Source organism: Abramis brama (assembly GCF_963993115.1).
Source record: "Abramis brama genome assembly, chromosome: 12".
NCBI classification, from domain to species: Eukaryota; Metazoa; Chordata; class Actinopteri; order Cypriniformes; family Leuciscidae; genus Abramis; species Abramis brama.
Genome location: NC_139974.1, coordinates 41,039,952 through 41,184,130, shown reverse-complemented (window position 1 = coordinate 41,184,130; position 144,179 = coordinate 41,039,952). Strand labels below are relative to the sequence as shown.

At 40.8% G+C, this 144,179-nt stretch overlaps 3 protein-coding genes and 1 long non-coding RNA gene across 12 annotated transcripts; all 4 read left to right on the top strand.

The window, feature by feature from the left end:
* Positions 1–17,358: 17,358 nt before the first annotated feature.
* LOC311093320 (fucolectin-like) lies at positions 17,359–22,234 on the top strand. Of its 2 annotated transcripts, none has more exons than XM_084130633.1 (6): positions 17,359–17,576; positions 18,018–18,077; positions 20,663–20,727; positions 21,050–21,344; positions 21,505–21,641; positions 21,935–22,234. In XM_084130633.1, exons 2-6 carry the CDS (start codon positions 18,067–18,069, stop codon positions 21,937–21,939), a joined length of 513 nt encoding a protein of 170 aa, XP_083986759.1. In that variant the 5' UTR covers positions 17,359–17,576; positions 18,018–18,066; the 3' UTR covers positions 21,940–22,234. The 2 variants fall into 2 exon arrangements, with proteins under 2 accessions (XP_083986759.1, XP_083986758.1); XM_084130632.1 differs by having other exon boundaries at positions 17,477–17,576; positions 18,015–18,077.
* Positions 22,235–52,046: 29,812 nt separating this feature from the next.
* LOC311093327 lies at positions 52,047–137,177 on the top strand. The gene is made up of 2 exons (XR_014608395.1): positions 52,047–52,218; positions 137,060–137,177. It is a non-coding gene; the product is annotated as an uncharacterized lncRNA (long non-coding RNA).
* Positions 93,715–137,177, top strand: LOC311093303 (uncharacterized protein). 8 transcript variants are annotated; one of them, XM_084130600.1, is made up of 10 exons: positions 93,715–93,901; positions 128,251–128,312; positions 129,768–129,832; positions 130,035–130,067; positions 130,825–130,970; positions 131,095–131,374; positions 134,262–134,398; positions 134,477–134,509; positions 135,375–135,654; positions 135,787–137,177. In XM_084130600.1, the coding sequence occupies exons 5-10, from the start codon at positions 130,910–130,912 to the stop codon at positions 136,022–136,024; spliced, it is 1,029 nt and encodes a 342-aa protein (XP_083986726.1). In that variant the 5' UTR covers positions 93,715–93,901; positions 128,251–128,312; positions 129,768–129,832; positions 130,035–130,067; positions 130,825–130,909; the 3' UTR covers positions 136,025–137,177. The 8 variants fall into 8 exon arrangements, with proteins under 8 accessions (XP_083986726.1, XP_083986721.1, XP_083986720.1 ...); XM_084130601.1 differs by lacking the exons at positions 93,715–93,901; positions 130,825–130,970 and adding an exon at positions 123,833–126,339 and having other exon boundaries at positions 135,787–135,923; positions 136,886–137,177; XM_084130595.1 differs by lacking the exon at positions 130,825–130,970 and having other exon boundaries at positions 93,718–93,901; positions 128,254–128,312.
* On the top strand, positions 95,497–100,156 carry LOC311093304 (uncharacterized protein). The gene is made up of 7 exons (XM_084130602.1): positions 95,497–95,644; positions 95,851–96,133; positions 96,435–96,568; positions 96,656–96,688; positions 99,201–99,480; positions 99,652–99,788; positions 99,887–100,156. The coding sequence occupies exons 1-7, from the start codon at positions 95,530–95,532 to the stop codon at positions 99,889–99,891; spliced, it is 987 nt and encodes a 328-aa protein (XP_083986728.1). The 5' UTR covers positions 95,497–95,529; the 3' UTR covers positions 99,892–100,156.
* Positions 137,178–144,179: the final 7,002 nt, after the last annotated feature.

The following is a 144,179-nucleotide window of genomic DNA, read 5'->3' as shown; positions in this document are numbered from 1 at the left end:
ATTAACAGAATGCATAGGTGATATAGAAAACTGGATGACTAGCAATTTCCTACTACTTAATTCTGAAAAAACAGAGATTCTAATTATTGGACAAAAAACGTCCTCACGTAATAACCTAGAATAGCGTCTAACACTTGATGGCTGCTCTGTTAGGAACCTGGGTGTGCTCTTTGATAACAATCTTTCATTTGAAAGTCACGTGTCTAGTATCTGTAAAACCACATTTTTCCATCTTAAAAATATATCGGAATTTGACAGAAGCACAAACATTTTTCAGTGAGCAACTCAGCACCATCTGTGTGAAGGTGAACATACATTTGGACACCTAAAAACCAGATTGCGTGTCCTGGCCAAACTGTGTGACATGCCTACAGTATAGCTGCATGCTGCATTCTCCACAATATATGTCAAGGGGAAAACCAGCAGCTACCACCTGCAGCATTACAGGTACATCCAGGTCCTCAACAGCCTCAGCAACACACCCGGGGTGAACCTGATGCTCCAGCTCTTGAAATCAGGCAGGCTCTGGTGAATCACCTGCTCAGGCAACATTAGGTTACCCACCTGTGTAAAAACATGCTTAAAACACCTGTTTACAGTAAGAGTACAGTAAGAGATTTATGTTCTTTAAAATAACTCCTTTATTTAAAAGTTCTAGAATACAAAGTTTACAAATTGTCAGTTATTTTGAATTACACTCACCTAAAGGATTATTAGGAACACCTGTTCAATTTCTCATTAATGCAATTATCTAATCAACCAATCACATGGCAGTTGCTTCAATACATTTAGGGGTGTGGTCCTGGTCAGGTCTCCTGAACTCCAAACTGAATGTCAGAATGGGAAAGAAAGGTGATTTAAGCAATTTTGAGCGTGGCATGGTTGTTGGTGCCAGACGGGCCGGTCTGAGTATTTCACAATCTGCTCAGTTACTGGGATTTTCACGCACAACCATTTGTAGGGTTTACAAAGAATGGTGTGAAAAGGGAAAAACATCCAGTATGCGGCAGTCCTGTGGGCGAAAATGCCTTGTTGATGCTAGAGGTCAGAGGAGAATGGGCCGACTGATTCAAGCTGATAGAAGAGCAACTTTAACTGAAATAACCACTCGTTACAACCGAGGTATGCAGCAAAGCATTTGTGAAGCCACAACACGCACAACCTTGAGGCGGATGGGCTACAACAGCAGAAGACCCCACCGGGTACCACTCATCTCCACTACAAATAGGAAAAAGAGGCTACAATTTGCACAAGCTCACCAAAATTGGACAGTTGAAGACTGGAAAAATGTTGCCTGGTCTGATGAGTCATTCAGATGGTAGAGTCAGAATTTGGCGTAAACAGAATGAGAACATGGATCCATCATGCCTTGTTACCACTGTGCAGGCTGGTGGTGGTGGTGTAATGGTGTGGGGGATGTTTTCTTGGCACACTTTAGGCCCCTTAGTGCCAATTGGGCATCGTTTAAATGCCACGGCCTACCTGAGCATTGTTTCTGACCATGTCCATCCCTTTATGACCACCATGTACCCATCCTCTGATGGCTACTTCCAGCAGGATAATGCACCATGTCACAAAGCTTGAATCATTTCAAATTGGTTTCTTGAACATGACAATGAGTTCACTGTACTAAAATGGCCCCCACAGTCACCAGATCTCAACCCAATAGAGCATCTTTGGGATGTGGTGGAACGGGAGCTTCGTGCCCTGGATGTGCATTCCACAAATCTCCATCAACTGCAAGATGATATCCTATCAATATGGGACAACATTTCTAAAGAATGCTTTCAGCACCTTGTTGAATCAATGCCACGTAGAATTAAGGCAGTTCTGAAGGCGAAAGGGGGTCAAACACAGTATTAGTATGGTGTTCCTAATAATCCTTTAGGTGAGTGTATAACAATAAATGGCCTTAAGTCATTTGCCACTGTGCCAAATGAAAAACAAAAAACAGTACAGATGTTACATTTCTTACCAGAACATGGCATGGCTTTAAATGACTTGTACATTTGCCATTAAAATGAACATAAGAACAATGACCAAATAGTATGTTTTTGTACATAGCATCTATAAACTTGCGGTTTGCTGTAAGCCTGTTTACAACACTCAGAATACAAAAACAGTAAATAAATAAATAAAAATGAATAAATGGAAATCAACCATAACTTGCCATTAAACATAACTATAGGGAACAATGGAAAAGGAAACACATTTTTCTATTGTGTGTGTGTGTGTGAGAGAGTGAGTGATTTGAACAGAAAGGCATATTTCTTATGAGTTGTGTATGTAATGGATGTATGTATTAACCTAATGTATCATTTTATACTCAAATTTATACCGCTTATAAATGATCTATTATCTTCAGACTATGAAATATGAACATGATCATCTTCTTTGTCTGTTCCCTTCTGATTGATAGTTCTTTTTTAATATAGAAAATGAGTCATTCTTAATTTTTCTCATGTTAAAAAGGAAATGTTAAATATGAAAGAAGGTTTATTTGTCTTTCAATCAGTTGTATTGCATATATGAGCCATGAAAACCTGATGTATGAAATATGAAGCAATGAAAACATATACAATTTTTATACAAAAGATTGGATATGTGTTTTGTTGAGTATTTTAGATACATAGGCCTAAACATATGCGTGTGTGTGTGTGTGTGTACATGACTGAAAAATGTGGTGACTTACCTGATGAATCCGATGATGGATCCATGGAACAGGCAGCCATCTCTGAATCTTCATTTTCGTCATCTAATGTTAATTTGTTTACATGTAAGAACTAAGAACCTATATTATTTACAAGAGTATATCATCAAACGTATGTATAGCTTTAAGGTCGCATAAATTGACATGATAAGCAATATAAATAAAATTGGCATGATAAGCAATAACGTCTCGGGTTACGACTGTAACCCTTGTTCCCAGAGAAGGGAACGAGACACTGCATCGTCGTCGGGGAATGCCCCCAGCGTAGCGCATCTGAAGCATGAATGAAATCCATTCAATCCTGATTGGTGCTGCGTCATGACGTAGTAGATGACGGCATAGCCGGAAGATACAAAGGGACGCCGGCACACACACATGTTAGCTCTTTTGCGATGAAGCAAGCGCTCTGCCCGTGATAGATGTGGCGACGAGACGCAGTGTCTCGTTCTCTTCTCGGGGAACAAGGGTTACAGTCGTAACCCGAGACGTTCCCCTTCGAGGGAACTCGCACTGCGTCGTCATCGTGACGACATTTTGGGGAACGTAATGCCCACTATGCCACACCGTAATAACGCCCGCCCTAGTGTGAAGCTGGAAGACCAGGCACACTTAGGACGCGAGCACTCTGGCGCCAGGCGTCACAGGGAGTTGCAGACTGTAGAAACGTATGAAGGTGTGTGGGGTGGCCCACCCGGCCGCCTCGCAGATCTCCTGAAGCGAGACGCCAGAAAGGAGGGCCACCAAGGAGGCCATGCCCCTGGTGGAATGAGCCCTCACGGTCATAGGTGAAGGCAAATTGCGCACCTGATAAGCCGTGGCTATAGCCTGGACAATCCAATTGCTGATTGTCTGTTTAGATGCAGGCAGCCCTTTCTTGGGTGGACCAAAGCACACCAACAACTGGTCTGACTTCCTCCACTGAGAAGACTTCTCCAAGTACACTCTTAGGGCTCTGACTGGGCAGAGCAGGTGAAGTCTCCCCTCTTCCGCCATCACGTGAGGTGGAGGATGGAAGGCCTGAAGAACCACTGAACGTGCCACATTAGACGGCACCTTGGGCACATAGGCCGGTCTAGGATGTAAGATGGCCTTATCTCCGCTGGGGGCAAACTCCAGGCAAGTTGGCATTATAGCCAAGGCCTGGAGATCCCCCACTCTCATCAGACAGGTGATAGCAAGGAGAAAAGCCACCTTAACCCTCTGGGGTCTAAGGTGTTTTTGGGGTCCTTGAGATGTTCTGACATGCCCTGACATTTTTGCTTTTTTCAGTTGCTTATAAACATATTAATGGCAAAGGTGTAAATTCACTCTATATAGCACAAACAGGGCTACCATCATATGTGAGCACCATGCATGTACATGTTTGTATTTTTGAGAGAATAATGTTTATGCATGGTTATTGAAAAAACTAAAAACTAAAGTTTCTGAAATAAGGCCATAAAACACATTCTAAATATGTGTCAATAAGACTTTTGACTAATGGATGTCATCGCCTAGTGTTTTTTCTTCAAAATTATGTGAAAATCATCCTGCCTAATCATTCACAGAACACAATGCATTGATTTAAATTTTGCAAAACACTTTCTGTCTGGAAAGGCAATATGCGGAGTGGGCGTCAACGATCATGCATATTTAGTGGTTCGCACCTGGAGACAATGGGGCCCACATACTTAATGAGCCATTCATTCAGGTGTGTCACAAGAAAGAATGCAAGAGCAACAGTTGGAAGCATCTCGTGTTTTTTTTATTTTTCCACAAATTGTGCTTGCAAATTGGCCTATAATATCAAAAGGAAAACATGTCTAGTAATTGTGCAGTTAATTCTCATACTGTATTTTAAGTTTTGGAATATTTATCCTCTCCCCAAATTTGTCACTAATAAAACACAATAAAAAATGATTTAAAGAAAAGGCTTATATTTACCTTTTATTAGTTTGTTTACATCTACCTTGTAATTTTTTTTTTATTAAAAAGGTTACAATTACAACAACAATTCAAGTGTAATCTTTCTTTGTAAAAACTAAAGTATACATTTTATCATACATATTTCAAAGTTAAGGATTCATTACTTGAATATAGCCTAAGCTACATTGGAATAAACACTATAACATATTATTTGATTATTTTTGACAAAACATACTATATTTAACATATGAGCAAAAATTGGCAAACAAAAGCTTATTTGAGGTGGCAGATATTTTACAGTAAAAATGTATAATCTATCCAAAACTAATCAATGAAATGTTGTCTTTCATATGTCTGTAACATAGTAACTTTCGTTTTTATTATAAGAAATATAAATGTTAATTTGCAGTTTAATATGTTGCTTATACAAATACATTTTATTTCAACATATTTCACTCGATTTTTACTCAGTAGCCTATAGCAATACAGTTTGCTAAAAGCGAAACATTCACAGACAGAAACGATTCAAATTTAAACCGTCTTTTGCCAGTTGTGGTAAACAGCGGCATCTCTGCCGTTCATTCATTCATTCATGCACAGATACGCGCCGCACTTGAGAATGAAAAAAAAACTTACTACATTATTCCATAGCCTCGGATCTGTTGCTCCTCGTACTTCTGAGGTAAATTTTCCATTATAGTATTATTCCTCACAGCGCTGCGAGACTGTGTAAACAAGTACAATGATCTGATGTGTTTTCTCGAGCTGATGTGGGCGTTCACAGTTTGCGTGGATTGCCTCAGACATTTGCGTTTGAATAGCGCGCGCTCTCCGTGGGCGGAGTCACATTACATCTGAATGAGCTGTAATTAGCTCGACTGGAATCGCTCTCTTTTAATGCAGATTTCACAAGATGAGAATATTTGTTTTTTATATAAATTACTTCATTTAAAAGCAGAGAATTCAAGCTTCATGCCTGTGTGTCTGTATGTCTGTTTGAGTATTCGCTGAGTTACAGTTCATTTTCGGACGTGTTTCAGAATGGACTACACGGACAGAGAGAAAGCAGAACTCACTTCGTGTTTATTTTTCTTTATTTGGCAAAAAGCACAACACTTTGTTTTTATTGTGAGTATACACAAAAATAATACACATTTAACAGGATCGATTGATGTATAACACAAGCATATTAGATAAAAAGTAATATTTTATTTTATTTATTTGTTTTCACTGATAAGGAAAAAAACGAGCCTATCGCGCCGGCGCGATAGCCGACCTCAGGGGGTTAAGGGTCAGGTTCTTTGCCTCAGCCGACTCCAGTGGCTCAAATGGGGCCTCAGCCAACCCTTCAAGTACCACCGCCAGGTCCCAAGTTGGGACTCTGGAGGGAGCCGCAGGCCTCATCCTCCGAGCCCCACGGAGGAAACGTACAACCAGATGGTGCTTTCCCAAGGGCCCATCACCTACAGGCGAGTGGAAAGCCCCAATGGCAGCCACATACACCTTAAGTGTGGACGGGGTAAGACCGGCGGAGAAACGATCTTGGAGGAACTCCAGCACTGAAGCCACTGGGCAGTTAACTGGGTCCACCTCACGCTCTCTACACCAAGTGAAAAACACATTCCACTTCAGGCTGTACCGTCTTCCTGGTGGGTCTCGACAATACCTGCTGACAGGCCAGCCTCTAGGTAGAGCCCCCTCAGGGGCCAGACCCAGAGGTTCCACAGCTCTAGCCGGGGGTGAAATATTGTGCCCCCTGCCTGCGACAGCAGATCCCTCCTCAGGTCCGGGAAAAAGCTCCTCAGAGCTTTGTAGACCGCCAGAATTTCCAGGCAGTTGATGTGCCAGGAAGAATGCCGGGTCTCCCACAGGCCTCTCGCAAAGCGGCCGTCCATGACCGCGCCCCAACCAGTGAGGGAGGGATCTGTTGAAACGGTTTTCCGGCAACATGATGCTCCCAGCACCGGTCCCTGGGACAGGAACCAAGGTTTCCTCCATATGACAAGAGAACGAAGCAATCTGCGCGTTACCCTGATCATACGGAACGGATTTCCCCTCGGGGAAAACCCCTTGGCTCTCAACCACCACTGTAGGGGTCTCATGTGTAGCAGGCCAAAAGGTATGACGTTGGATGCCATGAGCCCCAGCAGTCTCTGAAACTGCTTCACAGTGAGGTTGTGGCCTAGCTTCGCTCTGGAGACCATCGCCCGTATGGACTCCACGCGTGCGGGAAACATTTGTGCCCGCATTGTCGTGGAGTCCCATACAACTCCCAGGAACGTAGTCCTCTGGGAGGGCGTCAACACACTCTTTTTTGTGTTGAGTCTCAGCCCCAAGCACCTGATATGGGCCAGAACGACATCTCGATGCCGAACTGGCATCTCGCGCGACTTGGCCAATATTAGCCAGTCGTCAATATAATTGAGTACACGGATGCCCTGGAGTCTCAGCGGAGCCAGTGCTGCATCCATGAACTTGGTGAAGGTGTGAGGGGAGAGAGCTAGGCCAAAGGGAAGAACCCGATATTGGTACGCTTCGCCCCGGAAGGGAACCTCAGGAACTTCCTGTGACATGGGAGGATGGATATATGGAAGTATGCGTCCTTCAGATCTATCATGACGAACCAGTCCTCAAACTGGATCGAACTCACGATGGCTGGAATTGTGAGCATCTTGAACCTGAATCTCCTCAGAGAACGATTCAAGTGCCTGAGATCTATTATTGGACGCAACCCCCCATCCTTCTTGGGAACTATGAAGTACCGGCTGTAGAACCCGGACTCCCTGTCTGGCAGAGGAACACGTTCTATGGCCTCCTTGACCAACAGAGATTGAACTTCCTGTTCCATAACCCGAACCTGCTCTGGGCCGACCACAGTCCAGACCACCCCGTTGAACTTCGGGGGAAGGGAGCTGAACTGCAGTCTGTAACCCAGCTTTACAGTACGCAGGGCCCACGCAGATACTCTCGAGGCTGGCCTCGGGTGTCAACCGAGACTCGCTCCCGACCCCCTGAAGCGGCTGACCGGCAGGGAGCAGTCGAGAATGATTTCGGTGTGCGGACGCGTTCGCTGCCCAGCTGCAGGTCTTTCTAGAGGCAGCTGCAGAGGCGTTTGGCGCGAGAAATGAGCACTGATTTCCCGAGAGCTCCGGGGGGGAGGCGACCTCGATCGCTCTGCCCCGGGGGGGACAGCTCTCAGCGGTCCGGCCGCAACTAGGACCGCTTGGCGGAAGCCTTCTTTGTCTGAAGGACGGTCCTCAGATAGACCTTAGGCTCAGAAGGCTTGCCGCGAGAGCGCCGCCTCCTTTGCCAGGCTCCCTGTCGGTGCGAGGAGCTGGTAGACGGCCGAGGCTGCCCCTTTGAGGTAGCCTTCCCCGAGGAGCCAGAGCGGCGAGGGAGGTATTGTTGGAAAGCCGCCGACTGCTTTTTCACCTCCTGAAACCTCTCGTCAACGGTACTAACTAATCCTGAAATCGGGGAGTCTAGGAGAAAATGTTTCTCTCTCTCCTTCATCCCTGACAAATTCAACCATAAATGTCTCTCCACACACACCAGACCAGCCATGGAGCGGCCGATGGCACGGGCCGTCTCCTTGGTGATGCGGAGAGACAAGTCGGTGGCCTTCCTTAGTTCTACCAGAAAGACTCGGGAGATAAAATGTAACGAAGCATACATTTATTGACAGCTCAGCAAGCATTATTATAAATTTCTTTGGCGTAGGCCCCGTCCATAGTTCGTAATCCGAAGGGTAGCGGATCTGCATCTCCTGCCTGAAGACGAAGGCAGGGGCGCAGCCGACCCCCCTGGAAGGTAAGGACAGGATCATCCTGGTGGTGGTGGGGAGGGTGGAGGTTGTTGTCGCGTCGGCATCTGCGAACTCAAACATGTGTAAGTACCGATCTTTTATACGAAAAGTATAAAGACGTGATTGGATAATATTAAGGTAATAAGTGACGAAGTAATTGAGTCTTCCTGGCAGAACTTAGGCTTTCATCTCCGTGATATCATTCGGAGAGGGACCCTCGCCCTCATCAAGCTCCTTGAGGAGGTCGGCCTGGTAGGCCTGCAACATCCCCATAGTGTGCAGGCAGCTACCAGCCCGCCCAGCCGCCATATAGGCCCTGCCCACTAGCGAAGATGTATCGCGGCAAGGCTTAGTGGGCAGTACCGGGGCCTTAAGGGACAATGCGGCCTCGGGAGAAAGATAGCTTGCGAGAGCTTCCTCCAACCAAGGCATTGTCCCATAACCACGCTCAGCCGCCCCCAGCACATTAGAAAAATCAAGCACTGGGGGGTTGGAGAGCCTGGCTGAATATGGTCTTTCCCATGACTTGCACAACTCATTGTGCAAGTCAGGAAAAAACGGAAGGCCCCGGCGTGGAGGTTGAGACCTGCGCTTATAAAATCTTTCATCCAGCTTACTTGACGGCTGGATTTCTAATTCTTCTTGTGGCCAATCAATTCTTAACACAGCGCGGGTCAAAACCTCCACCAGCTCCTCTTGAGCGGGTGCGTGAAGTGGGGGATCGAGCTCCACATCACCCGCCTCGATGCTTAAAGCATCTGACTCCTCAGAGCCAGATAACCGTAGCATCGGGTCCTCCGCCTCGCGGGAAGAAGTCGCTTTGCGGGCTTCCGCAGGGGGCGGGAGAACATCTGAATCCTCAGACGAAGACCGGGAAGATGCCGCAGCAGTCCCGTGTCCCGTTGAGAGATCCATCTGTGAGCCCCACGATCTGCTGCGTCGCGCTGCTTCGGCAGCAGCGGGCCCAGAACCGCGGGGCTCGCGAGCCTGGCTGTCCTCATCAAATACGGCCAGCCGTGAGCGCAACACCCTAAGCGGCAGCCGTTCACACTCGCTACAGGCGGCTCCCTCAAGAGCCACCCTAGCGTGCTGCACACCAAGGCAATGCACACACAGCTGGTGTGTGTCCGTGCCCGATAGATAACACGGGTGCACACACCTTCTAAACTGCTCGCTCATTTTTCTGCTTGTGCAACTGTTTTATAGAGACAGACAACACTAAATAGACAGACAATCCACACAGAGCGCTTTAGCTGAAGAGCAAAAAAGCTAACGTGTGTGTGTGCCGGTGTCCCTTTGTATCTTCCGGCTATGCCGTCATCTACTACATCATGACGCAGCACCAATCAGGATTGGATGGATTTCATTCATGCTTCAGATGCGCTCGCTGGGGGCATTCCCCAAAGTGTTGTCACGACGACGACGCAGTGCGAGTTCCCTCGAAGGGGAACCTTTTTAGCTAAAGAATTATGATTGGAACAATCAAAGTTTTACGTTAACAAAGCCGAGGATAACAACCATTCTTGTAAAACTAAAATACACCAGGCTAATTCATATTATATCAGTTCATGCCAAAAAAAGAAAGAAAAGAATGTCTGCCTTACCTATGCTTACCTAGAACTGTGTTCATGGACGTCACAATAGGTCTCTGGCCAAGTATTTAATCCATTAAGTCGAAATACTTGAATTTTACTTTCCCTTTCCCACCAGCACCTCTTTTGCAAAGATTTCTCTTCTCTGAAAGATATTTTTGTTTTAGAGTTTTCCATTTGGACCGTAAGATTTGGCATGGCTTGTCAAAGCCCTTGTCCTTTATGTCTGCTTCCAAGTCTTGATAAATGATGGCATTTCTCTGTTGCTTGGAATCTAATATTCCCGTAATAACGTAATTACCTGTGAACCCACCTATACGAAAAAAACATATCCATTGCGGTTTTGCGAAATATTCCTTTTTACGAATTGCCTGAAAAACCACCTCATGCGAGCGTAAAAACTTTTTTGCGATATATGGGAGTTTTTTGCGAAATTGACGTGTTTCCATTGAGCGTATTTTCAATTCGCAATTTCGATTTGCGCATTTGAAGGGTAATGGAATAACCATAGTATATGATGGCTAGTGATGACCGTTTCATTTGCTTATGATGTTATGTAGAGAGTGAGTGTGATTCATTGTTACTGTCACATGCAGAACACAGTGTATTATTGCTTAGTTTCTCTTGATTTGCACTTCTGATAGATTGTTTACAGTAAATTACTGTCTTTATTTGGTCATTTTATATATTTTATGTTATTCTCTCTAAACTGAAATCATCAGCTGTACCAAAAGTAATTCATATTATTCAGGTTTACTACAGTACAGTAAGGCAAGGTTATTACATTAACCTGCATACTAATCACTTGATTCATTGTCACATGGTTTAGCCAATTAGATTGCAAGTGTGTAGGCCTATTCATTAGTTTATACATTTGTTATGGGCATTTATATTCAATTTGCAGTCAGATGTCTAATGTTTATTTGTTTGTTTGCTTTTATTCAGCTCTTATGATGTTTTTGGAAATTAAATCCTTTATAAACATCAGTTCCTGAGAGTGAATTGCATCTGTTCAGCCGGGAATGCTACAGCAACAGTTTTTACCTTCACACTTCAATACATAATAGCAAAGCAGAAGTTATACGTGTCTTGTTTGCTCAATATGCACCTTGACTGACATGCAAAAACGGCAGTTTTGCAAGCTTTATCTCTCTTAAGCAACAGGATATATGTAAAAGATGTTGCCCTATTCCTATTCATACCTATCTGAGTTAAACATCACACTTACTTCATAACTTAGCAGAAACATACTCAAAAAGCGTTGTCAAACTTCAACTGAAGTGTTACACCCTCTGCCAATTTTTTCATCAAGCCATATAGGTGTAAGTGACATTCTTCTTTCAGACAAACACAGTAGGAGTTATATTAAAATATGTCGTAGATGGAAGTGCATCTATCCATGATAAAAGTGCATCTATCCATGATAAAACTGCATCTATCCATCATAAAAGTGTATCTATCCATCATAGATGGATAGATGCAATCGAAGAATTTTCTAAACTCATTAAATTATCTAAATCGACAACATGTATGTTAGACCCTATACTGACTAAGCTATTGAAAGAGATGCTTCCAGAGGTCATAGATCCTCTTCTACCACCTGCAGCATTACAGGTACATCCAGCTCCTCAACAGCCTCAGCAACACACCCGCGGTGAACCTGATGCTCCGGCTCTTGAAATCAGGCAGGCTCTGGTGAATCACCTGCTCAGGCAACATTAGGTTACCCACCTGTGTAAAAACATGCTTAAAACACCGGTCTTTACATTTATTTCTGTTGTTGCAATTTGGGGAGTACAGTAAGAGATTTATGTTCTTTCAAATAACTCCTTTTTTTTTTAAGTTCTAGAATACAAAGTTTACAAATTGTCAGTTATTTTGAATTATAACAATAAATGGCCTTAAGTCATTTGCCACTGTGCCAAATGAAAAACAAAAAACAGTACAGATGTTACATTTCTGTATCTTACCAGAACATGGCATGGCTTTAAATGACTTGTAAATTTGCCATTAAAATGAACATAAGAACAATGACCAAATAGTATGTTTTTGTACATGGCATCTATAAACTTGCGGTTTGCTGTAAGCCTGTTTACAACACTCAGAATACAAAAACAGTAAATAAATAAATAAATAAATAAAAATGAATAAATAAAAATCAACCGTAACTTGCCATTAAACATAACTATAGGGAACAATGGAAAAGGAAACACATTTTTCTATTGTCAAGTCAAGTCAAGTATATTTGTATAGCGCTTTTCACAATACAGATTGTATCAAAGCAGCTTCACAGTATTAAATTAAAACTAGATGTACCGCATGGCGGTACAAAATATGACCGCCGCTCAGGCCTGCACTGGCTTTCCACAAAAAGAAATGACGTGGAGCAATTTGGCTGTATTGCGTGTTTATGTATATACCTAAAAAAAGTAGTAGTATGTGCATGTCTGTCTGTGTGTGTGTGTATGTGTGTGTGTTTGTGTGTGTGTGTGTCTGTGTGTGTGTGTCTGTGCGTGTATGTATGCGTGCGTACATGTGTGTGCGCGTGTGTGTTTGTGTGTGTGTCTGTGCATGTGGATTTGTATGTGTGTGTGTATGGGTGTGTGTCTGTGCGTGTGGATGTCAGTGTGTGTGCATGCTTGCGTTTGTTTGTATTCCTGCATGTGTGTGTGTGACAGTTAGGGTTGCCAACTTCAGAAAAGGAAAATGCGGGACAATCGTGGTTATTTATAGGAAAATGAGGGACACTCAAAATATTTGTACTGTATCACACAGTGTACGTCATTTCAGTGTCTGCAGTTAAGTTTGTGTTTAAAAGGTTATCAGACATAAACACATTTGTATTGCTTAACCTATTTATGTATTTAATTCTAAAAATAATTTTAATGTCATACATGAAAAAAGTAACATTACAAACAAACCATAGTTCAAAATAACAGCATTTATCTAAAATAGAAAGCTTTTTTAACATTATACACTAGGCTTACAGTTCAAAAGTTTGGGGTTAGTAAGATTATTTTTTGGGAAAAAAAATAAAGAAAGTAACTGCCTACTTTTATTCAGCAAGGATGCATTACATTAATCAAAAGTGACAGTTAAGATAATGTTACAAAAGCTTTCTATGTACTGTAGGGACGCAGATTGCTTAGTCGGTTTCTGACGCGTTTTATCTTGAGGTATAAAATATTCATTGTCCATACCTTCTCAATATTCAGATATGCCAAATCCATTTATTGTCCATTTTGGCATTGCAAATTACAAATAAAACACAAAAATTATACTCAACTTATTGCTAACAAACTGTATTGGTATAAGCAGTCTTGTACAAAAAACATGACTCTCAAACACGGCACGGTCAAAAAGTTTGTTTGACCTTCAATCCCCCGCACCTGTCACTCATCATCACCTTAAATATACACAAATACTAATACGCCCTCTAGTGTCACAAAGAAAAAAATACAAATTAACATAATGGCTCCAACATGTACTTTCTAAAAGCTTTAAAACATTAATAATAATCAGAAATGTTTTTTGAGCATATTATTCCCTCAGGTAGATTACATGTTTTCTTGCGTGGCTGGATGTTAGACTCATGAACAATAATCACGTTGTTTGCATTTGCCAAAATTGATTAGCCGAAATCAAAACGTGGACAGTGAAAGGAAATTACCGTTAGCGCGAGACGAGTCCGGCTAAGACGGCAGAGGATGTTCGCAAATCAAACAATGATTTGTCTCAAAACAGTGATTAAAAAAAGCTGTGATTGGATGATGATAGGTGTCGGTGATCATTCTCAAGTGTCATGGTCAGCACTGCTGCTGTTGCAAATCACAAATGAGTGATTATGGGCTAGGTTGATGTGGGCCCTTAAGACCAACATACCATAAAAATTTCTTCATCCTCGGTGCCACGGTTCAGGTAGTTATTTAGGAAAAACTGCATTTTTTGGGTTTGGGGGGGCCCAGCGCGGGGGGGGAGTGGCCCCCGGGGACCAAACGAAATTTTTCCGTAAAAGTCTAGTGGGGCTACATGCCCACCAAATTTCATGTTTCCCGGTGCTTCGGTGTCCCTGGTATCGTTGACGGAAAATTCAGTAGATGACAAAAAAAAAAAAAAAAAAACTTTGACAATCCCTATATGACCGCTTTCGCTAGCTACGCTAGCGGCGGTCATAATAATACAACAAGGTTTGTTTCTAGTGGAATTTATTGATTGATAAAATTAAATTAAATATCCCTAAAATATCCCCAACTGAGCAAGCCAAAGGCAACAGTTTTAATCTAGTTTTTAACTGGGAGAGCCTGAGTCTGAGCAACGAACATGTAAAAAAATAATCTTGCATCACAACACAAGATAGGCATTCATTTTTCTCAAGAAAAAAAATCTCACCTAATGTTGTAAACATACAGAGAGCCCTATCAGCTGGTAGCATTATTTAAGGTTAAAAAATAATTCAAATTAAATATAATGTGTTTTTATAATAACAACTTTATTTAATTATATAAGTAAAAATATAATAAATATGTAAAATAGTACACATATTTTGCTAAATACTCTCTATACCTCTTTTTTTTCTAGCCAACTAACCTTCTATAGCCTATATTATGGTCATCAAATGGCTTTCCTGAGGTAAATGTTATGTGACATAGCTAATTGTTCTCCAGGTGTTTTACTGACCCTTTCCGCGGTTGAAAAACACTGATTGATCGATATTATGTATGATGAATATACATTTCGGTAAGTTGTACTGTATCTTTCAACAGTGTTCATTCGTGTTTATTTACTATTAGCTAGTAGAGATGATCGGTTCACGTGCGCTAGGGATCTGTCACGTCACATTTACAAGCGCCAAAACGGTATTTATTGTTTGAATTTCGTATTAAAATTGACAGAATCCGGGAGCCAGTGGCGGTTCTAGAGGGGGGCCAGGGAGGGCCAGTGCCCCTGTGACAACAAGCTTGGACCCCCTTGTGGCCCCCCTAAATGTGGAGTGTGAAATAATTTTAACCAAAACTATTTTTTGCTATCGTTGTTTTTCACATCCGTTATTAGACAGTGGCAACACGGAACACAAATGTAACCCTAGAGGGACTGCTTAAATCGGATCTGCAGGTTTTTTTCTATTCAGAAGTTGGTGGACGTTTTGCGCGAATATTATAGTTAAAGCAAAGAAGGAAATATAGAGGTGAGTAAAGTTGTTAATATGTTGTATTTGTATTAAATGCATTACAGAAGTGTAATGTTAGATCAGCTAATCTTAACCTGGCCGTTTGTTAGTTTGTGGCAGTTTGAAAAAGGATAAAAATGATCAACAAACTCATGGTGCTGATATTTTTACTTAAACAGGGATGCAAACAGCGCGCTTTTCTGCGCCTCTTTTTCACGTCAGTTTGGGTGACTTGGGTCTGATTATAATTTCACAAAGTCATCTGAAGCCATTCCATTGCTTAATGTGACGGACAGAAGTCTATTTACATCATTAAATTAAAGTTTATGGAAACTCGTTTTCCCTCATCTGTCAATCATTCTCCATTCAGTATTCAAACAGCGTGTGCGCCTCGTCCGGTTACAGCAGGATGCACGGTAAAACTCTCTCCAATATGATATATTCACATTATAATGCTTGATCTGTAGATAAAAGGCTGTGGATTTGCATAAAATGACTTTATTTTGTGTATTTGTATTTTATGTTTGTTGCTGTTTTAAAACGACTCGCTACCGTGTGCCTGTTCACACCACAAGGACTAATCGGCATCAAACGCACAATAACTGGAATTTAAAACTTCACTATGTGAAGAAACAAATTATCAATAAACTGTTGGACAGATATAGGCTACACTAGGATTTGTGCGCTCGACATTTCTTCGCTTTGTGCCGTGAACTTTTAAATGCGCACTTGTGCAGCGCAGCGCTGAACACTGTGACTCCATGTTGCTTTGAGCACATCATGCTGCACCCGCGATGCGCATACGCGCTTTGTGCGCTCTGTTTTAAAGCGTTTCACATTATCATGGTTTTTCCTATATTTTTTATACCTAGCCTGCACAATACATTTAAAATAAGCATAATTTAATTGTATATTATATTGTATGCACTAAAGCTGGTGAAAACCTATCTCAGGTCCACAATGTCAGATGACAGATTAAGCAATTTAGGCGTTCTAAGTATTGAGTCAAGGAGGGCAAAGGCCTTAAATCTAGATGAATTTGCTGAAATTTTTTGCAAAAAAACACAAAAATCGTAGAATACAGTTAATGTGACTGATTCTGAATATGTAATGCAAATCTAAAAAATATAATGGAAATGCAAATACATTGCTGAATGATTGTAAACATGGTATTTTGCCTGTTAATGCCTACAGTGCAGTGCAGAAAATGATATGACAACAGTAAGGTCTAAATGTAACTGGCCCCTCTAACAGTACAACTGGCCCCAGCTTGGCCCCCCCAGTTGAAATGGTCTAGAACCGCCACTGCAAGTAAGATGATTTGATCAATTTTTATTTATTTTTTATTTAACCTTTATTTAACCTGATGATCTCATTGAGATTTAAGAACTGAATAACATGTTTGTTTAATTATCGTTTTGCTCTGTTTACATTCTGTAAACATTGTTCAAACCCTGAACAAATGTACCAATGCTGTCTCTCTGTTTGCTGTACGGATGACTGTTTTTGTTTTTGTTGCACAAATGATTCACTTCACCCTTTGATTGCCCCTTTCTGATTCCTTGGATAAGGTTTTTGTTTTGAGGATTAATGAAATCTACAAGCAGAAATAAGATCATTTAATAGTGTTGGAAACTGAAAATTATTAAATGTTATTTAGAATAATTAGCAATAAATATTGTTTAGCTGTATTTTGCCCTTTAAAAAAAAAAAAAAAAAAAAAAAAAAAAATCCTAATTATTAGCCACAAAGTCAATAACTGACTCTTCTTGAATGTTCTTTTGTCATTACTAAACAAAAGTTTAGTTTAGTAAAACCTCCATTGCATATCATGCTCTCAAAGAAGCTCAACTAACAGCTTCTTCACTAAAGGCCTTTTTTGTCAGAACAGTTTTTATTAATAAAAACGGATTGATAGTCATTTGTACTATTTTATAGCACATGTTGTATTAAATTACAAATTTATTCAATTGTCAATTTAATATGTATAACTGATCCATTCGATAGACTGAACAATTGCCACCTAATGAAACTCATTGTGCAATGAGTAACTGTGATGTTTTTTAATGTAATTTACTCTAGCTGTAATTAGGCAGAGTGGTGTTTTGTGACATATTTCGTATAGAGATAACCGAAATTCAGTCCTCGGCAGTTCGTTCTCCTGAGTCCAACTTGACAAGTCCGAACTACCAAGGTCGCAATACTCAACTTTACATTGGCCTATTTGATATTAAGAAATGGACATTTCGAAACAGTTATGATGCAATGAAGCCTAGTTTACTGAAATCACGTGACTTTGGCGGTTTTATAAAAGCTCTGAACCACTGATTTGAAACAAAAGGTCTGTAGGTTTCAAAGCATCAAGAAGCAGTGTTTCGAAATCACTCATCAATACGGGTAGGTAATACACGTTTTTGGCTGCTTCGCATCGCATGTTTTGATCTGCGCATCTGAGACATATTGCAGTGTCGTTTGGCCATGCATGCTCACAGACAAGTGAAAATCGTCTCATTTTGATGAAGAAAACCTGAAGAAAGAGCTGGAGTAGCGTTTGAGGCTAGAAGTGATCAGAGCAGGAGTGTGACGCACAATAATTGCTATTGTAAAGTGTTAGATCGGTGAAATAAACAGTGATATTCTTTGATGTATGTCTCTTTTTGGTGAGTTTGTATGATATAAATATGAAATTGAGTATTATTCATATGATTGGTGATAATAGGCTATTCCTCATATGAATAATATATTGGATAAATAATAAGTATAGTAATTGTTTATAAAAATATTATTAATTCCATTTATGTAGCCTATTATATAAAAATGTATTTTGTTTAAAAGCAGATCAATTGCTGAATTGTGAAGGTCTTCTGTGACTGAGGTTGATACATTGATGAAATTCAGGTGAGTTGAATGTTTATGCACTTTCTATAGAGCATGATATGCAATGGATGTTTTTACTAATAAAACTAAACTTTTGTTTTGACAATTCAAGTCAGTGTGTAAAGATATAATATATAGTAGTCTAGAAGTGTCTTGTTGCACTCAGAAATACAATAATGACTAAAGAACATTCAACAAGAATCAGTTATATTGACAATTTATCGCTAATTAAGATTTTTAAAAAATAAGAACAAATATTGCTAGAAAATACTGTTTATTGTCAATTATTCTAAATAGCATTAAATAACACTGAACATTTAATACTTTGCAACACTCTTAAATTGATCTTATGATTGTCTGATTTCCTAAAATACCTCGGTTTCTCAAAACAAAACTAATCTAAGGAATCTGAAAGTAGGAAGTTAATTATTTGCAATTACTTAAGCACAACAACATATCAATACAAATCTAAAAGAAAGAAACATACAGCAAACAGACAGACAGCACTGGTACATTTGTTCAGGGTTTGTGAATGTAAAACGAAGCTAAACAGCAAAATAATAATTATAAAACGGATAATTAACTGTAATAATTCACTGTAAAACACGGCTTCGCAGGGCTTATTGTTTTATTAGGGGAGAGCGGGGCACAACCAAACGCCTTTTGACTTTCTCAGTTTGTGTAAACCTACTTAGGGTTTCAGAGTATTTATTTTTCCCTGCATTAATTTTACACGTCTAGTACAATAATGTGGTTTTGTTTCACAGTGTACTTTTTTCCTGATTTACCCCGAAAGAATGGAAGTGAAATGTGACAACATGCCCCATAGGTGGAGCACATTGTAACATGACCATATGACAATGCTATCTGATCTAATCAAACTCAAACATTTTCTCAATAAAATACAGTTATCAATTTTTGTTATATAAAATAGTGGCATTTTTTAAATAATTAAAAATACTATTATTTTTGAGTTTGACATCAAGCACAGCTATACAGCATAGTTCAATACAAAATAATAATTAATCATTTTTGAACATTGACTCTCAGTCTTTATTCCCCTTTTTCTCATGGTTTCTCAATAGAATTCATAAAAGAATAGAATATCATAGTTCTAATAGGGGCTCATTGTAACTGGTGTGACAACATGCCCCACTTGAGAAAATGGGGTCTAAACCGGACGATCTCAACTGTTGACTAACAGATATAAGATTAAAACAATATCAGATTTGTCTAATTTTAATTAAAAAAAAAAAAAAAAAAAAAACAGATGAAAAATTAACATAGGCCAAGTAAGAAATTGACTTTTGCAATGGTTAAATAAATGTTCAGTGATATCTTCCTGTTACGAACTGCTCCGAGACACGAAGGTTGAGATCCAAATGCAGCTTTAATTAAGGGGCAATCCAGACACGTAATCCAATATACTGTACAGGCAAACACACAAACACACAAACACACAAACACACAAACACACAAACACACAAACACACAAACACACAAACACACAGTGCAACAACATACAAAACTTTGCAGTGAGTGAATGAGTGAACAAGGAATAAATAGGCTGAGACTAACAGGGTGATGAGACACAGGTGAATGCAATCAGTGATGATGAGTCCGGGCAGTGAGTTCTGGGAAATGTAGTTTGTGAGGGAGTGATAATAGTCTGGTGTGGAGTGCCCTCTGGCGGCTCTCAAGGGCACTCCAGCTGGTGACCATTACACTTCCAAAGATTTCTGAATTTTGACGCAATTATTTCTCTATATAGTGTTGATATAGCAACTAATAAATACACTAAGTTTCGTCATGCTGGCATTTGTGGAAGGATTTAAAACAAGTGTGTTACAACGAGCCCCGCGTTAGTTTGTGCCCCGATCGCCCCTATATATGATGTTCATTGAGCTTTATCTACTCACCCGACCTTCATCATATTCCGAATTAGGAAATCAACACGTTCTCACTCCGAATTGGTCACTTTTGACGCTTGTTCCGGCGATGTTTGGAGATGCTTTAGCAATAGGCTTGATTGAGATGCGTCTCCCTCATCTAAGCCGAGAGTTATGATCAACCGATTGAACAAAAGTGAAGCGAACGCAGAGAGAGAGAGAGAGAGAGAGAGAGAGAGAGAGAGAGAGAGAGAGAGAGAGAGAGAGAGAGAGAGGCGTCAGATATTCCGTTCAGCTTGTCCACTGATAAGTTTGTTGCTTTATTGGTCTGATATGTGGAATATAGTAGCCTATTGCCAAAGCATTTAATTATATTTAAATACAGAATAGAATTAAACCACCTCAAAACAAACAAACAGAAGAGGAACAGTTGATAATACAAAAAACAGCCGATAATATCACTTTCCTTATATTAATTATAATTAATTACAATTATTTACAATAAAGAACATGTGAAGTATTGCAAACAAATATTAGTATGGTGTGTATAGGCTATTCATATTTTGCAGTTTGACTGCCACATGTCATCCTCTCTGAGCATATACCATTTTATCATTAAATACTAATATATATGTTTCTTTGTTTAAATGAGGATGAGAAATAGAAAATGATTCCTTCATATGCTGATATGAGATGTGTTGTTATGTCTTATATCAGGATGGACATGCGTGTGGTTTTGTTTCTAACACTTTTTACTGGGATGCGCGCCGCTGATTGCAAAGGTACGTTTAGAATAATACAAGTAAAAATACCTGGATTTGAAAATCTGTAATTATTGTGTGTCATTGTATTAATCAGATTAATTTATTACAATTATAGGCTGAAATATGGTTATTGAAAATCTGTGATTTATTTATTTATGAAGACTCTGTGATAGAATTTGTTTTTGTACTTGGTAATGAGTTTATAACTGTTATTATTTTATAATAATGTATTTGTAATAACGTAATTGTAATAATCATTTGGATGACATATTTTGGGATTATACTTTAACACATTAAAGTAAAAAAAAAAAAAAATTGTTTATTATTTTATGTTATACAGTGAATCTTGCTCTTGGAGCCACAGCTGTCCAGTCTTCCACAATAAATTACAGCAGTAAATTAGTACCAGACGCTCAAAAGGCTGTCGATGGCGACTTCAATTCAGTTATGGATGTTGGGTCATGCAGTCACACTAATGGGGAGACGAACCCCTGGTGGAGAGTTAACCTGGAGAAATCCTACAAGGTAACCAGTGTTAAAATCACTAATCGTGGAGACTGTTGCGGAGAGAGGATAATTGGAGCTCAGATCCGTATCGGCAACAGCCTGGATAATAATGGCAACAATAATGAGCTGTAAGTATTGTCTCTCTCTTAATACTTACTCTAATGGTTAGAAAATGAGTAAATAAGATTACCTTGAATAAATCCTTTTAATACAAACTTGCTTTTGCCAGAAGTATATTTTCATGCTGTTTTGATACACCCCTCTCTATTTCTCTGTGTGTCTTTACAGGGCTGCAACTGTTGAGTCCATCCGATATGGAGAGACAAAAACATTTGAGTTTAAGCCTATTAATGGGAAATATGTCAACATTATTATACCTGGGGACGGTAAAATTCTCACACTGTGTGAAGTCCAGGTGTTTGCAGGTGAGTGATAAAAGAAGAGAGATGGTGTGTAGACATTTGCACTATTTACACCAGTGGTTCTCAACTCCAGTCCTCGGGACCCGCTGCTCTGCACATTTTGTATGCCTTATTTAACACACCTGAATCAGATCATCAGCTCGTTAGGAGAGACTCCATGAACTGAACTGAGTGTGTCAGATAAGAGAGACATACAAAATGTGCAGAGCAGCGGGTCCCGAGGACTGGAGTTGAGAACCACTGATTTACACTATGTGTATTTTGCCTTAATAATTGTTTTCTGATTTCATTGCCAGATTAAGTGGAATGAGAGGATGTTACGCCACAGTCCACTGATCCTACAAGCAAAATACCAAACTTCTGTTTTCTGAGCAATACTAATATTGCACTTTTTTCATTTTTTTTTTTTTCATTTTACCTATATGCGCCTTTTATCCTTAAGATAAATGATAAGTTTCAGTGCACATTCAGTAAAGGTTTGAAATGGTTTTTAAAATGCACCGGATTCTTAACTCCAGTTTGATCCAGGGGTTTGTGTATTTACCCATCTTTGCTTATCTCTGCTTTCTACATCAGTAAATTACTACAGCATTGCATGTTGTATTGTATGTTTCTGGGTCAAAAAAGAGAGGATTATTTGGAGGAGGTATAGTGTCACATAGCTACCCATCTAGGGTTGAGGAGCTGATAACAAAGTAAAGAAGAATTACATTTTACAAAAAAGAGAAAGAAAAAGAAAACCATGGAGAGAACGAGGATTTCCAACCTTCTGTCCCAGAATCAACAACAACCACCAATTCAACCAATATTAACTTTTCATTTTCTGTTATAAAGAGAGAAAAAAGGCATAACATCAACAATAACCAAACCAGAAATATTAATATCAAAAATAATAATAATGAAAATAGTGGTAAAAGCTTTAGGGGAGAGCCTGGCCAAAATAACAAACAATACAAAAAACTAACTACCCCAGAAATCTCTCTAAATTACCTGGAGAAAGATAATCCAGAATAATAATGTACATAACTCTTCCCTCTCTCCCTGTTCAACCATAAACCGGAGAAAATCAGGATTACAAACAAAAATCGCCCGGTATGGGCATGGAGACCGACATCTGGCACCATGTAACTAGGAATTTCTTACAAAAAAAACACAAAAAAAACAGAACAATAAATAAATGCAAATAAAGGTTATTAATGGACATCAGCAAAAACAATATAAATATTGCTATGGCTTATTTTATATAAATTTATATGCATTTTATAAACACAAGGCTACATCGAAACAATGGCATGAAGCGATTAATAACTTCTTATGAAGCATTGTTTAAAGTCATCATTCAGTGTTTTGAGACAAACTAATAAAATAACAACAAAAGACAAGATATTAATAAAATAATAAAATATATTTGTTTAAGTAGGCCTACCAGCAATATAATATAAAATGTTATTCTAGTCAGTCTGGCGTCTAACAGCTGAGGTAAACACTCCGGAAAAATGTCAAATTAAACCACATTAATTTTTTATTGTCTTCATTTTTAATGAAGATGATATCCTTGTGACACTTTTTTCCTCTATAATAATAGATAGCGCAAAATAGCGCAAAAAAGACTGGGACTTTGAGTGTGTAATCCTTCGAGCAGTGCGTGCCGGTATACAGTAATGAGATGTACAGTACCGGCAAGAGGACAGCAGCTTTTTGTCCTATACCCGCAAATTTTTTAGGGAACCGCATCCCAATGCATTGACATCCCTACAGTGCACTCATGTCTGGCCTTCTTCTGCATGACATTACTGGTACCCAGATTTTTCCTCCGGACAATTTCAGTCAGTCGCACTTCAATATAACTTTTTCTAACCGTTTTCTTTTCGGAGCAGCCTCAACTCTGATTGGTTCTATACTAGCTGGGGTGGGACTTGTGATTTGGGTCCCTCTGCTGTTTCCATCGGACTAAACCATTTTTAGGGAGGGGAGAGAGAGGAGATATTTGAAAAATTATTGAATACGTTTTTGTGGTTTTCATCGGACATATAAATGTTTGTACTATAATGATTCATAAGAGTAGGGGAATATATAGCATAACTACTGGGTTTAGGGGGCCCCTATAATTGCCACCACCTTTCACCCCACCAGCGACGGCCCTGCTCCCCCTACATTCCACAAAACAAGCCATTTAACCCGCGGCAATTTTCAGTCAGTGAAACATGCCTGGAATTTGGACCGGCTGACTCTCACGCAATCCCGAGACCCGACCCGGATATGTGCCTAAAGCTCCCACAAACCCCTTCCGGGACCAGGTGGTGCGTGAACTTGCAAGCGCCACCCATGGAGGAGGCAGACCCAGACCTTGCTGTGTCCTTTTTGTGCACTGCGTATTTACGTGGGCCGTACACAGAGCTTCAGGGCCTGTATTTATCAAGCTTCTCAAAAGTGTCATTTTAGTCTTAAGTGCTGAGAATTCATGAAATTTACTCCTTTTTTCTATCTTTTCTAAAAGCAAGTTATCAAATTTCTTAAATCTAAGAATCACTCTTACTCTCCCAGTTGTTTAAGGCAGCTCGAGAGGTCTCTCAAGTGGTTAGGAGTTGCCAGTAGGGGCTTGTGATGCACTGAGGAGACATAGAAGTGCGCAAATCTTTTAGGAGAGGAAGAATATTTTTTAAATGTTTAATGACGAGCAGTTAATCAAACGGTATCGTTTGGACAGAGCATCATCATCTTTGTAAGCGCTGATTAATGTTGGGCTGAACTTGCCTTTTATAACATGTTTCCGCTGTTCGACTAGTTCAGCAAGCAGTAGCGCTTCTTCCTCTCTCCAGTTCGGTTTTCTTTTGGAATCCAAAGTGGCTGATTATATCATAAAATCTATAGGCATGTCAGTTAACAGCACACCGGTTAAAAATGTGTAATTAAGACATGGCGAAAACGTGCTTATCTTTCATTTCCAATGCGAATATCATAATGTATTCTGTTGAAAATTATGTATTGTAAAATGTGTGTTGGATGTAAACTCCCCTTAGGAATTTCACCATTCAATGTGAATTTATCTGATAATATTCTTAAATAAGGAAATGTATTCAGTGATTGGTCCATGCCTATGTCATCATAGAAAATCCTGTTTGTGGCACAGCAAAGTGTTGTGAATCATCTCTAAGACTGACACTTAAGATTTAGTCCTACACTTCACTTGAATTATGACTGAGATGCTTGATAACATACTTTTAAACGCAGCTTTGAGCCAATAATTGTTTTACTCAAAAGTCAATTCTAAGCAGTGTTCTTGCGAGTAATTCTCAGAGGCTTGATAAACACGGGCCCAGTTCTGAACAGCTCTTTGCTTGCTTTGGAGGATAGCAGAAGGAAAAGGGTGTCTCCAAACAGAGGTTGGCCACTAGATAGTTGATGCCATCGTCTTGGCATATCAGTCCCAAGGTGTGCCGTGTCCCCTTGGGGTGAGGGCTCAGTCTATAAGGAGCCCTCCTCTTGATCGTTGGTGTGTGGTGTTTCTCTGGTGTTTTAGAGATTGTCTGCAGTTTCTCTGTCACACATTCACAAAATTATACAATCTCATGTTGGAGCCGGATTTCTTCCCATGTGTTGAGGTACAAACAGGTTATATGTGGAAAGGCTGGCTTGGTGTCCTGCCTGCAACGCCATTCCCCTCTCATGGGGGATACAAGAGTCTAATTTGCTCTACAGGTGAGTTCCCCGCCTGGCGAACCCTGGATGGAGTTCCTCCAAGCATCCTTCGGGAGTGAGACGAGGTGGGGCATCCGATGCCAGGTCTAGTACTCATGTGCATGCCCAGTCGGTCAGCCATCTATGGTCTATATTACCCATATGCTGTGATTCCCTCTTGGTAATCCCATATGTGTATTCTTCTACTGCACGGTTTCCCTGTTGGTAAACCTATGTCTTTCCTTGGGCAGATTCAAATCTGTCCCATCTCTGCATTGTAATGGTTCCATCCCTGTCTAGGCAGGACCTACCGCAGGGATCTTCCATATTAAGCATTGCCCCGAGGGTCAGTCGTGTCCCTTTCCATCTGGATTCGGCATGCTTCCCCAGTGTTATCCAACCATCCATGACTGTATAGGGTAAACAGAAAGGAACAGCAGCCATCGACCTTCCCCTTGGAAAGTTATGTTCTTCCGTCCCAACGGGTATGGAGGTCTATGCGACTTAAAAAGGAAGGATCAACGGTTGTGCCGCTATCCATAGAGATCCCGATGCTTCAGTCTGTTCTGATGTAACGTAGAACGTGACTGACTGATAGGGAATGTCTCCGTTACTCATGTTAAGTTACGTTCCGCCTGCCACAACCCCTGTACTACTGCTGAATGGCCAGAACCCCTGTCTCGGCTCCTCTGCGCAAACTTGAATGAGCTAGTTGGTGCCTTATTTACCTGTATATACAGGGAGTGGCTTACCACCAAATCTTGCTCACCAGTTTACATTGGCTTGTTTTTGTTACTAATTGAAGGTGATTTTGCTCTCAGGCGAGATCTCAATGTGTCAGTCAGTTCTGACGTGATGTCTCCGTTCCCTCCTTCAGGGAGCAGGATTCCATTGAAGGATTAGTTCACTTCCAAATGAAATTTATTTCATCATTAAATCACCCTCAAGTTGTTTCAGACCTGTATGAATTTCTTTTTATTCTGCTTAACACAAAAGAAGATATTTTGAAGAATGTCGGTCACCAAACAGTTGAAGTACCCCATTGACTTTCATAGTATTTTTTTTCCTACTTGTATCTTCTCACACGGATAGCAGTGGACGGCAGACTGTCTTTCGTTCACTGCTCGTTCATCTGGACAGATGAGATCAGACTCAGCTCCTGCCTCATTTACAGGGTTAAATCCCAATGCTCTGGTTAATAACAGCTTTATCAAAGCACTGAATTAGCATCAGTTTGAGTAAGTAATGTCAAAGCCATGCTGATGATGTTTGCACAACTGAGCTTGGTAAATAATAATGCTTTTACTATGGTGTTTTCAGTGATGTGTTTCACACTCTTGCCCCTCAACTAGAGTGTGTGTGTGTGTTTCCCTGAACTCTGACTATACTCCTGATATCTGCCTTCTGGGTAAAGGATCTAAAAATAATCTGACTTGTATAAAAAAAAAAATTATAAAAAAATTAAAACTTTTTTGTCTTTTGTCTTTTCTTTCAGGAATTAGATTGTACTTGCAATTGTACTTTTTTTTTTAAAAGTATTTATGTATTTGAATGTATGTGATCAGTGTTTTATGTGAGGCACCATGTAAGCTCAAACTAATTGCCCCACGGGGATAAATAAAGCTCTAAACTAAAAAAACTAAAACTTGAGGCATTGCTTTATGTGAGGGACAGATGAATATTCGTCTGTTGCTACCCCACTAAAATGACGGTCAGAAATCTTTAAGGCTACGTCTACATTAATCCGGATACATTTGAAAACGGCGTTTTCGTTTATAAACGCTCTCCGTCCACACTAGCGTTTTCAAGCGTTTTCGGACGTTTCAGTGTGGATGAGAAACTTTTGAAAAACGCCTGAAAACGCTAAATTCACATTTACTGCGCATGTGTAAAACCCCACAAAAGCTCACTGATATGATTCAGATGGAAAAATAAATAATGAAGTTATCGCGCAATTCTTCTGACAGGATAATTTTATTTAGTAAAATATCTCACCATTCACTGATGCGTCCAGGTCGCACGCAGTCACCACATGTTTGGTCTAAAACGCGACTGTTCTCATGTCTCGCCGCAGGACAGCAAATGTGAGTAAATTCTGTCATCTTTGCAGGACTGTGATATGAAGAGTGTGCAATGTAGAATATTTTTAGCAACAGTGTGAAAGTGAATAGCACATAACAGGCACAATACTGGTATAAACATGAATATCTATTGGTACAATATGCGTCACATGACTAAATTTACGTCATCGTTTTTAAATCCCTCCGGTTTCACAGTCCACACTACAACGCGAAAACGGCGTTTTCAAATGTATACGCTTTGGAGTGCGTTTTCAAAAAGCTTCGTTTTCATTAATAAAAACGCCGTCTCAGTGTGGACGGAAGGCCAAAACGGAGAGAAAAAGATGCGTTTTCAAACGAAAACGTATTAGTGTGGACATGGCCTAAGTGATGTTTCCAAAAATGTTTAATACGATTACACACATGTAAAACACTGTAAATAAAACCAACACAATAACCAAACAAAGTTAACTTTGTTTGCATATATTAAGACTTTCTATTTAATGGAGAAAATCACTAAAGTGTGTAATTAAGGTTATTAATTTATGAATTATACATTTATTTAGACAATTATGACGTGATCATTTCCGTGTTTAACCAAGACTAATATTGTAGGAGGACATGTAAAGGTTAGGGTTACAGCTTATTAAAATGGGGACTCTTTTGTAATGGATCCATTTGAAGTTTATTTGACAGATATCAGATTAATTTATTTGGTTGGAAGGGCCTTAATTCAACAATAAATATATGGAGCTCATAATATGACAAAACGATTTGAATTTGAATTGTGTAAATTTGAATTATTTGCAAGTGTAATCTAACAAAATAGAATTTTAGGTGGTAGTTAAAATAGTTCTGAATTTGATTTTTTTTTAAACGAATATTGAACATTTGAAATTTAACAAATTGAAATAGCAGTTTGGAATGCTGCTGTAAATGTTTGGAATAACAAGTAGGACTGTGTGCGGCACAGCTTGCCCTTTATATTGTACAACAGACCAATTAAATTAGGCAGAATAACTTTTTATATGTTTGGTTGACTGTGTTTCATTTTGATAATGAACAGTCTGCGATATGAAGCAACGCCAGAACTGATACGTCATACAGATAATATGACATCATTCGAAACAGTAAAATGTATATTTTTATTTGTGTACATTCAAAATGACTACAAAATATCATGTCATTGAAAAATAAATAAAACAACATGCACTCAAAAAAATACCTCATCAGTTGAATGTATATTAATCATGTGGCAAATTTCCACATAAAATTACTACATTAATAAAACTGTTTGTAATCATGTCTGTCGGATGTAATCAAACTATTTCTATCTGAATTATCACAATTACATTGACCTAATGTAATTTTTTTGAAAATTAAACTTAACTGTATTACATTGACCTAATGTAATTTTTTTTTAATTAAACGTAACTTTATTACATTGACCTAATGTAATTTTTTTGAAAATTAAACTTAACTGTATTACATTGACCTAATGTAATTTTCCTTTAAAGTCAAAATAACTGTATTACATTGAACTAATGTAATTTTTCCAAAGTAAAATATAACTTATGTATTATACTGACCAATGTGTTTTTCTATAGGTCTAACAGAATGGCAAATATACAAAATTGACTATATTGTGCTGATCATAGAATTGCTTCCATGCATGTCTTTTACATTGTTGCATACATTAAAAATATGCCATTACAGTATGCACACCAAAAAAGCAAACAAATCAAATAGCAAGTCAAACAGTTTATTCATTTCATAATGCTATAAACAGTTATAACAGAAATGCAGACAAAACATGTAAAAAAAACAAACTGAAAACTGATCTACTCAAACATCTTCAGCTAGCCTTTGTCCATCCAGATTCAGTTTTTTGAAAGACCTCGAAAGTATGCTGCAGGTTGGATGGGTACCTCAGATCCAGAGAATAAATTATGTCCATAAGCAAAGTGATGGCACACAGCACAGTCTGAATTTCCTCGAGTACCTCTACTCCCTGAATTACAATTGACACTTCTTTTGGTGGTTGTTGTGCACCCTCCGCATGGACCACACAGATCCCTAGGACCATCTCAGCTTGCTTTCTCAGCCTGCTCACAGTACTTGAAATTGGAGAACACAAGAAACACAAACAGTGTGTGTGTAATGGTCAAAACAACAAAACATCCCACTAAACTTGCATTACAAACAGAAATATGTATATTATATATAATTTAAAATAACTTTTCTTTTTGAATATATTTTAAAATGCAATTTATTTCTGTGTTTGTAAAGCTGAATTTTCAGCATCATTACTGCAGTCTTCAGTGTCACATAAAAGCTTTTATAACATTATCTTCTACTGTTTGGAAAGAAATTAATAATTTTATTCCGAAAGGATGCATTAAATTGATCAAAAGTGACAGTATAGACATTTATTATGTTATGTTATTAATATTATGTTTATTCTATTTCAGATAAATGCTATTATTTTGAACTTTCTATTCATCAAAGAATCGTCAAAAGAAATTGTACACAACTGCTTTCAACATTGAAAATAATAAATGTTTATTGAGCAGCAAATCGGCATATTAGAGTGATTTCTGAAGGATCATGTGACACTGAAGACTGGAGTAATGATGCTGAAAATTCAGCTTTGATCACAGGAATAAATTACAATTTAAAGTATGTGGATCCTGGATATGTGGATTACTGTTTTTGTGGTATTTTGGATCAAAAGATAGCCTTGGTGAGCAGAAGAGACTTCTTTTAAAACTTTAAAAAATCTTACCATTCTCATAATTTTGGCCACCACTGTGTATATATATATATAAAATCTTAATTAGTGGTTGTGTATATGGGTCACGTCAATAAAAAAGAGGGTCACTCTTAATTTTTTTTTGAAAACCACTGATGTACATCCTACCACTGTCCAAAAATAAACATAAAAATTCACATATCTTACCAAGCACTCCTTGATAAAGGCCCTACAGTCCTCCTTGAGGTATTCACACAGGCCTTTAATCACCACTTCTCTCTTCAAGTTACATGTGTTTAAGCATATCTTAAATATAACATACCTCATCCAACACAGCCAAAATGTTGTGTATCTTTATTTGAACAACTCCTTGGGCACTGCAGAATACTTTGAGCCTGCAAGCAATATGAAAATGAATGTTGATTTAGTTAATCATGTGAATATGTTCTTAATCCATGGTCATAATAATTGCATTGTAGCTGCCTCATAATACATTCCTGAGGTAAAGAAAGAAAAACAAAAAATGACAGTCTCAGCTGCTTCTCGACACTTTTACTTTGTTATACCCATTCGTAATCATATGAAAGAGGTCCACCAGTCGACCATCGTAAGTGCTGACTGGTGGTGACACGGTGCGCATTTACCTCTCTATGGATGTTCCATTATTCCCTATGCCGTCCGCAGCATGGTTCGCAGTGCCCTTCGAACTAAACATGTTCGCTCCCTTTGGATTCGAATCTCACTCAGATGGCGGAATGCCCTCTGTTACATCCACTACGGTCGATTGGAACGCACTTTGAATCACTCTGGCGACTCATTACTGAGTAAAAGATTCGTTCAAAATGAACGACCCATCACTGGAGTAGATTGTATGTTTTTACATTTAGATATATAATTATTTGTTATACATTACTGAATTTATGCTTTTAAAAAAGATGCCGCAGAATGTGACGTCATATCACGACCGTTGCAAAGTGCGAAGAACTGTCAGTAATACGATCGCTTCCTTACTGTATCACCAGAAAATTAGATTATTATAGTTTAAACAATACACAAAACACCTCAGAATACAGACAATTGTAACATCTCACAGACTTAAAGCTAATGGTAAAACTACTGATTTCAATGTCAACGGAAACGTTTTTTTTTTTCACCATAGAATACAGCTTCGCCTAACAAAGTGTACATAGGGGGTAAAATTCTTATTTTAACTGTAACTGGGTAAGAAATTGCATTGTTATTGTTAGAAATGTCTTGAATAACGTTACTCACCCAACTTTAGCAGGATCCGTCGAAAGTTCTTGACTGTCGACTCCAATGGCGGCAAAAAAAGTTTCTCGAACACAGTCCACAGCTCTCAGTGACACGCGCAGTAGGCGGGGTCAGGCCACAAACTTAAATTTCAGTCATTGATCCAAGTAAATTCACTCTCATTACATGTACAACCTAGGTAATTTACATTTCTTCAAAAAAACAAAAATACATCTCCTTATATATAATATTTATAATATTTGAATTGATCTAAAATGAGTGATTTGTGTTCATCCAATGAATGCCCATGAGCACTTTTTTGAGTGCACGCGCCGAATGCCATCCTCGCACGGGCGCGTTTCTGCACCGCGAGCGCTCAGAAAGGATCCGCGCGCACAAACCTGTGTCCCGCGAGCACGGGGCTGTGACGCACTCTCGCTCCACCCTTTCTACGCCCTAGCAACTGGGTCGCTTGTCAAGTTGACTTTTGAGACTTTGGAGGCGGGGACAGTGGCTGATGTCTCCGCTCATTTGATTGGTCACTTTCAACACAGATCATGACAAGACATGCGATTGCAGGTGCAATCAATTGATGTTTGAGAGAAGAATAATTTTCATGGGCCATCATGTCGGAACAAGTAAGTCACAAATGCACTGTAATATTGCAAGTTAGCTACATTTTTGTCGTTCGAAAAACTAATAGCAGAAGTTTTCTGCCCTCCTTACTGAAATTTGCTAAAGCTAGCTACCCCTTAGTTAAAACTGCTATATTTAAATAACTTGAAGATCAACCAATTAACGTTACTGCATTTAGTTAATCTTCCAATTATTTACATTTAGCGGTTTTAGCTAAGGGGTAGCTAGCTTTAGAAATGCAGTAATTTGTCAATTGGTAAAATTATTAGCGTACAAACCTGTGTATGCTAATTGGAAAATATGCATATATTATTTTCGTGACTGACAACTTTGAAATGGTGGTTTGTGTGTGTGAGACCGTGAGACATTATTAACTATACTTTGTTCTGTCTCGCAACAGCTAAGACATTCTTCAAAGGCTTTTGCATAAAATAGAACTGGGATTCAACACAACAGCACTGAATTTGGATTACTTCGAATTCATTTGTCGTCAGGAGCTGTATCTTCTGCAGGCCCTATCTAATCATGTAGAAGTACCTCCTGCTATCACCCAGGCTTTGCAAGAGCACTTTAAGCTTGTGAGGAACGTCCAGCCCCATGTTTCACGGTGGAAGTTTCTGGTGGTACCACAGGGCGACCCAGAATTTTTATTGGAGAACAAGGCTTGAAAGAAATGCTCCATACTCAACTTTCTTTGACTTGCATAGCTAAACTGATGTGTGTTTCAAGAAGCACAATCTTCATACGAATGGATGAGTACGAGCTCTCTGTCAGGAACATGTATAGTTCCATCAGTGATGATGAACTTGACAGTTTGGTTGCTTCAATCAAGAATCATTTACCAAACGCTGGCTACAGGATGGTCAGAGGGAGACTGGAGTCAATAGGCAATAGGGTTCAGTGGAGAAGAATTGCAGCCTCCATGCATAGCATCATCTCAAGGCTGTCAAGTCTTGTCTGTGTTGTACGCAGAGTTTACACTGTACCAGGAGGACCCTTGTCTCTGGTACATGTGGACACAAACCACAAGTGAATCAGGTTTGTATTAAAGTCAAGTTTATTTGAAGGTAATTAATCTAAGGTGAAGGTAGCATTAAGGCCCTTGCACACTGAGTCTGAAATTTTCGCACGTTAAAAAATAAATACGACCTCATGTTTTGTCAATCACGCTTACACACTGCCTCCGAAACTTTCGTCCGTCATAAAAAAATTCGGATTGGGTTTCTGCGTTTTTCGCATCCGTAGCAAACATTTTGAATGGTGTTTTGACAATTCAGAGCCACCGAATCACGAATACGAAAAAACGCATACGAGAATTTTGGACTCAGTGTGCAAGGACCTTTACTCTTGAGTGATCTATGGTCGTGTGATCATATGCATAATGTACTGAGTGTTGTTTTTTTCCTTTTCTTTATATATTTCTTTATACATGTATTTTTGTATTTCTGTTTTTGTTTTACTCTTCCTATAAATTTGTTAACCTGTTTAAAATGTTAAGGAAGCGCCGTTACGTCATGTGTTAGTTTGAGCGCTCTATTTTCGCGGGATGTCATGACGTTGAGAGGTACTGTATGTTTTTATCAGCTCCTCAAAGAAGTGCTTAAATATTGTTAATTACTTAACGTTTATGGATTTTATGTGTTTGTTTGTTAACTTTTTTCTTTAATGAGAGATTAGTAATCCAAGCTGTGAACATAAGAGTATGTTTAATTGAAGTATGAGTTCGAGTAACTTAATGGCCGCTTGATGCTTGTGATGTTGTTGCATATTCTGATGCGTTTCGTTATAGAACTATGTATTCTTCGTTAAAACTGTAAATAATTCAAATGTCCACACGAGTCTCAGGGTTCAATGAATACTTTGTATTGTTACAATCGTGCAGCAGGTAGCATACAGGCAAGTGTTCAAAACTAAAACTCCCCGCAACCGTGTGCGTACATAACAGAATGCCCTTAAAGCTATAAAGTCACATTTACATGTGCACATTAAATGACATCTCCCCTTTCAAGTTTTGTTTCTTTCTCTGAGGATACACAAGATAACGAAGATATCCTTACTGTTCCTATAACTGAACATTTGAACGGTACTGCACTTGATTAAACAGTAAGGCACTAGTATCAGTAGGCTTAACTCATCAAACATTACTCTGTGCAATATATAAACGAGCATTAGAACATAAGCTCTCTTTGCAGTGTAAATAAACTTTTCAGTCCACAAAATCAACAAACATTTCCTTTAAGTCATCTTTTTCCCTCCCCACAGTGCATGGCTCCAAAGATGAACAAAGTAGCCACACCTTGACAGATTCAACCTTTCAAAAGGTTTACTCAGTCTACCAGACCGGGTATGGAACAGTCCAGTCTGAGTCTCTGGCGGTTTGACACTGGAGGTTGGTGATGCAGTGTCAGCGAAGACTGCAGTGTCAGGCTGCTGTGTGGCAGCACCTTACTGTAGTCCATCTGGAGCTAGAGGGTGAGTGTCTCCAGCTGCCGGAGGAACATGCTGCAAGTGACGCCGGTTGCGTCTCAAAGTTGTTCCCTGAGGTGTTTCAATAACAAAGGAGCGTGGTGTGGTGCTGTCTCCCGTGACAACGGCAGGTGTTCTCCAGGCTTTCTGATGGTCCAGCTTCATGAGGACGGGATCACCTGGCTTTAAAGAAGGCAAGGGCCTAGCTCCATGGCGCTGATTAAAGTAGAATGCTTGTTTCCCCTTTTCCCATGCATCCTTAGTCCTGACCGTTTCCAGATCAGGCCATCGGGGCTTTAGATTTGCCTCCAGTGTTGGAAGGGTTGTCTTTATCTTCCGGCCCATGAGTAGCTCTGCCGGGCTCACGCCTGTGGTGGTGCAAGGCATTGACCGAAAGCACATAAGGGCAAGCAGAGGGTCTTTCTGCGTGTGGTTGTCGGCATGTGAAGTATTTCCAGGTACCGGGAAAAATAGTCAGACACGACAAAATAAGTGTGTTTGTTATGATCACACAGGTCCATAGCAAGTCTCTTCTCTTCTCTTCCGGTCAGTCTCTTCTTTCCGCTGGCTGGGTTTCATCTCACGGCATACCTGACAGGACTGGATTTTTTGTTGGATTGCTGTTGAGATGCTGGGCCACCATACGGACGCATGGGCTCGCTCTCTACACTTTGTCAAACCTTGGTGTCCGTCATGTATTCGGTTCAGGATGTCTTTTCTCCGCACATCTGGAATCACCATACTGCTGCCTCTGATGACGATCCCATTGCATTCAGATAATTCAGCTTTCATGGGAAAATACTCTCTGATTGCTGCTGGGACGTGGCCTATGTACTCTGGCCACCCTGACTTTATGTACTGCAACACCAGTTGAAGGTTACAGTCGGCTGCTGTAGCTGTCTTTATGGCCTCAAGCTTACGTGGGGTTGCAGGCAGGCTGTACAACGGCTGCTATATAGCACGCTACGTCTGAGTGAGTGTCAGTCTCCGTTTCCAGGCACTGTAGTGGACTCTGTGAGAGTGTGTTAGCCACTGTTAAGGTCTTCCCTGGTGCATATTCGGCCATCGGTTTAAGTCTCATAAGTCTCATGAGCAGTCTTTGGCACTGTATTGGCACGTTGTCCAGGTCTTTCTGATTCATGAGTGGCACCAGAGGTTTGTGGTCGGTGACCAATTTGAAGCTCTCAAGGCCACACAGATACTTTTCAAATTTTTCACAGGCCCAGACGCTCGCCAAACACTCCTTCTCAATCTGTGCATATCTGGTCTCGGCATCAGACAGGCGACGTGAGCAGTATGCCACAGGTTTCCATTCCTCCTCATGTAGCTGCAACAGTACTCCGCCTATGCCATAACTGCTGGCTTCAGGTGAGACAGCATTAGGGCCGGTTCACATCGTAGAACTTCAGGACTGGAGAAGTGGACAGGATGTCTTTAATCCACTGGAATGCCTCCTGCTGAGAATGGTCCCACGTCCATACTGACTTGGACTTTTACAGGTCATAAAGTGGCTGACACACTGTAGACAAATTTGGAATGTATCTCCCCAAGTAATTGAACATGCCCAAAATACGCTTTAGGTCTTGCACGTTCTGTGGTGGTGGGAGCTAGCGGATTGCCTTGACTTTTCCAGGGTCGGGCCTCACACCTCATTTGTCAATGACATGACCCAAGAAGTGAAGCTGGTCCTGCCTAAACTTACATTTTTCTTTGTTTAGCTTCAGGCCGGCTGACTCGATCCTTTCCAGCACCTTGCTGAGACGTTGGTCGTGCTGCTCTGGAGAATCTCTGTTAATTTGTTTACTCAGGACTGTATTGCACTGGTTCAAACTAGCTGTGCTCGCACTGGTGTGTCGGTCAGAAGTAACAATTTAATTAAGTCCAGCATGAATAATCAGCACAATGAACGGCACAGTCAGACCACAGGGCATTGCATGGAATTATCTTATCAGATGTGGTATCTGAGGTAGTATGTTGTGTGGTCTGAAACAGTGAATAATAAACAATAATTAGCTAATATCAATGATTTCCATCATTATTAACAACTGGCATTTATCCCAATATCGTTCTATTATAAACATAACATTACTTACAGTAATACCGATTTTTACCACTAGGTGGCGCATGGCGCTCATAAACGGAATTATCCGAAATGTCCTTTGCTGAGTCATTACTAGCGGTGTAACGGTACGTGTATTCGTACCGGACCGTTTCGGTACAGGGCTTTCGGTACGGTGTACGCGTGTACCGAATGACTGAATGCAATATTTTGTGTGCGGAACATAGGTACATTTTCGTGTTTCCACACGAACATATTAAGTGGCGGAAGTCTCTGCGTTCAGCGCAAATCCCGCCCTGCATCTGATTCTAAAGTTTTCATTGGTCATGTCAATATGTCAATCACTGTACAGATTGCCCTACACCAACACTAATCTCTAAACCTACCCGTCGTCACTGTAACCTAAACCAACGAAATCGACTGCAGGGCGGGATTTCCGCTGAAGTGGTTTTGAAAATAAATAAATCACAAACCGCGCGCTGTACAACAGCCACTGTCTATGACATCACTACAACTAGGAAAAAAACGACCGTAATTCAAACGCAGCTCCCGTCGGCATTTAAACAGACCTTTGCTGTTAATTCCGATCGGGCCAACGCAATAACGAAAGCAATTGGTGTTTTTATAGCAGCTGATCTACGACCATACTCGGTTGTTGAGAACACTGGTTTTAAGTTCATGATGAAGGTGATTGAGCCCAGGTATGAAATTACTTCTCGTCCACATTTCAGCCAAAAAGTTATACCCGCCCTTTATGAACAGGCTAAAACTGCTGTTGTCCATGAGCTGTCTAAGGCATCTGCTGTAGCACTCACAACTGATGGATGGACATCTAGAGCTACCGAGAGTTAATTAACAGTTACTGCCCATCACATTACTCCAGAGTGGAACATGGTAAGCCATGTTTTGCAAACCCGCCCCATTTATGAACAACACACAAGCACAAATCTGGCAGAGGGACTTAAGATGACAGTGTTGGAGTGGAAGTTGGAGAGGCCAGGAACTACAATTCCTGTCACAACAGACAATGCTAGGAATATTGTCAATGCAGTCAGTGAAGTTGGACTGGGCCCTCAAATTGTTTTGCACACACAATTAATTTAGCATCACAGAAAGCAACAGGTCTCAACCAGGTGTCCAGAGTGCTAGGTAGAGTCAGAAGGGTTGTGTCTTTTTTTCACCGTAGCCCAACAGCTGCACATATTTTAGAGAGCAAACAGGAAATGCTTAATATACCAAAACACACCCTTATTCATGATGTCACCACCCGCTGGAACTCCAGTTATGATATGCTTGAGAGGTACCTTGAACAGCAAGCAGCTGTGTACTCTGCACTGACAGAAAAGGCCCTCAAGAAGAATAAAGAAATAAGCACGTTGTCTGACCAGGATCTGAAAATAGCAGAGGATGTACTTGAGGTTCTTAAACCACTAAAAACCATCACAACACTGATGAGCACTGAATCCACACCTTCAGTATCAATGATCCTCCCCCTCCAAACCACAGTCCTCAACTCTATGGCACCCAACGAGGAAGACAGTCCAACTGTGAGAGAAATCAAGGCTGCCATCACAGAAAACCCGAAGAACAGATACTCTGCTTGTCATGACTTCCTCCACAAATGCACAGTTCTTGATCCGAGGTTCAAGGCCCTTCCTCATGTGGATGATGCCTGTCGTGACAGAATCTACAACAACCTCATCACAGAGATTGCAACCATGGAAGAACAGGTATTGTGTTAATTTGTGTGTAAAATATCTTCACTGTATAATTTGAAATACTTGCTGCTTTGAAACAATCTGCATTGTTAAAAAAGCTTATATAAATAAAGATGACAGTGCCAGTAGTAATTAAAGTTTTGTCATTTTATTTTGCAGAGTGAGGGGGCCACAGCAGTTAGTTCATCCCCAGTGACAGGACACCCAGAGGCTTCATCTCCTCCTGTCAAGAAGTCAGCCATGGCTGAACTGTTTGGTGAACTCTTCAAGACTCAGGTGGGAAACAAGCCTACTTTGCAGCTGGTGAAGGAAGAGGTTAGCTTATACAAGGTTGTGGACTGCATTTCACTGGATTCAAACCCACTTGAATGGTGGAGGACCAATGAGGCCACATATCCTCATATTGCCAAGTTAGCAAAGCACTACCTTGCCGTACCTGCTACCTCAGTCCCTAGCGAGAGGGTATTTTCTACAGCTGGAGACATTGTAACTGCCAGCAGATCTGCCCTTTCCGTAGACAATGTGGACAAGTTAATTTTTTTGACAAAAAACATGAAAGTTGAATGAATCTGAGCAGGCCTTCAGCCTGGAGCTGTTCATGCTGCACTTTAGACTGTGGAAAAGTTCTTAAAAATATGAGCAGGTCTAAAAACTGAAACTGTTGATGCTGCACTTTACACTTCCTCCATCTGCTCGAGGTGAACCGAAAACAACTGATACCAGCTCTCAGTGATATGTGTCGGGTCCCCGTTTTGATAACAGTAACTTTCTCAAATGTTTACAGAACAAACGGGAACCCAGTGTGCCTGTATCTTCCTCTATTGCTGTTCTATTACAAGATAGAAAGTCTAAGGCCTTCAATAGCCGTACAGCAAACCTAACTAATCTGGTGCCTCTTACACGTCAAACTAATATTGCTGTGGGGAAAAGTAAGTCTGTTAAGTTAGCACTCCTTAACATTCGCTCACTTAAAAATAAATCACTTCTAGTCAACGACTTAATAACCACAAACAATCTGGATTTTATGCTTCTAAATGAAACCTGGCTAGAAGACAGCTGCAGTGCAACAATCCTCAATGAAGCAGCCCCCCCGAACTTTACTTTTATGAGTGTCTGCAGAGCTGTTAAGAGAGGTGGGGGTCTAGCTGCTCTTTTTAAAGATATCTATCAATGTAAGCAAATATCATTTGGGAATTACTTGTCTTTCGAATATCTGGGTATTGTGTTAAAAGGTGCTCCACGCATTTTACTTATCATTATTTACAGGCCTCCAAAATACTCTCCAGCCTTTGCTGAGGACTTTACAGAACTGTTATCAACAATTACATCAGAGTTTGACTGTTTTGCCATTGCTGGAGATTTAAACATCCACATAGATAATGCAGAAACCAATATGGCAAAAGAAATCAATACTGTTTTAAAAACTTTTGATCTGACTCAGCATGTTCATGGACCCACACACAATCGTGGACACACTCTAGATTTACTTATCAGTAAGGGTCTAAACATTTCATCGATTGTTATTAAGGATGTAGCACTGTCTGATCATTTCTGTATTTTCTTTGATATATTGATCTCTCCTGCCACTGAAGCTAGATCTGTGTCTGTCAAGAAGAGATGCTTAAATGAGAACACTAGTGTACTATTTATGAAGGCTATATCCTTAACACCAAGCATATCTGCAGACTCTGTTGATTTTCTCCTTGATTCCTTTAACTCAAAAGTTAAAAGTGTAATTGATGATATTGCTCCTGTTAAAGTCAGGAAGAAGAGTGGCAGACAAAAAGCACATTGGAGAAACTCAACAGCAGTGCAAAATATGAAAAGACAATGCAGAAAAGTAGAGCGCATATGGCGGAAGACAAAACTTGTAGTCCATTATAACATCTACAAAGACTGCATCCATGCTTTTAATATGGAACTAGGCAAAGCTAGACAGACTTTCTTCTCAAATATTATAAACAGTAATTTAAACAACACACGCACTCTTTTTGCTACTGTAGAGAGACTGACAAACCCCCCAAGCCAGATTCCCAGTGAAATGCTCTCAGACAACAAGTGTAGTGAGTTTGCCTCTTTCTTCTCTGAGAAAATCAATAATATCAGAAAGGCGATCAGCACATCTTTGAGTTGCCCTGGGGTTAGACAGACCATCAAACCACCTGAGAAAGTAGATACTATGTCTGACTTCAAAGAAATTGATGGCAAAATTTTGGAAGAAACCGTACAGCACCTTAAAACATCAACCTGTGCTCTTGACACACTTCCCACATCATTTTTCAAAAGTGTGTTAAACAGTTTAGAAGCAGATCTTCTAGAAGTGGTAAATGCCTCACTTCTCTCTGGGAGTTTTCCAAACTCCCTGAAAACTGCAGTTGTCAAGCCCCTCCTGAAAAAGAACAATATGGATAAGACCATATTAAGCAACTATAGGCCGATCTCAAATCTTCCTTTCATAGGCAAGATCATTGAAAAAGTTGTCTTCAATCAGCTGAACAAATTCTTATGCTCGAATGGATACTTTGACAATTTTCAATCTGGTTTCCGACTGCACCACAGCACAGAGACAGCGCTCATAAAGATAATAAACGATATTCGCTTAAATACTGATTCAGGCAAATTATCAGTGCTGGTACTACTCGACCTCAGTGCTGCATTTGACACTGTCGATCATAACATACTTCTTGACAGGCTGGAAAACTGGGTGGGGCTTTCTGGGAAAGTCCTAAAATGGTTCAGGTCATACTTAGATGGGAGAGGTTATTATGTGAGTATAGGAGATCATAAGTCTGAGTGGACATCCATGACATGCGGAGTCCCTCAAGGCTCAATTCTTGCGCCACTCCTGTTCAACCTGTATATGCTCCCAATGAGCCAAATAATGAGAAAGAACCAAATTGCTTACCACAGCTATGCAGACGACACACAGCTCTACTTAGCCCTATCGCCTAACGATTACAGCCCCATTGACTCCCTGTGCCAATGCATCGATGAAGTCAACAGTTGGATGTGTCAAAACTTTCTTCAGTTAAACAAAGACAAAACTGAAGTCATTGCATTTGGAAACAAAGATGAAGTTCTCAAGGTGAACGCATACCTTCACTCTAGGGGTCAAACAACTAAACATCAAGTCAGGAATCTTGGTGTGACACTAGAGTCAGACCTTAGTTTCAGTAGTCATGTCAAAGCAATAACTAAATCAGCATACTATCATCTAAAAAATATTGCAAGAATTAGATACTTTGTTTCCAGACAAGACTTAGAGAAACTTGTTCATGCTTTCATCACCAGCAGGGTGGATTATTGTAATGGACTCCTCACTGGCCTTCCCAAAAAGACCATAAGACAGTTGCAGCTCATACAGAACGCTGCCGCCAGGATTCTGAGCAGAACCAGAAAATATGAACATATCACACCAGTCCTCAGGTCTTTACACTGGCTCCCAGTTAAATTTAGGATTGATTTTAAAGTATTATTACTGGTATATAAATCATTTAATGGCCTAGGACCTCAATATATTGCAGATATGCTCACTGAATATAAACCCAACAGATCACTCAGATCACTAGGATCATATCAGCTAGAAATACCAAGGGTTCACTCTAAGCATGGCGAGTCCGCTTTTAGCTATTATGCCAGCCGCAGCTGGAACCAGCTTCCAGAAGAGATCAGATGTGCTCCTACAGTAGTCACTTTCAAATCCAGACTCAAAACACATCTGTTTAGCTATGCATTTAATGAATGAGCACTGTGCCAATGTTCGTCCGACTGTTTGTACTGTACTGTATTTTATTTTTTATTTTTCTAAACTGTTTTAATTATTCTTATTTCTTTTTATTATTTTAATTTCTTCTATGTAAAGCACTTTGAATTGCCACTGTGTATGAAAAGTGCTATATAAATAAACTTGCCTTGCCTTGCCTTGCCTACACTTTGTAAAAGTTTTATATATTTTTTAAATATGAGCAGGCCTACAACAAGCTGGGATTGGTAATGCTGCACTCACTGTAATCATATTTATTTATATTTTTCATTATATTTTATTATGTGATATTGGTTTGAGACTGAGAGTATTTTATTTAGTGGAGAACTTTGCAGCAGTATTTTATTTCTTATTCTTTTTTATTTTATATATATTTTATTATATTTTATTAAAAAGTGTTTAAAAAAGTGTAAGTAAATTGTTAAAAAAAGTTTATAGTAATAAACAACCTGCAGTTTAATGTTTGCATTTCTTTCCTTTACTGTACCGAAAATGAACCGAACCGTGACTTTAAAACCGAGGTACGTACCGAACCGTGATTTTTGCGTACCGTTACACCCCTAGTCATTACACAATAAGCTAACACATATATATAATTACAGAAAGACCATCTATACATTATTCAAACATACATTTATACACAGGGAAAGCATTAATCAGTGATCAGTATTATACTGAACTCAAGTGTATTTGGAATATACATATTAAATGAACATCTTAGGCTAGACTCTAGGATAGTCGTCACCTCAGAGATAAACGAACTCACGATGTTTTGATTATTCATCGTATGTGACACTCAATAGAAAACACTCATTAAATTACTTACATGGTATCATTGACGCACAACTTAAACATATCCACTTTGACCATGCAAGTTAAGTTCAGTGCTAGAGAAACTCAAGTGGTACCTAGCATGGTCGCTCATCAGGAACAGAAAGTGACTGACGTCATGGAGTAACAACTGATCTGATTGGTTGTTCCTTCCCAACAATCTCCATACACGAGGACATCATCGCCATTGAGGGTCTCTACATTTTACGTTTGAAGATTTCCGGAGCACTTGTGATTCCGAATGGGAGTCTTTTAAACGCATATCTCCCAAAGGGTGTTATGAAGGTGGTTAACTTGGTGCTTTCAGGATGCAGAGGTATCTGCCAAAACCTGGAGGCGGCATCCAGTGACGTGAACATGGTTGCGCCACTTAGTTTAGCAGTAATTTCCTCAGCAGTTGGAAGGACGTACCTCTCTCTCCTTACAGCCTCGTTTAACCTCTTCAAATCAACACAGATGCGCACCTTCCCATTTTTCCTTGGAACTGGCACCATAGGTGCACACCAGTCAGTCACAGGCTCAATCACCTCATTTTCCTCCATGCGTTTTAATTCCTCTTTTACTTTTTGCAGTAGAGGCAACGGGACACGACGAGCAGTGTGCACTGTGTATGGCTCAGCATTATCTCTTAACAGGATTTTAACAGGTTCGGTTTTGAGTGTTCCGTGCTCACCGAATGCTGTGTGGACTTCCTCGACACGTTTCACAAGCCCCATGGTCATTGCGGTAGCTCTGCCTAGCAGATTGTTCCACCGATGACGTAGACTGGAAAACAGTATGGCTTTCCTTTATATTCTGTGCTGGCTTGGAACTTTCCTAAACAGTCCAACTGACCACCTGGACTGCACAGTGTGATATTAGATGACTCCAATTTCTTGTCGGAAACTAGTTTGTTGAACGCCTCTGCTCCCATAATATTTACATCTGCACCCGTGTCAATTTTGAATTTGACCGGTGTTGTTCCAATTGTAAACTGTATTGTCCATCGTTCATCACTTCTGTTTTAATTTGTGACTGCACCCAGGAAGTATGGTGTCTGTGAAACAGTCTCTGTCACTTCTCTGACTGATTTACTATAACATTTCTTTTCCCAGTGACCCACCTTCTTACACTTGTTGCATGTGGAGTTCTTGGCTGTTTTCCACAGTTTGAGTCTCCTTGATCATTTTCTCTCTTTTTAGGTTTCCACTTGGGCTTTCCTCTGCCTAATCCTCTCCCGCGGATTTCCTGTACTGCTGCATGTGACTCCCCCTGCAGGTGAACTTGGATTGCAACCTCCTCAGACTGGCGAACAGTTGTAATCGTTTGGGCAAGTGTAAGATCAGCCGTTAGCTGCAATTTACGTGACAAATCCTTGTCCAAAATGCCCACTACAATGCGGTCGCAGATGTGTTCGTCTCTATTTACACCAAAGTCGCAGTGTTCTGATAGCTCATAAAGGGCTCTGATAAACATTTCAGCTTTCTCACCGGGCCGCTGCGATCTCTGGTGAAAACAGGCGCTCGTGAATCACGTTGCGTTTAGGATAGAAGTATGCGTCATGCCCATATGCACATGTCTTCTCATCCCCCTCCGTCTCAAATGTGAAAGACTTGAAAATGTTTTCAGCCTCTGGCCCCATGGCATAAATCAGCGAACTGACCTGCACTTCGCCGTCCTCTTTACTCAGTTTAGTGGCCAGCCAAAATCACAGGAAACGTTGCTTCCAGTCAGCCCATTTATTTGGACGATCAAAAGCGAAACTTTCCGGAGGATGAAACTTGGCCATCTTTTTAGAGAAGCAATGTGTCCGTCAAACGCTTCTGACGCCATGCAAATAATTCAAATGTCCACACACGAGTCTCAGGGTTCAATGAATACTTTGTATTGTTACAATCGTGCAGCGGGTAGCATACAGGCAAGTGTTCAAAACTAAAACTCCCCGCAACCGCGTGCGTACGTAACAGAATGCCCTTAAAGCTATAAAGTCACATTTACATGTGCACATTATATGACAAAAACAAGGAGTTACAGTTGCATTCATGTTATGAGTTGTACATTTGTAATGGTGTAAAGTTGTATTTGTTATCTTGAATGATCTGTGTGTTGTTTAAATGTATTTTCTGTTATAAAACGGTTATTCTCGGTCCTTGATTCTGATTGGTCAATAGCTTTATTTTATTCATGATGGCTATGACCGCAACGTAAACATGTTCTCATTGATATTGTTCATTGAAGCTTATAGAGTAGAGTATTGTGAGAGATCGAGTAAGTGAGTGTACCTGCATTTACAGTAGATATAGCATTTTCCTTCAGGTCAGTCCTAGCCTAGAAATCTAGACACACCTTAGCAATATGAAGGTAAAAGAGAAGGTACTCGAGAGCACGTAGATGTGAATTTGAGAACTTGTACAATAAATATTCATACTTGTACGCAAAAATTTACACTCACAGCTCCAATGTGAAAACCTGTAAAATAAAAATTGAATGTTGAATGTAAAAAAAGTTGAATGTTGAAATTTGCACTCGCAGACAATAGTTTACAATAATTTACACAACAAATGTGTAAAATACAATGACAGACACAAACTTGTAATATATATATTTGCACTTATTCTTACATTCACACTCGCAGTACAACCTCAATTAGGCAATTGCAACTTCTCAAATCTGTCACTGCAATTTAAAATTTCGCGCCTTGACTTTTGCTACTCTTTTCGCGATATATTAGATGCAAAACTAACTTGTGCACTTGCAACACAGTGGCGGCGAGAGAAAGGGGGGCGGGAGCGTTCAAAGGAGCCGTTTTATTTGTTGGATCCTTGCCAATGAAATGGGACTTCTATTGTACGTGATGATGTCACGAAACCCGCCTCCTCGTGGACGTTCACATCTACGTGCTCGAGTTTTGATACTCTTTTACCTTCATAGAACAAACGCCCTTCAGCCGGGACTTATTCACGATGCAGCACAGCCTCTTGTACCTTATTACTTATATTGCTATGCAATGAGACATTATGTAATGAATGACTGGAACGGCTATAGACCAGAGATTCTCCTTGTTAGAGTCTGATGGTGTCTGTAATGTTTTGACACAGGTCAGTTCACCTAAAGCAAAGGAATGGCGAACTCTGATGGCGTCATCAAATCTTACTCCCTCGACGAGACGACAGGTGTGTGTGTGTGTAGTGAGTCCAAAGATGAATCACATGGGCCTATATTTCTAATAATGACCCAGCAAATTAGACAGACCACTGTTAAGAATGAAGGACTTCACACAACCTTTTCCAGCACTTTTCAAAGCTCAAAAGTTTGAATATTATCCAATTTTAATGTTAATTTTAATGTGATGACAAAAAACGTTTTTTTCTTCATCTTTCAAAGATTTTCCCCATTTGTAAAACTAAAAGTTTCATGAAATTACCACTATAACCAGTAGATGGCAGCAGGGGAGCACTTATTGGCACATTAGCCATTTCCACTCCTTAATGCATTTATTTTTTAGTTTATCATATCACTATTGTAAGATTAACAATCTATTTATAATGAAGTGTGAAGTATATATTTGCAGGAAAGGTCACAAATTCTCATGAAAAATGAAAACTTTTCTTCTGATAGCGAATTAAATTAAATAGACAGCGAGTAAAGCGCACTTCCTTTTAATCACTGAAGCTGTCTGTCAGTTCAGCAGCGTAAACTCATTGAGAACAAAGAGGCGAAAGGCTTTATATAGACGTCTGAAAAGAATTCACAGAACGCATGACACCTCAAGACTTCGGATTAGATAAATTATCTGTAAGAGACTGATAAATTATGAGGGGAAATTTTAGTACTGATGTACTGATTAGGATCTGATTGATTATCTGTAAAAGACTAATAAATAATAAGGGGATTTCCAAAGATGACGACCTAAAGAATGTGAAAGGAGAAGATGAAGGCAGATGCTGATTCTTAGGAACAGTCTCTCCGGTGTCAGATGCTCTTGCCATTGATGCCTCTGACAGACAACGCTTGTAAACTCTTGATGTTGTTTTGTCTTGTGTTTTATATATTAGTACTTTATATGTAAACTAGTAAACCTGTAAATAATAAAACTATATTTAATTGAAACTGAGAAGCTCGCCTGCCAAAAGTCTTTGATTTCTACAAAAGTGAGTTGAACAGACCGCGGAGAAGTCTTCTGACCTATGGATTGTAAGTATTAAAATTCAGATGCTTATGATTAAGAACAGATTTGACTTACTTTACTTAACCTGAGAATAATCAAAATAAGGTAAAAGGTGTTTAAAAATATGCACCATAAAACAGTTTACATAGTGTAAATACTATCTATCGCTATTTTCACTTAGTTTAAATACAGTCGATTGCTACAATTATATTGTATATTGAATACGTAGTGAATCTAGTTTCTATTTACACTGTGTTATATTTACTGAGTTCTACATGGTTCTTCCTTGTTTAACAAGACATGAGAAAACTACAAAACAAAATCTTAATCATGTCACATCTTGTACGCCAGGAAAAGTGCTTCAATTGTACCTTTTCTTTTAAATTCCAAACGATACTGTAGCACATTATGATATTGAACAGTAAACACTGATGAAACGTACCTGAATACAACTCAAATCCTATTGTGCATGCAATAACGTCACACTAACAAAATTATTTGTTTAGGGATTGTCAGTTCATTTGCATTGTCAGATCCTTATGTACAGCGTAAGACGACACTGAGCACTAGTTATATAAATGATAATTTTTCCAAAAAACACAGACCATAATGTATTCCATGATTCCTTTCCTTTGTGCAAACGTAGAGGGTTTGAAGACAATTATGATGTGATAATCTCCGTGTTTAACCAAGACTTATATTGTAGGAGGACATGTGAAGGTTAGGGTTACAGCTTATTAAAATGGGGACTCTTTTGTAATGGGTCCATTTGAAGTTTATTTTACAGATATCAGATTAATTTATTTGGTTGGGAGGGCCTTAATTCAACAATAAATAGAGCATCATTTCTGAGCAGAATATTATTCAACTAGACCTTCTTCAGACTGCTGGTTCGTATTAGTATTTATATCTATATTTAATAGCACATTTTTGGTTTGAAATTTTTTGACAGGGCATAATATTCCTCATATTAATAATATTTTGGATAAAAAATAAATATAGCAATTGTTTATAAACAAATATTAATAAAGCTATTTGTTGTTTATATAAAAACGTATTATTTTGTTTAAAAGCAGATAACTGGTGACTTGTGAAGGTCTTCTGTGAGGTTGATACATTGACGAATTCCAGGTGAGTTGAAGGTTTATTCACTCTAACATTATAATTGGAATCTGTTAGTTTTCTTATTATTTTTCCCTAATGTGAGTCAATGGCAGCCATATGAACCGTAAGTAGGAAACTTATGAAACTTATGAACCACGATCTGAAATTTTGGAACAGCGCCACCTACAGGTCATGCAATCTTAAAAATGTCTATTTTTGCTAATAATTTTTTGAACAGTTTTATCAGAATCATGATCTTGGTGTCTATGGATTTCTTGTGTCCTTTGCTACCGTTCCTGGGAAATCTCTCCAAAGTTGACCCTGCCTGTGTTTGTCTTGGCATGCTAATGTTTAACATGCTAACCAGTTACCATTCTTTTTAATGTGGCTCTTCAGATATTAGATTAACCATAAGATACATTTGCATTAAGTTGTTTTAGCATGCTAATCTGGTTAAAATATTAAGTAATGCTTTTGTGTGTTCATTCTAACACTGAAGGCTCTCTTCGGCTGCCAGTTGATTCAGCGTCGACTGTAATTCGACATGCCAATAGTGTTTATTGCTTATTATTTTAAATAGCATTTAAATAACACTGATCGTTTAATACTTTAATACACTCTAAAATGATCTTATGTCTGCTTATAGATTTCATTACAATACCTCGGTTTCTCAAAACAAAACTAATCTAAGGAATCTAAAAGGAGGAAGTTAATAATTTGTACAGTGATATTTAAGCACAACAAAATATTAATTCAGTTCCAAAAGAAATAAACATTCAGTCATCCATGTACAGCAGACCAACAGACAGCATTGGTACATTTGTTCAGGGTTTGGGAATGTAATCAAAACATCATATTATACAGTATTTATGATGTCCACATGAGCTGCATCTGCTTACACAAACTTTGATCTTATTTTGAATTAGAAAATCATAATGCAGCCAAAGATAAATTATGAGAAACATAAATGAAATAGAAAAATAACTATTTTAATAAGTTATGTTAAATAGAGGAAAGTTAACAGTCGGTAAGATGATCAAATTACAAGTAATAACACAAATATAATAGAATAAAGATACAAATTAAACAAATTAAGTTCTTCAGGTCTTACAGTAGTATTCAGGTACAAAAATAGTGTAATGTGTAAATTAAATATAGATTAATCCTTAATAAAGAAGTTTATTTTTTATGGTTTGTTAACTATAATAACACTGTTGTAAAGTTTATTGTAAATTGTCTTAGTATCATGGGCGTAGAAGATTCAATTCAATTCACGTTTATTTGTATAGCGCTTTTCACAATACACATCATTTCAAAGCAGCTTTACAGAAAGTGCATGAGTCCATAATACAATTTAGAGTGATCTGTTATCAGTTAACTGTCTAAGTTATGCATTTCAGAAATGTACATTTACAAAATCACAGTTAGCTATAATGAGCTCATTGAAGTAATGAATACTTGTTTTTTAACAAATGATTATGACATTTAGAAAATATGGCATTGGTGCTATATTGATCATAGCAAGATGAAATAAAATAAAATAAAAATAAAGCAAACTCTGCAAAGGCATTTAAAAACCAAAGAACGGAGGCAGGTTAGTCACGTTACACTCACTTTAAGTCATGAGGTTTTTCTATACTATTTTATCATTACATTAGCAGTTTGTTACTTTGTTTAAATAAGGAGAAATTTAAAATGATTCCTTCATAAGCTGAGAAGAGGTGATGTGTTGTTATGTCTTATATCAGGATGGCCATGCGTGTGGTTTTATTTCTAACACTTCTTACTGGGATGTGCGTCGCTGATTCCAAAGGTACGTTTACAATAATGCAAGTAAAAATGCATTGTGTATCATTACATATTGATCAGATCAATTTATTAAAATTATAGGGTGAAATATAGTTTATATTTATTTATTTATATTTATATGTATATGTAATGCTTTGAACCTGTCTTATACTTTTAAAAAAAAATCGATTTCCTATCATCTTGAACAGGGAATCTTGCTCTTAATGGCATGGCTGTGCAGTCCTCCTTAGGCCACCCACAGGGAGATGCTCAACATGCAATAGATGGAAACAGAGACTCAGATTACAAGAAGGGCTCATGCACTTTCACTAAAACTGAGTTTAATCCATGGTGGAGAGTCGATCTTGGAAATGTCTACAGTGTAAGCAACGTTACCATCACTAATCGTGGAGACTGTTGCAAAGACCGCCTTAGAGGAGCTCAGATTCGTATTGGTAACAAGCTGGACAACAACGGAAACAACAATGAGCTGTAAGAAATGTTTCAGTTGTTCTATCATCTTCCCATGTTCATGATGTTCAGTCTGGTTTAATAAAACAGGACGCAAAATTGTAACTCCACAATCCAACCACTCAGCGAGCCACAGCCATGGAGATAGACTTGAACATATTTTATTCAGATTGTGATTAACATTTGTTTCTTGTAGCAGTGCTATACAAAACCATTTGATTTCAATACAGCTGAATTTAATTTGTTAGACGTGTGAATTGTGTTGCGTAGCTTCTGGTTTTCATTTTAACACTGTTCTTGTATTTGCAGGGTTGCAACTCTTCTCACTGCTCCTAATGGCACAGAAACATTTTCATTTGAGTCTGTTAATGGCCGATATGTCAACATATTTTTACCTGGGAATGATGAAATCCTCACTCTGTGTGAAGTCGAGGTGTTTGCAGGTAAGGGACAGAGAGAAGACTGGGATAGAATTTGTGTATCTACTTATTAATGTGTGTATAACTGTTATTATTTTATCAACAGTATCGGACACACCATCGTACATTTGTGGTCCAAGTGAGTTTTCTTCATTACTTTCAATGTTGTCGATAACACGTATATAATATTCTTACTGAACATTTGGTAACCAATAAGGGATAATGCACATCAAAACAGATGTTATCGCAAAATAAACCTGACAGGGTAATCAAGACCCTTGCTTATTACATGGCTACTAGCCACAAAAGAAATCATTTTGGACACAAAATATTGATTTGTGTTGAAATATTTTATAAACTTGCTTGTAATAAACGCAGAGCTTCCGTGAAGAAAAAAATATTCCTAGCAAGACTAACATTTAAGGGATATTGTAGAGTCATGTAAAACAAATAAATAATTACATGGACAGTGGACATATTGATTTGTGTAAAAATAGTATTACATAGCTTACCATTATTTTGCCCATTTTATTGGGATTAAACTTTAGCACATTAAAGTAAAAAGAAAAAAGTTATTGTTTATTATTTTGTTGTACAGGGAATCTTGCTCTTGGAGCCAAAGCTGTCCAGTCTGCCACATACGCTCAAACAGTTGCTCAAAATGCTGTCGATGGCAACAGGAATTCAAATTTCAATCTGGGCTCATGCAGTATGACTAATGCGGACAGGAACCCCTGGTGGAGAGTTGACTTGGGGTTAGTCTACAAGGTAAACAGGGTTAGCATCACTAATCGTGGAGATGCTGCTCCAGAGAGGATCAATGGAGCTCAGATCCGTATCGGCAACAGCCTGGAAAATAATGGCAACAATAATGAGCTGTAAGTATTGTCCCTCAATTAATAATTACACAAGTGGTTAGAAAATGAGTAAATAAGATAACATTACTTTGAATAAATCCTTTTAATATAAAAACTTGCCTTTGACATAAGTATATTTTGATTCGCCCCTCTCTATTTCTCTGTGTGTCTTCACAGGGCTGCGACTGTTGTGTCCATCCCACTTGGAGAGACAAAAACATTTGAGTTTAAGCCTATTAAGGGCCGATATGTGAACATTTTTATACCTGGGCGCAACGAATATCTCACACTGTGTGAGGTTGAGGTGTTTTCAGGTGAGCAATAAAAGGAGAGAAAGATGGTGTGTAGACATTTGTACTATTACTATGTGTATGTTGCCTTAATAATGTTTTTTTGATTTCATTTCCAGATTAAGTGGAATGAGAGGATGTTACGCCGCAGTCCACTGACCCTACAAGCAAAATACCAAACTTCTGTTTTCTGAGCAATACTAATATTGCACTTTTTTCATTGTTTTCATTTTACCTATATGCACCTTTTACCCTTAAGATAAATAAGTTTCAGTGCACATTCAGTCAAGGTTTGTAATGGTTTTAAATGCACCTGATTCTTAACCCGTTTGATCCAGGGTTTGTGTATTTACTTATCTTTGTTTATCTCTGCTTTCCACATCAATAAATTACTACAGCATTGCATGTTGTGTTGTATTGTATGTTTCTGGATCAAAAAAAAGAGGCTTATTTGGATATTTCAGCCCGTTCTCATCCTAGGGCGTCATATATTGACGCTTTTGACATTTCGTCGACATCGAACGCACATGGCACCCTTTTGCGTCAATATGAGAAATGGGCCAGAAGGCGCCTCCTAGTGGTCTAACTCTAACCCTACACTAGACCTAAACCTACCCATAACTGAACAAAGCTCTGTGCGTGTCATATTGACGCTAAAGGGTGCCATGTGCGTTCGATGTCGACGAAATGTCAAAAGCGTCAGTATATGACGTCCAAGGATGAGAATGCGTTGGATATTTACAATGAGGAGGAGGTATAGTGTTGCATAGCTACCCATCTAGGGCTGAGGAGCTGATAACAAAGTAAAGAATTACATTTTACAAAAAAAGAGAAAGAAAAGGAAAACCATGGAGAGAACAAGGATTTCCAACCTTCTGTTCCAGAATCAACAACACAACCACCAAATCAACCAATATTAACTTTTAATTTTCTGTTATAAAGAGTAAAAAAAGGCACAAAAGCAACAAAAACCAAACCAGAAATATCAAAAAGAATAATAATGAAATTAGATACAATAGCTAATAGCTAGGGGAGAGCCTGGCCAAAATAGCAAACAAAACAAAAAACGAACTAACCCAGAAATCTCTCTAAATTACCTGGAGAAAGATAATCCAGAATAATAATTTACATAACTCTTCCCTCTCTCTCCCTTGTAAGAAAAAATGATGTGGATGTCTAAGATCACAAAAATGAAGTTTATTACAGCATAGCAGTGGCAAGGTACACAAAGCACCTTAGGTTCACCGGCGTCAGAATGAACCCAGAACATCCAAATCTTAAACCTTTTATCTTGTTACAGTTTACAACTCTAATGTAAATGAAGTTGCTCTTGTTGTAACCGCTGTGTTAACTTTTTCTTCGTCGAAGCAGATACCAGGAGATGTTGGGATATCTTTTAAGCAGAAGTTACTCTTTATTGAGGCCTTGCTGTGCGTCACTGTAGTCATCCAAGTCTGACTAGCTCAGCACAGTAGAGTTTATACCTTTCAAGAGGGAGAGATACATAGAGGTGGAGACAATCTAAACAAAGCATGCAAATGCAGTACAGGAGGCAACCCGTTACTGGAATTTCCCCGGCCTTGATCTCATCAGCATAACAGTGTCATTCAAATGCATAGATGCTAATCCAATCATACCTTCACATTATCATAGAGACAAAGGCACAGCTGTGCCTTGAGCTTAAGGCGAGACACGGCAGGCAAAAACATTGATTTTCATGCAGTGGTCAGTTTTGAGATTTTGGGCTAGTTTACTCCTTCAATATGTTCTTTCAAGCTGCTATAAAGAAAACGTTGCAAATATACATTAAGATGTTTATTTTATTACATTTTGTTTACTTGCGGCTGTAAGTTTCTCCCGAATTTACCAGGAAGTTAGCATTACAACGCGACATGCCAAGCTCCGTCTGTTTACTGAAGTCTGTCATGACCGGTATCGTTGTGAAGCTCTGAGTCTCCTGCACAACGCTGTGTAACCCAAATATGGGCATTTCCTTTCTATCAGTAACCAATCGTGAATATCCAAAGGGGGATTTAAAGCTAACGCCGATTTCACATTTAGAGCTATTTAAATCTTTAACTGCCGTTTTCTCAAAATGAGTTTTTTGTCATTCTCCAGTAGAAACATCTCAGCCTATGTAGCACATACAGTGGGTACGGAAAGTATTCAGACCCCCTTAAATTTTTCACTCTTTGTTGTATTGCAGCCATTTGCTAAAATCATTTCAGTTAATTTTTTTCCCTCATTATTGTACACACAGCACCCCATATTGACAGAAAAACACAGATTTGTTGACATTTTTGCACATTTATTAAAAAAGAAAAACTGAAATATCACATGGTCCTAAGTATTCAGACCCTTTGCTGTGACACTCATATATTTAACTCAGGTGCTGTCCATTTCTTCTGATCATCCTTGAGATGGTTCTACGCCTTCATTTGAGTCCAGCTGTGTTTGATTATACTGATTGGACTTGATTAGGAAAGCCACACACCTGTCTATATAAGACCTTACAGCTCACAGTGCATGTCAGAGCAAATGAGAATCATGAGGTCAAAGGAACTGCCTGAAGAGCTCAGAGACAGAATTGTGGCAAGGCACAGATCTGGCCAAGGTTACAAAAAAATTTCTGCTGCACTTAAGGTTCCTAAGAGCACAGTGGCCTCCATAATCCTTAAATGGAAGACGTTTGGGACCACCAGAACCCTTCCTAGAGCTGGCCGTCCGGCCAAACTGAGCTATCGGGGGAGAAGAGCCTTGGTGAGAGAGGTAAAGAAGAACCCAAAGATCACTGTGGCTGAGCTCCAGAGATGCAGTCGGGAGATGGGAGAAAGTTGTAGTAAGTCAACCATCACTGCAGCCATCCACCAGTCGGGGCTTAATGGCAGAGTGGCCCGACGGAAGCCTCTCCTCAGTGCAAGACACATAAAAGCACACCTGAAGGACTCCAAGATGGTGATAAATAAGATTCTCTGGTCTGATGAGACCAAGATAGAACTTTTTGGCCTTAATTCTAAGCGGTATGTGTGGAGAAAACCAGGCACTGCTCATCACCTGTCCAATACAGTCTCAACAGTGAAGCATGGTGGTGGCAGCATCATGCTGTGGGGGTGTTTTTCAGCTGCAGGGACAGGACGACTGGTTGCAATCGAGGGAAAGATGAATGCGGCCAAGTACAGGGATATCCTGGACGAAAACCTTCTCCAGAGTGCTCTGGACCTCAGACTGGGCCGAAGGTTCACCTTCCAACAAGACAATGACCCTAAGCACACAGCTAAAATAACGAAGGAGTGGCTTCACAACAACTCCGTGACTGTTCTTGAATGGCCCAGCCAGAGCCCTGACTCAAACCCAATTGAGCATCTCTAGAGAGACCTGAAAATGGCTGTCCACCAACATTTACCATCCAACCTGACAGAACTGGAGAGGATCTGCAAGGAGGAATGGCAGAGGATACCCAAATCCAGGTGTGAAAAACTTGTTGCATCTTTCCCAAAAAGACTCATGGCTGTATTAGATCAAAAGGGTGTTTCTACTAAATACTGAGCAAAGGGTCTGAATACTTAGGACCATGTAATATTTCAGTTTTTCTTTTTTAATAAATGTGCAAAAATGTCAACAATTCTGTGTTTTTCTGTCAATATGGGGTGCTGTGTGTACAATAATGAGGAAAAAAAAAAGAACTTAAATGATTTTAGCAAATGGCTGCAATATAACAAAGAGTGAAAAATTTAAGGGGGTCTGAATACTTTCCGTACCCACTGTATGTACACCAAACTTTCCAGTTATACACTTAGCAGTATTCTGAAGATATTTTCAGAGGGATTTGTTAATAAATCATTCCTGGCCTGATTTATGTGACATTTTAATAAAAAAAAATATGGCGAAAATCTATTTTTTATGGCTATGGACAGTATATTTTGATTCTCTAGGTCAGGGGTTCCCAAACTTTTTAGCCCGCGACCCCCATGATAAATGCGCTGCTGCTGCGCGACCCCGCACCTCCCCCACCCCAGGGTCCGAAATTAACTTTTTGGCTCACCTGCCACGAGGACTGGTAGATGAAAAAATCCACCAGCCAAGCATATTTTTTACCGGGCAAAATAATAAACAGCCTTTTTTTTTTTGTCACATATACATTCATTTCAGTACTTTTAATTGAGATAATAAGGTAGGCCTATTATGTTGAATACAAACGTAAAAAAATGTCCAGAGCAAAATTTGAAATGTATAATAAAAAAAATCTATATATATATTGATCAAAATGTGAGAAATATATGAAATATTACTATCATTGGGGTGAAATACATTTTTTGTTTGTCAGTTTTGTTACCTGACTCATGTGGAAGGGAAGGCAGAACGTAACCTCGGTTCCCTGAGAGATAAGGGAACGAGTATTGCGTTGCAAACGCTATGGGAAAACTCCTTTTCTTGAGAAAAGAATGGCCATGGTGTGTAAAGCAGAAGCAGCCTGGCCAGCGGCGGAGTATGCACGATCCGCGAGTGCTGAAGACATTCTGCACGGCTTAGGCTGATTTATACTTCTGCATCGGACCTACGCCGGAGCCTCTACGCTGTAGGCAACGCGTTGGTTTTCATTTATACTTCTGCGTCGTTGTTCGCGTTGACGCGCAATTACACTTGCAGAGGGAGCATGTGAAACCCGAGGGAGGGGTCCTAGCAGACCAATCACAGCGCTTGCGTCCGCGTAGAGTTGACGCGCTGTTACATTTTTGGAGAGGTGCACGTCAGGGTACGCGCGCTACACACAGCCTACGATGTAGCTACGGCGTGAGTTCGACGCAGAAGTATAAATTGGGCTTAGATGGGTGCGCAGCCTTTGCTCTCCAACTGCCAGCAGGACGCAAATGGGCGGCGACCGCTTCTTCCAGTGGCGGGAGCTTTTTCCTCAGCGCCGTCAACAGATAGAGCGTTAACTGTACGTACACACTGCCGCCGACTTGAGCTGCAAAGAAGCTCTGGTCGTCCTGTCAAGGACGCTTGTCAAAAAGTACGGGGAAGCTTGACGCCTGGCCGCTCTGAATAGTGAGTGAGTGCGCGCGCGCAGCCGGCGCTCTCTCTCTCTCTCTCTCTCTCTGCTCGTTCTTGGCAGAAGAGCGCGTGCGCGCTGAAAATTTCATATTTTGGTATGAACATTCACCCGCCAGTGTGGCAGATAGCCTTTTGAGATTTACTCGCCAAACAGAAAATCTACCTGGTGTGATCGTACGTGTTACGTGTACATGTTAAATTAATTGCAACAAAAATATATAGGGCCTATATATTTTTTCCACTTTTTTTTTATAGAAATCATCTCGCGACCCCCCCCCCCCCCCACACACTTTGGGAACCACTGCTCTAGGTAATGAAAGCATATATCCTGAAATCCCTCTGAGTTTTTATTTTCATCTTGTGTGTAAACAAAATGAAAAGAGAATTTTGCACCTGGCTTTATCATATGTTCAGATCTATCTACCGAAAATATATGCAAAATCGTGCATATTTAATGAGATAATGCCTAATTTGCATAATTAAACAAATTTCTAAAACTTGTAATACATTTTTTTTATATACTTGTGGAAGTAATCAACTGAGGAAGTTTCATGGTGATATCTATTATTTTAAAATTTTACCCTATTCACCTTAACCTGGGACCCTGCCCAATGGTCAGGAGGTGCATAAAGACAAAAGGTTAATATCAGACACCTGGGTTGCCTTACTTAATCTTCTTAGAATCTTGACATCTTTACCTCAAAATGTAAAACAATGTACATACCTTTTTCATTTTATATACTATTGTATTGGAACCTAGATTTAACATTTTTATAAATTTGTAGTCCAACAAGAGTCAAAAACATTTACTGAGAGGCGAGGAGACTGAATCCTCCTCGACCATGCCTCATCCCCTCTTAGGACTCTGTGTGGTATTAACAGCCCTACAGAGAGCGTCCTTTGAGCCATTTCAGTCAGTTGAGCTTAAGACCCGGTCTCTCAAGGCGGCACTCCTGACTGCCCTCACATGTACCAAGAGGGTGGTGGACCTGCAGGCATTTTCAGTCAGTGAAATGTGCCTGGAATTTGGACCGGCTGACTCTCACTTAATCCTGATGCTCGACCCGGCTATGTGCCCAAAGTTCCCACCGCCCCCTTCCTAGACCAGGTGGTGAACTTGCAAGCGCCACCAATAGGGGAGGCAGACCCAGACCTTGCGTTGCTGTGTCCTTTTCGTGCACTGTATGTTTACGTGGATGTTCTGAACAGCTGTTTGCTTTGAAGGGTCAGCAGAAGGGAAAGGCTGTCTCTAAACTGTGGCCACTGGATAGTGGATGCCAGTCCCATGGCGTATCAGTCCCATGGTGTGCCGTGTCCCCTTGGGGCGCTGGTGTGTGGTGTTTCTCTGTCAGAAACATCTGCAGAGCTACGGGCTGGGCGACACCCAACACATTCGCAAAATTCGACAATCTCATGGTGGAGCCAGTTTATTCCCATGTGTGAGGTACAAACAGGTAATATGTGGAAAGGCTGGCTTGGTGTCCTGCCTGCAGTGCCATTCCCCTCTCATGGGGTTACAAGAGTCTAATTTGATGGAGTTCCTCCAAGCATCCTTCGGGAGTTTGACGTGGTGGGGGCATCCAACGCTAGGCCTAGTACTCGTGTGCATGCCCAGTCTGTCAGCCCCGTATGGTCTATATTACCCATATGCTGTGATTCCCTCATGGTAATCCCATGTGTATTCTTCTACTGTATGGTTTCCCTGTTGGTAAACCTGTCTTTCCTTGGGCAGATTCCAATCTGTCCCATTTCTGCATTGTAATGGTTACATCCCTGTCTAGGCAGGACCTACCGCAGGGATCTTCCATATTAAGCATTGCCCCCAGGGTCAGTCCATATGTGTATGTGGTCTCTGTTGTGTCCCTTTCCATCTGGATTCGGCACGCTTCCCCAGTGTTATTCAACCAGTCGTGGCTGTATAGGGTAAACAGAAAGGAACAGCAGCTATCGATCTTCCCCTTGGAAAGTTATGTTCTTCCGTCCCACCGGGTATGGAGGTCTATGCGACTTACATGGGAAGGGTCAGCGGTTGTGCCACTATCCCTGAAGAGTTACGTCCCACCTGCCACAACCCCTGTATACCCGTATGTACAGGGAGTGGCTTACCACCAAATCTTGCTCACCAGTGTACATTGGCTTGTTTGGCTCTCAGGCGAGATCTCAATGTGTCAATCAGTTCTAACATAATGTCTCCATTCCCTTCTTCAGGGAGTGGAGGATTCATTAAAGGATTAGTTCACTTCAAAATGAAAATTCTGTCATCATTAACTCATCCTCAAGTTGTTTCAAACCTGTATGAATTTCTTTCTTTTGCTTTACACAAAAGAAGATATTTTGAAGAATGTCGGTCACCAAACAGTTGTTGTACCCCATTTACTTCCATAGTATTTTTTTTCCTACGTGCATCTTCTCACACAGATGGCAGCGGACGACAGACTGTCTTTCATTCACTGCTCGTTCATCTGGACAGGTGAGATCAGACTCAGCAGCTCCTGCCTCATTTACATCTGCCTTCTGGGTAAAGGATCATCTAAAAAAAGAATCTGAATTATATATATAAAAAAAATTTGTCTCTTGTCTTTTCTTTCAGGAAATACAGAACAGAAATTACTTTTGTTATTTTTTAACAATTGCATAATTATTGTATACTATAAGTTGACACTACATGGAACATTTGCAATACCGTTCAAAAGTTTGGAGTCTGGATGGCTTATATTTATATTTATATTTAAATCTTTTTAATAATTTAAACGATAATAACACTGTTCACCAGTTGCAGAATGACTGCTAAAATCACAGTACTGGGTGTTTACCAGCAGATGGAGTCATTGTGACGTTGTTTCTCAAACTGCTCCACATTTTTCTCTTTGTTTGACTGGGACAAATACCTGGCAACCCATCAGTGTAGCTCCTCTTTTAGCAGAATTGAGTGAGAAGTGAGAACACGTGGGCACCAGCTGTTCAAATGCAAACTATTAATTTAAAAAAGACTTGTGCTGTGAGTCGGAGGAAAGAGGAGCTTGATCATCAATGCATCGACGAGGTTTGCCCTGGGCAGAGAGTTTATGATGGTGTGTATATGTGTGTGAGCAGGTAATCGGAAGTGTGTGAGCTTGTGTTGAGTTCCTGTAGCATGCAAACCTTAAAGAGCAACGTGAATCTCTAATGTGCATAACAGCAGCACACACTCTCATTGACAAGGTTTATACAACAGTGAGTGGATGTTTAATGTAGCCGGTATAATACAGAATGAGATGGCTCAAAGAAAACAGCACATTTGAATGAATTATTGTGGAAATCTGGGGTTTTATTAATAACTAAAAATGTCTTGGTTACTCACATGGCCCTTGTTACCCGATGGAGGAAACAGAGACGTTGTGTTGACTGACAAATGGGGACTAAAAGCCAATGAAATTGCAGAGTGGAATTTGCATGCCAAGCCACTCCCCTGTACATACTGGGATATAAGGCTTGCATTCAGTCATTCAGGATTTTGGAGACGTGGTCCTGGTAATTCAGATGGGTGGTTTAGGGTTGTGGCAGGAGGGACACGCGTCTCACTCTCTCCATAGGGGAACGAGGGTTACGTCAGTGATCAAGATGTTTCCCATCTGTCAGTCACTACTACGTTATGTCCACTGACAAATGGGGTCCCTATGGAAAGTGCCACAACCAATGAACTGCGTTACTAGTGTTAGAGATGCTGGCAAGTTGAACGTGCCCTTTTGGCAACTGCTCTCTTAAGACGTAACTTACCCAGCACCCCACATAAGCCCTCAGTGATTTAAGTAAGACTTAAATAACTGTAAGACTTGAGAAATTAGATAAATGCCAGGCAGTCTACTTGAGGCCCCGAGAGGACAAAGGACCTCTCTGGAAATTAACATTTGAACTCACCCTTGTGCACTAAGTCTCACCTCCGAGTCATCCCGATCTACATTTCTTTCCCTCATTGAAGATCGAAGATCACCAAAAACTCGCCCAAGAATCTAAATGGTTTAATGTGAATGATTATCATGGAGGATTATACATGTTTAGTATCATTTGAAATGTCTCAGTGCGACTGGTACAAGTGTCTCATTCCCAAATAAGTAAAACAAAAGGTAATAATGTTTTTAAGAGTTTAGAGATAACTGGCACACAAAGGAAGGTGGTCTCCTGGCAAATGGTCTCCTACCCCCAAAAGGTGTAACCTCTGAATGCAAATTCCCATTGATAACAGATGTTTCCATGTGAAAGAGGTTCTGTCTATATAATGAAATGCAGCACAGGGCTCGGCGCAATTCTGTACTTCAGATTAGCCCGTGAGGCTGAGAGCGGCTGAGACTCTCAGCTTCATGGGGTTCGCATCTCTTCTCTTTAATCCAGAGCGTTTGATGTTTTGTATCGATTATCTTTGAACTGATTATGTAATTGGCATGATACATTTACCTGATATAATAAATTGTTACATTTGATTATTCTAACCGACTTTGACATTATTTTCATTAAAGAGTTAAAAAGAATAGTCAAACATTCGCTCACTTTTAATGATGCACAGATATCATTAAAACCTTTTCAGATTGATGTGATGCCGTCTCAGGACTCGACTGTGAAGCCAGTCTCTTATGGTGTTACTGTCACGATCCACACACGAAGGAACGGGAAAAGGGAAGATCCAAGTGCAGTAATTATATTTATTGGGGAATTCCGTAAGCATAAATCCAGTCCAGGCAATTAGTCGAATAAATCCATCCAAAAACAAGAACACAAACAGGAAACACAGGGAACAGAAGTGGTGTGATAATAGACAAGGAATCCGTAACAAACACTAGACAGGCAGGACATATATAACAAGAACTAACAATGAAAAACAGGGAACAGCTGGGTACAATGATGACGGGGAACAGCTGAGTGCAATGAACAGTGATTGGTACAGACGAGGATTGTGGGGAATGCAGTTCATGAATAGGATGACACCGTGGGGAAGAGGACCTCTAGTGGACACCAGGGATACACAAACCAGACACTGTGACATAACCCCCCCTCTACGGAGCGGCTACCAGACGCCCCAAGACGTAACAACAGACAAAACAAGAGTCCAGGAGGGAGGTGGAACGGTGGAGGATCAGGGGGAGGGATGGAGGGCCCGGTCCATGAAGGGGAACAAGAACAGGGGTTGACGGCTTAGCCGACGGCCAGGGCAAAACAGACGACTCATCGGGCGGCCAGGGCGGAGACGACAGTCCATCGGGCGGCCATGGCGGAGACGACAGTCCATCGGGTGGCCATGGCGGAGACGACAGTCCATCGGGCGTCCAGGGCGGAGACTTTCCCTCGGGCAGCCATGGCGGAGACAACAGTCCATCGGGCGGCCAGGGCGGAGACTTTCCCTCGGGCGGCCATGGCGGAGACGACCCTTCGGACGGCCAGGGCGGAGACGACCCTTCGGACGGCCACGGAACAGGTACCGGCTCAGGAACAGGAACAGGAACGAACACCGGCTCAGGAACAGGAACGGACACCGGCTCAGGAACCGGAACCGGCTCAGGAACTGGAACAGGCACCGGCTCAGGAACAGACACCGGCTCAGGAACAGGCATGACGTGAACAGTCTCTGGATCGGCAGACGTGACGAGAACAGTCTCTGGATCGGCAGACGTGACGTGAACCATCTCTGGATCGGCAGACGTGACCTGAACAGTCTCTGGACCGACCGACATCCTGTGCCTCCTCCACGCATGCAGTACCGCCACAGCATAAAAGAGGAAGACAGCCCTCTTGGCCGTGGCCGGACTGATGGTGGGCAGTTCCGAGACGATCTCAGGGATGATAGCAGGCTGCACGGGAACGATCTCCGGGCCGACAGCGGGCTGCACAGGAACAGACACCGGCTCAGACACAGGAACAATCTCTGGATCGGCAGACGTTATCTGAAACGTTTCTGGACCGGCCGACGTCCTGTGCCTCCTCCACGCATGCAGTACCGCCACTGTATAAAAGAGGAAAACCGCCCTCTTGGCCGTGGCCGGACTGATGGTGGGCAGTTCTGAGACGATGTCCAGGATGACAGCGGGCTGCACGGGAACAGGGACCACCGGACTCGGGACCACCGGACCTGGGACCACCGGAACAGGGACCACCGGAACAGGGACCACCGGGACAGGGACCACCGGGACAGGGACCACCGGGACAGTCGCGGAGGGAGTCTTCCTTCTCCTCCTCCGTTTCGGGACCACCGGAACTGGGACCACCAGACTCGGGACCACCGGAACAGGGACCACCGGAACCAGCGGTGAATGACGCTCGGGGCTGAACATCACCGGCCCATGGTCAGAGAATGACCAAAATGGAGAATGCTGTCGGTGCTCACCTCTAGTATCTCCTCCCCTGCGTCCTCCACGAGTTCCCCTAAACTTGACCAGACGGGTTCCCCTAAAAGGCTCTCTGTCCCAGGTGGAAGGCTACTCAGGGGACTTGACCACCCCGGCCTCCTCAGTCTGGCGGGTCCATAACACCAGGCACTGAAAAATGTTCATACGAGGGGGAACCTCTTCAACTCTTGAACTCCCCCTCTGCTGCCTCCTCTCTGACCTCGTGCTTGAGGAAAACCTGCGAAAATCCATACTGCTGGATCTTGTAGGGACGGATTCCTTCTGTCACGATCCACACACGAAGGAACGGGAAAAGGGAAGATCCAAGTGCAGTAATTATATTTATTGGGGAATTCCGTAAGCATAAATCCAGTCCAGGCAATTAGTCGTCATCATAAATCCATCCAAAAACAAGAACACAAACAGAAAACACAGGGAACAGAAGTGTCGCGATAATAGACAAGGAATCCGTAACAAACACTAGACAGGCAGGACATATATAACAAGAACTAACAATGAAAAACAGGGAACAGCTGGGTACAATGATGACGGGGAACAGCTGAGTGCAATGAACAGTGATTGGTACAGACAAGGATTGTGGGGAATGCAGTTCGTGAATAGGATGACACCGTGGGGAAGAGGACCTCTAGTGGACACCAGGGATACACAAACCAGACACTGTGACAGTTACTGCGGATGCCTAATGCCCCAGGAGCCTCTGAAAGTATATAAGAGGAACTGCTGTTTTCTCCCTTTCTTCCTTATTGAATGAGAAAGCAGACACATCCAAAACTGCACAAATAAAAGAGTACTGTTTACATTGAGCACACATCCTTTTCTTAATTTTTCCTTGTATGCCAGTAAAAATGTTGTGATATAAGAACGTAAATAATGATATTATTATTTTAAAATCGAAACGTTAGCATACCAATTATTACAATTATCAGTAAATGTTACTGAACTGTACCTGAATTTAACTAAATTCCTAGTTAACATGTACATGTTGAAAGAACTTTACACTAACAAAGTGTTTCAGCTGTAAACAAAAAAAAAATATATTCTTGCCATCCCAACTCAAAAGCATGATACGTTAACTTCACAATTTTATTTAAGTGGAACCGTTGTTTTCTCCCTGCACATATTCGGGTGGTCCAGCACCGACTGAGCACACTCTTTGGTGAGACGCGCCGTCATATTGACTGAGTCCAACTCCATACAGAGAAAAGAGATTCTCTGCCCAGTGGGGAACTTGCTCTTTTCCCAGTTGACCTAAAGCCCCAGATGGCTGAGGGGCCGGAGAACTTGGTCCGTGTGTTTGCACAACAGATCTTGAGAGTAAGCTAGAATGAGCCAGTCGTCGAGATAGTTTCAAATGCGAAAGAGGTTAGAAGAGGACATGTTGGAGAGAAAGGTCGCTTGGCATGCTCTTGACGGCATATATACACGGGTTCATGTAAACTGACACTTTTACGAAAACTGACAGGTGTGCACAATGTTATTTTTGTAAATGGAGAGGGTGAAATGTCCGTTTATGAAAATAGTCGGCCATGTGTAAAACGTAGCCTTAAAGGCAATAATAATAATAAAATAAAAAACAATGGTAGAAAAAATTACGATGCTTAAAACAGCCTTTTCTTTTTTTTCTTTTTTTTCTTTTGAACATTTTTATTTAAGTAAATGCACATCTTAAATTGACTTTTGTTTTTTACGAACATAGACGAACAACAGCAAACTCGGGAGTGTCCTACACAAATTTTTTTTTAAATTAAGTCATAGTAAAATGTCAATCAGTGTCCAAAATAACAATTACATTTTTTCAGTTAGGTATTCCCATACCATACAATCATAGTGCAGTATTTTTAACTACATTTTATTACATTTAAAGGAAGAAAAATAAAATTAGAATAAATAAATAAAAATAAAAATGCAAGCGAAATAAGCAAAAATCTCCTTCAATCACATTTTATTGTCCAGCCAAAATAATGAATAACCGGATCCCAAAGCTCCTTAAACGGATCAACTTTCAAGTGAAGTTGGGCCGTGATTTTCTCCATACAGTATATCTCCTTCAATCCCTTCTGCCATTGTTCAAGTTTAGGGGGTTGGACCTTGAGCCAGGACTTAGTAATCATTTTTCTTGCCACTAAGAGTTATATCTGAATCAATTTAGTGTACTGTTTATTAAGACCCTCTCTTGGGGCTACTCCTGTTACGCAGTGAACAAATTCTAGTGACAGGTTACATTTTAACATGACTTGAATTTCTCGCGTAACTCCCCGCCAAAAGGGTTTCAAGATGGGGCAATCCCAAAAAATATGAGTATGATCTCCAATTTGGTTACAATTTCTCCAACACAAATTTGATTTACTTTTGTCAAAACTGAATATAATTGAGGGAGTCCTAAAGAATCTCATCACGACTTTCAAATCAAATCAAATCAAATCAAGTATATTGTATAGCGCTTTTCACAATACAGATTGTATCAAAGCAGCTTCACAGTATTAAATTAAAATAAAATAATACAACAAGGTTTGTTTCTAGTGGAATTTATTGATTGATAGAATAAAAATTAAATATCCCCAAAATATCCCCAACTGAGCAAGCCAAAGGCAACAGTGGCAAGGAACCGAAAAAACTCCATCAAGTGACCTAATGGTGTCCTAAAACTCCATCAGGTGACCTAATGGAGAAAAAAAACCTTGGGAGAACCGAGGCTCAGTCGGGGGCCAGTTCTCCTCTGGCATTTATGAACTAGAGGCCGGATTGTAGTTTGAACTGTAAGATTAACAATATTATATGAATGCCTGGCCGAAAAGATGCGTCTTTAATCTAGTTTTAAACTGGGAGAGCGAGTCCGAGCAACGAACAGTATCAGGAAGACTATTCCAGAGTTTCGGAGCCAAATGTGAAAATGCTCTCCCTCCTTTGGTTGATCTGGATATCCTAGGTATGACCAAAAGCCTCGAATTTATTGATCTTAAAGAGCGCGATGGATTATAGGGCGATAGAAGATCCGTTAAATAGACTGGAGCTAAGCCGTTTAGGGCTTTATAAGTCAGTAGCAATACCTTATAATTAATACGGAACTTTATAGGTAGCCAATGTAGTGATGATAAAATCGGTGTTATATGATCATATTTTCTTGATCTAGTAAGAACTCTAGCAGCTGCATTTTGAACTAACTGTAGCTTGTTTATTGAGGATGCAGGACAACCGGCTAATAAAGCATTACAGTAATCTAGTCTCGAGGTCATGAATGCATGAACTAACTTTTCTGCATCAGAAACTGATAGCATATTACGTAGCTTAGCAATGTTTCTAAGGTGGAAAAAGGCTGTTTTTGTAACATACGAAATATGATTTTCAAAAGACAGGCTACAATCGAGTATAACACCCAGGTCTTTTACTGTAGAGGATAAAGTAACAGGACATCCTACGATGTCAAAGTTGTATTGTGAGAGGTTCTGTGGGCGGTTTTTTGAACCGATAAGTATTACCTCTGTCTTGTCTGGATTTAATAAAAGAAAATTACACGTCATCCAATCTTTTATATCTTTAACACACTCTGTCAATTTGGATAATTTAGCGTTTTCATCCGGCCGTGATGAAATATATATTTGAGTGTCATCAGCATAACAATGTAAACTAATTCCATGTTTCCTTATAATATTTCCAAGTGGCATCATATATATTGAGAATAATAGAGGGCCTAACACAGATCCCTGCGGCACTCCATAGTTTACTGGAGTTATGATCGATTTTTCTCCATTTAAATAGACAAAATGGTAGCGGTCTGATAAGTATGATCTAAACCAGCTTAATGCTTGTCCTTGAACACCAGTATAATTTTGTAGTCGATCTAAGAGTATTGTGTGATCTATAGTATCAAACGCAGCACTTAGATCAAGTAAAACTAGTATTGAGATACAGCCTTGGTCAGAAGCTAAAAGTAAATCATTTGTGATTTTAACGAGCGCAGTTTCAGTGCTATGATGCGGCCTGAATCCTGACTGAAACTTTTCATAGATATCATTTTCTTGCAAGAAAGAGCCCAGTTGAGCGGACACAACTTTTTCTAGTATTTTAGACATAAATGGAAGATTTGAAATGGGTCTATAATTTGCTAGATTATTATGATCTAATTGTGGTTTCTTAATGAGAGGTTTTATAACTGCCAGTTTAAATGTTCTTGGAACATGACCTAAAGATAAAGATGAGTTAATAATATTGAGGAGAGGCTCTTCCACTATAGCAGGGTTTCTCAAACTCGGTCCTGGAGGGCCACTGTCCTGCACAGTTTAGCTCCAACCCTGATCAAACACACCTAGCTGTGAGTTTCTAGTGATCCTGAAGACATTGATTAGCTTGCTCAGGTGTGTTTGATCAGGGTTGGAGCTAAACTGTGCAGGACAGTGGCCCTCCAGGACCGAGTTTGAGAAACCCTGCACTATAGGTAACACTTCTTTCAGTAGTTTAGTTGGTATAGGATCTAATAAACATGTTGTTGTTTTAGATGAAGTGATAAGTTTATTGAACTCTTTTTGTTCTATAGTTGTAAAGCACTGTAATTGTTCTTGCGGGGTGATAATTGAGGTTGAATTATAAGGCGCGATTGAGGACTGAACGTTTACAATTGTGGTTCTGATGTTTTCTATTTTCTCAGTGAAGAAGTTCATGAAATCATTACTACTAAACTGTAACGGGATATTTTGTTCGGGTGACGTCTGTTTATTTGTTAGTCTAGCCACGGTGTTAAATAAAAACCTAGGATTGTTTTGGTTATTTTCTATTAGTTTGCGGAGGTGCTCAGCCCTGGCCGCTTTTAGGGCCTTTTTATAACGTGACATACTGTCTTTCCACGCGATTCTAAAGACCTCTAAATTAGTTTGTTTCCATTTACGCTCTAAATTACGGGTTTCTCTCTTTAGAACATGCGTAGTATTATTGTACCATGGTGCTTTAATTTTCTCTCTGACCTTTTTTAATTTAATGGGTGCAACAACATCCAATGTTCTAGAGAGAATGGTGCTCATAGTGCTAGTTAGTTCTTCTAGTTCATCTGTTTGTTTGGGTTCAGGCAGCAGCTGAGACAGATTAGATAAGCAATTTGAGAAATTATCTATGGTGGATGGAAGGATTGTTCTGCCTGGTCGATAACGCGGCGCCGCATGACATATTACAGCAGTATGTAATATGCAAGTTATGGTCAGTGACATCATCACTTTGTGGAATGATATCTATATCGGTTGGATCGGTTCCATATGATATAATTAAATCGAGTGTGTGATTAAGACGATGAGTTGGTCCGGTGACGTTTTGCTTGACCCCAAAGGAATTTAATAAATCTATAAACGCAGCCCCTAACGCATCATTTGAATTATCTACGTGTATGTTAAAATCTCCAACAATTAATGCTTTATCTACATTGACCAATAGATCTGAGAGAAAATCTGCAAACTCTTTTAGGAAATTAGCGTAAGGCCCAGGCGGTCTATATACGGTAGCCAAGGCTAAAGATATTATGGATTTTTTTTCTAACATCTAAGAGCGTAACATTTAGTACAAGTACTTCAAACGAAATAAACTTATAACCCGTTTTCTGAGTAACATTGAGAATATCTCTATAGATTGTTGCAACTTGGGAATTAATTGCAACTTGACTTTCCAACCGAATTCTTTCCACACGGGACTATTTGTGGTTTTGTGAATAATTTCACAAGCCTTAATCCATTCTTCATCCTCAATAATAATATTTGCTTCTAATTCCCATTTGCCTTTTATGTCAAAAGAATTATCTAACAATTGTGACTGTAGGAAATTATACAAATTCGAAACCATTTTTTTCTTATTTTTTTCAGTGATATTTTTGATCAAATAGGATTCTATTGAGGTAGGCAATCTTTTCAAGGATTCCCATTCCCTACTCGACCTTATATAGTCCCGTATCTGCAAAAATCGGAAGAAATCTTTGGAGTATAGTCCATGTTTGTCCTGTAATTGTTTGAAGGATTTTAGGATTTCCCCATCAAACATTTGGTGTGCAGTTATCAGTCCCCCCCCTGCCCAATTTAAAAAAACAGGATCCGTTTTACTTGGAGGGAAGTCACTCAATTTGGCAATTTGGAGTGCACGTGAAGTTGTTAAAGGGATACCCAGTCTCTTCCTCAACATTGACCATATACGATGAGTACATGCGATCCATTCATTTTGTATTTTAAGTTCTCTCCATTTCTTTTGTTCCAAAAATAGTGCCGTCTCCAAGGGAACCGATGGGCTCGAGAAATTCTCCAACCATAGCCAATTTGTATCCACATCCTGAATCATCCATTCCACTACTGCTCGTAACTGTGCAGCCCAATAATACAGCTTGAAATTGGGTAGACTCAAGCCACCAGTTCCCTTAGAGCTGCACAATAACCTCTTCCGGATCCTAGGTCTTTTCCCCTGCCACACAAATGTAGAAATCATCTAATCCAGATTTTTAAACACAGATGGAGGCATCCATATAGGCAAGGCCTGGAAAAGATACAAAAGATGAGGAAGAATGTTCATCTTTACAGCTTCTATTCTGCCTATTAAAGACAGGGGGAGAATATCCCAACGTCCCACATCTGTTTTGATTTTGGACATTAGTTTACTATAATTCTCGTTATACAATTGGGAGGCATGAGGCGTAATAACCACACCCAAATATCTGAAGCCCTGAGTGGGCCAATTAAATGAAGCTATTTTGTCTAATTCATTTGGTTTGTCCCCTATCAACCACAAAGCTTGTGACTTGGTCTCATTGACCTTATAACCCGAAACTAGTCCAAATTCTCTCAGGCATTCTAACAATGCAGGAACAGAAGTCAACGGGTTAGAAATATATAGAATAACGTCATCGGCATACAATGACAGTTTGAACTCTGTGTCTCCGACAGTTATTCCTTGTATTCTATGATCGTCCCTAATCAACTCTGCCAATGGTTCTATACTAATTGCGAACAGCAGGGGGCTGAGGGGACAACCCTGTCTGGTTCCTCTTTTAAGCACAAATTTGTCAGAAATATAGCCATTTACCTTAACTTTGGAGGTAGGATTCAAATACATCACCCTAATCCAATTGACAAATTTAGAATGAAAACCCAATTTCTTTAAAGTATACTCTAAGAACAACCAGTCCACCCTATCGAATGCTTGATCAGCATCAAGGCTGAGAAGCATTGATGGGTCTTTTTTTTTCCTAGCTACTGTCATTATGTTTAATGTTCTCCTAATGTTATTAATTCCCAAGCGACCTGGTATAAAACCGGTTTGGTCAATACCAATTACATGTTTTATACACTCCTGTAATCTTTTGGCCAATATAGATGTTAAAATTTTCATGTCACAGCATAACAGACTTATTGGTCTATATGAGGAACAATTTGTTGGGTCTTTTACCTTCTTTGTGAATTACGGATATTGTTGCTTGAGACCAGGATTTAGGTGGATAATTTTGAGTGAGAGCATAGTTAAAGGTTCTTTGTAATAAAGGGATAATTTCATCTTTGAAACATTTATAAAACTCACCTGGATAGCCGTCCACCCCTGGGGACTTATTATTTTTTAAATTCTTAATGGCACCTTCAATTTCTTTTATTGAAATTGGTTTTACTAATGCTTCCGATTGGGTGTCAGTTAATGAAGGTAGATTAATATTTTCCATAAATCTTTCAATCTTAATTGCCTTGTCAGTGGCTTCCGGTGAGTCATACAATGCTTCATAGTAAGTGGAGAATGCATTGGCAATGTCTTTAGGATGAGATATGACTTTTTTGGAGTTTGGGTGTTGAATTTTTGCTACTGTACAACTAGCCTGTGTTTTGTGTAATTGAAAAGCTAGTAAACGACTAGCTCGATTTCCCGATTCATAATATCGTTGATTGGCAAATCGTAGGGCCCCCTCTGCTTTATATGTTAACAGGTCATTAAGCTCTTGTCTACACTTCTTTAAAGCTTGAAGAGTATTATCTTGACTAGTCTCCTTATGCTCCTTTTCTAAATCTAAAATATTTTTTTCCAATTTTTGTTGTTTGTTAATCCTTTCTTTCTTAATTTTAGATGATAATGCAATCAATTTTCCCCTTATAACCACTTTTGCTGCCTCCCATAACGTAGAGGTCGAGACCTCTCCATTATCATTATGATCTAAATAATCTTTCCATTCTTGCTTAATCTTTTGTACGACACTCAAATTATTAAGGAGGGAAACATTTAACCGCCACTGTTTTAAACTGCTACTTTTATCCAGAACCAACGAAAGGACTAATGGAGCATGATCGGAGATTGTTATTGGTTCAATACGGCAGCTGGTCGCTTTGTAAACATCTCTTTTAAACATACATAACATATCTATTCTGGAGTAGCTACTATGAACTTTAGAGAAAAATGTGTAATCTCGTTCTTTAGGATGTTTTTGGCGCCACACATCTACTAAACCTATCTCTTCCATCATACTCCGCAGTACCCCTGTTTTTCTTGGTGCTGGACCAAACTCAGAAGGTTGTTAATCTAATTGCTGGTTCAACACACAGTTGAAATCCTCATCCAATATGAGCAACCCCTCAATTAGTGAGGTTAGGACAACTGAAATATCTTTGAAAAAAGCAGTGTCGTCTTCGTTTGGGGCATACAAATTTAAAATGGATATTTTTATCTCTCCTATTGTTCCAACAATCAAAATGTACCGACCTGCTCTGTCTGCATGCGTTTTCTCCACAGTGAGGCCCAGAGCTTTATGCACTAATATGGCACTGTCAGGGTTTGGCTAGGTGGAAGTAGCGAGGACTCACGTGCAGATCAAATGGGCTTTTATTAAGCATAAAATAAAACAAATACAAACAAAACTACCCCGAGGGGGAAAAACAAGACAGACTAGACTTGACTCGGCTTGACTTGACAGCAGGGAAACACACAGCATAGATACAACAACGAACCAGCACAGGACTGAAGACACAAGGAGAATAAATAGGGAGAGCAAACAAAGCAGGTAACGAGGGAGGACAGGTGGGGAAAATGAACTAATAATCCGGTAACAAGATGGGAGGGGCTAGACAATTGACAGGAGAGCACATGGCACAAGGAAACACATGACAAGCCATGTGCTCACAACAAACAGGACTAGAACACAAAACGAGACATGAACACGCAGCTAGTGAAAACTCATAAGCCACGTGTTCACACAAAACATAACATGAAAGCACACAGCCAGTGAAAAACAAGCTGTGTGCTACACAGCACAAGACAAGAAAAAACACACGCAGACAGAAGAGCCCGCGGCTCGAGCGAACTCGAAACCGCGCGCGCTCACGTGACAAGACAGAGCGCACGAGAACGAGCGAAAGCTCATTCCGTGCGCTCACAAAAGAAAACAAACACGCGGAGCATTGATGTCCGAATCCCGACACAGAACCGAAACCTAACTAGACAGACGTGTCGGGATCCAAACACCATGCCCCGCACATATAACAAGGCACGTAGACAAGTGAGTGCACGGCCCGAGCGCGCTCGGAACCGCGCACTCACACAGAGACGAGACAAAACAGGGAGTGTCAGAGCTCTGTCACAAAACCAAGAAATTAACTAGACCGAAGTGACAGAACCCTGACACTACCCCTCCTCCAAGGGACGCCACCTGACGTCCCAAAGCGGGACATCAAAAACAAGACAGGAACATGACAACTCACCAACAGACAACACAAGACAGGAAGATCAAGACACAGAGACAAAGTGGGGAGGGAGGGAGGGGAGCCAAGTCAGAGCAAGCAGGAACATCCACAAAGTCAAAAAGAGGGACTAGGGAGGGACGGGCAGGTTGAGCCAGGGAGGCTCAGGCAGATCTGGGGTCATGGCAGAAGACCAGGGTGGAACCGGAGGGACAGACCAGGGAGACTCCGGCGGGTCTGGAATCCTGGCTGAGGGCCAGGGCGGTGCTGGAGGAACTGACCAGGGAGACTCCAGCGGATCTGGAATCCTGGCTGAGGGCCAGGGCGGTGCTGGAGGAACTGACCAGGGAGACTCCAGCGGATCTGGAATCCTGGCTGAGGGCCAGGGCGGTGCTGGAGGAACTGACCAGGGAGAAACCGGCGGGACAGGAGTTCCAGCTGAGAGCCAGGACAGTACAGGGACCTTGGGTGGCGTCGACAGGACAGGTTGCAAGGGCAGAGCCATCAGGGCAGGCGGAGCAGGCTGGCCAGGCTTGGGAAAGACAGGGACTATAGTGAGGAAGGCCATATAAGGAGGAGCAGGCTGCTTGGCGACGGCTTCCGGGCTGGCAACGGGCTCTGGGACAGCCTCCAGGAGCTTGGCCGAACCCGGCATGACTGGGAGCTTGAGCGGGGCCGGCAGGGCGAGCAGCTTGAGCGGGGCCGGCAGGGCAGGACGCCTGGACGGCGAGTCAGGGATAGCAGTCACCTCTGGGACGGTCCCCGGGCCCGGAGCCACCGGACAAGTCGTTGAGGAGGCCTTTCTTTTCCTCTTCCGTCTCCGGACCACAGGGACCACCGACACAGGGACCACCGACACAGGGACCACCGACACAGGGACCACCGACACAGGGACCACTGGAACTGGAACCACCGGACTCGGGACCACCGACACTGGGACCACCGGTACAGGAACCGCCGGAACTGGGACCACCGGAACTGGGACCACCGGACTCGAGTGAGCAACAGGAGTCCTCCTTCTCTTCCTCCGTTTCCGTGAGCAAGGTGGTGCTGCTGCAGTCTCTAGAAATGCCACAGGGGGCGCTGAAGTCTCTTGGGCCGCCACAGGGGGCGCTGCAGCCTCTTCAGCCACCAGTGGGGGCGCTGCAGCCTCTTCAGCCACCAGTGGGGGCGCTGCAGCCTCTTCAGCCACCAGTGGGGGCGCTGCAGCCTCTTCAGCCACCAGTGGGGGCGCTGCAGCCTCTTCAGCCACCAGTGGACAGGAGGCAGATGAGGCGGAACTGTTCCTCCTCCCTCTCCCCGAAGGAATCATCGGAGGACTGGGGACCTGGCAGCTTGTGAGGTGAATAGGAGGTGGGCCAAGAGGTGGAAGGCCTCCCTCCTCACCACGGTTGTATACGAACCCAACAAACTGCCAGAATGAAAGTATTCCCAGCATTCCCATCTCCCAGGCACGGACAGGCTCATTAAGGCCGTTGTTGAAAATGTCCTTGAGCGCAGTGTTGTTAATGTCAAGCCCCTCTGCAGTGATGACAAACTGGTGGGCAAACTCTTTCACTGTAGACACCCCTTGGCGAAGAGAAAAGAGCTTGCCATAGCGCTTCATCGTCTGACAAGCGGAGGGGCAAGCACTGGGAGATGGAAACAGGAAGATGACCATCTTTCTGCTGAGTCCTCTAATGGCTGGTTCGTACTGTCAGGGTTTGGCTAGGTGGAAGTAGCGAGGACTCACGTGCAGATCAAATGGGCTTTTATTAAGCATAAAATAAAACAAATACAAACAAAACTACCCCGAGGGGGAAAAACAAGACAGACTAGACTTGACTCGGCTTGACTTGACAGCAGGGAAACACACAGCATAGATACGACAACGAACCAGCACAGGACTGAAGACACAAGGAGAATAAATAGGGAGAGCAAACAAAGCAGGTAACGAGGGAGGACAGGTGGGGAAAATGAACTAATAATCCGGTAACAAGATGGGAGGGGCTAGACAATTGACAGGAGAGCACATGGCACAAGGAAACACATGACAAGCCATGTGCTCACAACAAACAGGACTAGAACACAAAACGAGACATGAACACGCAGCTAGTGAAAACTCATAAGCCACGTGTTCACACAAAACATAACATGAAAGCACACAGCCAGTGAAAAACAAGCTGTGTGCTACACAGCACAAGACAAGAAAAAACACACGCAGACAGAAGAGCCCGCGGCTCGAGCGAACTCGAAACCGCGCGCGCTCACGTGACAAGACAGAGCGCACGAGAACGAGCGAAAGCTCATTCCGTGCGCTCACAAAAGAAAACAAACACGCGGAGCATTGATGTCCGAATCCCGACACAGAACCGAAACCTAACTAGACAGACGTGTCGGGATCCAAACACCATGCCCCGCACATATAACAAGGCACGTAGACAAGTGAGTGCACGGCCCGAGCGCGCTCGGAACCGCGCACTCACACAGAGACGAGACAAAACAGGGAGTGTCAGAGCTCTGTCACAAAACCAAGAAATTAACTAGACCGAAGTGACAGAACCCTGACAGGCAACCCCTCGTTTTTTTCCCTCTTTACACGCTGAACTAAAAACCTGTCCTACCCATTCCCTCCGTAGTTTGTGGTGCTCTTTATCATCAAGATGGGTTTCTTGAAGTAAAGCAATTGAACAATTTAGTTTTTTCAATTGGGACAATTTTTTTTTCCTTTTGATGGGATGATTAATACCATTTATGTTATAACTAACCACATTGAGATTATTCATACCATGTGTTTAGAAACAGAAAGAAAATATCACCATACATGGTACTGCCGAGTGCCAAAACAAAGAAAACAAAGATAATAACAGTGCAAATAACTATGATGAACAAGTTTTTATGAACTTCCAGAAAACCAGTGGTTAGCCCTTGAAATAAGAATAACTGAAGAACAAGTAAAGGGCGTCCCACTCCCGGTGTCCTTTGGGCAGAGAGCGCTTGCTCTCCGGGTAAAATGCACATTGTGCAGTGGAGACGATCTTCCAGGCAAACCTAAAAACAGCCTTTTCAAAATCAATTATATCTTCCGTTACTGAAGATCTTTTTTGAAGGAGGATTGAATTGCATGTCCAAAGACTTGCAAGGCTTACATTGTGCTGATGTTGTGTTTACTGAGCGCTACATTTCTTCATTATTGAATGAGAAAGCAGACACAACCAGAACTGCACAAATAAAAGAGTACTGTTTACATTGAGCACACATCCTTTTCTTACCGACATGACAAAACTACACAATATTTGAAAAATTGTTCCTTGTATGACAGGAAAAGTGTTGTGATATAAGAACATAAATAATGATATTATTATTTTAAAATTGAAATGTTAGCATAATGTAAGAATTGATAAATTAGGAAATTCCAGACAGTCTGTTTCTGGGTTGACCAGACCCTGAGAGGACAAAAGGACCTCTCTGGAGATTACCATTTGAACTGGCCCTCGTGCACTACCGAGACGAAAGTCTCACCTCTGAGTCATCCTAATCTACATCTCTTTCCCTCTCCCCTCACCCCCTCTCTCTCATGTTCAGATGATCACCTGGTTTCTCCCAAGAAAATTTATAGTTTAATGTGAATGATTATCACAGAGTATTTTCATGTTTGGTATCATTTAAAATGTCACAGTGCGACTGGTACAAATGTCTCATTTCAGAATAAGTAGAACACAAGGTAATAAGGTTTTTGAAGGTTTATGGATAACTAGCATACAAGGAGGGGTTGGCCTCTAGACAAATGATCTCCCTACACCCAGAGGTGCTACCTCTGAATGCAAATTTCTTTTGTTAGCACATGTTTACATGTGAAAGAGGTCTGGCTATTTAATGAGATGCAGCAGGGAGATCGGGGCCTTCTCTGTACTTCAGATTGGCCCGTGAGGCTGAGAGAGCGATCTCTTAGCCTCACGTATTTCTTAAAGTTGGGTTTGCATCTTCTCTCTATTCCAGAGCATTTGATGTTTTGTATCGATTATCTTTGAATTGATTATGAAATTGGCATGATACATTTACCTGACATAATAAATCCTTACGTGTGATTATTCTAACTGATCTTGACATTGTTCATTTAATGGTTAAAAGGAATAGTCAAACATTCGCTCACTTTTAGTGAGGCACAGATATTATTAAAACCTTTCATTTATGGAGTCAGATGAATTAACGAGTGAATACATATGATTAATGTATTACAAATTTAACCAACCAATACTTTGCATGAGTGAGGACAGAACACGTGATAACCTTCCCCGTGTATTGGCGAACCGGCAGATTGGACCAATATAGCGGGCCTTACAATAACAATTATTACATTGATCAGTAAATGGTACTGAACTGTACCTGAATTTAACTCAAATCCTGTTAATATGTACATGTTGAAAAAAATTCACACTAACAAAGTGTTTTGTCAGTTAATTTGCATTGTAAGATCATAATGTAATGGAGGATGTTTTCAGTTTAGCATCTCAATACAATCCCATGCGGAGCATGCTGGGAAATCGACTACACAGTTTCAACTGTCAACAAAAAATTATTCATGTTATTCCAACTCCCAACTACAAAATCTGCTTTACAACCTTGGGTCTTAAGTGGCTTGGAAATACCCCTAAAATCAGCTTCAGCACCAGGTAAACTCTGCGAATGGCACGACAGAAAACACTTTTCACCAAGTTTCACCAATGCACAGTTCGTGCCGTTCCGACGAGTCGAACATTTAATGTGTTGTTCAAACAAATTAATTATGTAAATGAGACCCTCACGAGTCACAAGAAAAACAATATCTATCAAAATGTACTATCGCGCTGCGCTAAAGGACTTCCCACACCAGCTCCACTTATAAAGCTGTAATCTAATCTTGTTGACATGAAATAAGCTGCTCGTTAGCAGGTTTAAGCTTATGCACATGTTGCTATGACAGCAAGTCCAGGATGAGTCGAAGAACCAAACAAACCAAGATCATGCCATATCGTCAACAATCAAATCCAGCGAACTGAGTTAGCGACGTACAGAAACGCACCGCAGAACAGGGAAACAGATCAAAAACAAACATAACCCTGACAGTAATGGTCCAGTTGATGTTTATTTTACAGATATCAGATAAGACTTATTTGGTTGGGAGGGCCTTAATTCAACAATAAATAGAGCATAATTTCTGAGTACAATATTATTCATCTAGACCATCTTCAGACTGCTGGTTCGTATTAATATTTATATCTATGTTTAATAGGACATTTTTGGTTTGAAATGTTTTGATAGGGCATAATATAACTCATATGAATTATATATTGGATAAAAAATAAGTATAGCAATTGTTTATAAAAATATATTAATATTGCTATTTGTTGTTTATATAAAAATTTATTATTGTGTTTAAAAGCAGATAACTGCTGAATTGTGAAGGTCTTCTGTGAGGTTGATCCATTGACGAATTCCAGGTGAGTTGAAGGTTTATGCACTCTCTACACCGGGAAAACATTATAATTGGAATCCATTAGTTTTCTTATTATTATTTTCCCCTAATGGGAGTCAATGGCAGCCATATGAACCGTAAGTAGGAAAATTATAAAATATGGCACACTTGTAGTGATGGTAAAGAAAAGTAAAAAAATGTTACATTCAAATGATTGTAATTTTTGAACCATTTGATCTAGAAAAATAAAACGTAATACATCTGATGCTGATCACATTAAACATCTTACATCAAGACTCTTTTCAAGAATTTTGAAAAGTACAGTATTCTGTTTTTTCACCACTCCTTCAAATTTTGTCCAAAATCTGATAAAATGATATTTGGACCGAGCCGCGTGACACAAAAGTGTACTTAACGAGGTCGACCCAAAATTGTTTCAGAGGCTGTATCTCGGCCGAACTTTGATCTATCGAAATGAAAACCGGTACGTTTAATCGGAACCACTATCTGAAAACGAATCTAAGGAATCTGAAAGGAGGAAGTTAATTACTATACAGCGATGATTTAAGCACAACAAAATAACAATACAGTTGCAAAAGAAAGAAAATAAAGTTTTAGTTAACTATAATAACAGTGTAAAGTTTTACCAAATTGTCTTGATATCATGGGCGTAGAAGATGAAATAAAATAAAAATAGAGCAAACTCAGCAAAGGCATTTAAAATCCAAAGAACGAAGCAGGTTAGTCACATTATACTGACTTTAAGACATAGAGCCCTGTCTTGCGCCCTATCTTGCACCCAGCGCAATTGACTTTGTACACCGACGCATGTATCATTCCTATTTTGCACCCGACGCACAGCAAACTTTTCCCTCCAGAGACGCACGTCGGTAAATGAGGGAATGAACTTGCGCTCCCAGGGCGGTTCAGTGAAAAGAGGAGGCGTGTTCCGGCGCAAACGTTCCCTGGTGCTATTTTGCAGTTTCAGAAAACAATTCAGCCACTGACCAGGAAAAACCTAGTCTAAATTCAGTGGCGTGTTCAGATGCTATTTTAAGGGCGCATGCTTGGCCATAATGTAGCGTTTCCACAACGCGCATACACTTTGCTTCTCTCATCTACACATAGACGCAGCAGTTCACATTTCTGCAAACCATGCATAATTACAAGGAAAAATATTCCACACGAGGGAAATCATTGTAGTGTCCATGAAGATGTGAAAAAATAGGCATAAATCTAGCTTACACATTTACCCAAATTATTATACGCCCGTTTAACCGACGCTAATTTGTATCCCCATACAATGTCACTTCTCTGTGTTTTACGGCCCTGACGAGAACGTCGGTCTCCTCAGCTGTGAACCGCTCCTGGCGTGCGTCTGGCAAATCCGCCGTTATAATAGCAAGCCGCCATGGAACAAGCGCGCCTGCTCTTAAAGGGAATGTGAGATGTCGCTCTGATTGGTTTATTTCACGTTACGCCCAAACCACACCTATGAATAATGAAGCTACTTCAGACCAACACATTTTAGATTTGCGTAGGACGCAAGAGTCCTTTATCCCGCCGGTGTAATAGCAACAGCCCCTGAGACCCGCCCACAAAGTTACTTGCGTTTCACGCTTGATACTTGCGTTTCAGATCGTTAAAATAGGGCCCATGGGGTTCTTCTATATCATTTTATCATTACAATAGCAATATATATGTTTCTTTGTTTAAATGAGGAGGAGAAATTGAAAATGATTCCTTCATATGCTGATATGAGATGTGTTGTTATGTCTTATATCAGGATGGACATGCGTGTGGTTTTGTTTCTAACACTTTTTACTGGGATGCGCGCCGCTGATTCCAAAGGTACGTTTAGAATAATACAAGTAAAAATGCCTGATTTTAAAATCTCTAACCATTGTGTATCGTTACATTTTGATCAGATTGATTTATTAAAATTATACCCTGAAATATGGTAATTAAAAATGTGTTTTATTTATTTATATTTATTTGTAATGCTTTGAACCTCTCTTATCCTTTTTTTTTTTGTTGATTTCCTATCATCTTGAACAGGGAATCTTGCTCTTAATGGCATGGCTGTGCAGTCCTCCTTAGGCCACCCACAGGGAGATGCTCAACATGCAGTCGATGGAAACAGAGACTCAGATTACAAGAAGGGCTCATGCACTTTCACTAAAACTGAGTTTAATCCATGGTGGAGAGTCGATCTTGGAAATGTCTACAGTGTAAGCAAAGTTACCATCACTAATCGTGGAGACTGTTGCAAAGACCGCCTTAGAGGAGCTCAGATTCGTATTGGTAACAAGCTGGACAACAAAGGAAACAACAATGAGCTGTAAGAAATGTTTCAGTTGTTCTATCATCTTCCCATGTTCATGATGTTCAGTCTGGTTTAATAAAACAGGAGGTAAAATTGTAACTCCACACACCAACCACTCAGTGAGCCACAGCCATGGAGATAGACTTGAACATATTTTATTCAGATTGTGATTAACATTTGTTTCTTGTAGCAGTGCTATACAAAACCATTTGATTTCAATACAGCTGAATTGAATTTGTTAGATGTGTGCATTGTGTTGCGTAGCCTCTGGTTTTCATTTTAACACTGTTCTTGTATTTGTATACGTCATCACGCATCACACACATGACCAGCGTCGGCCAATAGTGAGCCTACGTGGTGACGTGTAACACAGACGCGCTGCGCAAAAACACTACGTGAACCAACTAGAGGTCCAGAGAGAAGGAAATGAATAGTGGAATAAAGTCGTTATTTTTGTTTGTTTTTGCGCACAAAAAGTATTCTCGTCGCTTGATATACTTAAGATTGAGCCACTGTAGTCACTTGGACTATATTAACGATCTCTTTAATAACTTTTCTGGGCCAGCAAGTTTCGGCCACCTAGCAGCCTATGGAGAAGTGATCCAGCACTCAGATTTCATCAAAAATATCTTAATTTGTGTTCCGAAGATGAACGAAGGTCTTATGCGGATGGAACAACATGAGGGTGAGTAATTACTGACAGAATTTTCATTTTTGGGTGAACTAACCCTTTAAATCTTTTTAATAATTTAAACGATAATAACACTGTTCACCAGTTGCAGAATGACTGCTAAAATCACAGTACTGGGTGTTTACCAGCAGATGGAGTCATTGTGACGTTGTTTCTCAAACTGCTCCACATTTTTTTCTTTGTTTGACTGGGACAAATACCTGGCAACCCATCAGTGCAGCTCCTCTTTTAGCAGAATTCAGTGAGAAGTGAGAACACGTGGATACCAGCTGTTCAAATGCAAACTATTAATTTAAAAAAGCATTATCCAAAAAAGCTTGAAAAGTTTCAGTCTGGTTTCAGATCACGCCATAGTACCGAGTCTGCTTTACTGAGAGTACATAATGATATCGCCCTGTCTGTAGATGCCGGTAATCCAGCTGTTTTGGTGCTTTTAGACCTCACAGCGGCGTTTGATACGGTGGACCACGCAGTTCTCCTCTCTCGCCTTGATGACTGTGTAGGCATTCGAGGTTCAGCACTTAAATGGTTTAGCTCCTATCTGGCAAATAGGAGTTTCTCTGTTATGATAGGTGACTGCTCCTCGTCAGCTGCTCCACTCTCCTGTGGGGTACCCCAGGGTTCAATTCTGGGACCAATCCTGTTTTCCTTATATATGCTTCCATTAGGGGCAATTATAGGAAAGCACAACCTGTCTTTTCACTGTTATGCAGATGATCTGCAAATTTATTTCCCTATGCAATCGAAAGATAATATGGTGTTAGACTCCTTTCTGGACTGTATTAAGGATATCAAGCTGTGGCTGTCACAAAACTTTCTTAGCTTAAACGAAGCTAAAACGGAGTGCATAATTTTTAGTAACTCCCCTAATGCTCCATCGGTTAGTTTAGGAACCATGGCATCATTCCTGAAGCCAGCTGTTAAAAACTTGGGGGTTACTTTCGATTGTAATTTATATTTTGACAAACAAATCACTAATGTTGTAAGAATGAGCTTCTTCCAGCTTCGTCTTCTGGCTAAAGTTAAGCCTTTTCTTAACAGGCATGATCTAGAAAAGGCAATTCATGCTTTTATTAGTTCGAGGCTGGACTATTGTAATGCTCTCTATGTTGGTTTGAAGCAAACCTCCATAGCTCGTCTTCAACTTGTGCAAAATGCGGCTGCTAGGTTTTTAACAAACACATCTAGGCGGGCACATATCACGCCCGTCCTTTTTACTCTTCATTGGCTTCCTGTGCGTTTTAGAATAGAGTTTAAGATTTTACTGTTTGTTTTTAAAGCCTTAAATGGCCTGGCACCTGAGTACTTAGCTGAGATTTTAACCGTGCGTGACCATGGCAGATTGTTGCGGTCTTCTAATCAATTGGTTTTAGAAGTGCCAAGGTCACGATATAAACGGTGGGGTGATCAGGCGTTCGGAGTTGCTGCACCAAGACTCTGGAACAAATTACCGCCGGACATTCGTATAATTACAGAGGAAACTACCTTTAGGTCTAAACTTAAAACATACCTGTTTAGAATGGCATTCAATACCCAGTAGTGGTGTGACATTTTGTTGTCGGAGCTGATTTTTTATTATTCTAAGTTGTTTTGTGTTGTTTTTATCCCTTGATGTAAAGCACTTTGGATTCCTGAAGGTTGTTGTAAAGTGCTATATAAATAAATATTGATTGATTGATTGATTATCCCTTAATAATGCTGTGAGTATGAAGAGGAGCTTGATCATCAATGCATAGTCGAGAGTGTATGATGGTGTGTGTGTGTGAGCAGGTAATCAGAAGTGTGTGTGATCTTGTGTTGCGTTCCTGTAGCACGCAGAACTTAAAGAGCAACGTGAATCTCTAATGAGCGTAACAGCAGCACACACTCATTATCAAGGTATATAAGTTACAACAATGAGTGGATGTTTCATGATGCCGGTCTAATACAGAATGAGATGGCTCACAGAAAACAGCACATTTAAATGAATTCTTGTGGATACCGGGTTTAATAACCAACTAAAATGTCTTGGTTACATTGGGAGTGGTGGGAACTTTGGGCATATATTCAGGCCAGATTTATAATATTTAACTTTATTAACTTAATAAAATCTCTGAATATCATTTACTTGATTGTTTGAGTTAAACATACCAAAATAGTTGACTAAAAATCCAACAGTTAACTTTATTTAAAATGTACAGTTCCCTTTCGAGAGGTCTCGTATTGCGTAAGGAGCTTACACTATGGAAAAACTCCTTTTCTCGAGAATATTGTAGCCAGTTTGTTTTTAAGCGCAGTGCAGCTGCACAGCAGACGTCTAGCGCGGTCACTGGCTGCGGCAACTGCACGAACCCATGGCTTGAACCTCAACCTTATACCTATTTAAGGTGAGACACTAGTACAGGTGAATAGGGTAACATTTTTAACTAGCAGATATCACCATGAAACTTTCCCAGTTGATTACCTACATTAAGATGAGAAAAAAAAAATTATTACAAGTTTTCTGTAATTTAATGTTTAAATATGCAAATCAGGCAATATCTAATTAAATATGTGCTAATTTGCATATATTTTAAAAAACAAAATCTGAGTATTAAATAAGGCCAGGTTAAAAATTATTTTTTCATTGTGTTCACATATTAGATGGGAAAAAAATTACAGAGGGATTTATGGATATCTACTTTTGTTATCCTGTAAATCAGAATATACTGTCAATAGCCTTAAAAAAATGATTTTCACCATGTTTTTTGGAATAAAATGTTATATAAATCAGGCTAGGAATAATATATTTACAAATCCCTCTGTAAATGTCTTCATAATATAATTAGGTACAAGACTGGAAAGTTTGAGAGCTTTCCGGCGGTGCATGTGATGACAGGGAGCAGACAGCGATCGCGGAGCAGCATGTTGATTAAGAACGCCAACTTTTGTTGAATTTATGAGAAATCTACAGACACAAACAGGCAAAGTGTAGTAAAATAAAGACCTAAATGTGTATTTAGGACTTTTTTTCACCACAAGTCTGAAAGAAGACATGTTATTGAAGACAAATATCCAAAAATCTCAAAACTGACCAGTAAAAAAAAAAACGATGTTTTTGCCTGCCGCGTCTCGCCTTAAGCCCCCATTTTCGGCATAGAATCAGATTTAATCTCCTTCAGCAAGATTCCACTTGGCTGACCTCCGGATAAGAAGCCTTCTTCGCCACTGTCGGAAAAGCCTTCAGTGGAACAAGCCCTGCTAGCAGCTCTGAGGACGCCGGCTTCCTGGTTTTCACTGGACGCCGCCTTCAGCCCGCTGTCCTGCTGTGCCATACGGCACACTATATCCTTTTAAGCTTTAAGTGTGTTCGCCGCTCTGACTCACTTTTTAAAAGAGCAAATTTCTAGGCGTTGTTTCAAATGCCTCTGGTCACCTGCGCCTCATGCAGAGGCCCTCTCGTCGGCGGAGACGTCTCATCCTCTGCGCTTCCGGTTTGGGCCGTGACCATGCGGAAGCTGCCCTCTCTAACGGTGTGTGATGGTGAGATGTCGCGCACAGAGGATACCGGAGCGGATGAATACGAGCGAGCTCACGCCGGCCCAGTCCCTGCACGCGCGTAACAGATTGGATGAGTGGTTTCTGCAGGGGCGCCGACAGGCCCCTCAAGATAGGCCTGCTCCTTTCTTTCCTGAAGTTCATGACGAGCTAACGAAGTCATGGAAAGCGCCACATTCAGCTGTTCTGAAGCCTTCCATCTCCTCAACGCTCTCGACTGTCGACGAGCGGCTGAAAAAGGATACAAGCAGAGGTGGACAGTAACAAAGTACATTTACTTGAGTACTGTACTTAAGTACACTTTTTGAGTATCTGTACTTTACTTGAGTATTATTTTTTTCTGGAACCTTTTTACTTTTTACTTTAACTTCACTACATTTGAAAGACAAATATCGTACTTTTTACTCCACTACAATTCTGTCAAGGTCCTTAAGTAGAAAGTAAGGGGATGATTTTGGTTGCAGCGGTAGCATTTTGGTTGGAAATGAAAGTCGGATTGACGTCAGAACACAACTGATGTTGGTTTCTGACGTCAACCCGATTTTCGTTTTCAACCACAATACAACGTCTGTCCAACGTTGGAGATTAATGTCAATCCGGCGTTGGATTCTGACATCAACCTGATTTTCATTTTCAATGTTGGGTTTGGTCTTCTAAATGCAAATTTTGTCATTGTTTTGGTGCACACTAGCTTATAGATATCAGTAAGAGTAACATATTCATACTAAAAGCCAAAAAACTTTAAATAGGGCACTATTTGAGGGAACAGTCATTTGGGTGTCCGAAACCATTGTGGACGTTATTGAGTGACTTATTCAATCTCACATTCAATCCCACTACTGGAACTGTGTTCTAGAAATAAATGTGATATTGATATGAGGGCAGGCATAGATTCAGAGGCATAAGGTACTGTAAGTATTACACACAACAATGCAACAATAATAAAACAATGCATTGATTTACTTTTGATACTTAAGTACTTTTAAAAACAAGTACTTCTGTGCTTTTACTTAAGTAAAAATCGGTCTTTACAACTTTTACTTGTAACAGAGTAATATTTGACCAGTAGTATCTGTACTTTCACTCAAGTAAGGAAGTTGTGTAAGTCGATTCCCCCCCTCGAAGGAAGGGGATGGAAAGGGGATGGGATGGGATGGAAAGGGGATGGGATGGAAAGCTAAAGTGACTCACCCGTCCAAGCCTTGTCGCATCACTTCAGCTCTCCCTGGCCGAGCATACGCCTCCGCTGGCCAAGCTGCTTCGGCACTTCACAGTTCACACCATGGCTGTACTCCAAGTTTTCTAAGGCCAAACTTCTCTGCTCGATGCACGAGTCTGGACCTGAACCGGAAGCTTTCAGAGACCTGTGCAGCGCCACTGACCTGGCTCTGTGAGCTACCAAATCAACCGCCCAGGCCATTGGCAGGAGTATGGCGAACCTGATCTGATCTTTATGTTTTAGTTGATTAATGTTTCTCGCTGAATACTTAATGTGGACATTCTTATTTGTTTTACAAGATTGTATACGTTACTTACCACACATGCTTTTATTTTGAAATCTGTGAAAGGAGGTGCAGTGGCGCAGTGTGTATGTTAGCGCACTTTCCACATGAAGCGTCATTCTGATTAACACTCCCAGAGAAGAGAGATGAACTTTTGGGCAAAGTGTTTTAGTGTTAAGGGTTTTAGATATCATCATATAGAGACTGTGTCTGTTCCCCGAATAGGGAAATACAAAAAACTCCAAAACCCATTTAAGTGTAATAATTTAATTGATGTTCAACTAATAAAAAACAGATATAATACAGATGAACAAATGATAAAGCTTGGGATGCTGAATATTCGATCCCTTACTTCAAAAGCACTTCTTGTTAATGATATGATTACAGATTATAACCTAGATGTGCTGTGTGTGACAGCACTTGTGTTGTTCCAGCACTTTAGACACAGTTGCTCCTTTGCGAAGATTAAAGAAAATAGTCCAACGCCGTGGAACACCGAGCACACCCGAGCCCTTAAGAGATCAGCCAGAAAAATGGAGCGAAACTGGAAGAAAACAAAACTAGAGGTATATCGCATTTCATGGAATGAGAGCTCGATTGCATACAGAGAGGCTTTACAAGCTGCTAGATCTGCTTATTTCTCAACCCTATTAGAAGAAAATAAACAAAACCATTAGGTATTTATTTGAAACAGTGGCTAAAGTAACGAAAAAGAAAGCTTCAAGCCCAGAAGTTTCCAAGCAGCACAGCAGTAATGACTTTATGAACTTCTTTACTTACAAGATTGATAATATCAGGGAGAAAATTATAACTATGCAACCGTCTACAACAGTATCGCATCAGAGAGTGCACTGTAGTCTCCCTGAGGAAAAAATCTATTAATTTATTGCTATAGGAGAGGAACCGACAACTTGTATGTTTAGACCCTATACCGACTAAGCTAATGAAAGAGATGCCAACTGTCATTGTGTAACGAACATGATGCACTGATTCAGATGATGCACTGAGTCACATGATGCACTGAGTCACATGATGTGGGGAGCACATGGCTTAAGAGAGTTGGCAGATGGCAGTTAGAGGGTAATGGTTTGCCAACCGCCATAAAACTCCATTAGAAGAAGAAGAAGAAGTTAGAGGGTAATGCCTTGTGCAGTGGGAAGATGTGGAAAGTTAATCCCTGCATATCTCCAAAAAACCTGTGAGGTAAAAGGAACCTTTCATTGATTGCCTTGGGATTTATGGACCTTTTGGAAGTTGCTGGATGTTCAGGGAAATTACCAATGGTACAAACGACAGATCATTTGTCTGACTGACTCACGGGACAAAACCAAACAAGTATTGTTTTTTTTCTTATATTCTTATGTTGGGTTTGCCAGTTGAGTGTCCATGGGACTGTGTAAATATTGTTTGAAGTGCTAAAAAAAAACCTCTTTCTGAACTGCACAGTGGACTGGTTGCTCAGTGCTGGTCTGAATGGACTAAGAACTAGAACTAGAAAAAGCTAGAACTCTAAGCTACTATGCTGGATTGAGAACTCAGTTAAGAACTGTTAATGTGAACTTGTGAAACTGGTGGGTTGCACCCCAAATGAGCTGAAAAGGAATGAACTGAATTTAAACGAATTTAATTTTTGAATGAACTGATTTCTTTTTGTTTAAATATTTTGTCATGTTAAGTGGGCCCAGAACTGGGAATTGAGTATTTTAATTTCTGGGATCCTTTTCTTATAAATTGAATAATTTTGTTGGTTTCTTGTTTTGTTTTTTTGTTGAACTTTGCATTTTGTGAATCATTAATGCTTTCCCCTCACTGAATGTTATTTTGCAAAAAAAAAAACACGAATAACAGTTTCTATAAATTGAGCCTGTTGATATTTGTGTTAATTCTTCATCCACATATTAAGGGTTCATACTTTTTTTATTTTATTTTATTTAATTTATTTTTTTTTATGTTTGAATCCTTTGTATGGTTGACTGACTCAAATAAATTTAGTAGGTTTAATCACCTGCTTGGCACCCCAATTAATTAGGTCAATCTGTTACAAATGATCCTCTTCTTAATATCATTAATTCATCGTTGTCTCTAGGATACGTACCAAAAACCTTTAAGCTGGCTATGATTAAACCACTTGTTAAAAAAACGCAACTTGATCCTCCAGAATTAGTCAATTACAGGCCGGTCTCGAATCTGCCTTTCTGTCAAAGATAAAAGGCAGTATCCTCACAACTGTATTCCTTTATAGAAATAAATAATATCTGTGAGGATTTCCAGTCCGGATTTAGACCATACCATAGTACATTACATTACATTACATTTATTCATTTAGCAGACGCTTTTATCCAAGACACCTCTCTTTTAGTACAGAGACAGCTCTCATTTCAGTCACAAATGATTTGCTCTTATCATCCGATCGGGGTTATATCTCTCTATTAGTGTTACTCGATCTTAGTGCTGCATTTGCTTATGATGTTATGTAGAGAGTGTGTGTGATTCATTGTTACTGTCACATGCAGAACACAGTGTATTATATTAGCCTGCATACTAAAAATTTGATTTATTATCACAGTATTTATGGTGTAGCCAATTAGATTGCAAATGTGTATTCATTAGTTTATTGTTATGGACACAATTTGCTGTCAGATGTCTAATGTTTATTTGTTTGTTTGCTTTTATTACGCTCTTACAGTGTTTTTGGAAATTAAATCCTTTATAAACATCAGTTCCTGAGAGTGAATTGCATCTGTTCAGCCGGGAATGCTACAGCAACAGTTTTTACCTTCACACTTATACATCATAGCAAAGCTGGAGTTATACATGTCTCGTTTGCTCGATATGCACCTTGACTGACATGCAAAAACGGCAGTTTTGCAAGCTTTATCTCTCTTAAGCAACAGGATATATGTAAAAGATGTTGCCCTATTCCTATTCATACCTATCTGAGTTACACATCACACGTACTTCATGACTTAGCAGAAACGTACTCAACAGGCGATGTCAAACTTCAACTGAAGTTTAACACCCTCTGCCAATTTTTCCCTCAAGCCATATAGGTGTAATAGATCATAGATGGATAGATGCAATCGAATAATTTTCTAAACTCGTTAAATCATCTAAATCGACAACGTGTATGTTAGACCCTATCCCGACTAAGCTACTGAAAGAGATGCTTCCAGAGGTCATAGATCCTCTTCTTAATATCATTAATTCATCTTTGTCTCTAGGATACACACCAAAAACATTTAAGCTGGCTATGATTAAACCGCTTGTTAAAAAAACGCAACTTGACCTACAGAATTAGTCAATTACAGGCCGATCTCGAATCTGCCTTTTCTGTCAAAGATACTAGAAAAGGCAGTATCCTCACAACTGTGTTCATTTTTAGAAAGAAATGATATCAGCGAGGATTTCCAGTCAGGATTTAGACCGTACCATAGTACTGAGACGGCTCTCATTAGAGACACAAATGATTTACTCTTATCATCCGATCGTGGTTTTATCTGTCTATTAGTGTTACTCGATCTTAGTGCTGCATTTGACACCATTGACCACAACATTCTTTTAAATAGACTAGAAAACTATGTTGGCATTAGTGGAATTGCACTAGCATGGTGTAAATCATACTTATCTGACCGTTATCAGTTTGTAGCAGTAAATGAAGAGATGTCTTATCGATCAAAAGTTCAGTATGGCGTACCACAAGGCTCAGTACTAGGACCGCTGCTGTTCACTCTGTACATGCCACACACACACACACACACACACACACACACACACACACACACACACACACACACACACACACACACTCTGTACATGCTACCATTAGGAGATATCATTAGGAAGCATGGCATTAGCTTTCACTGTTATGCTGATGATACTCAGCTCTATATTTCTTCACGACCTGACGAAACTTACCAATTCACAAAATTAACGGAATGCATAGGTGATATAAAAAACTGGATGACTATCAATTTCCTACTACTTAATTCAGAAAAAAACAGAGATTCTAATTATTTGACCAAAAATAGTCATGTGCCTCAACAAGTAAAGTCATAACATGATACATTTGCAAATCATTAGTTAATGATTAATTAAAGCAGACAACTGGAAGTTGAAGTACATTGCTTTGACCATCTGTGGTAATTAACGCATTAATTTACACTTTTAGTTAATAAAATAAGTTATTAAGGAATAAATACATTATGACACATTTAATTAATAACAATTCATATATTACTTAATCTATTAATCATTTAGAATCTTTATTAGTTGCTGATGCAGTAATCATTAATTAATGGTTTAGTTCTTCATGAGTCATACATTAACACATGATTATCTGTGCATTAGTTAAGCATGAATTAATGCAGATTAGTGCACCCGTATTGTAAAGTGTTACCGATTTCTCTTCTCTGAAAGATATTTTTGTTTTAGAGTTTTCCATTTGGACCGTAAGATTTGGCATGGCTTGTCAAAGGCCTTTTCCTTTATGTCTGCTTCTAAGTCTTGATTATGGCATTTCTCTGTTGCTTGGAATCTAATATTCCCGTAATTACGTAATTACCTGTGAACCTCCATGCAAAAAAAAACCCAAAACATATCCATTGCAGTTTTGCAAAACATTCCTTTTTACGAATTGCCTGAAAAACACAGTGTATTATTGCTTAGTTTCTCTTGATTTGCACTTCTGATAGATAGTTTACAGTAAATTGCTGTCTTTATTTGGTCATTTTATATATTTTATGTTATTCTCTCTAAACTGAAATCATCAGCTGTACCAAAAGTAATTCATATTATTCAGGTTTACTACAGTACAGTAAGGCAAGGTTATTACATTAGCCTGCATACTAAACACTTGATTTATTGTCACATGGTGTAGCCAATTAGATTGCAAATGTGTAGGCCTATTCATTAGTTTATACATTTGTTATGGACATTTATATTCAATTTGCTGTCAGATGTCTAATGTTTATTTGTTTGTTTGCTTTTATTCCGCTCTTACAGTGTTTTTGGAAATGAAATCCTTTATAAACATCAGTTCCTGAGAGTGAATTGCATCTGTTCAGCCGGGAATGCTACAGCAACAGTTTTTACCTTCACACTTCAATACATCATAGCAAAGCAGAAGTTATACGTGTCTTGTTTGCTCAATATGCACCTTGACTGACCTGCAAAAACGGCAGTTTTGCAAGCTTTATCTCTCTTAAGCAACAGGATATATGTAAAAGATGTTGCCCTATTCCTATTCATACCTATCTGAGTTAAACATCACACTTACTTCATGACTTAGCAGAAACATACTCAACAGGCATTGTCAAACTTTAACTGAAGTTTAACACCCTCTGTCAATTTTTCCACTTTATATTTCCAACAACTTTCCTCAATATGTTTTTCCCCAATTGACTGTTTTATTCAGTCTCAACAATCATTTATTCAATCACTCTTGTTGTCTAATGATTCGCATAATCTCTCTTGCTTTGGAGATGGTTGATTCCTGATGAGGACCTTCCCTTCTTCTGTCTTCTCCTTTTCTTGGCTTCTTTCTTCTTTTCTCTTCTTTGTTTTGTTTCTTTAAAATACTGTCTACAAGCATATCATCCACGTTAATCTCAAGCTTGTTTGTTACATTTGTTACAATGTTTTTGGTTGTTGCTCTTCGCCCAGGGAATTTAAAATGGAAGTACACATTAATGTGTCATCTAGGACGACATACTGTATAAAAACTTTAAATGTAGAAACAGCCAGCTCAAAAATGTAAAGGTTAAAGTGGTTTTGTACAGATTGAAAATGAATTATAGATCTATTTATGATAATAATAAGTTTCGGCTGCAGACTAATAACAAACACATTAATGCATTACATTGAATGTATATGTAGGATATGTTCATGAATTAAAGGGATAGTTTACCAAAAAATAAAAATTAGCTCATGATTTACTCAGCCTCAAATCATACTAGGTGTATATGACATTCTTCTTTCAGACGAATATATAAAAAAATAGTTATTTTAATAGTTTAAAATAAATTTCCATCAAAGTGCATCTGTCCATCATAAAAGTGCATCTATCCATGATAAAAGTGCATCTATCCATGATAAAAGTGCATCTATCCATGATAAAAGTGCATCTATCCATGATAAAAGTGCATCTATCCATGATAAAGGTACATCTATCCATCATAAAAGTGCATATATTCATCATAAAAGTACATCTATCCATCATAAAAGTGCATCTATTTATCATAAGTGCATCTATCTATCATAAAAGTGCATCTATTCATCATAAAAGTGCATCTATCCATGATAAAAGTGCATCTATCCATCATAAAAGTGCATCTATCCATCATAAAAGTGCATCTATCCATGATAAAAGTGCATCTATCCATCATAAAAGTGCATCTGTCCATCATAGAAGTGCATCTGTCCATCATAGAAGTGCATCTATCCATCATAGAAGTGCATCTATCCATCATAGAAGTGCATCTATCCATGATAAAAGTGCATCTGTACATCATAAAAGTGCATCTATCCATGATAAAGGTAAGGTACATCTATCCATCATAAAAGTGCATCTGTCCATGATAAAAATGCATCTGTCCATCATAAAAGTGCATCTATCCATGATAAAGGTAAGGTACATCTATCCATCATAAAAGTGCATCTCTTTATCATAAGTGCATCTATCCATCATAAAAGTGCATCTGTCCATGATAAAAGTACATCTGTCCATCATAAAAGTGCATCTATCCATGATAAAAGTGCATCTGTCCATCATAAAAGTGCATCTGTCCATCATAAAAGTGAATCTATCCATGAATAGATGTATATGATTGATCCATTATGGCCTCCTAATCATCCCCATAAACTAATTGGCTTCATTCACTGTCTCCTCTCCACCAGTAAGCGTGTGTGTGTGTGTGTGTGTGTGTGTGTGTGTGTGTGTGTGTGTGTGTGTGTGTGTTCTGGTGTCCAGGTGGATGCTGCACATTGGTGGTGGTTGAGGAGATTCCCTCTTCCATATAAGCGCTTTGAGTACCCAGAAAAGGGCAATATAAATGTAACAAATTATTATTTCTTATTGTATAGCTTCTGATACTTTTTACTTATACTTTTATAATGGCTATTATTGATCATTAAAACTGACATTTAACAAAGAGAGACAAGATTGTGTTTTATGTGTTAATATTATATTTAGTATGTATTATATTAGAGGCAGAGAGGTCAAGACCGGACTAGTTTGGTATTGAGAAACGGACATTTGAAACATTTCGAAACAGTTATGATGTAACGAAGCCTAGATTACTGAAATCACGTGACTTTGGCAGTTTTATAAACGCTCTGAACCACTGATTCAAAACCGAAGATTTGAAGAATCCGAAGAATCAGTGTTTCGAAATCGCTCATCACCAACTACAGGTAACAAAGGTTTTTGGCTCCATCGCATGTTTTGATCTGCGCATCTGAGACGTAGACACAGACCAGTGAAAAGGGTCTCGTTCTGAAGCAAAAAACCTGAAGAAAGAGCTGGAGTAGCGTTTGAGGCTAGCAGTGATCAGAGCTGGAGTAGCGTTTGAGGCTAGCAGTGATCAGAGCTGGAGTGTGACGTAGGAGTCATTTCCATCTTCGTGATTCTTTTGATAATTATGTTACTGTAATGTGTTAGATCAGTGAAATAACACAGTGATACTCTTAAGAAAGCTTTAATTTGATGTATGTCTCTTTTTGACGTGTTTGTATGATATAAATGTGAAATTGAATATATTATTATTCGTATGATTGGTCATAATATTCCTCATATGAATAATATATTGGATAAATAATAAATATATTAATTGTTTATAAAAATATTATTAATTCCATTTATGGAGCCTATTATATAAAAATGTAGAATAGAATATCATAGTTCTAATAGAGGCTCATTGTAACGCAGTGTGACAACATGCCCCGCCTGAGCAACTGGGGTTTAAACATGACGAGTGTTTCTGCTGTTAAATCAGCATTAATGAACTATCTCAACTGTTAATTAACAGATATAAGATTAAAATAATATCAGATTTGTCTAATTTTAAATAAACACAAAAATCAGAGATGAAAAATTAACATAGGCTAAGTAAGAAATTCACTTTTGCAATTGCAATTTTTTCTCTATATAGTGTTGATACGGCAACTAATAAATACACTAAGAGAGACCGAGTGTGTCAGATATTCTGTTCAGCTTGTCCACTGATAGAGTTGTTGCTTTATTGGCCTGATATGTGGAATATAGTAGCCTATTGCCAAAACATTTTAATTATATTTAAATACAGAATAGAATTTACATTTAGCTGACGCTTTTATCCAAAGCGACTTACAATTGCTATATATGTCAGAGGTCGCACGCCTCTGGAGCAACTAGGGGTTAAGTGTCTTGCTCAAGGACACATTGGTGTCTCACAGTGGATTCGAACCCGGGTCTCTCACACCAGAGGCATGTGTCTTATCCATTGCGCCACCACCACCACCACCCACCCACCCACCCACCCACCCACCAACCCACCAACCAACCCACCAACCCACCAACCAACCCACCAACCCACCAACCAACCCACCAACCCACCAACCCACCCACCAACCAACCAACCAACCAACCAGAATTACACCACAATTACACCACCAACCAGAATTACACCACCACCACCACCACCACCACCAGAATTACACCACCACCACCCACCAGAATTACACCACCACCACCCACCAGAATTACACCACCATAGAAAAACAAACAAATAAACATTCAAACAAACAAACAGAAGAGGAACAGTAGATAATACAAAAAACAGCCGATAATATCACTTTCTTTATATTAATTATAATTAATTACAATTATTTACAATAAAGAATATGTGAAGTATTTCAAACAAATATTAGTATGGTGTGTAAGGTATAGGCTATTCATATTTTGCAGTTTGGCTGCCGTGCCATCCTCTCTGAGCATATACCATTTTATCATTACAATACCAATATATATGTTTCTTTGTTTAAATGAGGAGGAGAAATTGAAAATGATTCCTTCATATGCTGATATGAGATGTGTTGTTATGTCTTATATCAGGATGGACATGCGTGTGGTTTTGTTTCTAACACTTTTTACTGGGATGCGCGCCGCTGATTCCAAAGGTACGTTTAGAATAATACAAGTAAAAATGCCTGATTTTAAAATCTCTAACCATTGTGTATTACATTTTGATCAGATTGATTTATTAAAATTATACCCTGAAATATGGTAATAAAAAATGTGTTTTATTTATTTATATTTATTTGTAATGCTTTGAACCTCTCTTATCTTTTTTTTTTTTTTGTTGATTTCCTATCATCTTGAACAGGGAATCTTGCTCTTAATGGCATGGCTGTGCAGTCCTCCTTAGGCCACCCACAGGGAGATGCTCAACATGCAATAGATGGAAACAGAGACTCAGATTACAAGAAGGACTCATGCACTTTCACTAAAACTGAGTTTAATCCATGGTGGAGAGTTGACCTGGGAAATGTCTACAGTGTAAGCAAAGTTATCATCACTAATCGTGGAGACTGTTGCAAAGAGCGGCTTAGAGGAGCTCAGATTCGTATTGGTAACAAGCTGGACAACAACGGAAACAACAATGAGCTGTAAGAAATGTTTCAATCGTTCTATCATCTTCCCATGTTTATGATGTTCAGTCTGGTTTAATAAAACAGAGGTAAAATTGTAACTCCACAAACCAACCACTCAGTGAGCCACAGCCATGGAGATGGACTTCAACATTTTATTCAGATTGTGATTAATATTTGTAAATTTAGACCATTGTTTCTTGTAGCAGTGCTATACAAAACCATTTGATTTCAATACAGCTGAATTGAATTTGTTAGACATGTGCATTGTGTTGCGTAGCCTCTGGTTTTCATTTTAACACTGTTTATGTATTTGCAGAGCTGCAACTCTTCTCACTCCTCCTAATGGCACAGAAACATTTTCATTTGAGTCTATTAATGGCCGATATGTCAACATATTTTTACCTGGGAATGATGAAATCCTCACTCTGTGTGAAGTCGAGGTGTTTGCAGGTAAGGGACAGAGAGAAGACTGGGATAGAATTTATGTACTTATTAATGTGTGTGTAACTGTTATTATTTTATATATTATTTTAACAGTATCGGACACACCACCATACATTTGTGGTCCAAGTGAGTGTTCTTCATTACTTTCAATGTTGTCGGTAACACATGTATAATATTCTTCTTGATTTTTGTTAACCAATAAGGGATAATATCAAGACGGTTGTTATAGCAAAATAAACCCCGACAGGATGATCAGGACTCCAGCTTATTATTACATGGCTAAATTAAAGCATTAATTAGTTTAAATTATTTTATGTTTTAAAATACATATGTATTATGTATTTATATTGTTAAAAGCGCTATATAAATGAAGGTGACTTGACTTGACAAAATATTACTTTGAGTTGAAATATTTTATACAAGCTCGCTGGTAATAAACCAGCGATTTTTTTTTGATTGATTGATTGATTTGTTTATTTAAGTGTCAAACACCATGGTGCCCAGCCCTCATGGGCTTATTAGACACTACAGTAATAATTCACATTTAACAATTATCTCCAGATAGCCACGTGACGTAACACAGAACCCAACATAACATAACTAAACCAATAAAAATAAGTACACATACAAATAGAGATGGCTTGTCATATGGGATACAAAATACTTTGCCGCAGATACCAGGCCTTTTCTATAAATTTCGCCAAAGCAAAAACATCATTTTCAAACAGCCAGCACAAAATGTCCCCTTCATATTTCCAAAATATATCAGGATTTTTTAACTGAATTGATTCAAAAAGAGAGTTCCTTAAGTCACAATATAAAGGACAATAAAAAACAAAGTGAAATTCATCTTCCACAACCTGGAGATCACAGAATTCACACAAACGTAAATGTTCAGGTGTACCTTTAAATCGACCCACTTCCACTGCCAGAGGTAAGGTACTAGTTCTCAATTGAGCACAGAGAGACCTCTGCCTTCTAAGTATTGTCTCTCTCTTAAAGCTTCAGTGAAGAAGAAAAATATTCCTTGCAAGAAAAAACATTTAAGACATAATGTACAGTCATGTACACCTAATAAATTATTACATGGACATAATGATTTGTGAGGAAACCTTTTTAAATTCGTGCCTGTTTATTGGCTTAGAATCCATTACACTGTACAAGAACACTACAGTACTCTTAATACTAAAAATACTTCAATGCGATCTTGGTATTTGAATACAATCAAAATCTTTAACTATATGAACTATATGAAACGAGAGAGAGCGGGTTCACCGTATTGATACAAGAAACCTAAAAGAAAGGCCGGCTCCAGAAACCCGGATGAGTGTGTGTTATCCAGCGTTACTGTTGATGACGTCATTATCTGGAGATATCAGACCTCGGAATGTCGCGACTGAACAATCAGAATAAACTATTCCAGTGAGCCGTGTAATAATAATTTGGATTACATAGCTTAGCATCAGTGGTGGACGAAGTACACATACCATGTACTTGAGTTAAAGTAAAGATACTCAAGGTAAAATATTACTCAAGTAAAAGTAGAAGTGCTGCCTTTAAACATTCACTTGAGTAAAAGTACAAAAGTATTTGCCTTCAAATGTACTTAAGTATCCAAGTACTATGATTTTTTTATGGCTATAATGTCCTATTATAATTTTTGTCACAAGACTCTTGCTTAACTCAGTCTACGTGAAGACTCTAATGTCACTCTTGGCACATCAATCTATTAATAAAATGACATAAGGGGACTGATCCCATAAGGTATAATACATTTACAGTATTTACTGTACATATTTTTCACGAGCGTCTATGGTCATAATTATAAACATCCTAATGTTATGATACATTCACATAAACCTGCACAATGCCATTGAATATATATATACACACTACATTATGGGAGCAGCCAATTTCCCTACAAAATTAAACACCAAAATGTATTAATGCAGTGTTTCTGCTACTCCTCAGAAAAGAATTATATGCTATTATATGCAAGTAATTTTAGTGTCAACGTAATAAGCAATGTTCATTATGCGTCAGTATTTACCGATAATTGCTGCAATAATAGCTGCTGCTCTCTGCCCCGCTTAAAATTATTGGCAACACAAATTGTTTGGAACTATTGAGAGCTACACGAATCGCGTGACCGCGCGGCGGCGAGATCACAGTAGGCTTGTTCGACTTGAAACGGCACACTGCACAGACCAATCGGTGAATGACATTAAAATAAAAGAGCGATTAGAGAGTAGACGGCTCTGTATGCTTTTCAATCGCTCTCGTGATTTCAAGTTCAAAACAAAGCGCGCACGCTGTAGGCTACTGTGATTGGTGGCTCATTTGACCAGTTAAGTTTTTATCCACTCATAAATAAAAAGGAACGACTGATTTTGAAAATGTAGTAGAGTAAAAAGTAAGATTTTTGACTTTGAAATGTAGTGGAGTTAAAGTAAAAGTCTTCCCAAATTTAAATACTTCAGTAAAGTACAGATACGCAAAAAAGCTACTTAAGTACAGTAACGAATTACATTTACTTCGTTACTGTCCACCACTGCTTAGCATAATTTTGCCCAGTATATTGAGAATATATTAAGTAAAAAGAAAAAAAAGTTATTGATTAATATTTTATGTTAAACAGGGAATCTTGCTCTTGGAGCCACAGCTGTCCAGTCTTCCACATACGGTGGATCAGGAGCTCAAAATGCTGTCGATGGCAACAGCAATTCACTGTACAGTCATGGGTCATGCAGTCATACTAATGCGGACAGGGACCCCTGGTGGAGAGTTGACTTAGGGGAAAACTACAAGGTAACCAGGGTTAGCATCACTAATCTTGCAGATTGTTGTGCAGTGAGGATAAATGGAGCTCAGATCCGTATCGGCAACAGCCTGGAAAATAATGGCAACAATAATGAGCTGTAAGTATTGTCTCTCTCTTAATACTTTCACAAATGGTTTGAAAATTAGTAAATAAGATAACATTACTTTGAATAAATCCTTTTAATACAAACTTGTCTTTGACAGAAGTATATTTAATATGCTTCATGCCGTTTTGATACACCTCTCTCTATTTCTCTGTGTCTTCACAGGGCTGCAACTGTTGTGTCCATCCCACTTGGAGAGACAAAAACATTTGAGTTCAAGCCTATTAAGGGGCGATATGTCAACATTATTATACCTGGGCGCAATGAATATCTCCTTCTGTGTGAGGTTGAGGTGTTTTCAGGTGAGCAATAAAAGGAGAGAGACATGATGTGTAGACATTTGTACTATTTCTATTATGTGTATGTTGCCTTAATAATGGTTTTCTGATTTCATTGCCAGATTAAGTGGAATGAGAGGATGTTACGCCACAGTCCACTGATCCTACAAGCAAAATACCAAACTATGTTTTTTATGAGCAATACTAATATTGCATTTTTTTCATTGTTTTCATTCGTTTTCACCTATCCTTAAGATAAAATATAAGTTTCAGTGCACATTAAAGTTTGAAATGGTTTTTAAAATGCACCTGATTCTTAACCCCAGTTTGATCCAAAAAAATCTTTGTTTATCTCTCTGCTTTCTACATCAATAAATTACTACAGCATTGCATGTTGTATTGTATGTTTCTGGATCAAAAAAGAGAGGCTTATTTGGATATTTACAACGAGGAGGAGGTATAGTGTTACATAGCTACCCATCTAGGGCTGAGGAGCTGGTAACAAAGTAAAGAATTACATTTTACAAAAAAGAAAAAGAAAAAGAAAACCATGGAGAGAACGAAGATTTCCAACCTTCTGTCCCAGAATCAACAACACAACCACCAATTCCACCAATATTAACTTTTAATTTTTTGTTATAATAGGTAAAAAAGGCACAAAGGCAACAATAACCAAACTAGAAATATAAAAAAAATAATAATGAAAATAGCAACAATAGCTTTAGGGGAGAGCATGGCCAAAATAAACAAAACAAAAAACTAACTAACCCAGAAATCTCTCTAAATTTAAGACCGGGTCTCTCAAGACGGCACTCCTGACTGCGCTCACATGTGTGGATCCTGTAGTCATTTTCAGTCAGCGAAACATGCCTGGAATTTGGACCGGCTGACTCTCACAAAATCCTGAGACCCTGACCCGGATATGTGCCCAAAGTTCTCACAACCCCCTTCCTAGACCAGGTGGTGAACTTGCAAGCGCCACCCATGGAGGAGGCAGACCCAGAGACCCAGACCTTGCGTTGCTGTGTCCTGTTCATGCACTGCCTATTTATGTGGACCGCACACAGAGCTTCAGAAGTTCTGAACAGCTCTTCGTTTGCTTTGTAGTGTTTTTGTAGTATTTTGGTTCGTGCGTCAAGCAGGTGAAGCATTGCGCTTGGGAGTGCATGCCGCCTTAGTTCTGGTTCTAAGACGGTCAGTCTGGTTCGAGACTATCGGTATTGAGGTACATAAATACCCACCGCTAGTATGCACAGAAGACTAGGGTTGAGTTTAGCCTAGCCTCGGTGGAAGTTAGGGGAAATCAAAGACAACGCATTGTACCTTGTCCAAGTGGAAACACAAGTCATAAAAGGGCGCTGTGTTTAGTGTCATTAGCAGATATTTTTTTGTGATTATTGGATTATTTTGTAAACGAAAAATGGAGTTGAATGGTACCAGGTCAAATGAGAAAAGACAAATAACACTTACACCCAGGGCTTTTGAATATAAATGGGAAAAGCTCCAAGAAGAATTTCAAGCAAAAATAAGAAAGACTAAAGGTGCAATAAAAGAAATTAAAGACCTAATGCAAAGGGCTGATAATGCTGAAAAAATATGGTCATATCTTGAAAATATATCGAGCTTGTTTAAAGAAGCAAGTCATCCTCATGGTGTTGTGGTTCCTATGCTCCCACCTGAAGAACAAGAAAAACAAAATGCTTGGTTTGACAGTGCTGAAGAACATAAAACTGCCTTTGTGGAGGAGAATAATAAATGGCTGCTGGAGGCGCCAGATAAACCAGCAGAGGGCGTTGTTGCCCCATGTTTAGGATCTACTGTTTCCAATGATGAGGTAAGTATATTTAAAATGATGGAAAATGCAGTAGAAGATGACATTAGTCCAAGTGATAGTGTTTCTAATGTGTGAGTAAATCTATGTCCACTACATCATCAGCCAGATTAAGGGCTGAGGCTGAGACAGCTGCTCTTATGGCTCGTCAAAGGCTGCTGAGTCAGAAGCATGCCCTGGAGGAACAGCAGGAACTGTTGAGGAGAAAGTAGGAGGAGCTGGTCCTGGACATGAAGCTGGCAGCATCTATGGCTAAAGTGAGTGTGTTCAAGGCTTCAGAAGGATCTCATGTGTCTCACGTTTCTGTGAAATCAAATGGGATGAACTCTTATTTGAAAAGAGGGAAAAGAACACAGTTAAGCCATGACGCTGCAACATTTGTGCCTGAGTTCAACACTGCAGAGGCTGGAGGTGAGGCTTTGCTTTCAGGTTATGCTGCTGTGAGGCCCAAGACACACAACAAAATTGAGCTGCCTGCTGCTGTGACCCGGGCCGGTCTGTCCACTTTGCTTACTCTGCCCGCTGCTGTGACTGGGGTTGGTATGCCCACTCTGCCAGAAGGTGCCTTTCATCCACCAGTAACTCACCTTCAGTATGAAGCTACACCTGTAACAGTGAATAATCCTGATCAGCGTTTTCTAACAGTTTTGGAAAGGCAAAATCAAATTACATCTTTATTGGTTGGACAACAGTCACTTTTTCTCTTACCTAAGCGAGACCTACAAGTTTTTGACGGAGATCCACTGCAGTATCAAACTTTCATTAGAGGATTTGAACACAACATTGAAGGGAGAAAACAAAGTCAGAAGGACTGTTTGTATTACCTCGAACAGTATACGAGAGGTCAGCCCAGGGATTTGATCCGAAGCTGTCAACATCTGCCTCCGTCCCATGGATACTCTAAGGCAAAGTCACTACTTCAGGAGCATTTTGGCGATCCATTCAAAGTAGCCTCTGCCTACATGGATAAGGTGCTTTTATGGCCGATGGTTAAAGCTGAAGATATCAAGGCTTTAAGGGCCTACAGTCTATTGTTGCAGGAATGTTGCAACTCTATGGGAGCCGCCGTAAGTGACCTGAACGTGCCTACAAATATGCAAACAGGACACAGAGAGTAAAGGTGAATGGAGCTCTGTCTGGTCAGCTTTGCTCTTCTACAGTTTCACCACAGGAGTGTGTACTTTCACCCCTTCTGTTCATTCTATATACAAACGTGTGTGTCAGAGCAAATATGTAAATAGGACCATTATTAAATATGCGGACGACTCCGTTATAGTGAGTCTGCTCCATAAAAATGATAGAGGCCACGGTCCAATAATTGAAGACTTTGTCCAATGGTGGGAGGAGTCGCACCTTCAATTGAACATATCCAAAACAAAGGATATGTACATTGATTTTGGAAAAACTCCAGGATATGAGGCTATAACTATAAATGGTCAACTAGTGGATCAAGTACAATCCTATAGATACCTAGGGACAATTATTGACTCTAAATTAAATTTCCAGGAGAATTGTGAGGCTGTCTGTAAAAAAGGACAACAGTGTCTATACTGTTTGAGAAAATTGTACCATTTCAATATAGACAAGACTATGATGACATTATTCTATCATGCTTTTATTGAAACCATCATATCTTTCTCCCTAGTGGCATGGTTTGGTTGTGTCTCAGTCAAGCACAAGAATCGCCTAAACCAAATTGTAAAATGGTCAAGTAAGCTGACTGGGGAGCCCCAGCTGCACCCCACATCCCTGTATGCTAAACAACTACAGCGGCTAGCTATGGCTATCAAAAAAGATAGACTACATCCTCTGAATAGGGAATTCTAGACAGTATCTCTCCTCTGGACGGAGGCTAAAAGTTCCTGGTTACAGAACCATTAGTTCTCGGGGAACCATCCTGATGGCCAGTTCCTATATCTGAGTTCCTAGAACTACCCTGTGCGAAAGCCCCTATTCATTACCATCTCTGAACACACTAGTGCACTGCAATACATCACACTTTTCCTTTGTTTTGGTTTTAAACGCGCATATAACCATGGGTGAACCAGCTGTGGATTAAATCCATGAGCTCCAGGAATTATACTTCTGTAACCAGATGAGGAACCTCCTGTGGGACGTCAATGCCATGCTCACCATGAGGAAATGACCACGCTTCCTATTAAACACCTCACCATCTTCAGTCCAGACTGTGTTTCGTTCACGGCTCGTTCATCTGGACAGAGGAGATCAGACTCAGCAGCTCCTGCCTCATTTACGGGGTTAAATCCCAATGCTCTGATTAATAACAGCTTTATCAAAGCACTGAATTAGCATCAGTTTTGAGTAAGTAATGTCAAAACCATGATGATGATGTTTGCACGAGGTAAATAATAGTGCTTATACTATGGTGAGCTCTGCATTACACTCCTGATATCTGCCTTCTGGGTGAAGAAGCATCATTTTTTTTTTAATTTTTTTTATACAAAAATAAAAAATAAAAACAACTTTTGTCTCTTGTTTGTTTTTAAGGGAATACAGAACAGAAATCACATATCCGGATTTCTTACCAATTGCGTAATTATTGTATTAGTATTAGTTGACACTACATGGAACATTTGCAATACTGTTTGGGTGTCTATAGTCTGGGTGGTTTATATTTATATTTAAATCTTTTTAATAATTTAAACGATAATAACACTGTTCACCAGTTGCAGAATGACTGCTAAAGTCACAGTACTGGGCGTTTACCAGCAGATGGAGTCATTGTGATGTTGTTTCTCAAACTGCTCCACATTTTTTTCTTTGTTTGACTGAGACAATTAAACTGGCAACCCATCAGTGCAGCTCCTCTTTTAGCAGAATTGAGTGAGAAGTAAGAACACGTGGATACCAGCTGTTCAAATACTAACTATTAATTTAAAAAAGACTCCCTGCTCTATCCCTTAATAATGCTGTGAGTATGAAGAGGAGCTTGATCATCAATGCATCGACGAGAGTGTATGACGGTGTGTGTGTGTGTGAGCAGGTAATCAGAAGTGTGTGTGATCTTGTGTTGCGTTCCTGTAGCACGCAGAACTTAAAGAGCATCTCTAATGAGCATAACAGCAGCACACACTCATTATCAAGGTATATAAGTTACAACAATGAGTGGATGTTTCATGATGCCGGTCTAATACAGAATGAGATGGCTCACAGAAAACAGCACATTTAAATGAATTATTGTGGATACCGGGTTTAATAACCAACTAAAAATGTCTTGGTTACATTGGGAGTGGTGGGAACTTTGGGCATATATTCAGGACAGATTCTCAGGATCACATGTGATGAAGCTGGCCCGAATTCAAGGCATGAATCGTTGACCGAAAATGCAAGTGGAAGTGAATGCAGTCAGGAGCCACTTCTGTCTTAACAGACAGGATTTTAAGCTCAACTGTTCAGAGAGATCCCAGGCATGACCTAGGAGGATTTAACCCCCTCTCAAGAACCTGATGGTGCTTTCACACTTAAAGGCAATAATTATGACAAAAAACTGAAACAATGGTAGAAAAAAATTACAATGCTTAAAACACTGTGTCACCGGCCCATTCCCATTGCATATTTAAAACAGTAATATCCTATACTAAACCTGAACTAATCTTGACAAAACAATCTCAAAGCTTGAAAGCTTACAATCTCAATCTCTTGGGTGACTGATTTCCTAAATAAATTACAGAGGAGGCATAATTTATCAATTTGCAACAAGAATATGTTCACAGTGACCTTTATTTTGAAATATGAACATGAAAAATCATGAAAGATTGGTAGAAACCTCAGTTTGTTTTCATGCCAAGAGTTCAAAAGATAGCATCCATTCAATGTTTTTTTATTTTATTTTTTATTTGTATTTATTTAAAAGGTCTAAAAATGTTTTAATATAAAGAAAAAAAAAATAGATTCACTATTTGTGATGTGTCAGCGAGCTATAACGCACATATCTGTTTCTGAGGTTGAATTCATATAAAACTGCCAATACTACTTCTGAATAGGATGTCTACTTCATAAATTGTATAAAAATTGTGGAAATAGTGGTTCAGATCACTCAATCCACATATGGAAATGGAGGCGCCCTTATATGCCCTATAAAACAATTCTGTTGCTTAGTAAATATCACAGTAACATTTAACTTTATTAACTTAATAAAATCTCTGAATATCATTTACTTGATTGTTTGAGTTAAACATACCAAAATAGTTGACTAAAAATCCAACAGTTAACTTTATCTAAAATGTACAGTTCCCTTTCGAGAGGTCTCGTATTGCGTAAGGAGCTTACACTATGGAAAACGTCTCGGTTACGTATGTAACCCTCGTTCCCTGAGTAGGGAACGGAGACGTTACGTCGGATGACGACGAATGGGGTTTCGCTTAGAAAGCCTATCATCTTCGAGTATATAAAACGAGCCAATGGCAATGAAATGCCATGGGTCTGCGGAATTTGCATAGCGTATCTCCGCCCCACGCAGGGGGTATATAAGGAAGTGCGCGAGCAACATGCAGATATGTCTTCGCTGAGGAGCCGAGACTGAACTCAGGCGTTCCAGCGGTACAGCGGAAGTGGCAGGGAGACGTAACGTCTCCGTTCCCTACTCAGGGAACGAGGGTTACATACGTAACCGAGACATTCCCTTTCGTTGTCACTCCGAGTTACGTCGGATGACAACGAATGGGGTTCCCAGTGTAATCATGCCACCTCTCGACTGTCTTCCAGTGCCCTGCGTAAGTCTGAGCTCCCTGTCGTGAGACTGGCACGGACGAAGGACTCCTACTTAACACATGGATACCAAGGTACACTGGGAAGCATATCTCAGTGGAAATATGCAATCATGCCCAACCCGAAGGGGGGGGGGCTTAGAATACACATATGACCCCGAAGGGCTGCATACGGAGTAACACTGGGGTGTCCAGCCGCAGGTGGAATATTTCAACCCCAGGGGTGGCAAGGTGGCTTGCCAAGGGAAAGACACATGCTCAGAGAGGCTTACAGTGGAATACACATGTGGGGGTCGCCCAGAGGGGGAACCATGCACATGGAGGCACCTAGCCAAGCGCGAAAGCTGCCAGTGGCATAACTCTGGCGTTGACGTCGTCAGTGCTGGAGGAGACTCAGGGCTTATTAGGCTCACCTGAGGAGAATATCGCACGTATCCCGTCCGTGGAGAGGAATGGCGAGCAAGCGAAGACACCTGAGCAGAATCTAGTACCGGCTAGTTGAAGCGAGTACATGAGAAGAAACTGGCTCCACTCGGAGATTGTAGAATCTCACGAATGTGTTGGGTGTCGCCCAGCCTGCAGCTCTGCAGATGTCTGTTAGCGAGGCGCCATGCGCTAGAGCCCAAGAGGATGCCACACTCCGAGTGGAGTGGGCCGTCACACCAAGGGGGCACGGTCGACCCTGCTGCTGGTAAGCCAAAGCAATGGCGTCCACTATCCAGTGAGACAACCTTTGCTTGGAGAGAGCCTTTCCCTTCAGCTTCCCACCATAACAGACAAAGAGCTGGTCTGAGGTCCTGAAACACTGCGTTCTGTCAACGTAAGCACGAAGGGCGCGTACTGGACAGAGCAGTGCCAAGGCTGGGTCTGCCTCCTCCAAGGGCAGCGCTTGCAGGTTCACCACCTGGTCTCGAAAGGGAGTGGTGGGAACCTTGGGCACATATCCAGGCCGGGGTCTCAGGATCACGTGAGAGTTAGCCGGTCCGAATTCCAGGCACGCTTCGTCAACCGAAAATGCCTGCAGGTCCCCTACCCTCTTGATGGTGGCAAATGCAACCAGGAGCGATGTCTTCAATGACAGGAAATTAAGCTCCACTGATTGCAGAGGCTCAAAGGGAGCACTCTGCAGGGCAGTTAAAACCACTGAGAGGTCCCAAGAGGGTACGAGGGGAGGACGAGGAGGATTCAATCTCCTGGCTCCCCTCAGGAACCTGACGATCAGGTCGTGCTTTCCTACGGACTTACCATCAACTGCGTCGTGATGTGCGGCAATGGCGGCAACATACACTTTCAGGGTGGAGGGAGACAGCCTTCGCTCCAACCCTTCTTGCAGGAAGGAAAGCACGACACTGATGGGGCATTTCGTGGGTTCAAGATTCCTAGAAGAACACCAGTTGACGAAGAGGTTCCACTTCAACGCATAGACATGTCTCGTGGACGATGCTCTAGCGGAAGTGATGGTAGCCACCACCGCTGGTGGTAGGGTACTCAAACCTACCTCGTCCCGTCCAGGTGCCACACGTGGAGGTTCCATAGATCGGGACGAGGGTGCCATAAGGTGCCCCGTCCCTGAGAAAGCAGGTCCTTCCTCAGGGGAATAGGCCAGGTGCTGTCGCGAGGAGTACTAGTTCTGGGAACCAGGTGCGGTTGTGCCAATACGGGGCAACCAAAATTACCTGCTCCTCGTCCTCCCTGATCTTGCGCAAGGTCTGCGCAAGAAGGCTCACTGGGGGAAACGCATACTTGCGGAGGCCCCGCGGCCAGCTGTGCGCCAGTGCATCCGTGCCGAGCATGCCCTCGGACAGGGAATAGAACAGGTCGCAGTGGGACGAGTCGTGGGAGGCAAACAGATCTACCTGAGCGTCCCCGAACTGATCCCAAATCAGCTGGACCGACTGGGGATGGAGTCGCCATTCTCCAGCGAGAGGCCGAACTCGAGACAGCTCGTCGGCCGCCTGGTTCAGGTGTCCCGGGATATAAATGGCTCGAAGCGACCTCAGATGCTTCTGACTCCATATGAGGAGGTGGCGGGCGAGTTGCGACATACGGCGGGAGCGTTGACCACCCTGACGGTTGATGTACGCTACTGTGGCGGTATTGTCTGATCGGACTACATTTACATTTACATTTACATTTATGCATTTGGCAGACGCTTTTATCCAAAGCGACTTACATTGCATTATCCTATACATTTATACATAGGTATGTGCAATCCCCTGGGATCGAACCCACAACCTTGCGGTGTTAACGCAATGCTCTTACCACTGAGCTACAGGAAAGCTACTAGTACGTGTTGACCCTTGAGCAACGCCCGAAAGCGGTGCAGGGCAAGGCGTACGGCCAGCAACTCGAGGCAATTGACATGCCAAAGGCGCTGGGGTCCTGTCCAGGAGCCCGCAGCAGCATGTCCATTGCACATGGCACCCCAGCCCGTGGCGGAGGCATCTGTTGATACAACAACATGCCTGGAAGCTCGTTCTAAGGGAACTCCGGCCCGTAGAAAATTGAGGTTCGACCACGGGGGGAAGGTCTGACGGCAGGTCGGAGTCACTGGGACTCGGAGCGTGCCGTGTTGCCATGCCCACCTCGGGACTCGATCGCGAAGCCAAAGCTGAAGCGGTCTCATATGAAGCAAACCGAGCGGCGTTACTGCGGCTGCGGATGCCATATGCCCCAGGAGCCTCTGAAAGAGTTTCAGTGGGACCGCACTCTTGCCCTCGAACTGATGAAGACAAGTCAGCAGTGACTGCGCGCGCTCGCTCGTAAGCTGCGCACACATGGTGACCGAGTCGATTTCCATACCGAGAAAAGAGATCCTCTGCACTGGGCAGAGTTTGCTCTTCTCCCAGTTGACCCGAAGGCCCAGACGAGCTAGGTGCCGGAGCACAAGGTCCCTGTGTTCGCAAACCTGGTCTCGAGAGTGAGCTAGAATCAGCCAGTCGTCGAGATAGTTCAGGATGCGAACCCCGTGTTCTCGTAGGGGAACAAGGGCTGCCTCGACGACCTTCGTGAAGACGCGAGGAGACAGGGCTAGCCCGAAAGGGAGAACCGCGTACTGGTATGCCTGCCCCTCGAAAGCAAACCGAAGAAACGGTCTGTGTCGAGGAAGAATGGAGACATGGAAGTAGGCGTCCTTCAGGTCGATCGCTGCAAACCAATCCTGTGGCCGTACGCATTCGAAAAGGCGTTTGGCCGTGAGCATCTTGAACGGCAGCCTGTGAAGGGAGCGATTCAAGACGCGCAGGTCCAGGATAGGTCGTAACCCACCGGATTTCTTCGGTACAATGAAGTAAGGGCTGTAGAAGCCAGACCTCATTTCGGCTGGAGGGACAGTCTCGATCGCACCCTTCGCCAGTAGGGTGGCGACCTCCGCTCTCATGACAGGGGCATTGCCACCGACCATTGTGAAGCGGACTCCCCTGAAGCGGGGAGGAGACCGCACGAACTGAATCGCGTAGCCGAGCCTGATGGTCCTCGCGACCCAGCGGGACAGACCGGGAAGCTCTAACCAGGCTCCCAGAAACTGAACCAGCGGGGTCATACGGACCACAGACGTACCGTCGGTGGTGCAGCGAGGCGGAATGACCGGCCCAGGCATGGGTGGCATAGCGGCCTGGTGCGGGGGCACGGTCATTAGCCGCGTCCTGCCAGAGGAGGCCAGGGGAGGACCAGCGTCCCACGGGGGCGTGCTCTGGCAGGGGTCTGGCGACAGAGGGGGATGAGAGTGGCGGGGCTCGTGAGCGGCGCGCACTGTCATCCGAGAACTCTGTGTGCTCAGAGATGGGGGTGTGAGTTCAATTCTTTAACCATTTTAGGGTGCTGCCCGTCGTGGGACGAGCAGCGGGAATGGGATAACCAAGGATTCTCCCCCGGCCCTCCACCGGGGGAAGGAGCGGCCCTGCTACCGTCTCCTGAAAAGAACTCAGTGCCATCTCTGAGCAGCCCGTCTCAGGAGCGCCGCTTGGCCTGGCGTTTAGCGGGGCGCGGGGCGGGAGAGGGCTGTGGCGCCTTCCTGCGGCTTCCTCCACAACGCGACCCGGAAGCAGCGGACTGCTGGGGCCGATCGGGAGGGGCGGGAGCCGTAGGAGGGCGCCCTCGGCGGCGAGCAGGCTGAGGCACCTGTGCCGACGACTGCGCTGCCGGAGCAGCGGGCCGCCGGGGCAGGACATGTTTTAAAGCCTCAGTCTGCTTCTGGGCAGTCGAGAACTGCTGGGCAAAGTCCTCGACTGCACCGCCGAAGAGGCCAGCCTGGGATATGGGGGTGTCGAGGAACCGGGTCCGCTCGGCCTCCCGCATATCAGCCAGGTTAAGCCACAGGTGTCGTTCCTGGACCACACATGTGGACATCACCTGACCCAGCGAGCGTGCGGTCACCTTCGTCGCCCGGAGAGCGAGGTCGGTGGCGGCACGCAACTCATCGAAGAGTGCTGGGTCAGTCCTCCCCTCATGCATGTCACGTAACAACTGGGCCTGGTAGACCTGCAGTGTCGCCATGGCATGCAGTGAGGAGGCTGCCTGCCCCGCAGCTCTGTAGGCCTTCGCCACAAGGGTGGAGGAGAACCTACAGGCCTTGGAGGGGTGCTTTGGGTCACCACGGGAAGAAGCACTCTGAGGACACAGCTGCATCGCAACAGAGCATTCAACCTGGGCAACCCCAGTGTACCCTTTAGCAGCCCCCTGATCGAGAGGAGGAAAGGCGGAGGAGGTCGCCGAGCGATCACGGGAAGACAATGGTGCCTTCCAGGACCTCGTGACCTCCTCATGCACGTCCGGGAAGAAAGGTATTGGGGTTGGGCGGCGACGAGGGTCAGCGGCCGCTCCCAAAAACCAATCATCCAGCCGCGAGCGCACTGGACCAGGTGGCGGGGACCACTCAAGGCCAATGGCCGCGGCTGCCCGGGAAAGCATGGCCGTCAGCTCGGGATCAGACTCGGGCAATGCTGGGACACCCGAGGGTGGCAGCACAGCCGAATCGTCACTTCCCAAGGACTCCTGCCCACCTTGTGATGCAGCGATCGACATACGGTCCTCCTCTGGAGCGCCAAATGAGACATGCGGCAAGTCAGAGGACTGTACTGCAGGCTCATTTGAAACACTCGCGGGTGGCACGGCGCTAGAGGACGGTGTGGAGCGTGGAATAGTCGGCGCTTTGTTCCACACCGTAACCCTCAGGTCACCCTGGCCGCCAGCCGAAGTACCAGCTCTCGTGGAGCTCGTAGATCGGGGTGCGGGTGAGGGGACTCTACCACGAAGGTCATTGAGTCTCGACCGCAACCGTGCGATGGGCATGTTCCCGCAATGGGAACATGACTCATCCACAAACGCTGCCTTAGCGTGTTCAACACCCAGACACACAAGACCGCAACCAGAAATACACGGGCGAGGCATCTTTAAAAAGACGTGCCGCGTGCAATGCTCTTTTGTGAAAGGAGATTTCTCCACAAATGTTGAAGCGACCAGGGAGATGAACACACAAACTCTGGCAAATCACTGCACAGATAAGCAGGGAATGTGCACTCGCTGGAACTCGCTGTCACACCAACACTTGGAGAGAGGCTCGTCTCGAAGAGAATGAAGAGATGAACTCAGAATTGGCTGTGGAGTGAAGAATCAACTTGGCTCCGAAGCGAAAACATATCTGTATGTTGCTCGCGCACTTCCTTATATACCCCCTGCGTGGGGCGGAGATATGCTATGCAAATTCCGCAGACCCATGGCATTTCATTGCCATTGGCTCGTTTTATATACTCGAAGATGATAGGCTTTCTAAGCGAAACCCCATTCGTCGTCATCCGACGTAACTCGGAGTGACAACGAAAGGGAAACTCCTTTTCTCGAGATTATTGTAGCTAGTTTGTTTTTAAGCACAGTGCAGCTGCACAGCAGACATCTAGCGCGGTCACTGGCTGCGGCAACTGCACGAACCCATGGCTTGAACCTGAACCTTATACCTATTTAAGGCGAGACACTAGTACAGGTGAATAGGGTAACATTTTTAACTAGCAGATATCACCATGAAACTTTCCCAGTTGATTACCTACATTAAGATGAGAAAAAAATTATTACAAGTTTTCTGTAATTTAATGTTTAAATATGCAAATTAGGGAATATCTAATTAAATATGCACAAATTTGCATATATTTTAAAAGGGAAATCAGAGTATTGGATAAAGCCAGGTTAAAAATTATTTTTTCATTGTGTTCACATATTAGATGGGAAAAAAATTACAGAGGGATTTATGGATATCTACTTTTGTTATCCTGTAAATCAGAATATACTGTCAATAGCCTTAAAAAAATATTTTTGCCATGTTTTTTGGAATAAAATGTTATATGAATCAGGCTAGGAATAATGTATTTACAAATCCCTCTGTAAATGTCTTCATAATATAACTAGGAACAAGACTGGAAAGTTTGAGAGCTTTCCAGCGGTGCATGTGATGACAGGGTGCCGGCAGAGATCGCTGAGCAGCATGTTGATTAAGAACACCAACTTTTGTTGAATTTATGAAAAATCTACAGACACAAACAGGCAAAGTGTAGTAAAATAAAGACCTAAATGTGTATTTCAGACTTTTTTTCACCTCAAGTCTGAAAGAAGACAAATATCCAAAAATCTCAAAATTGACCAGTAAAAAAAAAACTATGTTTTTGCCTGCCGTGTCTCGCCTTTAAGCCCCCATTTTCGGCATAGAATCAGATTTAATCTCCTTCAGCAAGATTCCACTTGGCTGACCTCCGGATAAGAAGCCTTCTTCACCACTGTCGGAAAAGCCTTCAGCGGAACAAGCCCTGCTAGCAGCTCTGAGGACGCCGGCTTCCTGGTTTTCACTGGACACCGCCTTCAACCCGCTGTTCTGCTGTTCCATACGGCACACTATATCCTTTTAAGCCTTAAGTATATTCGCCACTCCGACTCACTTTTTAAAAGAGCAAATTTCTAGGCGTTGTTTCAAATGCCTCTGGTCACCTGCGCCTCATGCAGAGGCTCTCTCGTCGGCGGAAACGTCTCATCCTCTGCGCTTCCGGTTTGGGCCGTGACCATGCGGAAGCTGCCCTCTCTAAGGGTGTGTGATGGTGAGATGTCGCGCACAGAGGATACCGGAGCGGATGAATACGAGTAGTCCAACGCCGTGGAACACCGAGCACACAAAACTAGAGGTATATCGCATTTCATGGAAAGAGAGCTCGATTGCATACAGAGAGGCTTTACAAGCTCCTAGATCTGCTTACTTCTCAACCCTATTAGAAGAAAATAAACAAAACCATTAGGTATTTATCTGAAACAGTGGCTAAACTAACGAAAAAGAAAGCTTCAAGCCCAGAAGTTTCCAAGCAGCACAGCAGTAATGACTTTATGAACTTCTTTACTTACAAGATTGATAATATCAGGGAGAAAATTATAACTATGCAACCGTCTACAACAGTATCGCATCAGAGAGTGCACTGTAGTCTCCCTGAGGAAAAAATCTATTAATTTATTGCTATAGGAGAGGAACCGACAACTTGTATGTTTAGACCCTATACCGACTAAGCTAATGAAAGAGATGCCAACTGTCATTGTGTAACGAACATGATGCACTGATTCAGATGATGCACTGAGTCACATGATGCACTGAGTCACATGATGTGGGGAGCACATGGCTTAAGAGAGTTGGCAGATGGCAGTTAGAGGGTAATGGTTTGCCAACCGCCATAAAACTCCATTAGAAGAAGAAGAAGAAGAAGAAGTTAGAGGGTAATGCCTTGTGCAGTGGGAAGATGTGGAAAGTTAATCCCTGCATATCTCCAAAAAACCTGTGAGGTAAAAGGAACCTTTCATTGATTGCCTTGGGATTTATGGACCTTTTGGAAGTTGCTGGATGTTCAGGGAAATTACCAATGGTACAAACGACAGATCATTTGTCTGACTGACTGACGGGACAAAACCAAACAAGTATTGTTTTTTTTCTTATATTCTTATGTTGGGTTTGCCAGTTGAGTGTCCATGGGACTGTGTAAATATTGTTTGAAGTGCAAAAAACCCCCAACTCTTTCTGAACTGCACAGTGGACTGGTTGCTCAGTGTTGGTCTGAATGGACTTAATGGTCTAAGAACATATGAACTCTAAGCTACTATGCTGGATTGAGAACTCAGTTAAGAACTGTTAATGTGAACTTGTGAAACTGGTGGGTTGCACCCCAAATGAGTTGAAAAGGAATGAACTGAATTTAAACGAATTTAATTTTTGAATGAACTGATTTATTTTTGTTGAAAGATTTTGTCATGTTAATTGGGCCCAGAATTGGGAATTAAGTATTTTAATTTCTGGGATCCTTTCCTTATAAATTGAATAATTTTTTGGTTTCTGATTTTGTTTTTTTGTTGAACTTTGCATTTTGTGAATCATTAATGCTTTCCCCTCACTGAATGTTATTTTGCAAAAAAAAAAAAACAGTTTCTATGAATTGAGCCTGTTGATATTTGTGTTAATTCTTCATCCACATATTAAGGGTTCATACTTTTTTTATATTGTTTTTAAATGTTTGAATCCTTTGTATGGTTGACTGACTCAAAGAAATTTAGTAGGTTTAATCACCTGTTTGGCACCCCAATTAATTAGGTCAATCTGTTACAATTGATCCTCTTCTTAATATCATTAATTCATCGTGTCTCTAGGATACGTACCAAAAACCTTTAAGCTGGCTATGATTAAACCACTTGTTAAAAAAACGCAACTTGATCCTCCAGAATTAGTCAATTACAGGCCGATCTCGAATCTGCCTTTGTGTCAAAGATAAAAGGCAGTATCCTCGCAACTGTATTCCTTTATAGAAATAAATAATATCTGTGAGGATTTCCAGTCCGGATTTAGACCATACCATAGTACATTACATTACATTACATTTATTCATTTAGCAGACGCTTTTATCCAAGACACCTCTCTTTTAGTACAGAGACAGCTCTCATTTCAGTCACAAATGATTTGCTCTTATCATCCGATCGGGGTTATATCTCTCTATTAGTGTTACTCGATCTTAGTGCTGCATTTGCTTATGATGTTATGTAGAGAGTGTGTGTGATTCATTGTTACTGTCACATGCAGAACACAGTGTATTATATTAGCCTGCATACTAAAATTTTTATTTATTATCACAGTATTTATGGTGTAGCCAATTAGATTGCAAATGTGTATTCACTAGTTTATTGTTATGGACACAATTTGCAGTCAGATGTCTAATGTTTATTTGTTTGTTTGCTTTTATTCAGCTCTTACAGTGTTTTTGGAAATTAAATCCTTTATAAACATCAGTTCCTGAGAGTAAATTGCATCTGTTCAGCCGGGAATGCTACAGCAACAGTTTTTACCTTCACACTTCAGTACATCATAGCAAAGCAGAAGTTATACGTGTCTCATTTGCTCAATATGCACCTTGACTGACATGCAAAAACAGCAGTTTTGCAAGCTTTATCTCTCTTAAGCAACAGGATATATGTAAAAGATGTTGCCCTATTCCTATTCATACATATCTGAGTTAAACATCACACGTACTTCATGACTTCGCAGAAACATACTCAACAGGCGATGTCAAACTTCAGCTGAAGTGTTACACCCTCTACCAATTTTTCCATCAAGCCATATAGGTGTAAGTGACATTCTTCTTTCAGACACATACAATAGGAGTTATATTAAAATATGTCGTAGATGGAAGTGCATCTATCCATGATAAAAGTGCATCTATCCAACATAGATGGATAGATACAATCGAAAATTTTTCTAAACTCGTTAAATCATCTAAATCGACAACATGTATGTTAGACCCTACACTGACTAAGCTACTGAAAGAGATGCTTCCAGAGGTCATAGATCCTCTTCTCAATATATTAATTCATCTTTGTCTCTAGGATATGTACCAAAAAGTTTTAAGCTGGCTATGATTAAACCACTTGTTAAAAAAACGCAACTTGACCTACAGAATTAGTCAATTACACGCCAATCTCGAATCTACGTTTTCTGTCAAAGATACTAGAAAAGGTAGTATCCTCACAACTGTGTTCCTTTTTAGAAAGAAATGATATCAGCGAGGATTTTCAGTCAGGATTTAGACCGTACCATAGTACTGAGACAGCTCTCCTTAGAGACACAAATGATTTGCTCTTATCATCCAATCGTGGTTTTATCTGTCTGTTAGTGTTACTCGATCTTATTGCTGCATTTGATACTATTGACCACAACATTCTTTTAAATAGACTCAAACATTATGTTGGCATTAGTGGAATTGCACTAGCATGGTTTAAATCATACTTATCTGACCGTTATCAGTTTTTGCAGTAAATGAAGAGATGTCTTATCAATCAAAAGTTCAGTATGGCGTACCACAAGGCTCAGTACTAGGACCACTGCTGTTCACTCTGTACATGCTACCATTAGGAGATATCATTAGGAAGCATGGCATTAGTTTTCACTGTTATGCTGATGATACTCAGCTCTATATTTATTCACGACCTGACGAAACTTACCAATTCACAAAATTAACGGAATGCATAGCTGATATAAAAAACTGGATGACTAGTAATTTCCTACTACTTAATTCTGAAAAAAACAGAGATTCTAATTATTCCTCACGTAATAACCTAGAATACTGTCTAACACTGGATGGCTGCTCTGTCAAGTCTTCGTCCTCGGTTAGGAACCTGGGTGTGCCGTTTGATACCAATCTTTCATTTGAAAGTCACATGTCTAGTATCTGTAAAACCGCATTTTTCCATCTTAAAAATATATCAGAATTTGACAGAAGCACAAACATTTTTTATTGAGCAGCTCAGCACCATCCGTGTGAAGGTGAACATACATTTGGACACCTAAAAACCAGATGGCGTGTCCTGGCCAAAATGTGTGACATAGACCATGATTTCATGCCTACAGTATAGCTGCATGCTGCATTCTCCACAATATATGTGAAGGGGAAAAACAGCAGCTACCACCTGCAGCATTACAGGTACATCCAGCTCCTCAACAGCCTCAGCAACACACCCGGGGTGAACCTGATGCTCCGGCTCTTGAAATCAGGCAGGCTCTGGTGAATCACCTGCTCAGGCAACATTAGGTTTCCCACCTGTGTAAAAACATGCTTAAAACACCTGTCTTTACATTTATTTCTGTTGTTGCAATTTGGGGAGTACAGTAAGAGATTTATGTTCTTTCAAATAACTCCTTTATTTAAAAGTTCTAGAATACAAAGTTTACGAATTGTCAGTTATTTTGAATTATTACAATAAATGGCCTTAAGTCATTTGCCACTGTGCCAAATGAAAAACAAAAAACAGAACAGATGTTACATTTCTGTATCTTACCAGAACATGGCATGGCTTTAAATGACTTGTACATTTGCCAATAAAATGAACATAAGAACAATGACCAAAGAGTATGTTTTTGTACATAGCATCTTTAAACTTGCGGTTTGCTGTAAGCCTGTTTACAACACTCAGAATACAAAAACAGTAAATAAATAAATAAAAATGAATAAATAAAAATCAACCGTAACTTGCCATAAAACATAATTATAGGGAACAATGGAAAAGGAAACACATTTTTCTATTGTGTGTGTGTGTGTGTGTGTGTGTGTGAGAGAGAGAGTGAGTGATTTGAACAGAAAGGCATATTTCTTATGAGTTGTGTATGTAATGGATGTATGTATTAGCCTAATGTATCATTTTATTCTCAAATTTTTACCGCTTATAAATGATCTATTATCTTCATACTAAATATGAACATGATCATCTTCTTTGTCTGTTCCCTTCTGATTGATAGTTCTACCAGAAAGACTCGGGAGAATAAATACTGTGACAATTATCCATTTATTAGCAACCCAGCAAGCAATAAAGTTCTTTGGCGTAGGCCCCGTCCGTAGCTCGCAATCTGAGGGTCCGGACTCTGCATATCCTGCCTGAAGATCAAGGCAGGGGCGCAGCCGACCCCCGTGAGGTATGGAAGGGACCATCCTGGTGGTGGTGGTGAGGAGAATGGAGGGAAGGATTCAATTTGGAGGAGGTTGGGAGGATGGTGGTGAATAGAAGCGTCAGCATCTGCGAACTCAAACATGAGTAAGTACCGATCTTTTATACCCCAAGTGTTGGAATGTGATTGGATAGATAAAAAGTAGAGTGACGTAACAAATAAGTCTTCCTGGCATTCTTAATTTTTCTCATGTTAAAAAGGAAATGTTAAATATGAAAGAAGGTTTATTTGTCTTTCAATCAGTTGTATTGCATATATGAGCCATAAAAACCTGATGTATGAAATATGAAACAATGAAAACATATAACATTTTTATACAAAAGATTGGATATGTGTTTTGAGTATTTTAGATACATAGGCCTACACATATGCGTGTGTGTGTGTGTGCATGACTGAAACGTGGTGACTTACCTGATGAATCCGATGATGGATCCATGGAACAGGCAGCCATCTGTGCATCTTCATTCTAGTCATCTAATGTTAATTTGTTTACATGTAAGAACTAAGAACCTATATTATTTACAAGAGTATATCATCGAACGCATGTATAGCTTTAAGGTCGCATAAATTGACATGATAAGCAATAAACTTTTTAGCTTAAGAATTATGATTGGAACAATCAAAGTTTTATGTAAACAAAGCCGAGGATAACAGCCATTCTTGTAAAACTAAAATACACCAGGCTAATTCATATTATGTCAGTTCATGCCAACAAAAAAAGAAAGAAAAGAATGTTTGCCTTACCTATGCTTACCTATAACTGTGTTCATCGACGTCACAATAGGTCTCTGGCCAAGTATTTAGAAAAACAACCTCATGTGAGCGTAAAAACTTTTTTGCGATATATGGGAGTTTTTTGCAAAATTGACGTGTTTCCATTGGCCGTATTTTCAATTCGCAATTTCGATTTGCGCATTTGAAGGGTAATGGAATAACGACACTCGGTTACTAACGTAACCTCGGTTCTCTCTAGAGAGGGAACGAGTGTTGCGTAAGTTTAGCTTACGCTACGGGAAAACTCCTTTTCTCGAGAATACTGAAGCCAGAAAATTAACCTTAATTTTCCAAAATGTAAAATGCATTTGCTGCAGCAGGCAGACATAGGTGAGACAGCTTGCATGCCTATTGGCTGCTCTGCAGCAACTGCTGCAACCTATCAGCGCGTCTTTGCATGACTCCAGCGCCAATGGGAAGCCTTCCCACGCAACGTCATGAAGCGCCAAAACAGGCGTGGCCAAGCGCCTATAAATATGCGCCGCGCAGGTTGCTCAATGATTTCAATCGACTGAGGCGAAAACAAGTGAGCACAAGCACGGCAGCGTACGCAACACTCGTTCTCTCTATAGAGAGAACCGAGGTTACGTTAGTAACCGAGTGTCTTTCTCTTACGAGAGTACTCTCGTGACGGAACCCCATGTAAAACGCTGTGCGTGCAAATGTCCAACACTAATGTCCCAAGGGCAGTGTGCCCGGGGCTCATATCAGTGGGATACACACAGAGCGACAGACGGGGAGGGACAACTCGGTGAATGTGATAGGTGCGCGCACATACACAGTCTGTGCAGTACCTCAACTGTGCAGTACCTCAACTTTAACTGCATAAGCCCACAGGCCGTTGCAGCATATCAACAGTCTAATCAACCGAGTTGGGTAGACAGTGTTAATATGGTATGCTCAGACTGAGAACAGTCTGGCCTGTAAGGCAGGCACTTCTAGGTTGCCTTATAAATGTAGACAGCGAGGCCCAGCCTGCTGCCATACAAATATCATGAAGTGACACCCCACTTGTCCATGCCCACGACGAGGCCATACCTCTAGTCGAGTGGGCCCTAACCCCCAAGGGACAATCCAGGCCCTTGGAGGCAGTTTATGTGTAGACGCTTTTCTGCATCTGACCACAGGCCCATGGAAGGTCTCCCTTCGTACAGGGCGCCCCAACCCGTGTTGGAGGCGTCTGTCAAGATGACTTTGATTCGGGAGGCGGCACCCAAGTTCACACCGGTCTGGTACCAGCCGGCTCTCATCCATGGTTTCAGAGCTGCAACGCATGTCTGATTTACCGTGAGATGAAGTGAAACTGTTCTCCACACTTTTGCTGGTACACGCCGTTTCAGCCATAGCTGAAAATGGCGCATGTGCAATAGACCCAGCCGCAGCACTGTGGAGGCTGAGGCCATAAGGCCCATCATCCTCTGAAACATTCTGAGGGGAAGATTCTACCCCGCAGTGAATGTCGCTGCAAAGCGCTGAATCGCTGTCGTGCGCTCTCTTGTTAGGCGCGCTGTCATCGACCTGGAGTCCAGATCTATCCCAGAAAGGAAATTTCCTGGTTGGGGAACAGAATGCTCTTGGTCCAGTTGATTCTGAGGCCCAGCTGATCCAGATGGGTCAACAGTAATGACTTGTGTGCCACCAGTTCCTCCTCTGACTGGGCTAATATAGCCAGTCGTCCAGATAATTCAAGACTCTCACGCCCTGTCTTCTGAGGGACACGAGCGCTGTGTCCATGCATTTCGCAAATGTACGAGGTGCTAAAGACAGGCCGAAGGGAAGGACGGTGTACTGATATGCCTAGCTCTCGAAGGCGAATCTCAAGAATTGCCTGTGACGGGCTGCTATTTGAATCTGAAAGTAAGCGTCTTTCAGATCCACTGATATAAACCAGTCCCCCGGTCGGATTCGAGCGAGGATTTGTCTGGTCGTGATAATTTTGAACAAGCGTATCATCAGCGCTTTGTTCAAACGTCTGAGGTCTTATATAGGGCGGAGTCCGCCGTCTTTCTTTGGAACTAAGAAATAACGGCTGTAAAACCCTGACTTGCTTTGGGCAAAAGGAACGCGTTCCACTGCCCCTTTTTTCAGAAGATTCGCTATCTCTCTATCTCACATAAGTAGATGTGCTACTTCTTGATTCACTGATGTCTCGACCCGTGCTGTGAAGCGTGGTGTTCTGCGGGCGAATTACAGCGAGTAGCCCTGTTTCACAGTCTTTAACACCCAATCTGACACTCCTGGAATCAATTCCCATGCTTTTGCGTGAATTGACAGGGGCAGAATGAAGTCTGGTTTCCGGACGCTCACGTTCGAGGACCCGGGGATCAGACCATGACTTGACAGTTTGTTCGTCATGTTCATATGGGATGGGACAGACCGTGTTATGTGTGGTGTCTCTGTAGCTAGCCCTCCGGTCGTATGAACGGGGAGATGCTGCATCAGAGACACAGCAATGTAAGCTCACGGCGCGGGACGCTGAGAGTTTTTCACAAAGTGTGTGCGTCGAGAGACCGACACGTGACCTGCACTCGAAACACGGCCAGGTCGTGCTGGTATGTGTGTGCATAACGCAGATATAGTCATTGTCATAGGCAGGAGTGCTGTATAGCAGGCACTTTCCCTATACCTAAAACATGAACGGCGTGAGCCGGTTTGACTGATATAAACCCTGTGGTGGTGTGAAACACTGCATGGTTAGTGCTTGTGTGTAGGGGCGAACACTGAGTAGTGGGCACTTTTCCTACACTTAGTGGTCGAGCGGCCTGAGCTCGCCTTATTGCATTCGACCCTGGATGAGTGTGACACACAGAGAGGGTAGTGTTTATGTGCGTGGGTGGACACTGGGCAGCGGGCACCCTTACTACATTCAAAACACCTTCGGCCTGAGCCAGAATATGACCAGACATAATGCTCTTTTTGAGATTTATGTGGGTCGCCGTAAAAACGGCGTTTGTGTACAGGCGAGCGAGTTTTGGAACCGGCCCGTTGACTGCCAAGTACACTCTTCAAGTCACCTCTGCTGAAGGAAGTGCGAGAGTGGTTCGTGCTGATTTCGACGGCGGTCCGGCCACAGCGGGACTCGACCGTCGGCGCCTTCCTAGGAGGGCTAGGAAGACTTTGGAGGCTCAGAGCTGGGCGCGAGCCTGGGTCTTGGTCCCCGGGCAGGCGGCGGTCTGCGACGGCTCGACGAGCGCGAGCCTGATGTTGTTGCTGAGCGGGGGGCGGAGGCGGTGGGGGGGGGGGGGGGGGGGCGTTCTCCTAGCGGGCTGCTGCTTCTTAGCACGGCCTGCTGCAGAACTGGAACGCCGCGGCAGAAAATTTCTCATAGCCTGAGACGTTTTCTGAACCTCTGAATAATGCTCCGCGAAGCCTTTCACAGAGGGACCGAAGAGACCAGTCGGAGAAATAGGAGCGTCCAGGAAGGTGGCGCGGTCGGACTCAGACATGTCAGACAAGTTAAGCCACAAGTGATGCTCCGTGACGGTAATAGAGGCCATGGTGCGGCCAATGGCCTGGGCGGCGGCTTTAGTAGCTCTGAGAACCAAGTCCGTCGCGCTCCTTAGATCTGTCACGCACTCCTTAGTTGGCCCAGCCTCGTCCAGAGAGCGCAGGAGGTTGGCCTGGTGGATCTGCAGAACAGCCATGGCGTGTAGTGCAGATGCAGCTTAACCGGCGGCGGAATAAGCGCGACCGATCAAAGCTGAGGTGGTCCGGCAGGCTTTGGTGGGCAGGGTAGACTTGGCGCGCCTTGGTGCCCCACGACTTGGAGAGCTCATCGTGAAGTTCAGGGAGGAAGGGTGCGGGCCTAGAAGCAGGTGCAGAACGGCGTCCAGAGAGAAAACAGTCGTCCAACCTGTTAGGCGCAGGCTCTTAGGGCGTGGTCCAGTCAAGGCCGAGGTCCTCGACGGCCTTCGAGAGAAGGCGGAGAAGTTCAGCGACGACCGACACCCTTACGCTGGAATCCTGTGTCGACGGGGCGGGATCAGGGATAGAGCCCGACCATTCTTCGCTCCCGGACGCCAGGAGAGAGCAGCTGTCTTCCTCCATACCATCCCGCTCTGTCATCTCGACCGCAGCGGGGCGCTGGCCGTCGAAGAAAGAGACGGGGGACTCCGAGAAGGAGGCTCTCGGGGACATCGCCGGCGAGTTCTCCTTCACTGAAGGTTCTGGTGGCCTCTGAGAGCGGCGCTTTTTCCGGCGCGGCCCAACAGAAGGCATAGGAGGGGCGGACTTCACGCGAAACAAAGCCTGTCGAGCCCGCAGGGTCGAGAGAGGCAGAGACTCGCATTCCTGGCAGCCGCCATCAGCGAGCGGGTGGTCCGCGTGGTCCTTCCCCAGGCAGAGAGCGCAAAGCAAATGGCGGTCGCCGTCGCTGCAGGACATGGATGGCATTTAAAAAAGCCTTTGCTCTTTTACTGAAAAACATGTGTGTCGCAGCGGTGAACACACATGGAGCAGCGGAAAAGGATATAGGCGCCAGATAGCGCAGCAGATACGGCGAGTGAAGGTGGCAATCCAACGGCTTTTCCGACGGCGCGGCTTCTTTCCGGAGGTCCAGCGATGTGAAGTCATTCGCTGAAGGAGATGAAATCATTGAGCAACCTGCGCGGCGCATTTTTATAGGCACTTGGCCACGTCTATTTTGGCGCTTCATGACGTAGTGCTGAAAGGCTTCCCATTGGCGCTGGAGTCATGCCAAGACGCGCTGATAGGTTGCAGCAGTTGCTGCAGAACAGCCAATAGGCACGCGAGCTGTCTCGCCTATGTCTGCCTGCTGCAGCAAATGCGTTTTACATTTTGGAAAATTAAGGATAATTTTCTGGCTTCAGTATTCTCGAGAAAAGGAGTTTTCCCGTAGCGTAAGCTAAACTTACGCAACACGAGAGTACTCTCATAAGAGAACCATAGTATGTGATGGCTAGTGATGACCATTTCATTTGCTTATGATGTTATGTAGAAGGTGAGTGTGTGTCATTGTTACTGTCACATGCAGAACACAGTGTATTATTGCTTAGTTTCTCTTGATTTGCACTTCTGATAGATTGTTTACAGTAAATTACTGTCTTTAGTTGGTTATTTTATATATTTTATGTTATTCTCTCTAAACTGAAATCATCAGCTGTACCAAAAGTAATTCATATTATTCAGGTTTACTACAGTACAGTAAGGCAAGGTTATTACATTAACCTGCATACTAAAAACTTGATTCATTGTCACATGGTGTAGCCAATTAGATTGCAAATGTGTAGGCCTATTCATTAGTTTATACATTTGTTATGGACATTTATATTCAATTTGCTGTCAGATGTCTAATGTTTATTTGTTTGTTTGCTTTTATTCAACTCTTAAGATGTTTTTGGAAATTAAATCCTTTATAAACATCAGTTCCTGAGAGTGAATTGCATCTGTTCAGCCGGGAATGCTACAGCAACAGTTTTTACCTTCACACTTCAGTACATCGTAGCAAAGCAGAAGTTATACGTGTCTCATTTGCTCAATATGCACCTTGACTGACATGCAAAAACGGCAGTTTTGCAAGCTTTATCTCGCTTAAGCAACAGGATATATGTAAAAGATGTTGTCCTATTCCTATTCATACCTATCTGAGTTACACATCACACGTACTTCATGACTTAGCAGAAACAACAGGCGTTGTCAAACTTTAACTGAAGTGTTACACCCTCTGCCAGTTTTTCCACTTTATATTTCCAACAACTCAATATGTTTTTCCCCAATTGACTGTTTTATAAGCCTCAACAATCATTTATTCAATCACTCTTGTTGTCTAATGATTCGCATAATCTCTCTTGCTTTGGAGATGGTTGATTCCTGATGAGGACCTTCCCTTCTTCTGTCTTCTCCTTTCCTTGGCTTCTTTCTTCTTTTCTCTTCTTTGTTTTGTTTCTTTAAAATACTGTCTACAAGCATATCATCCATGTTAATCTCAAGCTTGTTTGTTACATTTGTTACAATGTTTTTGGTTGTTGCTCTTCGCCCAGGGAAATTAAAATGGAAGTACACATTAATGTGTCATCTAGGACAACATACTGTATAAAAACTTTAAATGTAGAAACAGCCAGCTCAAAAATGTAAAGGTTAAAGTGGTTTGTACAGATTGAAAATTAATTATAGATCTACAGTATTTATGATAATAATAATAAGTTTCGGCTGCAGACTAATAACAAACACATTAATGCATTACATCTATCCATCATAAGTGCATCTATTCATCATTAAAGTGCATCTATCCATCATTAAAGTTCATCTATCCATCATAAGTGCATCTATCCATCATTAAAGTGCATCTATCCATCATTAAAGTGCATCTATCCATCATTAAAGTTCATCTATCCATCATAAAAGTTCATCTATCCATCATAAGTGCATCTATCCATCATTAAAGTGCATCTATCCATCATTAAAGTGCATCTATCCATCATAAGTGCATCTATCCATCATTAAAGTGCATCTATCCATCATTAAAGTTAATCTATCCATCATAAAAGTGCATCTGTCCATCATAGAAGTGCATCTATCCATCATTAAAGTGCATCTATCCATCATAAGTGCATTTATCCATCATTAAAGTTCATCTATCCATCATAAAAGTGCATCTATTTAAGATAAAAGTGCATCTGTCCATCATAAAAATGAATCTATCCATGGATAGATGCATATGATTGATCCATTATGGCCTCCTAATCATCCCCATAAACTAATTGGCTTCATTCACTGTCTCCTCTCCACCAGCAAGCTTGTGTGTATGTGTGTGTGTGTGTGTGTTCTGGAGTCCAGGTGGATGCTGCACATTGGTGGTGGTTGAGGAGATTCCCTCTTCCATATGTGAAGCGCTTTTAATACCCAGAAAAGGGCAATATAAATGTAACAAATTATTATTATTATTTCTTATTGTAGCTTCTGATACTTTTTACTTATACTTTTATAATGACTATTATTGATCATTAAAACTGACATTTAACAAAGAGAGACAAGATTGTGTTTTATGTGTTAATATTATATTTAGTATGTATTATATTAGAGGCAGAGAGGTCAAGACCGAACTAGTTTGGTATTGAGAAACGGACATTTGAAACATTTCGAAACAGTTATGATGTAACGAAGCCTAGATTACTGAAATCACGTGACTTTGGCAGTTTTATAAACGCTCTGAACCACTGATTCGAAACCGAAGATTTGAAGAATCCGAAGAATCAGTGTTTCGAAATCACTCATCACCAACTACAGGTAACAAAGGTTTTTGGCTCCATCGCGTGTTTTGATCTGCGCATCTGAGACGTAGACACAGACCAGTGAAAAGGGTCTCGTTCTGAAGCAAAAGACCTGAAGAAAGAGCTGGAGTAGCGTTTGAGGCTAGCAGTGATCAGAGCTGGAGTGTGACGTAGGAGTCATTTCCATCTTCGTGATTCTTTTGATAATTATGTTACTGTAATGTGTTAGATCGGTATGGAAGCTTTTTTCCGCCACACAATAAAACATTTTAAAAGATAATTGCGACTTTTTATCTCACAATTGCGAGTTTACATCTCGCAATTCTGACTTTATTTCTCAGAATTGCGAGATATAAAGTCAGAATTGCGTGAAATAATGTCGCAATTGCGTGTTATAAAGTCAGAATTGCGTGATATAAAGTCAGAATTGCGTGAAATAAAGTCGCAATTGCGTGTTATAAAGTCAGAATTGCGTGATATAAAGTCGCAATTGCGTGTTATAAAGTCAGAATTGCGTGATATAAAGTCGCAATTGTGTGTTATAAAGTCAGAATTGCGTGATATAAAGTCGCAGTTGCGTGTTATAAAGTCAGAATTGCGTGATATAAAGTCAGAATTGCTTGAAATAAAGTCGCAATTGCGTGTTATAAAGTCAGAATTGCGTGATATAAAGTCAGAATTGCGTGAAATAAAGTCAGAATTGCTTGAAATAAAGTCGCAATTGCGTGATATAAAGTCAGAATTGCGTGAAATAAAGTCAGAATTGCTTGAAATAAAGTCGCAATTGCGTGTTATAAAGTCAGAATTGCGTGTTATAAAGTCAGAATTGCGTGATATAAAGTCAGAATTGCTTGAAATAAAGTCGCAATTGCGTGTTATAAAGTCAGAATTGCGTGATATAAAGTCAGAATTGCGTGAAATAAAGTCGCAATTGCGTGTTATAAAGTCACAATTGCGTTATAAAGCCAGAATTGCTTGAAATAAAGTCGCAATTGCGTGTTATAAAGTCAGAATTGCGTGATATAAAGTCAGAATTGCGTGAAATAAAGTCGCAGTTGCGTGTTATAAAGTCAGAATTGCGAGATATAAAGTCAGAATTGCGTGATATAAAGTCGCAATTGTGTGTTATAAAGTCAGAATTGCGTGATATAAAGTCGCAGTTGCGTGTTATAAAGTCAGAATTGCGTGATATAAAGTCAGAATTGCTTGAAATAAAGTCGCAATTGCGTGTTATAAAGTCACAATTGCGTGTTATAAAGTCAGAATTGCGTGTTATGAAGTCAGAATTGCGAGATATAAAGTCGCAATTGCGTCTTATAAAGTCAGAATTCTGACTTTTTTTCTCGCAATTGCACCTTCATATCACGCAATTCTGACTTTAACACATAATTGCGAGTTTATATCTTGCAATTCTGACATCTTTTCTCAGAACTGTTAGATATAAACTCACAATTGTGAGATATAAAGTCCAATTCTAAGGGGAAAAAAGACGGACTTTTTTTTTTTTACCTCAGAATAGATTATATCTCACAATTCTGACTTTATAACACGCAATTGCGACTTTATATCATGCAATTGTTACTTTATATCTCCCAATTGCGTGTTATAAAGTCAGAATTGCGTGATATAAAGTCGCAATTGCGAGAAAAAAAGTTGCAATTATCTTTTAAAATGTTTTATTCTGTGGCGGAAACAAGCTTCCATAGATCAGTGAAATAACACAGTGAAAGCTTTAATTTGATATTTGTCTCTTTTTGGTGTGTTTGTGTGATATAAATGTGAAATTGAATATTATTCATATGATTGGTCATAATATTCCTCATATGAATAATATATTGGATAAATAATAAATATAGTAATTGTTTATAAAAATATTATTAATTCCGTTTATGAAGCCTATTATATAAAAATGTATTTTGTTTAAAAGCAGATCTATTGCTGAATTGTGAAGGTCTCTGTGACTGAAGTTGATGCATTGATGAAATTCAGGTGAGTTGAATGTTTATGCACTTTCTATAGAGCATGATATGCAATGGAGGTTTAACTAATAAAACTAAACTTTTGTTTGGACAATTCAAGTCAGTGTGTAAAGATATATTATATAGTAGTCTAGAAGTGTCTTGTTGCACTCAGAGAAATACAATAATGACAAAAGAACATTCAACAAGAACCAGTTATATTGACAATTTATCGCTAATTAAGATTTAAAAAACAATTACAAATATGGCTAGAAAATACTGTTTATTGTCAATTATTCTAAATAGCATTAAATAACACTGAACATTTAATACTTTGCAACACTCTTAAATTGATCTTCTGATTGTCTGATTTCCTTACAATACCTCGGTTTCTCAAAACAAAACTAATCTAAGGAATCTTAAAGTAGGAAGTTAATTATTTGTAATTACTTAAGCACAACAACATACCAATACAAATCTAAAATAAAGAAACATACAGCAAAATATATAAATATATATAAAGATAAAATAAAATATTTTTTTAAATAATTAAAAATAAAATATTTTTGAGTTTGACAACAAACACAGCTATAGCCTACAGCATAGTTCAAAACAAAATAATAATTAATCATTTATGAACATTGACTCAGTTTTATTCTCCTTTTTCTCATGGTTTCTCAATAGAATTCATAAAAGTATAGTCAAGTCATCTTAATTTATATAGCGCATTTAACAATGTACAAGATAGAATAGAATATCATAGTTCTAATAGAGGCTCATTGTAACGCAGTGTGACAACATGCCCCATCTGAGCAACTGGGGTTTAAACATGACAAGGGTTTCTGCTGTTAAATCAGCATTAAAGAACTATCTTAACTGTTAATTAACAGATATAAGATTAATTAGTCAGATTTGTCTAATTTTAAATAAACACAAAAAACAGAGATGAAAAATTAACATAGGCTAAGTAAGAAATTTACTTTTGCAATTGCAATTTTTTCTCTATATATGATAAATACACTAAGAGAGACCGAGTGTGTCAGATATTCTGTTCGGCTTGTCCACTGATAGAGTTGTTGCTTTATTGGCCTGATATGTGGAATATAGTAGCCTATTGCCAAAGCATTTAATTATATTTAAATACAGAATGGAATTACACCACAATAGAAAAACAAACAAACAGAAGAGGAACAGTTGATAATACAAAAAACAGGCGATAATAACACTTTCCTTATATTAATTATAATTAATTACAATTATTTACAATAAAGAATATGTGAAGTATTGCAAACAAATATTAGTATGGTGTGTAAGGTTAGTATAGGCTATTCATATTTTGCAGTTTGGCTGCCATGCCATCCTCTCCGAGCATATACCATTTTATCATTACAATACCAATATATATGTTTCTTAGTTTAAATGAGGAGAAATTGAAAATGATTCCTTCATATGCTGATATGAGATGTGTTGTTGTGTCTTATATCAGGATGGACATGCGTGTGGTTTTGTTTCTAACACTTTTTACTGGGATGTGCGTCGCTGATTCCACAGGTACGTTTAGAATAATACAAGTACAAATGCCTGGATTTGAAAATCTGTAATTATTGTGTATCATAATCAGATTAATTTATTAAAATTATAGGATGAAAAATGGTTATTGAAAATGTTATTTATTTATTTATAAAGACTCTATGGTATAATTGTTTTTTTGTACTTGGTAATGTGTTTATAACTGTTATTATTGTATTAACAGTAAAGGACACACCATCTTGCTCTTGTGATTCAAGTGAGTGTTCTTCATTAATTTGAATGTTGTCAGTAACACATATATAATATTCTTACTGAATATTTGGTAAGGGATAATGTACATCATCAAGACAGTTATCGCAAAATAACCCATGGCTGCTAGCCACAAATAAATTATTTTGGACACAAAATATTGATTTCAGTTTAAATATTATATTAGCTCACTTGTAAAAAATGCTAATCTTCTTTGATGAAAAAATATTCCTAGCAAGGCAAACATTTAAGGGATAATGTACAGTCATTTACACAATTTTTACGCTTATTATTTAATTCCAGTACTTGTTATTTAATTCCATTCCAAATATCAATATTTTTTTCTTTAATACAGACATATGTGTTTTTATTTATTTTATTTTTTTATATAAAAATTAAATTGCATAACCCAAAGAGATCGCACTGTCAGATAGTTTGGGAATATTCACACATAACATATACACATAAAACATGATATTAGAGTTTTAAAATCAAACATTTTAAAAGAGAACAATACATCACAGTTGTTTAAACCAATGAACATCAAGCTGTGTCGTCAGCAAGTCGTTTCCCATCATGCTTTTGATCAGTGCAGTCGGTGGATATCAACTGCGCTCCACTGCAGAATCCGACACGTGCGCCTTGCACTCGCAAGAAATTTTTGCCATACGTCAGCATGACATCAGAGCAAGGCGGACCGCACTCGGACACATTTCTAACCGGCATGCATCTCGCGCTGATCACTGGTGATCGGTTCTGTGCAGATTTTGCTCATCTCAAACAAGCCTATTAAGGAAAGGCTGGCTCCAGAAACCCGGATGAGCTGTGTGTTATCCAGCGTTGCTGTTGATGACGTCATTATCTGGGAATATCAGACCTCGGAATGTCACGACCGACCAATCAGATTCAAGTATTCCAGAGAGCCGTGCAATAATCATTTGGATTACATAGCTTAGCATTATTATGCCCATTTTATTGGGAAAAACACATTAAAGTAAAAAAAGAAAAGTTATTTATTATTTTGTGTTAAACAGGGAATCTTGCTCTTGGAGCCACAGTTGTCCAGTCTTCCACATACGTTGGTACAGACGTAGCTCAAAGGGCTGTCGATGGCAACAGGAATCCATATTTCATTCATGGGTCATGCAGTAGGACTGATTATAAGAAAGACCCCTGGTGGAGAGTTGACTTGGGGAAAGTCTACGAGGTAGCCAGGGTTATCATCACTAATAGTGGAGGTTATTCATGGAGTATAAAGGGAGCTCAGATCCGTATCGGCAACAGCCTAGGAAATAATGGCAACAATAATGAGCTGTAAGTATTATCTCTATGGAAGTAAAATAATGTCAAATGTTTTTGAAACAAAAAGCCTGTTGAATTGCACTACTTGGAAAAAAATAGGCATTGCATTAACCATGCTTGCATTTTAATGCATTGTATTTTTAGGGCTTGCATTTTTATGGGCTGAAATTCAACATGGTTGAATATTTAAGCTGTGAATATTTCAATTAAAAACATTTCAAACACATTTTCATTATTAAAAATTCAATAATCCATATTCACCTTTCATATTTCACTTCCAAAATATTCAAACTGTTTAAAAATACAACCTATAATATTCAACAGGCAATTTTCGGTCCATTTTATTTCGCTTTGCAAATTCGCTTCCACAAATTCAGTGGTTCAAATTCGACAGTAAATTCAACGTAACTGCAGGAAAAGCAGTAGATTGCCGAGCATACTCTCCATCTGCTGTTAGTCAATCTCACCAGCAGGGGGTGCAAAAGCGCTTGTTGTTGACGAAGACAGAGCAACAGTTAGAGCAAGCCATTCATTCATAAAATGAAAATGATTATCTGTGTCAGTATATATGCGGAAAAGATGATAAAGACACAAAAGCTGTGTTTATGTTTCATTCAATAACTTCATTGTTACTTTCCCTGTGTAGCCTACATGTCATCAGCTTTCTCTACCATGAACGGGATTATAATCGGTTTCCCTCAATACCTCATACTCAAAGATTCCCCTTCCGTCGGGACAAAACGCTTAACGTAGCTTATGGACTAATACAGTGATATGAAAGACCAAACTCGCACCTTATTGGGGATGTAGGCTGTAGGCTACTATATAGGCTACAGGCAAGCAGATGGACTAAGAATATGAACTTAACGCGCAAAGTTTCATGCAGAGCGTTTCGTAATATACTGGCATAAAATCAACACTTGATCAATACTAACACTTTCTCTTTTCTTCTCTTTCTCTCTCTCTCTCTCTCTCTCTCTCTATATATATATATATGTATAGTATAGTATAGTATAGTAGGCTATGCCTACGTTGCATTAGCTTAAACTGGGAAGAGTCATAGCACTTGCATATTGTTGTCCTCCTATTGTTAGTTTAACTGTAAATCGCTTTGGTTAAAAGCGTCTGCTAAATAAATGACTAAATGTAGCCTAATAAATGTAAAATTGGCTTGACATTGGACATTCGCACATTTAGGGACCGTCTCAAAAAGTTGCATAAAACATTGGCATACACGTTTCTAACTTCAATAGCAAACTTTAATTTATTTGAATAAATATCAAAAATCCAAAGGGTGCGCATTATGCCTGACACTACATGAACACTTTACAGTTGGTTTTATGACTGTAAGTCGTTCTATTCAAATGCTATTGAAGTTAGAAACGTGTATACCAAAGTCGTATACACTTTAGAGATGGTCCCTAAATGTGCGAATGTCCAACGTCAAGCCAACTTTATAGCCAGTCTATCACTGGGAAACGCTCAGCATTAAACTTTGCGCGTTATTCTGAGTCCATCTGCTTGCCTGCGAGTTTGGTCTTTTATATCACTGTAATTAATCCATTAAGCGTTATATATGTCCAGCAGGGGAATCCTTAAGTATTGAGGGAAACCCTAATAGCCTGCATGCAGCACATCGCCACAATATAAAGTTAAGACCACTAAACAACCAAGAGAAATATATGTCAACCTCAAAAATGTAACATTGGATCTGTATATCCGCATCGGGGAATAACATTATAATCTCGTTCACGGTAGAGAAAGATGCATGTAGGCTACACAGGGAAAGTAACCGTGAAGACACTGAATAAAACCGCCGTCATAATAATCACAAATACACTATTGCTGTAAATGAGTTTTATGAATGAATGGCTTGCTCTAACTGTTGCTGGTCTTCGTCAACAACAAGCGCTTTTGCACCACCTGCTGGTGAGATTGACTAACAGCAGATGGAGAGTATGCTCGGTAATCTACTGCTTTTCCTGCAGTTCAGTTGAATTTACTGTCGAATTTGAACCACTGAATTTGTGGAAGCGATTTGCAAAGCGAAATAAAATGGACCGAAAATTGCCTGTTGAATATTATAGGTTGTATTTTTAAACAGTTTGAATATTTTGGAAGTGAAATATGAAAGGTGAATATGGATTATTGAATTTTTAATAATGAAAATGTGTTTAAAATGTTTTTAATTGAAATATTCACAGCTTAAATATTCAACCATGTTGAATTTCAGCCCATAAAAATGCAAGCCCTAAAAATACAATGCATTAAAATGCAAGCATGGTTAATACAATGCTTATTTTTTTTCCAAGTAGTGCAATTCAACAGGCTTTTTATTTCAAAAACATTTGACATTATTTTACTTCCATATATCTCTCTCTTAATACATGGCTTGGTTGAATTCCAATGTAGAATGCGGTCTGTTATTTCATAACAGAATTTATTTAATTATTTGAATGCAGTCTGTTATTTCTTAATATCAGACCGCTGCGAAGTATAACACACCGTTGCCATGAAAAACAGAGCGTTGCTATGGACGTGGAACAGACTATTTTCTTTAGTGGAAGCAACACAATCATTTTTAAATCAATAAACTCCTTTTTAAATAAATATTTTGTGTCAAATTATTTTTTTATTTTGTATGTAGCCATGTAATAAGCAGGATAATGTAGAGCGAGGCGGTTGTTATAGCTGTTCAGCCTGTCGGGGTTGTTATTCGCTATAACAACCGCCTCGCTATACATTATCCCTTACTTAATACCCTTAGATATTTACTACATTAAATAACATTACTTTGAAAAAATAATTTTAATATAAAAACTTGCCTTTGACAGAAATATATTTAATATGCTTCTTGCCGTTTTTATTCGCCCCTCTCTATTTCTCTGTGTCTTCACAGGGCTGCAACTGTTGAGTCCATCCCAGCTGGAGACACAAAAACATTTGAGTTTAAGCCTATTAAGGGGCGATATGTCAACATTTTTATTCCTGGGCGCAAGGAATATCTCATTCTGTGTGAAGTCGAGGTGTTTGAAGGTAAGGGACAGAGAGAACTCTGTGATATAATTTATGTTCTTATTAATGTGTGTATAACTGTTATTATTTTATTAACAGAAAAGTACACATCAACGCACAATTGTGTTCCAAGTGAGTGTTCTTCATTACTTTGAATGTTGTCAGTAACACATAATATAATATAATATTGTTACTTAATATATTCTTACATATAATATTCTTACTGAAAATGTGATAACCAATAAGGGATAATGTGAATCAACTCAGTTGTTATTGCAAAGTAAACCCTGAAAGGCTGATCAGGACCCCGTCTTATTAAATTGCTACTAACCAAAGTATTTGAAAAAGAGTTGAAATATTATATTAGCTCACTTGTAATAAATGTAAAGCTTCTGTGAAGAAAGAATATCCCTAACAAGACAAACCTACAAGTTCAAACAAGACAAATATTTAAGGGATAATGTACAGTCATGTACAACAAATTAATAATTACATGAAAATATTGATTTGAGATTAAACTGTTTTAAGTTCTTGGCCGTTTATTATCTTAGAATCCATTATGGTGTACAAAAACAATCATTCAGGCAAAAAGACGAACACTACTGTACTCTTAATACTATTATACTTAATACAATCTTAATATTTGAACACAACCAATAACTATAACAGAGACTCAACTGGCACCAGTTGTATTTGTGTGAAACGAGAGAGAGCGGGTCCACAGTGTGATATAAGAAACATTAAAGAAAGGCCGGCTCCAGAAACCCGGATGAGCTGTGTGTTATCCAGCGTTACTGTTGATGACGGTCATTATCTGGAAATATCAGACCTGGGAATGTGGCGACTGACCAATCAGAATCAAGTATTCCAGGCAGCCGAGTAATAATTATTTGGATTACATATTTTAGAATTATTTTGCCCATTATATTGGGATTATAATTTAGCACATTAAAGTGAAAACAAGAAAATCTATTGTTTATTATTTTATGTTATACAGGGAATCTTGCTCTTGGAGCCACAGCTAACCAGTCTTCCACATACGATCAAGAAGAAGCTCAAAATGCTGTCGATGGCAACAGGGATTCAATTTTGAGTGGTGGGTCATGCACTCACACTAATGCGGACAGAGACCCCTGGTGGAGAGTTGACTTGGGGGTAGTCTACAAGGTAACCAGGGTTAGCATCACTAATCGTGGAGATTGTTGTGCATGGAGGATAAATGGAGCTCAGATCCATATCGGCAACAGCCTGGAAAATAATGGCAACAATAATGAGCTGTAAGTATTGTCTTTCTCTTAATACTTACACAAGTGGTTGAAAAACAAGTAAATAAGATATTACTTCAAATAAATCCTTTTAATTTGACAGAAGTACATTAAATATTTAGCGGTTACTCTGTGTCTTCACAGGACTGCGACTGTTGAGTCCATCCCAGCTGGAGTCACAAAAACATTTGAGTTTAAGCCTATTAAGGGGCGATATGTCAACATTTTTATACCTGGGCGCAATGAATATCTCACACTGTGTGAAGTCGAGGTGTTTGCAGGTGAGCAATACATGGAGAGTGACATGATGTGTAGACATTTATACTATGGGCCCTATTTTAACGATCTGAAACGCAAGTGTCAAAACGCAAAGCGCAAGTAACTTTGTGGGCGGGTCTTGGCGCTGTTGCTATTTTCCCAGCGGGATAAATGACTCTTGCGCCAGGCGCAAATCTAAAATGGGTTGGTCTGAAGTAGCTTCATTATTCATAGGTGTGGTTTGGGCGTAACGTGAAATAAACCAATCAGAGCGTCATCTCACATTCCCTTTAAGAGCAGGCGCGCTTTGTTCTAAAGCGGATTCCTATTATAACGGCGGATTTGCCAGACGCGCGCCAGGAGCGGTTCACAGCCAAGGAGAGCAACGCTCTCGTCAGGGACGTTGGGGATGGAGAAACCCACCCAAATTAACTTCGATTAAAAAGGCGTATGATAATTTGGGTAAATGTGTAAGCTAGATGTATGCTTTTATAATAAATTATCTATCTATCTATCTATCTATCTATCTATCATAATAATGTATGATTTGCAAAAATGACAACTGCTGCTTCTGTGTAGATGAGAGAATCAAAGTGTATGCGCGTTGTGCACACGCTACATTGATTATGGCCAAGCATGCGCCCTTAAAATAGCATATGAATAACATGCGCAACGCGCCACTGACTTTAAACTATTTTTTCCTGGTTAGTGGCGCAATTGTTTTCTAAACCTGCAAAATAGCATGAAGGAACGTTTGCGCCGGAACACGCCCCCTTTTTTGCGCTGAACCGCCCAGGGAGCGCAAGTTCATTCCCTAGTTTAGCGACGTGCTTCTGTGGAGGGAAAAGCGCGCTTTGCGCGGGTGCAAAATAGGAATGATACATGCGTCGGTGTACAAAGTCAATTGCGCTGGGTGCAAGATAGGGCCCTATATGTTCTATATGTGTATTTTGCCTTAATAATGGTTTTCTGATTTCATTGCCAGATTAAGTGGAATGAGAGGATGTTACGCCACAGTCCACTGATCCTACAAGCAAAATACCAAACTTCTCTTTTCTGAGCAATAGTATTATTGCACTTTTTTCATTGTTTTCATTTTACATATATGCACATTTTATCCTTAAGTTAAAAGATAAGTATCAGTGCACATTCAGTAAAGGTTTGAAATGGTTTTTAAAATGCACCGGATTCTTAACTCCAGTTTGATCCAGGGTTTGTGTATTTACCCATCTTTCCTTATCTTTCTGCTTTCTACATCAATAAATTACTACAGCATTGCATGTTGTATTGTATGTTTCTGGGTCAAAAAAGAGGCTCATTTGGATATTTACAATGAGGAGGAGGTATAGTGTTACATACAGAGCTGGATTATCCATGAGGGCACTTGGGCCAGTGCCCAGGGGCACCAACCATTCACAACCACTAGGGGGGCACCACATGACACAAGCTTTAAAAATATTTTTCGTAAATTGTTCTATTATTAACTTGAAATTCTTGAAAGACCATACTCGATTATGAACACTAATTTAAAAATAACAATAATAATATAAATAATAATATAAATAAATAAAGATTACATGACCACCATCACTCCCCCCCCCCAATCTGTCAGAGTTGAGTTGGTCCACAACAAGTAGCCTACGCGCAAATGTGTCATTTTTTTAACAACTACAGAAAATGAATCTAAATCCATAATGGACAGACGTCAATTGAGTGGTTTTGCAAAAAGAAAGTTAAAGAAAGACAAGGACGCTAGTGGCTAGACGTTTAGCTACAATTCAAAATGTTCCAGGGATCGAAAGTTTTTTTTTTGTGAGAACATCATTAGCAGCGAAGCCGGAGCTAACTGTGGAGACGGTACTAGCATCTCAGATGGTACCGCCGTCAAATAATGCAATCGGGCACCGCATGATTAACCTTTTGAGCGGTATGGTCTCATATATGGGATTTTTATGTCTGTGCCCCTGAGAGTACGGTGCCACATTTAGAATGTTCAGTGACGTCGCATAACTGCCAGATTCAAACTGTGCTTTCGCGCGTTGGCTGGCGCTGAGCCAGAGTCGGACGCGTTCAGCGCTGTCATAGATATCACGACTAAGCAGTGTTTTCAACCTCATAATGTTTATTTTAGGTTTCAGATATTTAAATACACATAAGCACGAGTAAAACAATACATTTGGAGTTTGTAAAAGACACACTGATATATCTGTGGTAGCAGCAATAACAATCTATTGAAATATAATTTGCCGACATGTGTTATTCATATCAGACAAACATAGTGGAAGTAACTATAAAGTTTACTCTATTTTTCTCGGTTCACCGGCCACTTTCTTGCATTTATTTCGGGAGAAACTGATGAATTCACGTGCTGTAAATCCGACTGACAGGACAACATTGCGGCGCCCATCTCATGTTAGATCAAGATTATTTATAAAGGTTTTTAAACGACCAAACACACTCACTTACACGTATTTGAGAATCGGAATATCAGATAGGCTAGTTGATGACATGGTAAGCAAGTTTGTGAATATTTTGAATAAAAAAGGAAAAGCGAAATAAAAGCGACACATCTGTCATACAGTAGCGGTGTATCGCGTGACGCGTCGCCATGGAAACATTAAAGGGAATGTTCACCTTGAAAAAACTCACTCTGGGGGTGGGGGTGTCAGTTAGAATATTTTAAACTTACGCGTGAAAGGGTTAAAGAAAAGATCGAAAATAAATATGTGTGTGTGCTGTAAAGTGGTTCGAAAAAAATTAAATCGGAATCGGCTAAAATCGGTATCATCAGGTCAAACTCAATGACAAATTGGTAATCGGAATCGGCCTAGAAAATTGTAATCGGTGCATCTCTAAATAAAACGGCACCAAATATTCTCAAAATTATGCCACTTCCCTTTCCTGTTAAAAGACAAATGTCAAAAATTTGAAAAAGAGAGAGAAAGTATTTTTACACAAGTAAAATACTTTTTTTTTATTACTATTTTTGGACAAACATGAATTGACGCTGTCAATGAATTGATGATGGATGGGGGGGGGTTAAAGATGTAAAGAATTACATTTTACAAAAAAGAGAGAGAAAAAGAAAGCCATGGAGAGAACGAGGATTTCCAACCGTGTGTCCCAGAATCAACAACACAACCACCAATTCAATTCAACCAATATTAACTTTTCATTTTCTGTTATAAAGAGAGAAAAAAAGGCATAACATCAACAATAACCAAACCAGAAATATCAATATGAAAAAGAATAATAATGAAAATAGGGGCAATAGCTTCAGGGGAGAGCCTGGCCAAAATAACAAACAATACAAAAACTACCCCAGAAATCTCTCTAAATTACCTGGAGAAAGATAATCCAGAATAATAATTTACATAACTCTTCCCTCTCTCCCTGTTTAACCATAAACTGGAGAAAATCAGGATTACAAATAAAAATCGCCCGGTCTGGGCATGGAGAACGACATCTGGCACCATGTAACGTCTCGGTTACGTATGTAACCCTCGTTCCCTGAGTTCAGGAGTTCAGAGACGCCCTCTGGTGTTCAGATGGAGTGTGTGTGAGATGCCCTCTGGTGTTCAGAAGGAGTGTGTGTGAAGATGCCCTCTGGTGTTCAGAAGGAGTGTGTGTGAGACGCCCTCTGGGGTTCAGATGGAGTGTGTGTGAGATGCCCTCTGGTGTTCAGATGGAGTGTGTGTGAGATGCCCTCTGGTGTTCAGATGGAGTGTGTGTGAGATGCCCTCTGGTGTTCAGAAGGAGTGTGTGTGAGACGCCCTCTGGTGTTCAGAAGGAGTGTGTGTGAGACGCCCTCTGGTGTTCAGAAGGAGTGTGTGTGAAGATGCCCTCTGGTGTTCAGAAGGAGTGTGTGTGAGACGCCCTCTGGGGTTCAGATGGAGTGTGTGTGAGATGCCCTCTGGTGTTCAGATGGAGTGTGTGTGAGATGCCCTCTGGTGTTCAGAAGGAGTGTGTGTGAGACGCCCTCTGGTGTTCAGAAGGAGTGTGTGTGAGCCGCCCTCTGGTGTTCAGAAGGAGTGTGTGTGAAGATGCCCTCTGGTGTTCAGAAGGAGTGTGTGTGAGACGCCCTCTGGGGTTCAGATGGAGTGTGTGTGAGATGCCCTCTGGTGTTCAGATGGAGTGTGTGTGAGATGCCCTCTGGTGTTCAGAAGGAGTGTGTGTGAGACGCCCTCTGGTGTTCAGATGGAGTGTGTGTAAGATGCCCTCTGGTGTTCAGAAGGAGTCTGTGTGTGAGACGCCCTCTGGTGTTCAGAAGGAGTGTGTGTGAGACGCCCTCTGGTGTTCAGAAGGAGTGTGTGTGAAGATGCCCTCTGGTGTTCAGAAGGAGTGTGTGTGAGACGCCCTCTGGGGTTCAGATGGAGTGTGTGTGAGACGCCCTCTGGTGTTCAGATGGAGTGTGTGTGAGATGCCCTCTGGTGTTCAGAAGGAGTGTGTGTGAGATGCCCTCTGGTGTTCAGAAGGAGTGTGTGTGAAGATGCCCTCTGGTGTTCAGAAGGAGTGTGTGTGAGACGCCCTCTGGGGTTCAGATGGAGTGTGTGTGAGACGCCCTCTGGTGTTCAGATGGAGTGTGTGTGAGATGCCCTCTGGTGTTCAGATGGAGTGTGTGTGAGATGCCCTCTGGTGTTCAGAAGGAGTGTGTGTGAGACGCCCTCTGGTGTTCAGAAGGAGTGTGTGTGAGACGCCCTCTGGTGTTCAGATGGAGTGTGTGTGAGACGCCCTCTGGTGTTCAGATGGAGTGTGTGTGAGATGCCCTCTGGTGTTCAGAAGGAGTGTGTGTGAGACGCCCTCTGGTGTTCAGATGGAGTGTGTGTAAGATGCCCTCTGGTGTTCAGAAGGAGTCTGTGTGTGAGACGCCCTCTGGTGTTCAGAAGGAGTGTGTGTGAGACGCCCTCTGGTGTTCAGAAGGAGTGTGTGTGAGACGCCCTCTGGTGTTCAGAAGGAGTGTGTGTGAGACGCCCTCTGGTGTTCAGGTGAAGTGTGTGTGAGACGCCCTCTGTTGTTCAGAAGGAGTGTGTGTGAGATGCCCTCTGGTGTTCAGAGGGAGTGTGTGTGAGACGCCCTCTGGTGTTCAGAAGGAGTGTGTGTGAGATGCCCTCTGGTGTTCAGATGGAGTGTGTGTGAGATGCCCTCTGGTGTTCAGATGGAGTGTTAGTGAGATGCCCTCTGGTGTTCAGAAGGAGTGTGTGTGAGACGCCCTCTGGTGTTCAGATGGAGTGTGTGTGAGATGGAGTGTGTGTGAGACGCCCTCTGGTGTTCAGAGGGAGTGTGTGTGAGATGCCCTCTGGTGTTCAGATGGAGTGTGTGTGAGACGCCCTCTGGTGTTCAGATGGAGTGTGTGTGAGATGCCCTCTGGTGTTCAGAAGGAGTGTGTGTGAGACGCCCTCTGGTGTTCAGAAGGAGTGTGTGTGAGACGCCCTCTGGTGTTCAGATGGAGTGTGTGTGAGACGGCCTCTGGTGTTCAGGTGAAGTGTGTGTGAGATGCCCTCTGGTGTTCAGATGGAGTGTTAGTGAGATGCCCTCTGGTGTTCAGAAGGAGTGTGTGTGAGATGCCCTCTGGTGTTCAGATGGAGTGTTAGTGAGATGCCCTCTGGTGTTCAGAAGGAGTGTGTGTGAGATGCCCTCTGGTGTTCAGAAGGAGTGTGTGTGAGACGCCCTCTGGTGTTCAGAAGGAGTGTGTGTGAGACGCCCTCTGGTGTTCAGATGGAGTGTGTGTGAGACGCCCTCTGGTGTTCAGATGGAGTGTTAGTGAGATGCCCTCTGGTGTTCAGAAGGAGTGTGTGTGAGATGCCCTCTGGTGTTCAGAAGGAGTGTGTGTGAGACGCCCTCTGGTGTTCAGAAGGAGTGTGTGTGAGACGCCCTCTGGTGTTCAGAAGGAGTGTGTGTGAGACGCCCTCTGGTGTTCAGAAGGAGTGTGTGTGAGACGCCCTCTGGTGTTCAGATGGAGTGTGTGTGAGACGGCCTCTGGTGTTCAGGTGAAGTGTGTGTGAGATGCACTCTGGTGTTCAGAAGGAGTGTTTGTGAGACGCCCTCTGGTGTTCAGAGGGAGTGTGTGTGAGACGCCCTCTGGTGTTCAGAGGGAGTGTGTGTGAAGATGCCCTCTGGTGTTCAGAAGGAGTGTGTGTGAGACGCCCTCTGGTGTTCAGAGGGAGTGTGTGTGAGACGCCCTCTGGTGTTCAGAGGGAGTGTGTGTGAGACGCCCTCTGGTGTTCAGAGGGAGTGTGTGTGAGATGCCCTCTGGTGTTCAGAGGGATTGTGTGTGAGGTGCCCTCTGGTGTTCAGATGGAGTGTGTGTGAGATGCCCTCTGGTGTTCAGATGGAGTGTGTGTGAGACGCCCTCTGGTGTTCAGAAGGAGTGTGTGTGAGACGCCCTCTGCTGTTCAGATGGAGTGTGTGTGAGATGCCCTCTGGTGTTCAGATGGAGTGTGTGTGAGACGCCCTCTGGTGTTCAGAAGGAGTGTGTGTGAGACGCCCTCTGGTGTTCAGATGGAGTGTGTGTGAGATGCCCTCTGGTGTTCAGAAGGAGTGTGTGTGAGACGCCCTCTGGTGTTCAGAAGGAGTGTGTGTGAGACGCCCTCTGGTGTTCAGGTGAAGTGGGTGAGATGCCCTCTGGTGTTCAGAAGGAGTGTGTGTGAGACGCCCTCTGGTGTTCAGAGGGAGTGTGTGTGAGATGCCCTCTGGTGTTCAGAAGGAGTGTGTGTGAGACGCCCTCTGGTGTTCAGATGGAGTGTGTGTGACATGCCCTCTGGTGTTCAGAAGGAGTGTGTGTGAGATGCCCTCTGGTGTTCAGAAGGAGTGTGTGTGAGACGCCCTCTGGTGTTCAGGTGAAGTGGGTGAGATGCCCTCTGGTGTTCAGAAGGAGTGTGTGTGAGACGCCCTCTGGTGTTCAGAGGGAGTGTGTGTGTGAGATGCCCTCTGGTGTTCAGAAGGAGTGTGTGTGAGACGCCCTCTGGTGTTCAGATGGAGTGTGTGTGAGACGCCCTCTGGTGTTCAGGTGAAGTGTGTGTGAGATGCCCTCTGGTGTTCAGAAGGAGTGTGTGTGAGACGCCCTCTGGTGTTCAGAGGGAGTGTGTGTGAGACGCCCTCTGGTGTTCAGAAGGAGTGTGTGTGAGAAGCCCTCTGGTGTTCAGAGGGAGTTTGTGTGAGGTGCCCTCTGGTGTTCAGATGGAGTGTGTGTGAGATGCCCTCTGGTGTTCAGATGGAGTGTGTGTGAGACGCCCTCTGGTGTTCAGAAGGAGTGTGTGTGAGACGCCCTCTGGTGTTCAGATGTGGAGTGTGTGTGAGATGCCCTCTGGTGTTCAGAAGGAGTGTGTGTGAGACGCCCTCTGGTGTTCAGGTGAAGTGTGTGTGAGACGCCCTCTGGTGTTTAGGTGAAGTGTGTGTGAGATGCCCTCTGGTGTTCAGATGGAGTGTGTGTGAGGCAATGTGAGGATGTTACGCCACAGTCCACTGATCCTACAAGCAAAATGCCAACCTTCTGTTTTCTGAGCAATAATAATATTGCACTTTTTTCATTGTTTTCATTTTACCTATACACCTTTTATCCGTAAGATAAAAGATAAGTTTCAGTGCATATTCAGTAAGGTTTGAAATGTTTTTTTTAAAATGCACCTGATTCTTAACCCCAGGGGTTTGTGTATTTATTTACTTATCTTTTTTATCTCTCTGCTTTCTAAATCAATAAATTACTACAGCGTTGCATGTTCTATTGTATGTTTCTGGATCAATAAAGGCTCATTTTGAAGAATGATCGGCTCCGAAGCGAAAGACAAGTTGTGCGTGCATCCACTTCCGTATTTATGGATTTACGGAGCGTGGATGCAAAGCTTGCATCGCAAATGTGTGCATTGGCTCGTTTTATCAATAATCGAAGATGACAGGCTCCCTAAGCGTGATCCCAATCAGTCGATACATCGACTACGTCGAACGTGAGCGACTGAAAGGGTACTAGGAATTTCTTACAAAATAAAACAGACCAATAAATAAATGCAAATAAAGGTTATTAGTGGACATCAGCAAAAACAATATAAATATTGCTTTTGCTTATTTTATTTCAATTTATATACAACGTTTTATAAACACAGAGCAACATCGAAACAATGGCATGAAGTGATTAATAACTTATGAAGCATTGTTTAAAGTCATCAATCAGTGTTTTGAGACAAACTATTAAAATAACAACAAAAGACAAGATATTAATAAAAAAAATGTTTTTAAGTAGGCCTACCAGCAATATGATATAAAATGTCTAACTAGTCAGTCTGGCG

Bases quoted from the DNA above. Each gene is read 5' to 3' on its own strand.
- LOC311093304 (XM_084130602.1), top strand. From the start codon at position 95,530: ATGATTCCTTCATATGCTGATATGAGATGTGTTGTTATGTCTTATATC. The intron at 96,134-96,434 runs GTAAGAAATGTT...ATGTATTTGCAG, and splicing joins AACGGAAACAACAATGAGCT to AGCTGCAACTCTTCTCACTC. The intron at 96,569-96,655 runs GTAAGGGACAGA...TTATTTTAACAG, and splicing joins TGAAGTCGAGGTGTTTGCAG to TATCGGACACACCACCATAC.
- LOC311093320 (XM_084130633.1), top strand. The intron at 20,728-21,049 runs GTACGTTTAGAA...TATGTTATACAG, and splicing joins GCGCGCCGCTGATTGCAAAG to TGAATCTTGCTCTTGGAGCC. The intron at 21,345-21,504 runs GTAAGTATTGTC...GTGTCTTTACAG, and splicing joins AATGGCAACAATAATGAGCT to GGCTGCAACTGTTGAGTCCA.
- LOC311093303 (XM_084130595.1), top strand. The intron at 134,510-135,374 runs GTGAGTGTTCTT...TATGTTATACAG, and splicing joins AACGCACAATTGTGTTCCAA to GGAATCTTGCTCTTGGAGCC. The intron at 135,655-135,786 runs GTAAGTATTGTC...GTGTCTTCACAG, and splicing joins AATGGCAACAATAATGAGCT to GACTGCGACTGTTGAGTCCA.